The sequence below is a fragment of the Salvelinus fontinalis genome, chromosome 30, assembly GCF_029448725.1.
Source record: "Salvelinus fontinalis isolate EN_2023a chromosome 30, ASM2944872v1, whole genome shotgun sequence".
In the NCBI taxonomy this organism is placed as follows: Eukaryota; Metazoa; Chordata; class Actinopteri; order Salmoniformes; family Salmonidae; genus Salvelinus; species Salvelinus fontinalis.
Window position 1 is genome coordinate 38,644,167 of NC_074694.1, and position 144,179 is coordinate 38,788,345.

A 144,179-nucleotide genomic window follows, 5' to 3' on the forward strand; every position below is an offset into this window, starting at 1 on the left:
GCGCACGCACGCACACACACTGCCTTACAACAGCCCTGCAGTGGCAGATTCATAAAACACCAGGCTATCGCGTACAGGAGAGAAAGAAAAAGACCTGTGGTGCGCAGCCCTTCCCGCCTCTTAATGAGTCCTGCACAAAAGAACATTGCTCAATTTACGCCAAACGGTTAGACAATAGAATAGGATAGAGCCAAGCAAGTTGTGAGCAAACTAACCCCCTCCTGTTTGCATCCACAATAAACACAGTTGGTCTTTTCAATCTAACTTGCTAACTTTCAAATGTATTCTAGTGCTATGACCTGGTCTAAAACCCAACAGATGTACAGTGCCTTGCGAAAGTATTCACCCAGTTGGCATTTTTCCTATGTTGTTGCCTTACAACCTGGAATTAAAATGGATTTTGAGGGGGGTTTGTATCTTTTGATTTACACAACATGCCTACCACTTTGAAGAAGCAAAATATTTTTTATTGTGAAGCAAACAAGAAATAAGACAAACAAACTGAAAACTTGAGCGTGCATAACCATTCACCCCCCTCAAAGTCAATACTTTGTAAAGCCCCTTTTTGCGGCAATTACAGCTGCAAGTCTCTTGGGATATGTCTCTATAAGCTTGGCACATCTAGCCACTGGGACTTTTGCCCATTCTTCAAGGCAAAACTGCTCCAGCTCCTTCAAGTTGGATGGGTTCCTGCTGGTGTCCAGCAATCTTTAAGTCATACTACAGATTTTCAATTGGATTGAGGTCTGGGCTTTGACTAGGCCATTCCAAGACATTTAAATGTTTCCCCTTAAACCACTCGAGTGTTGCTTTAGCAGTATGCTTAGGGTCATTGTCTTGCTGGAAGGTGAACCTCCGTCCCAGTCTCAAATCTCTGGAAGACTGAACAGGTTTCCCTCAAGAATTTCCCTGTATTTAGCACCATTCATCATTCCTTCAATTCTGACCAGTTTCCCAGTCCCTGCTGATGAAAAACATCCCCACAGCATGATGCTGCCACCATCATGCTTCACTGTGGGGATGGTGTTCTCGGGGTGATGAGAGGTGTTGGGTTTGTGCCAGACATAGCGTTTTCCTTGATGGCCAAAAAGTTCAATTTTAGTCTCATCTGACCAGAGTTCCTTCTTCCATATGTTTGGGGAGTCTCCCACATGCCTTTTGTCAAACACCAAACGTGTTTGCTTATTTCTTCCTTTAAGCAATGGCTTTTTTTCTGGTCACTTCCGTAAAGCCCAGCTCTGTGGAGTGTATGGCTTAAAGTGGTCCTATGGACAGATACTCCAATCTCCGCTGTGGAGCTTTCTCTCTGATTAATGCCCTCCTTGCCTGGTCCGAGAGTTTTGGTGGGCAGCCCTCCCTTGGCAGGTTTGTTGTGGTGCCATATACTCTCAATTTTTTAATAATGGATTTAATGGTGCTTCGTGGGATGTTCAAAGTTTCTGATATTTTTTTATAACCCAACCCTGATCTGTACTTCTTCACAGCTTTATCCCTGACCTGTTTGGAGAGCTCCTTGGTCTTCATGGTGCTGCTTGCTTGGTGGTGCCTCTTGCTTAGTGGTGTTGCAGACTCTGGTGTCACGACTTCGACCGAGGCAGGCTCTCCTTCCCGTGCGGGTGGCGTTCGGCGGTCGTCGTCACCGGCCTATTAGCTGCCACTGATCTTTCTCCCTCTCCCTATGTGGTTATTGGGTTCACCTGTGGTGTATTAGGGTTAATTAGTTGGGCTTATTAGTCAGCCGGCCCGCACGTTTCTTTGTGCGGGATTGTTTGCTTGTAAGTAGTGGTGTTGATTGTGTGCTACGTGTTTTCTGGACTGTGTTCCTTTTCCCCGTGTCTGGGGTTGGTTATATAGTACACCCAGTGTGTTAATAGGGTGGACTAGATGGTCCGTGTTCATTAAAGAACATTTTGTATTTGGCACCTGCTGTTTCCTGCGTGTTGACTCCACACTCCGACACTCAGGCCTTACATCTGGGGCCTTTCAGAACAGGTGTATATATACTGAGATCATGTGACAGATCATGTGACATTTAGATTGCACACAGGTGGACTTTATTTTATTAATTGTTTGACTTATGACGGAAATTAGTTGCACCAGATCTTATTTAGGGACTTCATAGCAAAGGGGGTGAATACATATGCACACACCACTTTTCCTTTTTAAATGTATTAAATTTTTTTGATACAAGTACTTTTTTTCATTTCACTTCACCAATTTTGTCACGATCGTCGTATTCTGGAAGAGAGGAGGACCAAGGCGCAGCGTGATGACAATACATCTTCTTTATTTGAAGACGAAGACGAAACTAAACGAACACTATACAAACTAGACAAAACAACAAACCGATGAACATGAAGCTATAGAATAAATAGTGCTGACACTAAACACTACACATAGACAATCACCCACGAACTACCTAATGAATATGGCCGCCTAAATATGGTTCCCAATCAGAGACAACGATAGACAGCTGTCTCTAATTGAGAACCAATCTAGGCAACCATAGACATACATACACCTAGACTAGACACTTAAACCAACTAAACCACAGCACCCATAAACATACAAAACCCCCTAGACAATACAAAACACATACATCCCCCATGTCACACCCTGACATAACTAAAATAATAAAGAAAACAAAGATAACTAAGGCCAGGGCGTGACAAATTTGGACTATTTTGTGTATGTCCATGACATTAAATCCTAATAAAAATCAATTTAAAATACAGGTTGTAATAAAACAAAATAGGAAAAATGGAAGGGGGTGAATACTTTTGCAAGGCACTGTACATCTGTCGGGTTTTAGACCAGGTCATAGCACTATCTCTGCTGCATCCCTAGTAATAAATGGTGGTTAACTGTATGGATAAAAGGCAACATTCTGCTGCCCTCTTCATTGACCTGTCAAAGACATCTGATAATGTTGATCTCTAACTGCTAATTCAGAGGCTTTCCTCAATTGGCCTAGACCAGGCTGCATGTCACTGGTTTAACAATTACATGACAGATAGACCTCAATGTGTTTTTACTGATGGTCTTAAATCCGGTTTCCTGCATATTACAAAAGGTGTCCCGCAGGGGTCGATTCTGGGTCCTGTGCTTTTTACCGTTTACAGTAACAATATCAACTTGTCTGTCCAATTTGTTTTTGCTGCACTTGTTTCCCAATAATACTGTTGCGGATGCTATTGTACCTACGGTTGACCAGGCTCTATCTGAACTACAGTCTGCCTTCATTGTATTACTGAAAAGCTTTATTGACCTGAAATTAATATTGAATGCAGGGAAAACTAAGTCCACTGTATCTTGTTCTCTAGAGAGCATAAGAAAAACTCCAATGATTTAAGCATGTGTACTTTGGATGGTGTCCATATTGATCGTGTTCCTAGTTACAGATATCTGGGAATCTGGATAGATGAATATCTCTCTTTTAAAAAGAGTTAGTTAGTTAAGAAGCTGAGAATAAAAATGGGCTTCTTCTATAAGAAATGGGGTCCTGCCTCTCACTAAATAGTAGAAAGCAGATCCTTCAGTCAACGTTCCTATCGGTCCTACACTATGGCGACATCATCTATATGAACGCAGCTGCCACGTCATTGAAGCCGTTGGATACAGTTTATCATAGCGCACTGCGCTTTATTACGGGCGACAATTTTAGTACTCATCACTGCCTTCTCTACCAAAAAGTTGGTTGGCCCTCATTGATCGCTACGTTTTCATAAAGCCTTTTAACAAAAAGTCCCACTGTACTTATCTTTACTAAATTTTAAATATACGAGTTTCAACACCCGGTCTCAGGGATGGCTAACTCTGGAAATTCCTTTGGTGTCTACTGAGTTAGGTAAATCAACTTTTACTTTTCTTGCAGCTTATTTGTGGAACAACCTTCAAAATGTTCTTAAATGTGATGCTTTGGTGACTCTAGGGCAGGAATGTCAGACTCATTCCATGGAGGGCCTAGAGACTGCAGGTATTTGGTTTTTGGTTTTTCCTTTTCAATGAAGCTACCCTCCCCTCCGGCTAATGAGTTTGACACCTGTGCTCTCGAGCGAATCAGAAAGCTGATTGAGGACCTTATTACTGATGAATGTGTTTGTTTTTCATGACCGTGTTATTCTTTCTGCTTGCGTATTGTATTTATATTTGGATGTGTGCATTTTCTGTAACTCATGTAATTCAGGGCTCATCTGTAAAAGAGACCTCATTTTACTTAACTGCATTGATTGTGGATCAGATTGACTCGCTGATTAAATCAAGTTTACATCAAATAATAAATAAAAACTGTGTCGCGTATACATCTCAGCTGGCACAAATCTCAAATCCCGCCATATTACAGGCAAGGATATGGCGGGCTAGTTTTACAGCGGCTAGTTGGAGTTTACAACACATGGGCAGTACTGCCATCAGAATCCATCCACCAACTCGACTTTGTAGCTGTAACGTTATGGCTCGTACATAAGCTACCAATCACACTCTAAAACATGTTTAGTCTCCTTCACACAGTTCTGGTTCCTGTTTACCCGAGAAACACTACATGAGGCCTGATCACTGCTACCCTGTTATTCTGTGTTCCTCCACCCATGGCTGCAGGGCTGGCAGCGAGGCACAGAGTTTGTATGTATGACTAGAGTCAAGCCAGAGCTGGGTGTATGAGGGTGATGTATAGATATGGTTCGAGGTGTGTTTGTGTGTGTGTGTGTGTATGGCTGTGTGTGTGTGTGTGTGTGTGTGGCTATGTCCGTGTGTGTGTGTGTGTGTGTGTGTGTGTGCGTGTGCGTGCGTGCGTGCGTGCGTGCGTGCGTGTGTGCGTGCGTGTGTGCGTGTGTGTGTGTAATGAAATGTCTGTAAACACCCTTATCATTGCTCTGATGGAGACACTTTGTTCCCAAAGTCAAAAGAACGGTGTTGCTTCATGATTTTTCCATGGCTACCATCACCTATATATGCAACATCGTCATTGCAATCGGGCTATGTCACTTGTGATATGTTCTCACGTCAAGGTTTGGCCCCATATCTCCTTTCAGGTGCCTCTCGGGTTAGCCTATGTCATTCAAGAAGGATGCTATCTGATGCTTCATACAGAGGGCTGCAGTCATTATCCTGTTGGGGATGGGGGCGCTGTTTAGACTATTTATGCTAATTTGGCTAATTTTTTAAACGGCTTCCCACAAAATCCTTGATCGTACAATATGCATATTATTATTATTATTGGATAGAAAACAGTCTATAGTTTCTATAGGAGTTGAAATTTTGTCTCTAAGTGGAACAGAGCCCATTCTACAGCAATTTCCCTGACATGGAGTCAGATTTGAGAAATGTTGGCCACTCTTCTGAAGTCATTTAAAAGGGCACTGTCGTTGCTATGACTATACGGACACTTCTTACGTCTTCCCCTGGATGCCTTTACGTGATGACGATTCCAACGGGGTCGATTGCGCGTTCACAGGCCCTACAAATGAAAAAACCCTGAAGCTAGTCATTCTTTGGGAGCTGCGTCATGAGCCTAGAGGACACCGGCGCGCACCTGTTCCAAGCGTTAGTTTAGCCTGTTATATTTCTCCGGTCATCTTTTCACTCGTTATAGGAGTTAAAAACATCATAAGGTAGTTAATTTAAAGCGTTTTATAGCAATTTATATCCGTTTAGTGCGATTTTGGGACATTTATTTTTGCAACGATGTGAAAAGTTGGGCACGCTTTTCAGTTCATCCCGAACGCAGTTGACATTTCCACATGGCAAGAGGACAGCTTTCCACCAAAAGACGATTTCTCCCAAGAAAGGATCCTTTGCCCAAGATACTGATGGAAGAACAGCTCAAGGTAGGACATTTTTATTATGATAAATCGTGTTTCTGTCGAAACATTTTAGTGGCTTAGGACGCCATGTTTTTTGACGTAGCTTCGCTTGGCGCAAACTGTATTGAAAAGTAAGGATAAATTAAAAAATGTAATAACGCAATTGTATTAAGAATTAAATTGTCTATCAATCCCTGTCCACCCTGTATTTTTTAGTCACGTTTATGAGTATTTATGTATAAGAGTAGATCACTGTCTAAGTGGCGCAGGGACTTTTTCTTTACCAGCTTGTCTACATTTCACATTGTCTAACCATGATTTTGGTGGCTAAATATAAACATTTTCGATCAAACTGTATATGCATGTTGTAATGTGATGTTACAGGAGTGTCATCGGAAGAATTCTGAGAAGGTTAGTGAAAAAATTAATATCTTTTGGCGATGTTGACTTTTATCGCTCACTTTGGCTAGAATCAATGCTGGGCTGCTAATTGCTATGTGCTAAGCTAATATAACGATTTATTGTGTTTTCGCTGTAAGACACTTAGAAAATCTGAAATATTGTCTGTATTCACAGGATCTGTGTCTTTCGATTCGTGTATGCTGTGTATTTTTACGAAATGTTTGATGATTAGTAGTTAGGTAAACACGTTGCTCATTGTAATTATTCTAGTCCATTTGTGATGGTGGGTGCAATTGTAAACTATGCCATCTACCTGAAATATGCACTTTTTTCTAACAAAACCTATCCCATACCATAAATATGTTATCAGACTGTCATCTAATGAGTTTTTTTGTTGGTTAGGGGCTATAAATATCTTAGTTTAGCCGAATTGGTGATGGCTACTGGTGTTGGTGGACAAATAAAAGATGGTGGATTATGCTAATGTGTTTTTAGGTAATAGATGTACATCTTTACATATTGTGTCTTCCCTGTAAAACATTTTAAAAATCGGAAATGTTGACTGGATTCACAAGATCTGTGTCTTTCATTAGCTGTATTGGACTTTAATGTGTGAAAGTTAAATATTTTAAAAAAATATTTTTTTTGAATTTCGCGGCACTGGTTTTTCAGTGGGGGGGGGGGGGGTGTGCCGCTAGCGCCACGCTGATCCTAGACAGGTTATGATGCGATTATTATCTCCGATCTCCGATAGATGTAGAGCTTCTTCAAACATGCCATTATCCTACCCAGAATGCTCTTGGAAAATGTGGCTTCTCTATTCAGAAGACTGTATATACACGGAATCTGAGTGTACTTCAGAATATGCCGAACTACAGTGAGATATCTATTTGAATGATTTGAGGATAGGTGATTTGTAAAACATAAAAGTCATCCCAGATTTGAGCTGTTGTCTACACAAACAGAACATTATGAGTAAGTACCGAAGGGCCTTCATGGATATCATCACCCAACATAAACTATATAGGCCCTACATAAACTGTATATCAATCAAGACCAAATTCATGTGTGAGTTCATACATGAGTTACCATTGTTTATTGCATTTTCATAATCATCTTTCACATTGTAATCCTGGTTGACAGCTCTATGCATTTCCCAACACTGTTTATTCAAGCGGAGCGATTTATCATTCTGCAAAAACCAGTTTGTCCCCTCTGGCCCACTGTAGCTCCTCCTGCTTCTACCAATGATTACCCTTCAGCACATACACTGCTGGGTTAACTGCCCAAGCCAAATTATTATAAAAGGAGTTCTTTGTGGTTGTTGTCCCCCACGATGAAATAGGGGAGAGGACCGTGGATCAGTATCCGCCAGTCCGTTAGTCACACACTATATCTCAGACAGAACTTGCCCGATTTCGACAAGATCTGGCATTTACAAAATGACACTGATTGGCCAAAGGAGGGAGCTATAGTAATTAACAGACGTTTGCGAGAGACACTAGAGAGGAAGAGGCAAAGCAGGAGGGATAACAGGGCCCAAAATCTGTCATCTCCAGCAGGTGATGTTTTTTTGCTTTTCTCTCAATGAGAGAGTGTAGAATTTGGCTAACAACAAATGCAATGGCTTATTTCAAACATGTGGCTTGTTTGATTGAATAGACGTTTCCCTAGTGCTTAGGTTGTTACGAGTGTACTGATAAGTAGGACACGTGACATCCTGGCAACTTTGAGAAACGTGTATCTGCCCTCCCATTGGCTAGAATGGTCCCACCTGATCTTGCCTCCTCCTGACTGCCTTCTACTTTGAGTGCCAGTCTTAACCTGTTGGGGATGGGGGCGCTGTTTAGACTATTTATGCTAATGTGGCTAATTTTTTAAACGGCTTCCCACAAAATCCTTGATCGTACAATATGCATATTATTATTATTATTGGATAGAAAACAGTCTATAGTTTCTATAGGAGTTGAAATTTTGTCTCTAAGTGGAACAGAGCCCATTCTACAGCAATTTCCCTGACATGGAGTCAGATTTGAGAAACGTTGGCCACTTTTCTGAAGTCATTTAAACGGGCACTGTCGTTGCTATGACTATACGGACACTTCTTACGTCTTCCCCTGGATGCCTTTACGTGATGACGATTCCAACGGGCTCGATTGCTCGTTCACAGGCCCTACAAATGAAAAAAACCTTTAGCTAGCAAGTCTTTTCTTGCTGCGTAACGCGCGTGGAAGACACCGACCCTCTCCTGTTCCAAGCGTTAGTTTAGCCTGTTATATTTCTCCGGTCATCTTTTCACTCGTTATAGGAGTTACAAACATCACAAAGTAGTTAATTTAAAGCGTTTTATAGCAATTTATATCCGTTTAGTGCGATTTTGGGACATTTATTTTTGCAACGATGTGAAAAGTTGGTCACGCTTTTCAGTTCATCCCGAACGTAGTTGACATTTCCACATGGCAAGAGGACAGCTTTCCACCAAAAGACGATTTCTCCCAAGAAAGGATCCTTTGCCCAAGATACTGATGGAAGAACAGCTCAAGGTAGGACATTTTTATTATGATAAATCGTGTTTCTGTCGAAACATTTTAGTGGCTTAGGATGCCATGTTTTTTGACGTAGCTTCGCTTGGCGCAAACTGTATTGAAAAGTAAGGATAAATTAAAAAATGTAATAACGCAATTGTATTAAGAATTAAATTGTCTATCAATCCCTGTCCACCCTATATTTTTTAGTCACGTTTATGAGTATTTATGTATAAGAGTAGATCACTGTCTAAGTGGCGCAAGGACGTTTTCTTTACCAGCTTGTCTACATTTCACATTGTCTAACCATGATTTTGGTGGCTAAATATAAACATTTTCGATCAAACTGTATATGCATGTTGTAATGTGATGTTACAGGAGTGTCATCGGAAGAATTCTGAGAAGGTTAGTGAAAAAATTAATATCTTTTGGCGATGTTGACTTTTATCGCTCACTTTGGCTAGAATCAATGCTGGGCTGCTAATTGCTATGTGCTAAGCTAATATAACGATTTATTGTGTTTTCGCTGTAAGACACTTAGAAAATCTGAAATATTGTCTGTATTCACAGGATCTGTGTCTTTCGATTCGTGTATGCTGTGTATTTTTACGAAATGTTTGATGATTAGTAGTTAGGTAAACACGTTGCTCATTGTAATTATTCTAGTCCATTTGTGATGGTGGGTGCAATTGTAAACTATGCCATATACCTGAAATATGCACTTTTTTCTAACAAAACCTATCCCATACCATAAATATGTTATCAGACTGTCATCTAATGAGTTTTTTTGTTGGTTAGGGGCTATAAATATCTTAGTTTAGCCGAATTGGTGATGGCTACTGGTGTTGGTGGACAAATAAAAGATGGTGGAATATGCTAATGTGTTTTTTAGGTAATAGATGTACATCTTTACATATTGTGTCTTCCCTGTAAAACATTTTAAAAATCGGAAATGTTGACTGGATTCATAAGATCTGTGTCTTTCATTAGCTGTATTGGACTTTAATGTGTGAAAGTTAAATATTTTAAAAAAATATTTTTTTTGAATTTCGCGGCACTGGTTTTTCAGTGGGGGGGGGGGGGAGTGCCGCTAGCGCCACGCTGATCCTAGACAGGTTAAGCTAACATTCAAGTCCTTGCCTCTCCTTGTCATTGCCAAAGACTTCGGTACATGACATGGAGTACAGAGAGCGGATTAGCTAACTGCCTTCCATTTTTGAAGACATTTTCTTTCGTTGTTTAGAGTGGCCACTTGAGTCTCCGGTCAATATAATCGATAATCTGTGGTCACCCACCATAACTGACACGTGTTAGTCACAAGCGATATCTCAATTGGCCAAAGGGGGGGGTGTTGCGTCATTCGTGGGGGACGACTTTTTACTGTTGCCTGTTTTCTTTTCCCTCCTCTTTGTTACTGTACCGGTAGCAGCTAATTTCTTTAAATAGTTTTTCATCTGAAGAGCCCACATGCAGCCAAAATGGCTCCTTGTCTGGCCCTTATCGATGACATCATTATTCAAATGTTTATTGGTTGATAAGTGTTGCCGACTGTGTGGGAGAACAAAGGCAAGCAGTGGGAGTCGGGACAAATATAGTGAAACTAGATTTTTGTAGGTGGTGGAGCTAGTCTTAATAATTGGCTATACTTTTCCATGATTATTTTGAATAGAAATCAGTTCAAAGTGATCTGGAAGCCTCCCCGTGGAGAATGTAGGTGAATGAAAGCTGCCGAGAAGTAGCTTTATAGACCACACACAAACACACACGTGCACAAGCACACACAAAAATCTTGGGCCTAACTGGTGCATAGTACACTGTGTATCCACCTTCTAATACATGGGGATTAATCTGGTCAACTTTAAGTGGATTATTCTCCGCCAGAGTTACTTGTTAAAACAGGCCTGGGAGGAACCAGCAGGGGAAATAACATTAAGGCTGGGCATTTGGCAGCACTACCACAGACACTGCACTACACTACACTGCCAATGCTACCACATGTGCCATTGGTCAAGTGTGACGCCACTGAAACATGAAGACAACAATCTTCAAGGATCAGCCAGTGATATAGTCTACCTCTCTGCAGTGCCAGAGGGCATGAGTCAGGGGGGTGAGTGAGACAGTGAGTAAGTCTCTTAGAATGAGCTCAGGTCAAGGTATACAGACATATTAACCTGATGAGAGCAAGAGAGTTACATATATATAAATGAGAGAGAGAGAGAGAGAGAGAGAGAGAGAGAGAGAGAGAGAGAGAGAGAGAGAGAGAGAGAGAGAGAGAGGAGAGAGAGAGAGAGAGAGAGAGAGAGAGAGAGAGAGAGAGAGAGAGAGAGAGAGGAGAGAGAGAGAGAGAGAGAGAGAGAGAGAGAGAGAGAGAGAGAGAGAGAGAGGAGAGAGAGAGAGAGGAGAGAGAGAGAGAGAGAGAGAGAGAGAGAGAGAGAGAGAGAGAGAGAGAGAGAGAGAGATTCCTGTCTGTTACTTAGTTAAAAAGCAGTCTATGACAGGTCAACCTCAACAGGCTACGCGAGTCACCAGACCACTCACAGGGCAGGTACAGCCTGTTCTAGTTTTAGTAGGGATATGGTATGGTTCAAATCTGTTATACAGTAAAGTATACTAACCCTTAATTCAAGGGGAATAAAATTAGCCTTGATATATGGTCCATTAATGGGCACGCATAACATTCACACACTAATACAATAATATTCCCTATGGAATTATGGACCCCAGGTCCAGGTCATGAGCTGGAAGTTGGGGAGGTGTAAGGGGAGGTGAAGGAGGAGGAGGTGGCGGTGGTGGTAGTCTGTGGCAACCGCCCCAACAGGCCCTGGTTGACTACTAGGGGATTTCTCCCCTTACATTATGAGTCAGAGTGGATGAGAAGCCTGCAGTTCACAGACCTCCCTCATAATCTCCTCACTGTACTTGTGCAAGTGACATTACAACTTGAAACTTGATACGGAGCTATAATTTAATACGTATGCTTATTTAACCTTTATTTAACCAGGTTAGCCTCGTTGAGATAAAAAAGAAATCTTATATAGAGCATACTACTTTACACTCAAGAACCAAACTTGCCTGTGTCCTAGAGCTTTGCACATGTTTCTCAGAGAGTCATCCCATCTGGCAGGATGAAAAACAGAGGATGGGAAATAGGTTTCTCAGAGTGCACCCAAGCCCTGAGGACTGTCCCAGCACTCTTCCCCACAGCTGGACGACCCATGAGTCACCCTGGGGTGAAAGATCATCCTCCTGGGGTCACCTGTTACATTAGCGCTCCGCCTGTCCAACACACAGGGGGTCCCAGTGACCCCTGACAGCCAGAATAAACCTCTGACCCCTATCAGTCCCAGTAGCCAGGCACACAGTCATGCTGAATCATTTACCTCACACATCTTTGTTTGAAAAGAGCTACAATAAATAACTCTCTTTCCTGTTCAGGATGCCAAAAATAGACATTTACTGGTTATTTACTTGGAAAAAGCTTTTGTGGTTTGCTCTTTTTTGTCAAATTCCCCCGTGAATAATTGTAAAATACAAACTGAATCTGTCCTTACTGCTTCGTATTTGTGTATGGTCAGATTTTCAACACTATTGACATCACTTGAATGTGTTGACAGAATAAACCCATTGTCAACTTGGACCCAGTCCCACATGACATGCCACCACCTAGTGTCACTGATAGTTTCATATTCCCAAATGAGGTTCCATTTAAACAGGTACTCGGCACAAGGGAGGGCAAAGAATGTCCACACATGGTTTTGGAATTTAAATTCCACGTTAGTTCAGAGGCGTCCTTTCATGCAATGCCATTGGTCGAATGGGTCGAAAAGCCCACATCCTGTTTATTTAAATTAGTCTTCACAGTAGGTCTAAAGAGAGAGAGGGATATAGAAAAAAGAAAGAGACAACTAGCTTTGTACCCCATTCCAGTTCTTCATTGTTGTCTCTAGTACTGGCATATTTGCATAATAACCTGACTGGTTAAGACACACAGCAGGGCTATCCATTTCATCTGCCCATGTAAAAACCTGATTAACAGGAGGGGGTAGGAGTACACAATGGGGAACTGATTCGTCTGCTTGACAAAGATACTCTTCTAAAAATATTATTATGATTCAACTTTTTATCTCCCATTTCTAAAAAGCAGCTCTGAGCTCGAGTTACAGGCCAGAGAGACAAGACAGTCCAGGCAGATTTGGGGCCTGCCGATAACAATCGGGACCGCATCAACTTTCCAGGATGCATTTCAAACTGGTCCTGTTGGCTGGACAAAGCTTCTCTTCTTTGAGCGGAATTAGAGAAAAATCCTTGAGTCTTAATTTGTTCATTATTTCAATCAGGGCCTCTGGACATAAGAGGAGAAAAACAGAAAACACAAGGCCCTTCCCTGCCCGCCTCTGTGACTTCAACTGTCAGAACCCACGATGCGCTTGTCTGTTTTGTTTGTCTGATGTTCTGTGTTCTGTTCTTTTTTTTCTTTCCGGAATGTTGCGCAGCATTCCGCTTCCACAGGATCTTGAGGGGAAAAACACCTCAGAGCAGGCGAGCAGAACGGATGGGCTTATTGGTTTTAACCAGGAGTCACTCCACCGTTCAAGCCGAGTAACACGAGCCTGGCCCAGGCACGGAGATTGCGAGACGTAGACATTAAACGCTGGAAAATTAGGGAGGGGAAACACAATCTCCCTACTTAAAAATGTCAGATAATCCGGCACATGTGCTGCCTACTAAAGGGATACTTTGGTTTTTAAGCTTCTTTGTCATTCCCATCCGAGCTTGCAAAGTTTGGCCAGGAACCTCAAGCCATATTCAATTTAGTCTGCTGATCCTGAACAAGCCAACGAGGGGATGGGAGAACCGCAGTGCTGGGAACCAGTTGTCAGATTAGACGAGAGGAATAAGACGCACACTCAAACTGAATGATGCGGCTAAACCCTGAATTAGCTGATTTAATTCTGGGCTTAAAGATTGGACTCCGTTCTGCATGTGACCAATGTTCTAGAAAGGAAAGCTCACAAAGCAAAGTCATTCCTGTCGTTTTGTCTTGTCATCTTTTCAGACGCAGATGCATCTGAAAGAGCAAATAAGTCATAAACACATGATGAACCTATACATTTATCAAGTGTTACGTTTGACCTTTGATCATTCATTCAATGTTCACACCTTTCTCACTCCAGTAACACATCACGTCACCACGAAAAAAATCCCAACGACGCAAGCAAGTGCAAACAAGTCAAGACCAAGGCCATACACTGTTTAATCGCAGTTGCCCTCTGAAAATCTGTCTTTCTGTTTCCAAAAGGAAGTCACCCTGGATAATGAACCGAGCAAATAGTGATAAGCCTGGTCCAGAGAAGATAACAACACCTAACCAATCACACACAGAGATTACTCCTCGTCTGCAGGAAAATGTGACCTCTGTGACCTCTGCACTGATAAGGTGGGGAAGCTGTGGGATAATAACTACCTCTCTCTCTCTCTCTCTCTCTCTCTCTCTCTCTCTCTCTCTCTCTCTCTCTCTCTCTCTCTCTCTCTCTCTCTCTCTCTCTCTCTCTCTCTCTCCCTCCCTCTCACTCTTTCCCAGTGACAGCAAAGTGGAATGGCGTCAAATGTGTAACTTTGTGGTGTGGACGCCGATACGGACTCATGTTGGAGTTAAATAAATCGGCAAAAATGTCGAACATACAGTTTTTCCTGTGATTAACTAACCAGTCGCTCATTGACTTCTAAACATAACCCGCCGGGCACAGACATTAATTCAAATGTCTATTCCACATTGGTTCAACGTATTTTCATTGAAATGACGTGGAAACAACATTGATTTGACCAGTGTGTGCCCATTGGGAAGAGCAGGCAATAATAGCAATCCCAATGTGGTGACGCCTTTACTTCGACAATACCCACTGTAGCAGTAGCCTAACTCAGCAGGGTTTATCTGAAACTTGATCCTCAGTCCCTCGCCATTGTACGTTGTCAACACATATCACGGGACCAGCTGGCGTAACCAAAGGAGACAGAGCCTAAATCCCTGGAGAGTTCCTTCTGAATCTCCCTCATCTTCAGCCTCCGCCAGCTACGTCAACCCTAAAAGGTCAAGCCACTAAACGCCGTGCGCTGAGTCGTCGTAAAACGGAAAGTTCTGGTTTTCTTTTTCTTCTTCTTCCCTGAATGAAGAACAAACTGAAGAAAGAAAGAAAAAACAGACGCATTAAAGAGGGCATTTATCATCATTTCCCCCTGCCGGTGGCGCTGGACAGAATGAGAAAGTATGGCGGTAGCTCTGGGCGTGCCGGTGCATCTTGAGCAGGGCAGTGGTGTCGCTGTGGCCCACTCGTGTGCACTGGTCTGGGGCTAGGTCTAGTGAGGTGGTCCCCTGATGTGATCCATAACGCGGAGCCGTGGAGGTGATGGATGGGGGTCGGAGGCAGGATATCTGGTCAGTGTACAGTGGGTAGAGAGACCTGTGTGTTGAACTGACTGGATCCTGGGCTCTTCCCTGAGCCATTCGTTACTAAGAGTCAGTTACACACCCTGCTAAATGAGGCCTGACCAACAGTCTGAGGTGAAAGAGAGAGAGTGTGTGTGTGTGTGTGTGTGTGTGTGTGTGTGTGTGTGTGTGTGTGTGTGTGTGTGTGTGTGTGTGTGTGTGTGTGTGTGTGTGTGTGTGTGTGTTTGCGCTCTTATGTGTGCATGCTTTTGTGTGTGTGTGTGTGTGTGTGTGTGTGTGTGTGTGTGTGCGCCTGCGCGGCTCGGTGTTTATGTATGTATGCGTCGTCTCTGTGTATGTTCAATGTGACTACACTATGTCACACTACTCGTAAAAGTCTGGCGTGCACCAACCCCAAACCACTTGACACAAACAGCGATTATTGATGTGAAGAAATGGGAATTGAGCTCGTTACGTTTTCCACAATAACAACGTTGTTTGTGTGACACTGTAATTAGAATACGTGTGCAGGGCTCGTTTTTATTTGGAGATTTCTCTGGGTATTCTCTCATGTCAGGCCCTGGGTACGGTGCTCTGAGTACGATTTTCCAGAAATCACCACCACTTGGTCATAGTTGACAGTGAACGGTGTTGTTGAGGATGCACCAGTTACATTCTTCAATTCAATTTACTGACAAAAGAAACGTGATTTGGAAACAAACAGATTGAAGTCCGCGTCCTGGGGTCAGTGCGCAGTTTTTTCACTCTGTGTGGCTGGTATTAATAAGTCAACTAGTGAACATTCCCAGAGAATGTTTCCCAAAATAATCATTAAAAAGAAGCACATTAGTTCCACGTACTTCCACTTTCAGACCTACCATTACCATACAGCGTTTTGTATGAAATAGCGGATTAGGTTACATTCTCTCTCTGTCCCCTTTGTCTCCTTTACTTTGCTATCCTTCTTGGTAGTTCTACACCTCTATATGTATCTTTACCCCCCCCCCCCCTCTCTATCTCTCTCTGCCTCTGTTTGTCTCCTTTCTCTCTCTACTTCTCTCACACCCCCGTCCCCCTCGGTCACTCTCCATATTGATGCTAATAACGAGTAAGAATGGATCTCCAGATTCCCAGTCTGGCCTCTAGTCTTCCTCCTTCCTTCCTACCTTAATCTCTTATAGTTGTCCTTATGCACACACACACACACACACACACACACACACACACACACACACACACACACACACACACACACACACACACAAATGCATGCACACATAAGTGCGCAAGCACACACACACACACACACACACACACACACACACACACACACACACACACACACACACACACACACTAATGCATGCTCCCACATCATCTTATCTTGTCTTCTCTACGTGTTACTCATTCAACAGCTATCTCAAACCATTTCCGACGGAAGCGACTGTCTTTCTATCATCTCCCAGGAGACACATCTACATTATATCATTGCCAAATGAAGGACCACATATTCAACAACTCAGTGCTGTTTTACTATGTGATGTTCACCTTAACAACAGAGCTCTGCACCGTATATGTACATACTGTGTAGAGGGCTGGAAAAGGTCACTCTACACAGCCACAGTTCAAACCCATACATAACGTAGGGAGATATGACGTAGGAGATACAGATACACGGAGTGAGAGAAAGAGACAGCAGACAGACAGAGCAGGAGACATCTCCGAAATATCCATCTCCATTACAGGCAAGGAGCGGGCGACAGTAGAGGCAGCACAATAATTGCAATAGCAAACGTCTACCGAACCTCGGAATCTAGTATAACTAACGAGCCGAAGCTCTCTATGAGACATTCCCAGACGGTCTATGGAGGACTGACATGCTGCGTATTCCATTAGCATGGCTCTGCCGCAGCACTGAGAGAGTGGGTGAGTGGGATCACGGCATTAATTTGGTCCAGTTGGGACAGGACGCTGCGGCGAGAGGAGGAGAGAGGGGCTCTGGACTACGCCTATGAGCAGGACCTCAACATTTTCTCCCAACATTGCTCCAGGCCCACTCATAGTGGCAAAGGAGGGAGGGAGAGGTGGAGAGGGAGGGAGGGAGACCAAACAGAGGATGAGAAATTCAAAGAAAGAAGAGAGGGAAAAAGGTTGAGCAATTCTGAGAACGGATAATGAAGACACAGCAGGGTCTCTCCACAACAACCAATTAGTTAGTGCCAGAGTATCTACAAGCTAATCAAATCATTAACCCATAAAAATGAATATTGCTGGAAATTGCCTTGGTTTGCGATAAAGACTTTTACAGGTCTACATAGACTGACATAGCGTTGACAGTCTGACATAGACACAAGAGGTTTGTGGTCTGGTTCCTGTGTTTCTGAGAGTTGAGTTTCAGCTGGTAGAGAGTTTGGTTGGAGCTCACTTTCATTACGCCCTGGGAGACCAATCAAAAGTTAGCAGGAGCTCCATGCAGAGGAAAGAGGCCCCTCATCATCATCTTCACATCCCACAACCCAACCCCTATTCCCCTCTCATTCTCTCTCTCTCTCTAATATTATCCCGCTCTCTCCCTCTCTTTCCCTAGCATCCTCTCCCTCTCCCACGCTTTATTATCAACCCCCTCTTCCGTCTCTCCCTCCCTCTCTCTCACTAACATCCTCCTCTCTCTCTCTCTATCAACTCCCATTCCCCCTCTGTTTTCTCTTCATTCCCACATCCTACTTTGAAAATGAGAATCAGCTGAAAGCCACTGGGCTCTGCGCAAACATGATTTGGAGCTGCTAATTCCTGCCATGCGATTGAACACAGTCAGTATAGGAACACGGTACTCAGAAAAATGTAAATCCTCCCCCTTCTCTGTATTTCCCCGTCTCTCTCTCTCTCTCCTCCTGCATTTCTTTCTCTCTCTCGCTCTCTCTCTTGCCCTCTCTCAAGTTTTATTCAGGTGGGGATTATTTCAGCTGTAAAATTCAATATCTCTCTCTCTCTATCCCTCTCTTTCCAGTCTAATTAATTCCGCTGAAGATGAATTACCAAGGGATTTTTTTACCCCAAAACAGAAATGGGGGGGTGGCAGAGGAGAGGAGGGAAGGAGGAAGGTCTTAATCACCCCTCACCCCCCCCCCCCCCCATTCCTCAGTAAAAAAACAAGAGGGAACAGAACAGAAAATAAAAAAAACGATAAACAAAATTGTTTACTTCCCCCTCACCTCTACAGCTGAATCCCCATGGGGATGTGATTATAAAAACAGGCCTCACTCTCTTTTTTCATTTTCTTTTTCTGTTCATTCCTCTTTGATGAAGTTCTGGGAGTTCAGAGGGACGCGCCGCGGCTGGGAAATCGCTGAAACACAAAGCACCATGGGAAGAGCAAACTTTGGCTGATCTGAGGAGACGACCGTGCGTGTGTGTGTGTGCGTGTGCATATGATGTGCACATATGTATGTGTGTATGCATATGTGTAATGTACACCTGCCCATTGCCAAATATTGAATCTTACCTCTGAAATAATCCCCACCTGATTAAAGCTTGAAAGCCTTCATTCTCCCAAGCTGCACTGTGTTGTCATGCCATGCGTTTGGCTAAGATGTCACTCACCCCCAAACTAGTTTTTTTTCTTCTCGCAAACACAGCCACATCAAACTTTACAGGCCATCAAACTATGACTAATTCCAGTGAAGTATTCATTTCCACTGCAACACAGCATCCAGGGGAATGGGTGAGAACGAGAAGGTCATGATGTCATCAAGGAGGCCCCTGATTGGGCAATCAGTTCCTGGGTACAAATGATGTCACCTTTTGATGGGCCTCTCCATTCAGAGCTATTGAGCTGGGGTGATATGAGCGCTATAGAGAGAGGTCATTTTTCTCCCCATGAGTGGTGGGTGAGAAAACCGCTCTGCGGCGAGGGGGGGGGCATGCTAATCAAACTCCACAATATAGATGTCATTAAACTAAGCTTAACCCCCCCCCACCAGAACAGCCCCCAGACCCTACTAAGCCTCCCTTCCCAAGTCTTGATCCCCCCCCCCACACAATTACACTTCCTCAGCAATAAAGCAGGCTTTGACTATAACCCACCCCTCAGAAACACTGCATGGGAAGTGTCACAAAGTTGTCATCAGCAGGCACAAAGGATTTGCTGGCAGTAGGGTTCTGCTTAGGCCTCTTTTATTTAGACAAGACGAGGAATAAACAAAACAAAGGCCATAAGGCTGGGACTGCAAAGACAAATCATGTTCTCCATACAGCATGATATAATGCGTTTATATGTATATATTGTGTATAATGCTTATATTTGTACTGTATATGTCTTCCCTGGTTAAATAAAGGTCAAATAATAATAATAATAATTTAAAAAAACATATAACTCAAAACCTCTACATTTAGACATGGTATTCAGATTTCGAGCGTAAAATAGTTTCCCATCCCAGCTGACATGCTGAGTCTAGCAGTCTGGTACTGATGCTACGCGCCAGTCCTATGAGACGCCAGTCTCAGAAACTGATCTCACAGACGTCTGGCCAGTCTCTCAGTCCTGGCACCGGCCAGCCCACTGCGTGACGTCCTCTCTGACGTCTCTGACTGTCAACTGAGGACGCCGCAATGCGCCCTTCAACACCCACTGGGTTCCCGTCCTCAGCGCAGAGGGGATAAACTGTCAACCAATGCGACGGATGATCGATGGATGTTCGCGTCGTCGCCGGAGTGCGGTCCATCCGAGTCCCATCACCAGCCAAGTCCGCCCTTCCCTTCCCCACCATAGCCCACCATCCATACCCCAGCCAAGAGTCAGGCCCAGGCATTCTCCAACCCAGTGTACCCTCTCCGCGGTGGGCTGGTGCGGCTGGGTCGGCAGCCATCTGGGCCTTGGCGCCGGTTCTACCCAGAGGCTGGAGGTGGAGAAACATCCAAACAAATACAAACCAGATGGAGCGACGGATGGGATGGATGAGCAGGGAGGAGAGCGTGAGTCACTCTCTTTCTCATTTTCGCTCTCTTTCAACCGGTACGTTCAGTCTATATGTTCTATCTGACTCTCCTCAGAACTCGCTGGTTGGAGGGGCGCACGCTCACTATCCCACTCAGCTACCAGCTCAGTCGGAGGGATGGGGTTCATGTCCTCACACCCATTTCTTCATCTCACTTCCCGCATAAACAAGAGAGAGAGAGAGAGGAAGTGGGAAAAGTGAGAAAAGTGACAACAACACATTTCAAGTGATAACCATTCATTTGCCGTTTCAAGTCATTACCATTTTGTGGGTTTGGATGTTCTGCTAACGTATTTAAGCCAATGGACTATGCATGAAATCACACAGTTATTCCAATGTGACCTCATTACAGATAGAAATGGAATAGTCCCCGATCCGCAGTACAGTACTAGATGAACGTATTTTTGTTTGGGAATTGTAAGGTGGTGTCACAGTAGCTCTCTAAATACTCAGTAACTCCTTTGTGAAATATATTCTTCCACCATGAAACACACACACACACACACGCACACGCACACGCACAACGCACAAATGCATGCACACATACAAGCACGCACGCACAAACACACACATTACTCACTGGTGCCAAATGATGAAATCACGGCTGGCCTGCCCTGTTTGCTTGCCATCGCCATGGCAGCTTGTTTGTCACCGAGGAGGTGGCGGTGACCTGGGGGATGAAAGAAGGGATTAGGGAGGCCACAGGAGAGGACATACGTGCCTGGAGACCTGTCAGCACTTCTCTCTTTTATCCCCCTCCCTTTCTCTCAATCTCTCTCTCTCTCTCTTTCCTTCTTTGTCTTTCTTCACTTTGCTTTTCTTTGGCTCTGGTGAAAGGAAGAAGAAAAACAGTGAGCTCCCCTGCGCACTCCTCCGTCAACTGGCTAGGTATCCCCCTTTCCCTTCCCTTTCATAGCCTGTTCATCTGTATTCCCCTGAGCACTCCTCCTCCTACCCATCCCTTGTTTTTCAAATGTCTTGAGGAAGTGTGTCATCTTACACTGGATGTACATCCACCTGTCCACTAACCTGCTCAAGGCCACTAACCATCGGTATCATCATATCTTAATAATGGATATTTTCCGTCATCACTCCCGTCTACTAAATCTCCATCTCCATCCTTCTTGTTTCTCTCTCCATCACCATACACCGTCAAAGGTCAAAAAGTCCACCCTTTTAAATTGAACTCACCCCATACGCACCTCTGGAAGTAAACACATTCCCTTTCAGATGTTGTCACCGTTTGGCACCTGTCTTCACACCCTGAGCGAGAGAAAAACAGAAAGAGTGAGAAAGAAAGAGATTCGGATGAGTGCTGGGTAGATATGCAGGAACACATGGGGCCCACCTGGAGGCCAGATTCCCAGCCCAGTTTTAGAACACAACAGGTCAGTCACAGAGCCAGGACCCTTTCATGAGCAAGGCCTGGTTTGTCAGTGGAGCGAGAGAGAGAGAGAGAGAGAGAGAGAGAGAGACAGAGACAGAGACAGAGACAGAGACAGAGACAGAGACAGAGACAGAGACAGAGAGAGAGAGAGAGAGTGTGAAAGAGAAACACAGAACAAGCAGAGAGAGAGTCAGGCCCAGGCCAGTAAATGTCACAGTGAGGAAGGATAATCAAAGCCTGCGTAGTCTGTAACGTTAAGATCAGAGCACCCAAGACCTGCACCTCGTTTGAAGTGATATCTCTATAACCAATACCATTCCTTCCACTGTGGAAGAACATCAGAGAAACGCGTCACCTTCTAGAGGGTGTAGAATGTCGGATTATGTGGCACTTTAGGTATTCTCGATTGATCGTTTGACTTGTTTTTCGAAATCTGTCAAGTATAATGTCATGTGCCCATGATCAAAGATTATGCGCCATGAACACAATTGGTAAAATACATTGTGAACTCCGCCATCCTGTGAGTTTGATGGTTTCTCGTGTGACGCAAAGGGTGACATCCGTTTGACATTCTACCGGTTCCTTACCGGGATTCCCTGTTGTCTTCGGGCTCGCCAAGGCATTTGTGGCGCGCCTGAGAGAAAAGAGAGAAAAGAGAAAGGAAGCCTGATTAGACTTGTCATTGCAATCTCCAGGCATTGTCACCTTTATTTCACACGCGTGCATTTTCTCAGAGTCAAAAAGGTACGTGGATTTGGTTCTGTATCTGTTATTGTACTATGGCTGTGGCCTATTGTGTGGACGACGACATCATGACTTAGCAATATCCGGAGCGTGAGAACATGGTCATGTACAATTACAAAGTTATTCAATTGGTTTACCGTCAAAAAAGCTGAGTGAAAGTCGAAAGATTCTACCTTTACCCCGTTGCTCCCATTGTGCAATCTCCCCATCCCAAATCAAAACAGAATTGCCCAACTGCTTTTTAGCAGTGCTAACCAGTTGCCCTGACAACAAATACCGCGTTTCCAGAAAGCGAGAGAGCACTTCACTTGAAGAACCCCCAGCAAAGCTATTCAGAGCAGGAGTTACCCTTGCTAAGAGAGACGGTAATGGGAAACATCACAGGAGTAAAACAGGGACAAACAGAGTTATGTATCATGCTGTTAAAATGTTAAAACACAACTCTACATATCATCCAGTAATACTGGTCTGCGGAGTCACAAAATAACAGACTGAATCGAGGCAAACCCTCTGCCTGCCTCTTCCTCAGCGTAATTAGTTGTGTCGCCTTCTGACTCTAACTTGTTTAAGACCCCTCCATCACCTACTTGAGCCAACCCATGGTTCGCTATTCCTTTCTACAGATCAATCTGCCATGCGGACTCATTCCCATCAGGAGGCAAGCGTTCTACAGCAACAGTGAGGCAGTGCCAGTCTGAATCCGACCAGAACCACAGCTCCCCACTCAATGTGTGCAATGAGTGTCCTGTACAGCACTGTGTACACTGGAGATAGTTGCTCCCTCAGAACACGCTGGCTACGTCCCCAATGGCACCATATTATCCCTGGTCAGACATATAGACGGTACGCGATAGGGTGCCATTTGGGGTGCACCCGCTGTCTGCCGTGCTGATCGCTGACCCGGCTCGCAGTAGCCTCGAGGAGAGAGCGTCTCAGACCACACCCCCGCCACCATCCGACCCCCCGATCACAACAAACCAACTAACTAAAAACAACTAAACATGGTGACTAAACATGGTGTAATCAACTAACTAAACATGGTGTAATCAACTATTAGATAACTATCCCTGTGACATCCTACCACCTGAGATGCGAAGCTAGGGTCAGAATGATTTAGCAGAGAGAGTCAAGGAGCCGTAGACCTATCGCCTAATCAATATCCTCAAGGATAGGGAACGTCCGATACTAAAAACACAATCACATCCACATTCATGCAGATCAGGTCTTGGTCACTGAGCCTTCGGGCAGCATTACTCCACAAACCCACTCCACAGGGCCTAACCCACAGGGCCTAACCCACTGGCCCTAACCCCACTGGCCCTAACCCTAACCAAAACCCCTGGCCAAGCCCAGCTCCAACCATGGCATGGTCCGTATTCCACTTCCTGTGTTAAAGCAGTCATGTGAGAAGTATAACCTGGTCCACACAGCTTCCTGGTAAATTAGATTACTGCTCTGCTATTGGCTCTGCTCCTGTGTTCATGTTCACTGGGTTAGACTGGGCAGTTTTGGGCTAGACTGGGCAGTACTACTGAGGAATACTGTAACAAGGCCTAATCATATTTGGCCAGGTCAGCCCTGTCTCGCCACAGACTCGGCTCTACACTACAGCGCAGTCGTCATGGACTCAGATTACTGTAACTATGTCAATGAGCCAAGCACCCGATCCAAACCACACCACTTCCTAGTTTTGCTCACATGAAACGTTGCTCCCCTTTTGTTGTCCACTTCATTCAATGTCAAAACATGGCCGCAGGTTTGATACATTTGCCAATTGATATGTTTGCCCCCCCCCCCCCCCTCTGAAATGAAACTAAGGCCAGGCTGAAACTAAAACAGTGTACAAGTGGATCTGAAAATGGCCCGCTAGTGTGGCACTTCTTCAACCTGAAGATGAGATTGACACGTCTGAGTGAGTGTAGGAAAGTGTTTGCTCGGTGCAGATCAGTCCATTCTCTCGCTCGCTCTATGCTACGGTGTGAACCTACACCGAGAGTACCACACATTAAGAACTCCTGCACTTTCCATGACACAGACTGACCAGGTGAATCCAGGTGAAAGCTACGATCCCTTATCGACGTCACATGTTCAATCCACTTACAACAGCGCAGACGACGGGGAGGAGACAGCTTAAAGAAGGATTATTAAGCCATGAGATAGTTGAGACATAGATTGAGTACGTGTGCCATTCAGATTGGGCTAGGCTCTGAGCAGGGCCTAGTCAGGGCTCTCTCCACTGCTCCCGCTGCCTGATTAGAGGCCGACGTGCTGGCCCGACTGTACGACTCTTAGCCCAGCCCCAGCGCACCACTCTAGCCCACTCCTCTAGTACTCCAGGCCTCCAATACACTGCTCCAACAGCAGCAGTCATGGAGATTTGTTCAGCCCAGCTCTGCTCAGCTCAGTTTGCCAACAGCAGGTTGGCCTGGCCAGCGTAACACGCCTTAGGGAGAAAGGTCCAGGGCGGCACACACTTAACCCGTAGAACGTGACGGTTTCCCAGACCCAGACTAGGCAGACCGCCGCACTAAAAACCATGTTCAATGGATTATTATTCGGATTATTATTCTCTCAACTCGTTCTCCCACCTCTTCTTCATCTTCCTCCTCTTCCCTGTCTCTCTCCAACCCTGTTCTGCTCTGCTTGCGTTCAACAACGTTTCAATTCCTTCACATCAAGACGACGAGTTACGGAGTTCTGTTTAAATGTCACATGAAACCTTACCAACCTCGCCCCAGCTTACTCACACACTTTCTGTATGTGTTTGAACAAGTAGATATCGAGTAAATACCCCAAAAAGGATCTATTTCCCATAGCCAAACATGCAAAACAACAAACACCATTGGGCCCCTCATCTCCCAGTTAAAAGAAACACAAATCTCTAGTCTCTTATGAAATACTGCACGGCATCAGGTTAGGTAGTAATGACAGACCTTAACAACTCTACTACAGCACTCTAACTCCTGCAAACAGTTATTACCCATTTAGCTAATGGGCTCACATAATTACACGATCAGCCTGTGCCAGTGCTTTCACGCCTTTGATTGGCGGTTGGTAAGGACTCTGCTCGTTAGGGATAAGCGCCTTGGTGTTTGTACTAATGCCAACCCAAGGAAGAAAGATCTCGGTGTGCCAATGCACAGGAACACTATTCCAACCGCCCTGTGTTCTTATGAAGAAATATGTAGAATATGGTTTCGGCCTTCAACAATGCTTTTCTATATTATATATTGGCTTTTTGAGGGTTACATTTATGATTTAGTTCAGGGAATCTATGAGGTAATGTAACTTCCCCTGAGTCCATTCAGAAACCCATACATTCATATTACCAGCAGAGATGTCTATTGGGAATCACGTGCTCTATCCTCCCCTCCTTGAGACCCCTTGACTTCTAGCACATTTTGTTAAGTTACAGCCTTATTCTAAAATTGATTAAATCGTTTCCCCCCCTCATCAATCTACACACAATGACAAAGCAAAAACATGTTGTTAGATATTTCTGCAAAAAACTGAAATATACCTCTTACATAAGTATTCAGACCCTTTAATCAGTACTTTGTTGAAGCACCTTTGGCAGCGTTTACAGCCTCGAGTCTTCTTGGGTGTGACGGTAAAATGTATACAATTATTTTTTCCCCTCATCAATCTACACACAATACCCCATAATGATGGAGAGAAAACATGTTTTCAGAATAAAACAAAACAAAAATACCTTATTTACCGAAGTATTCAGACCCTTTGCTATGAGACTCGAAATTGAGCTCAGGTGCATCCTGTTTCCATTGATCGTCCTTCAGAGGTGTCTACAACATGATTGGAGTCCACCTGTGGTAAATTCAATTGATTGGACATGATTTGGAAAGGCAGACACCTGTCTATATAAGGTCCGACAGTTGACAGTGCATGTCAGAGCAAAAAACCAAGCCATGAGGTTGAAGGAATTGTCCGTAAAGCTACGTGACAGGATTGTGTTGAGGCACAGATCTGTGGAAGGGTACCAAAACATTTATGCAGCACTGCAGGTCCCCAAGAACACAGTGGCCTCCATCATTCTTAAATGGAAGAAGTTTGGAACCACAGCCTCTTCCTAGAGCTGGCCGCTCAGCCAAACTGAGCAATCGGCGTAGAAGGGCCTTGTTCAGGTGACCAAGAACCCGATGGTCACTCTGATAGAGCTCTTGAGTTTCTCTGTGGAGATGGGAGAACCTTCCAGAAGGACAACCATCTCTGCAGCACCACCAATCAGGCTTTTATGGTAGAGTGGCCAGACGGAAGCCACTCCTCAGTAAAAGGCACATGACAGCCCGCTTGGAGTTTGTCAAAAGGCACCTAAAGGTCTCTCAGACCATGAGAAACCAGATTCTCTGGTCTGATGAAACCAAGATTAAACTCTTTGGCCTGAATGCCAAGCGTCACACGTGGAGGAAACCTGGCAGCATCCCTACGGGGAAGCATGGTGGTAGCAACATCACAGCCAAGAAATGCAGGAGTGGCTTGGGGACAAGTCTCTGAATGTTCTTGAGTGGCCCAGCGAGAGCCCGGACTTGAACCCAATCGCACATCTCTGGAGAGAACTGAAAATAGCTCTGCAGCGACACTCCCCATTCAACCTGACAGAGCTTGAGAGGATCTGCAGAGAAGAAGGGGAGAAACTCCCCAAATACAGGTGTGCCAAGCTTGTCACGTCACACCCAAGAAGACTCGAGGCTGTAATCGCCGCCAAAGGTGATTCAACAAAGTATTGATTAAAGGGTCTGAAAACGTATATAATTTGATACAATTCCTTTTTTATTTATTTTTTACATGGATTTGCATTGTCATTATAGGGTTTTGTGTGTAGATTGATAGGGGGGAAAAAAACATTTTAATTAATTTTAGATTAAGGCTGCAATGTAACAAAATGTGGAAAAACTCTTCCTTCTTACACCTACACTGTATATCAAAAATAGCCTAAGAAATAGGATAAAATACCAGAGATTCCCCCATGGCCCGTTATATTAGGCTATTGGTATAATTAGGGCATCAGCCAATAGGGTAGACGTAGTTTGAAAGGGAGTACATTTGGGGATGAAATTATAGGAGAGTGGACACTTACTTGAATTGAGCTACTTTTTGCATTACCTTTGGAAGCGGAATGATTTGCAAGCATAAAAAAAATGCGGGATCAATATTTATTCCCAGTCAATGTCGGAGTCTAAATAGCCTATCATATTTAGGAAGTTCAAGACAGCTGTGCCGTGCTTCTCCGCCCCTATAGCCTATTCTCCAGGCTATTTAAACAAGACAACACATACAGTATAGGCACATAGAGGAACACCTCATTTTGCATAACTTTGATAGGAGTGGGAGGCTGACACAAATAAAAAAATGGGGTATCAATATTTATTCCCAGTCAATGTCGGAGCCTATACTATAGCCTATCATATTTAGGAAGTTCGTTTCCATGGAAAGGCATCTGTGCCCATCCGTATAGCAACTGCGCCCATCCATATAATAACTGCGCCCATGCATATAACAACTGCACCCATGCATATAGCAACTGCGCCCATGCATATAGCAACTGTGCCCATGCATATAGCAACTGTGCCCATGTATATAGCAACTGTGCCCATGCATATAACAACTGTGCCCATGCATATAGCAACTGCGCCCATGCATATAGCAACTGCGCCCATGCATATAGCAACTGTGCCATGCATATAACAACTGTGCCCATGCATATAGCAACTGCGCCCATGCATATAGCAACTGCGCCCATGCATATAGCAACTGTGCCATGCATATAACAACTGTGCCCATGCATATAGCAACTGCGCCCATAGCAACTGCGCCCATGTATATAGCAACTGCGCCCATGTATATAGCAACTGCGCCCATAGCAACTGTGCCCATGCATATAGCAACTGTGCCCATGCATATAGCAACTGCGCCCATGCATATAGCAACTGCCCCCATGCATATAGCAACTGCGCCCATGCATATAGCAACTGTGCCATGCATATAACAACTGTGCCCATGCATATAGCAACTGCGCCCATAGCAACTGTGCCCATGCATATAACAACTGTGCCCATGCATATAGCAACTGCGCCCATGTATATAGCAACTGCGCCCATGTATCTAGCAACTGCGCCCATGCATATAGCAACTGCGCCCATGCATATAGCAACTGCGCCCATGCATATAACAACTGTGCCCATGCATATAACAACTGTGCCCATGCATATAGCAACTGTGCCCATGCATATAACAACTGTGCCCATGCATATAGCAACTGTGCCCATGCATATAACAACTGCGCCCATGCATATAGCAACTGCGCCCATGCATATAACAACTGTGCCTATGCATATAACAACTGTGCCCATGCATATAGCAACTGTGCCCACTCATATAACAACTGTGCCCATGCATATAGCAACTGTGCCCATGCATATAGCAACTGTGCCCATGCATATAGCAACTGTGCCCACTCATATAACAACTGTGCCCATGCATATAACAACTGTGCCCATGCATATAGCAACTGTGCCCATGCATATAGCAACTGTGCCATGCATATAGCAACTGTGCCCACTCATATAACAACTGTGCCCATGCATATAGCAACTGTGCCCACTCATATAACAACTGTGCCCATGTATATAACAACTGTGCCCATGCATATAACAACTGTGCCCATGCATATAGCAACTGTGCCCATGCATATAGCAAATGTGCCATGCATATAGCAACTGTGCCCACTCATATAACAACTGCGCCCATGCATATAGCAACTGTGCCCACTCATATAACAACTTTGCCCATGCATATAGCAACTGCGCCCATGCATATAGCAACTGCGCCCATGCATATAGCAACTGTGCCATGCATATAACAACTGTGCCCATGCATATAGCAACTGCGCCCATGCATATAGCAACTGCGCCCATGCATATAGCAACTGTGCCATGCATATAACAACTGTGCCCATGCATATAGCAACTGCGCCCATAGCAACTGCGCCCATGTATATAGCAACTGCGCCCATGTATATAGCAACTGCGCCCATAGCAACTGTGCCCATGCATATAGCAACTGTGCCCATGCATATAGCAACTGCGCCCATGCATATAGCAACTGCCCCCATGCATATAGCAACTGCGCCCATGCATATAGAAACTGTGCCATGCATATAACAACTGTGCCCATGCATATAGCAACTGCGCCCATAGCAACTGTGCCCATGCATATAACAACTGTGCCCATGCATATAGCAACTGCGCCCATGTATATAGCATCTGCGCCCATGTATATAGCAACTGCGCCCATAGCAACTGTGCCCATGCATATAGCAACTGCGCCCATGCATATAGCAACTGCGCCCATGCATATAACAACTGTGCCCATGCATATAACAACTGTGCCCATGCATATAGCAACTGTGCCCATGCATATAGCAACTGTGCCCATGCATATAACAACTGTGCCCATGCATATAGCAACTGTGTCCATGCATATAACAACTGCGCCCATGCATATAGCAACTGCGCCCATGCATATAACAACTGTGCCCATGCATATAACAACTGTGCCCATGCATATAGCAACTGTGCCCACTCATATAACAACTGTGCCCATGCATATAGCAACTGTGCCCATGCATATAGCAACTGTGCCCATGCATATAGCAACTGTGCCCACTCATATAACAACTGTGCCCATGCATATAACAACTGTGCCCATGCATATAGCAACTGTGCCCATGCATATAGCAACTGTGCCATGCATATAGCAACTGTGCCCACTCATATAACAACTGTGCCCATGCATATAGCAACTGTGCCCACTCATATAACAACTGTGCCCATGTATATAACAACTGTGCCCATGCATATAACAACGTTGCCCATGCATATAGCAACTGTGCCCATGCATATAGCAACTGTGCCATGCATATAGCAACTGTGCCCACTCATATAACAACTGCGCCCATGCATATAGCAACTGTGCCCACTCATATAACAACTTTGCCCATGCATATAGCAACTGTGCCCATGCATATAACAACTGCGCCCATGCATATAGCAACTGTGCCCATGCATATAACAACTGTGCCCATGCATATAGCAACTACGCCCATGTATATAACAACTGTGCCCATGTATATAGCAACTGTGCCCATGCATATAACAACTGCGCCCATGCATATAGCAACTGCGCCCATAGCAACTGCGCCCATGTATATAGCAACTGCGCCCATAGCAACTGTGCCCATGCATATAGCAACTGTGCCCATGCATATAGCAACTGTGCCAATGCATATAGCTACTGCGCCCATGCATATAACAACTGTGCCCATGCATATAGCAACTGCGCCCATGCATATAGCAACTGCGCCCACGCATATAGCAACTGCGCCCATGCATATAGCAACTGTGCCATGCATATAACAACTGTGCCCATGCATATAGCTACTGCGCCCATGCATATAGCAACTGCGCCCATGCCTATAGCAACTGTGCCCATGCATATAACAACTGTGCCCACGCATATAGCAACTGCGTCCATGCCTATAGCAACTGTGCCCATGCATATAACAACTGTGCCCATGCATATAACAACTGTGCCCATGCATATAGCAAATGTGCCCATGCATATAACTTACAGGCTATTTAATTGAGACCACGGAAAAGGCGCATTTGCTCTCGCACGCCCAAGAGAGGAGAGGTAGAGTAGTGAACTTGAAGCAGAGTTATCCTATGAGAGTTTGTGAGTAGTGCGACAAAGAGGTGCTTTTGATACAAAAGATAACACAGAAAAAACTGAAAGACAACCGTTTGAAATAATCTGTGGGCAAATGAAATATTTTCATCCCAAAGGTGTCTGTCTGACCGCCCGGTCCCACCCGCAGCAGGAAACATGCTGACCACGCTGCAACGCTCTCTGTCGGGGCTGCAGGTCGCGCTGGATGTCCACGGGAATGCAGCTCTCTACTAGGCGGGACAAGTCTCCCAGAGAGGCTTTCGCAATTAGTCAGTATTCCACATAGGTGGAGATGTCCTTCTCTAGGGAATGATCTTTCTTGGAAGGAGCTTCACAAGCACACCACCACATGTTTTTTCCAAGGGCTGTTCTCCCAACACACACACACACACACACACACACACACACACACACACACACACACACACACACACACACACACACACACACACACACACACACACACACACACACACACACACACACACACACATTTTAGTACATAATGTATACATACACACACACAAATGGGCACACACGCATGGACACACACATATATACAAGTACATATACACACATGCAAAGGCACACACAAACATGCACATAAATACACGTACAAAGGCACACATGGAAGCATACATGTCCACGTGCACACATGCGAATGCAAACACAAGAAGAAGCATACGTGCTGTAAACACAAAAAAGAAACATAGGCCTCTTTAGCAAACAGAAACACATTGTACAGATTGGCAAATGCACAGAATCACAAATTGCACACCCACAAATCCACACTCACACAAGTCTGCTATCAACACTCAGTTCACGTTATTAAAACCAATTCTGCTGTTACTAAGTGTGTAAATAAAACCCAATAAGCCGTGACCACATTTCCTGCCCAGGTCTCTGATTCTCAATTACACAGCTCTGGTACCACCATGTTTAGAGATTAAAACATTTAATTAGAACCAGATAAATTTGATGAAATTGTTTCTTTTTTTTATCAGCTCGGACCCCACATTGAACCGAGAATGACACAAAACAATAAGGGAAATTAAAGTTCTGTGGTGAGGTTATTAAATAGACCACAATGATAAAGATGACGTCAAGGGGACAACAACATCTAGTGATCCTATGAACTTTGAAAGCAAGCTCTCGTTCTCAGACAGTCAATGAAATGCATATTGCCCGACACAGTGTCTGGTTCGGAGATTCCACTCATTTCAGAAATTCTTTTGGGGAAATGCAATGTCCAATTCCACTGACAGGAATTGAAAAAAAAATGGACCTCAACTCTGTACTGTGTCTGTACTGTTGTGGTCTCTTACTAAACGGTCAAGACATTCTGGAATGCATGTTGCCAATGGGGATGTACCGGGTTCAGTGTTCCTTCCCTAACCTCTCAGGTCTTGTAAATACACTGTTCAGCTCAGTTTCATTCAACAACATCTCTAACTTGAACTTTGACCTACAAGAGAGAGAGGATAGATGGAGCCCCACTGATACAGAATCACAGAGATTACACAACACCCACACGTACACATTCACACACTCTCTCCACAGAGACACTCCGAGACATAGGATTTAACCTGTGTGCCTGTCCGTCCAAACCCCAAACCCTCAATTCCTACCTCCAACCCCAATCCAAACCCCCAAACCCTCAATTCCTACCTCCAACCCCAATCCACCCCATGGGCCTGCACAGAGAAAAAAGATGAGTAGAGCGAGAGAGAGAGAGCGAGAGAGAGAGAGAGAGAGAGAGAGAGAGAGAGAGAGAGAGAGAGAGAGAGAGAGAGAGAGAGAGAGAGAGAGAGAGAGAGAGAAGAGAGAGAGAGAGAGAGAAGAGAGAGAGAGAGAGAGGAGAGAGAGAGAGAGAGAGAGAGAGAGAGAAGAGAGAGAGAGAGAGAGAGAGAGAGAAGAGAGAGAGAGAGAGAGGAGAGGAGAGAAGAGAGAGAAGGAGAGAGAGAAGAGAGAGAGAGAGAGTAGGAGAGAGGAGAGACCAGAGAGACGAGAGAGAGAGACGACAGAGACAGACGAGAGAGCAGAGAGAGAGACACAGAGCCAGCGACACAGGAGACACACAGAGACACAGAGACACAGAGACAGAGACAGAGACAGAGACAGAGACAGAGACAGAGACAGAGACAGAGACAGAGACAGAGACAGAGACAGAGACAGAGACAGAGTGCATTGGATGGAACTGGAGCCGGACAAAGCCTACTATTGGTATGGATGTTAAGAACTGCATGGATCAAATTCCAGCCCCCAGATGTCTTGGAGAGACATGAGCAGTGTTTCGCCAGGATTGTGTCAATAATTCAAACCAGCCAACAATCCACCTCCAACCTCCAAAACCACTGCTTGTTTATTACATGAGGCTGTGTTCTGACCACACACACACACACACACACACACACACACACACACACACACACACACACACACACACACACACACACACACACACACACACACACACACACACACACACACACACACACACACCTTCCTAATATTGATTTGCACCTGTATTCGGCTATTTCAGCCATACCCATGGCTGACAGGTGTATACAATCGGGAACACAGCCATGCAATCTCCATAGACAAACATTGGCAGTAGAATGGCCTTACTGAAGAGCTCAGTGACTTTCAACATCATAGGATGCCGCCTTTCCAACAAGTCAGTTCGTCAAATTTCTGCCCTGCTAGAGCTTCCCCGGTCAACCATAAGTGCTGTTAGTGGGAAGTGGAAACATATAGGAAACATCTAGGATCAACAACGGCTCAGCCGCAAAGTGGTAGGCCACACAAGCTTCCAGAACGGGACCGCCGAGTGCTGAAGCGCGCAGCAAACACTCTTGCCAAACACAACCACTCAAATGTCACATGTACTCAGGAACACACACACACACTTCCTTGGAGACACAGGCTACATTCCACCCAGTAACCAAAAAACATGTATAGGCCTACTTCAGTCTAGGCTATTCCTCAAGATTCTGATTTCATGGTATTTTACTACTTTAGTCCACTAACACAGTCTGGAGTCAAGCCCTCAACATGTTGCGAACACATAGTGTTGGGCAATTAGCATGGAAAGAACTGGAAAGCTGACCTGTGCACATCCATAAAATCCCCCCAGGCACCCAGGACCCTCATGTTACCCCAACAGACAGTCACTGCAGGAGGTGTGGCAGAACACAGGAACACAAGGGGGCCCAGTTGCCATAGCTCCCTCTAGTAGACCCTCAGAGCAGAAGTTATGGAGGGCTTCCACCCTGTTTCTCAAATGGTCTCACAGCAAGCTCAGCAGATCAGGGAAGTGCCTCAGCTTCACACCCAACCCTGGCCTGGAGGAGATAGGGCTTTTTCTTCTTTCCTTCTCTCTTTCCTTTCCCTCCATTGTAAATAAACTACAGCAACCCGCGTCAGTGCTGACTCATCATGCATGAAGCATATCAGCTACGGTGGAGCACCGAGGAGCCAGGCTGAGCAGACCTCTCAGGGTCTACTGTCTGCTCCACACATTACTCCCAAGGAGTCATATTAGCTATATTCTAGTGAGGTAACATTTAGCCTGTCACACTTTGATCCCTTTTTTCGATCCCTTTCCGCTACCGGGGCCTCGTTCCCTCTCACTGATTCACTCCCACTGGGTTGTAACGGGCCTGGGCAGCACATCTGGTTCCGTGGGAGAAGAGATATGTCGTGACTGACAAGGTTCTGGTATTAGTTGTCTTAGTTCTGTGGGGGCTGGTGGGATGGAGGCTGAGATTATGGGCCGGGCAAAGCCTGGAAATGCAGATCCCAGATATCTAGGCCCAGGCCCAGCCCCCACAGCTCCAAGCCTCATCCCCAGCCTCAGAGCTCCCTGGTCCAGCCCAGGGTGGGCAAGCTGGCTCTCCCCATCTGCATCCAATCGCAAGTGTTTGTCGTTGGGAATTGAATCAAATTAAAAAGTGTAATATTTAATGCGACACCATATGGAAGCGGAGAGGGGAAAAAGGCCCTGCGGTCGGCCCGATATCCCCCTCTGAAGACAGGGCCTGGAATTCCTGGAGGCAGAGTCTGTGGAAATATGTATACACACATATGGGAGCGGAAGAGAGGCGGGTGGGGAGGCACGAACCCTGTAACAGGATTACAGTCAGAGTCAGGACACAGGAGCAAGGATCTGAAATCTAGCCTGTCAATCAAAGCCAGGCACACAATAGCAGATACACACTGTAGACACACACCCACACACAGTGTGTGGCCTGACTGTGAGGTGTCGTTTAGGGGGAAGCAGCTCTGTCTTTTTAGCCAGTGTATCCACTTTCATAAACAAAGACAACACTAGTGTCACGGGGTGAGGGAGTTCGCCTGGACGATGAAACAACCTAATAATGTAGCGCTGGAGGACGTGTATCCAAGCACTGTGAGTCATGTGAACTGAAGGGAAAACATGGAGGTTCGACCGGTGGGAAGAGCAGGGGCTTCCAACACGGTGATCAGTGAGCGCCGGTACAAATATTTCACTTGGAGATTTGACTTGACGTATGTCAGTGCGGTGGAGCAGCTGGGATGTGGGTTGTGTAGAGGTCTGGTCCTATGGGTCACTGAGGAATGATGTACCGTATGCTCTATGGGCGGACTACTTGTTTCCATAGGAGTGCAAGGTACACTCCATTTCAGAGAATACATACATTACATAACAGGGTCGGGGTCAATTCCATTTATATTCCAATCGATTCATGAGGTTTTCCTCGGTGAAAAGCACTGAAGAGAGTTGGATTTGGAATGTCAGTGTACTTCCTGAATAGACTGGAATTGAAATGGAACTGACCCCAACCCTGGTGCGTAACGCATGTCAGGACGTGTGTGGGTCTTAGAGACGTTATAGGTACCTATGAAGCAGGATATGCTGTACTGCACTGCGCTGGATGTATCGGACGCTCTACGTGTTTCAGCCAGGGCCCGTGTGAACCAATTAGTTCAAGGTGAGAGGAGCGCAAGGTCAACTGGATTTGCGATATACCGTACGCACAACGGATGCCAGGACTTGAGCCAAAACTATGTGGGTACTCAGAGATGTTACGTGTATCTGTGCACAACGTGAGGGTCTACACATGATACTGAGGTGTCAGCGGGACATTGCAGGTGTTTGGTGAGGGAGTGTGGATGTGGATGTGGGCGTTAGCAGTTTGTACAGTACAGCGTGTGGATTTACAACATGCCGTACGCCTCCTCATGTGGCACGTGCGGTTGCCTGATTAACGTGACCGTGGATTACACTAAGCTCTGAGGACCGCCATGGGAGAGACACGGGACTGGGCACCAGCTGGGTCTCACACAAATGCGTGAACACATGACTGGGAACAGAATCACCTGGGTCACACACACACACGCGCGTAAAGGTGCACACACTTCACACAGTCCCATCCGACGTTGCATAATGTCATTGGGGGGGGGGGGGGGGGGGGGGTGCAAGGCACAATTCATTTCAGCCATCACTCACTGTACTGGGCCCGACCACAGAGTGAAATGAACACACACTTACAGACAAATGAACATGATCGCGCACGCACACACACGAACACACACACAAACAATTTACCACAGCCACCTACCCACCCTCAATGGGAAAGAGGAATGGAAGGATCCCACCACGGCAAAATAGGTCTCATCCAAGTCACACACTTTCAGAAAGCTCTGTCACTTTCCTACACCACACACAGACACACACAGGCACACACAGACACACACAGGCACACACAGACAGACAGACAGGCACACACAGACAGACAGACAGGCACACACAGACAGGCACACACAGACAGACAGACAGACAGACAGACAGACCACAGACAGACAGACAGACAGACAGACAGACAGACAGACAGACAGACAGACAGACAGACAGACAGACAGGCAGACAGGCACACACAGACAGACAGGCAGACAGGCACACAGACAGACAGAGAGACAGACAGACAGACAGACAGACAGACAGACAGACAGACAGACAGGCACCCACATACAGACACAGACAGACAGGCACACACAGACAGACAGACAGACAGACAGACAGACAGAGACAGGCACACACAGACAGACACAGACAGACAGACAGACAGACAGACAGACACAGACACACAGACACACACACAGGCCAATGCATATAAACACAGAAAGAACATGAACAATAAGACAGATACACACTTTTACTTTCCTTCACTGATCAACATCACTACCGAGTTCCAAACTGCCTCTGGAAGCAACGTCAGCACAATAACTGTTCGTCGGGAGCTTCATGAAATGGGTTTCCATGGCCGAGCAGCGTCACACAAGCCTAAGATCACCATGCACAATGCCGGCCAAATCTGGGTTTGGCGGATGCCAGGAGAACGCTACCTGCCCCAATGCATAGTGCCAACTGTAAAGTTTGGTGGATGAGGAATAATGGTCTGGGGCTGTTTTTCATGGTTCAGGCTAGGCCCCTTAGTTCCAGTGGAGGGAAATCTTAACACTACAGCATACAATGACATTCTAGATGAGTCTGTGATTCTTTGTGGCAACAATTTGGGGAAGGCTCTTTCCTGTTTCAGCATGACATTGCCCCCATGCACAAAGCGAGGTCCATACAGAAATGGTTTGTCGAGATCGGGTGTGGAAGAACTTGACAGGCCTGCACAGAGCCTTGACCTCAACCCCATCGATCACCATTAGGAAGGATTGGAACGCCGACTGCGAGCCACGCCTAATTGCCCAAAATCAGTGCCCAACCTCACTAATGCTCTTGTGGCTGAATGGAAGCAAGTCCGTGCAGCAATGTTACAACATCTAGTGGAAAGCCTTCCCAGAAGAGCGGAGGCTGTTATAGCAGCAAAGGGGGGGACCAACTCCATATTAATGCCCATGATTTTGGAATGAGATGTTCGACGAGCAGGTGTCCACATATTTTTGGTAATGTAGTGTATATCCACATGGGCATAAACCTGCATGCATGTATCCTTTTCTCAGAAACATGTATGTAGCAACTACACACTTTCACACAGTGGTTGTGCAGATGACTAGTGTTGATTAGTGCTGAGCGATTAGTGCTTTTTGAGGTGTGTTCGGTTTCCTTAAAAAAAAAGTTAAAAAAAACACAATTTTGGTTTCGATCATTTTTTAAACAAATGCACTCTGCATTATGTGGGTTGAATGCTGTAAAAACACAGAATTAAACAATTAATAAAAGTCCCATGATGGTAGTGACTGCACATTACTTCTTATCACTTATTGAACATCCTCTATTGACATGAATTTACTTAAATAAAATATTTGAGTTGTTGTATATATACAATTGCTTCATTTGATAACTTTATTTTCATTCCGAGTCATCATGTCATCTCTGTAGAGCTGCTGCCTATGCTGTCTGACAAAATCACTAAAAGAAACACCGACCGGGCCAGTTTAGCCGCGCAATGAATTATGGTCATTGTAGGTAATTGTCACATTTTCTACGGTAAACTATGCAGAACATTGGCCTGTTGGAAACTACAACTCCCGAAAACGTCGCACTGTTCGGGCATATGACCCGATTTATCTCTAGTGCGATGTGCGCATTGAGCTCACAGACAAAAACCGACCAAAACGGAATTAAAATAATTGAACTGACGGTCAATTCGTTGTTTAAAAAAAAAGAAACTGACATTTTGGTTAATCGCTCACTCAGCACTAGCGTTGATGATGTACAGTGAGAGGAATGTAATATATCTGGGACCTGTCAGGAGAACCCAGGGTTGCCAGGAAGAGCACAGAAACAAAGGAGGAAAGAGTGACGAAAAGAGAAAGAAACACAGACTGTATTTACTCTCTAAGAACCAAGTCAATAAAGAGTGACAGCAAGGCAAACACTCACCTGTACAGAGGTAATAACTGGACTTTGTGTGTTTGTGTGTGTGTGTGTGTGCGTGCGTGTGTGTATTCGTGGAGAAAGGCTAAAAGCATGCTGACTCATGCATTCAAAAAGAACTAAGTGAATAAAAGTAACAGACAAGTATAAGCTACAGTAGTATGTATCTTTTTCAGTCCTTCCATTGCTCAAACTGTATCATAACTTCACTCACATAGGTTTGCACAGTAGCACGTGTCACTAAACATATCCTTTCAAGCCAACACTAACCATACAAACGTTAGGCTCCAGCCCTGTAGCCGGGCTTCTACACCTGCATTGCTTGCTGTTTGGGGGTTTTAAGCTGGGTTTCTGTACAACACTTTGTGACATCAGCTGATGTAAGAAGGGCTCTATAAATACATTTGATTTGAGTTGAACAGGTGAAATCATGGAGTTCAACCCCACAGTATCCAGGGGTCGGAAAACAGTGTCAACGCTACTGTGGAGATCAAAGGTCATACCCCCTAGACTTGACCCTGCTTGTTGCTAGGCAACATCATTTTTCTTTATGAGAAACGGGGGCTCCCAGGTTTGGAACATTGGAAGTCAGGTTGTATACATGGCTTAGATTTACAAGAGAACAGGGAGAGAAGTCTCACACCCTAGCAGCCTGCGTGCTGCCAAGGCAGAAAAATGAAAAAAGGATTTCAGCAAACAGCTAAACCTCTCCCTCACCACAAGAGGCAAGTCAGGCAACAGTTCCCGGAATCTGAGGGGAGAGAAAGGGGGTGGGGGGACTATTCTCAATAATACCATTGGGAATGTGTCTATACAGACTTAAACCTAAACTTAGACCTAGTCTAGACCTAGTTAACGGCTAGGATTACAAACCAAACCACACAACTATAACCAAATGCACTAATAAGTCATCCAAGAAAAAATCTGAGCAAACCATAGTTAAAAAATACTTATAAAGTGGGTGGTTCGAGCCCTGAATGCTGATTGGATGACAGCCGTGGTATATCAGACCGTATACCATGGGTATGCCCCCATTTTTTTTTTTACTGTTTTAATTACGTTGATAACCAGTTTATACTCTGTTGCGTCGTGCATAGGAACAGCCCTTAGCCGTGGTATATTGGCCATATACCACACCACCTCGTGCCTTATTGATTCATTATATTTTGGACTAAAAACTGCATTGAGGCATGGATTTTCCTTTTCATGATCATGGTAGGTCCTTAATGCTTGTCCACCCACTCACCATAGCCAGCCAAACTCCCTATGTGTCTTAAGGGGAGACCCATTGCATGGCCTCAACACTCAACTCTCACACGCACGCACGCGCACGCACGCACGCACGCACGAACGCACGCACGCACGCACGCACGCACGCACGCACGCACACACACACACACACACACACACACACACACACACACACACACACACACACACACACACACACACACACACACACACACACACACACACACACACACACGCACGCACGCACGCACGCTACCAGCGCTACAACTTCAACTTGACTCAACAACTACAGTAAATGTCTCTGACTCACTCTAACGCGAGTCCTGCTACGCGGTGTTACTTCTGAGCCTGTTTTTGTTGGAAATGCAAGGTCCTTTCTTTGGGTCCTCCTAGATCCATCGCTAATTTTAGAAAAGTTCCAGAAATAATAAAAGTGTGTGTGAGTAGGCGGGCATGCCTGCCCTGGCAGAGTGGGTGCTCCTGAGCAAGTGGGCGTCTAGGGGCTAGCGTCACCGGTGACGACGTGCAAGGGTGGAGAGGACAGGGTTTTCCTCACACTCTCGCCAAAGGCAGAGACGAAAACACACGGGATTTTTTTTCCCGCTGGAGCGTAGCTCAACACAGATGGAGGAGACACAGGGTTGACAGCTGACTCAATGTCACTGCACTGTAACTCAAAATCAACACAAACACAATGAATAGTACAAGTACACAATGTCCCACATTTTATTCATGCAGATTCCCAGCCCTACACACAGGAGACTAAAGTTTCTGTGTGTAGAAGCATGCGCAATGTATTTTCTACAAACGAACACACTCCTTAAGTCCAGAACTAGTGTTAATCTATGCCCAGGAAACTGTCCCAAAAATACTAATGTTCCCTAAGACTAAGTGCACTCCAGTGTGTTGTAATGGTGTCTTGGCCAAGTGGTGACTATGGCTTAGTCACACAAACAGCAGCTCCATAGGAAGCCTTGGCATTGTGTCTATACCGTCATACTGTACCATGGGAAGGAGCAGGCATACAGGCCGCACCATCAATCCAGGCCCCATAAACCAATCAGCACTAGGAATAAAAGACTGGAGATAGTCACACAGGAGACGTGATTCAACGTTCCCACAACGTTCCCAGCCCAGCAACTTCATATGCATCCTACTACTGCGTCTGACAATGAGGCCAGTAGAAGAAGGATATAATGTGAAACAGCTCTTGGTTTCCCATCAAATGGCCTCTGTCAATTTCCATACGTCAGAAGAACAAAACGAGAGAGGAGCATGAAATGAGAAATGAAGAAAAAAATGTTGTGTGTGCCAACCTGTCTGCCTGGCACTGGCTCTAATGGCGCTATTAGATGACAGCATGGGGACATTAAGATGAACGGGAGGAGAGTGGGAGGGAGAGAGGGCAAGGGAGGGCGGGAGTGTGAGAGAGAGAGCGAGAGAGAGAGAGAGGGAGAGAGAAAGAGAAAGACGGAGAGAAGAGAAAGCGAGGGTGAGAGCGAGGGAGACAGAGAAGAGGGGTTAGGGGGAGAGAGAGAGAGAGAGAGGGAGACTTCGGGAGAGAACGACAGAGAGACAGAGTGCTGTGGGAGCTAGCGTGCCACAAAGTAGAGTGGGTCCTAGCCAGCCAGGCTGAGTGAGGGAGTTCCCAGCAGGTTAATGTTTGCACTGGGACCGAGCCGGGGGCAAGTGGGGTGAGGCGGGGGAGGGGGGGGCACTGTGAGTCATGGGGTTACCGACTGTCATTAACATGTCACCGAAACCCACCCTGACAACCGTGCATGACCATGACACACTCCACACAAACACTCACTTACCCGACCCGGCAAGTTAACCCTGAACCACACATGTATACAGACAGGTCTACCAGTGGAGGCTGCTGAGGGGAGGACGACTCATAATAATGGCTGGAATGGAGTCAATGGAGTGGTATCCAATGCATCAAACCCCTGGTTTCGATGTGGTTGATGACGTTCCATTATATTCCATTCCAGCCATTATTATGAGCAGTCCTCCCCTCGGCAGCCTCCACTTAGGCCTACTATGCCTTAGGCTAAACAGACACACACTGATAATCATTTTGTAATAGCTAAACGTTCGACATAGAAGTCAGGCTACTGTACAACAAGGGCCATCTATGAAATTATCAGCAGATGTAATGGAAAATTATTCACAGACTCTACACAGTCCCAAACTCAACGGCAAAATCTATATGCCGCAATGATGGTGGTCAAGTACATACGTCTGTTATACCTGCAATATGGAAATATGGGCTCATATTATTCTTGCCTTATGAAGCAGATGGCAGAATCATTCAACACAATGCATACAGACATAAAAAATTGACATTCAGCACGTGGAATCTCAGGAATTAATTATTTCTTGCACTTGCACACTTGGCAGGAAATATTAAACCTCTAAGGTGGAGAAAAGTAGAGTTTCTGGGTTTGCCCTCTGGCATCGCATGCTAGTCAAATAGCTCGTCAGTCCGAATGGAAGTCCTGCCGGACCGCAGAGCTGCTAAAATACATTTTGATTTAGTCTGCTCCCCACGCTTTTCTCTCCACATTAAGTAGAATCACTTAGCGAGTCTTCGGGTACATCCGATATTGTACTAAATGTCACTATATAGTGCACTACTTTTGACCAGAAACCTACGGTGCCCTGGTCAAAAGAAGTGCACTATATAGGGGACATAGGGTGGCAATTGGGACGTAGCCTTGGAGAAGAAAAAAAAGCCGAACATGTAAAGTACGACGGGAGCAGAGACGGAGTCAGAGACGGAGTCAGTGAGGGAGTTTGGCATCTTGATTGAAGGACTACTTGTCTTGGAGGGCCTTCAGAACTGCCTCGCTTTTCCTTTGAGGGTTTCAAGTCCCAGCTGTTTTCTTTTTGAGAGCATTTATTCATACTGAATCATAATAATAACAGTATTAATCGTTGACGTCAACAGGAATTACATTTAAACCTAATTGGGGCAAATTATTCAGGGTGTCGAAAGTGGAGACTCACTGAATACACAGTTTTGACTGACTTGAGAAAACAACATAAAAACACTGGAAAGCTACTTTTTCCAGAAATCTATTTGCCTGCTCAATCGCAGAACTTGTATTTTCCTTCCATACAGTATGCAGGTATGCTCTAATAATTGATCATACAATGACTGAGTACATTGATAATCACTGAACGATTACCTTCATGAAATCATTTGCAGTGTTTAGTGGAATAATTGACACCGATGACGGTGGGGTCAGAAGGGAAAAGCCCCACGGGACCAGGAAGTGTCAGCAACGTTCCACCATGTCACAATGATACATGGAAACATACAGTACTTACACAAACCTGCTAGCACACACATACTGTTACACAGACACAACACACATTACACACAAGGCACACTTGCATATCCACACAGTACGACGAAGCCAAAGTCAAATCTTTCCAATCAACAACATGCACCACCAAATCTGTTAAGAAACTGATGTTGTGCACCAAGGCGATGAATAGTCTGGACACCATTGGATACAATGTGTTCCTATTTGCATCTACCAGCTTTCGCAGTCTCGACTCAGACATTTTTCTCAAACCTCAAATTCAAGTGTTTAAGGTTAGGTTTAGGCATTAACTCCAGATGGTTAAGGTTAGGCATTAACTCCAAATGGTTAAGGCTTTTAGATAGGCTTAAAACAACAATATAAAAATGAACTTTCTTGGAATCAAACGCCCATTCGCCATCCCCATCGACAACGCCCTAGCAAAACCCGAAACCCACTTGAAGGTGACGGCACTCACTGTTGCCCCTAGTGGGCGGTTTCCACATCATCTCCCGACGTCCTCAGACATGGATGGATGTCGAATACTGACTTGTATTATGGGTGACCTGTCTGATTTCCATACTGATTCCTGTATTGTGTAACACAGAAGCTCCTGAGGATGTGAATTGAAATGCAACCCAATCTGGCTGGTGTCCCCACTTCCTGTTTGGACACTGATCTTCGTTTATCGGCTCTTCCTCTGATGCCCAGATGAGTCCCGGTTACATAACTACACAGAGGCAGTCTGGATGTCTGTGGCGACCATTTGTCGAGAGAAGAGAGAAAATGAACAGATTTGATCAAAAGGGAGAGGCAGAAAGAAAGTGGCGGCATTGTGTTGTCTTCAGTCAATAGCGCCTCCTAGAGTAAAATCAATCCCCCCACACACACACACACATGCACACTTCCCCACAGCATGGCAGGTTGCCATCCACCTGCACCACTCCCCATTGGTGTGTTCCCTCCCTCTCTCCTGGATCATGTTCCTCTCACCCTCCCTCACGCTCACTTTCTCTTCATCCACTCTACATCGACTCAAACATGCCCTTGTTCTCTATCAACCAGCGTAATCCCCCCCCCCCCCCCCCCCACAACATTCAATTCCTCACCACCACCCCCACTGCAACAAGAGCTCACAAAGCGCCTCAGAGTACGAGCGCTGATCTAGGATCAGTTCTGCCTTTTGAAGTCATGATGAACAAGAGGTCTTCTTCCCACATGTAGAAGGTGGTCGTAGAGGTTAACCCGCTTCACACTGGCCGTTGGAAATGTTCCCTGTGTAGGGCTATGCTACTATGTGGCCTGTGCGTTACGCCATGCCAATGGAATGCCCTCATATCAGAGCGAGATAAAACACACAAGTCACAAAAGGAGCAGGCCAGCACTGGGAAACAAACAAAAAAAATCTTTCAGAGCGTCAGTTGGTGTACAAAGGAGGTCAGTCACCACACACCATCTCGCCCTGGAACGGGACATTTGTTTGTTTTGTGTGTGTTTTTTAATTTTTTTGAAATTAGGATGACGTGCTCACCTTAAAAGCTCTCTACTGATCAGTGCCTCAAATCACTAGGGGAACAATAAAAATGCACTCCCCCCATTTAGAGTGATCAAGCACAAAATAGAGGGACTGAGGGAAAGAGTAAAAAGAAAGAGAGAGAGAGGAAGAGAGAGAGGGAGAGAGATCCAAACAAGAGAATGAGAGAAAGAGAGGGAGAAAAAGAGAAAGTAAATGAACACGACAGAGTGATAGAGAATGGGTTTAATGGAACATTATGGAATCCATTCAGGGCTAATGGCTGGCAGTGATGCCAGACGAGGCATGTTCTGACTGAAGTGGCTGTTCCTTTCAATGGTTAGGCCCCAATTAGGACTAGCAGTCTAGTGTTAGCACATCCGTCACATCCCACTGGTAATTACCATTGAATTACCAGAGAGGCTAACGTCTGAAAATCTCGTCTTTACGAGCTGTGACTCTCCATCCGTCCCTCTTCCAACGTCGTGATCAATGAGCAGTGGAGTGATGCGTGGAGTGATGGTACAACATAGACTAAACAAACTTTCATGTTCTCCAACAGTGGAAGGAAAAAATAGGTCTGTTTCATTTTACTATGTTGGTAAGAGTCTATTAGAAGGATGCAAGCCTGTTAAATCCAATTATATGGACTTTGATGTGATTTGATGAGTGGGGAAGAACGGGAGTGTACAGATGTAGGATCTTAATTTGAGCCAGTTTGCAGCAACAGGAAATCTGAATTAATATGTAGATTATAATTAATGGACATTTTTGTAGGGGTTGATACATTTTTCATTAGGGCCTATCAAGTCTGAAATTTGAAAGTGGAAATTACAAACTGTAGAAGCCACTATAAATACACTACAAGTTTGCATTTCCTGCTTAAAATTCTCAGCAACAAAAGAGTGATCAAATTAAGATCCAACATCTGTATGCTGATGTCTTAAAACACAAAAATATAGAATTATTAGGCTTTCTGCATGGTAATAATGTCAAATAAAGTCAATAAAGTGATTAGAAAGGTTTTTTTAAAAATCTACAGATTAATCACCTCTATAAAATCAGATGATAGGTCCGTTGGACACGTGTAAGCTAGATGCTATACTGCCATGTGGGCCTAGATATTGAATACCTCCAAGAGAGAAACAACTCATGGTCAAACATATCATCAAGGTATGAACAATGAGTGAACAATGGTATCAGGTTGAGACATTTGAACTGTACTTACAGCTGGCAAAACCCCCAAATAAAAACAGAAAGGAGTATGTAAAGACAGGACCACAGCAGGACAGCGCGACATAAAAAAGGTTACAGCAAAGAAAAGGCATTACACCCTGAAGGCGTTGCAGAGAACAAAAAAATCAAACAGAAGAAGAAGAGGATGAGAGGATGTGGAGGACTAAGGGGAAGGGAAGTGCCTCTGTGAAATTTTGCCTGTCATTTTACTCCAGGGTTGGAAAACCTCCTGCCGAAGATAACCTATCAGTTGTCCTTGCTATCTCTCATTTGGCAATGATGGATGGTGCCCTTCCCTTCAAGGTGTTAACAACCAACCCAGAGTTCAAACTGGGGTAAAGTAGGACAACCTAGTCTCAGGACTATTCATATTATTCTATACATAAAACACTCAATTTAGTTTAATATGCAACATCGTGTTACATTGTAAATGCAATAGCGGTCGTACAATATCATATGAATTACAGAACCTATACTATCCTATGTCTTACCCGGTTGTACAATAGCATACAAATTAGATGACGTAACTTAGCATTATCTCTTGGAGGACGTATATTAGTCCTATATATCGCAATCTTTCTATTCAGATATCTAGTTTCCATACCCCAAAGCATCTATTTTGTAGGCTTGATTGTGCACTAGGAAGTAACTAATAACCAAAATGTCTGAAAATGTAACAACCAGGGTCATGTTCGTAACAACCAGTGTCGTGTTTGAGACCACCTAAAGCGAGACCGATTCAAGATAGGAGCAAATCGAGTCCAAGATCAAGACCGGGAGGGGGGTGTGGGGTCCGAGACCAAGTAAAGACAGAGGCCAGAAAAATGTGAGTGCAATTCAAGACCATGATTGTAATTGTGTCAAATTGCCACCATAATAAGAGTTCAAAATGTCCAGTATCTCTGTGTTCATACTTCAGAAGAACGTGGATTCTTCAGACATACAGAATGGTGAATATATGCACTGAGAGGGCAAATAGAGAGGGCCAGTCTACAAATGATCACTAACCCAAACAGGTCTATAATAGATAAAAAGACAAAAATATGTTGCCCCGGTCTCCCCTTACTAATAGTGAGTACGCAACTTTCAAACCATTTCCCCCACTCTTCCCTTCCAGCGAATCAGGGAAATTCTGATGAGCACGAAAAATGTTGAGGATTTTTGTTCAACAAAAGTAAAGGACAGTAATATTACAAGTAAAGTAGGAAGCCCCGGGTTCAATATGCGATAAGATTTTGTTGTGTCATGAAAGGAGTCTGAATATTTGACCCGACGAAGCAGTTTTATGCACTGACTGAAGGGGAGCTGATAATTATGATTTTTTTTACTCTGCTGGTCTCAGGCTATTTTTTTAAATTGAACCTTTATTTAACGAGGCAAGTCAGGCAAGTCAAAATGACGAGTGTTCATTGTCTGAGACGGAGTCAAGACCGAGTAAAAATGTATCTGACAGCGAGACAAGACCGAGACACTCAATTTGTGGTCTCAAGAACAGACTTGAGTATTACAACACGTAACAACAAAGGAGAATTACGGGGTGGAATTTACGTTGGTGGTTAGGGAAACCAACAACAAAGGTTAGGAGAACTAAAACAACAAAGGTTAGGTGAATTTACATAATAGGTTGGGGTAATTCGGTTAAGTTTAGAATAAGGGGAAGGGTTAGGTAAGATGCTACAGTTGTTCCTGATGCGACTCGAACATGCAATTTCTGGATTGCTAGTCTGTCACTGACTACGCCAACCCAACCTCCCTACTTTAATTTCTGTCTCAGGTAAATAGACCATTAGTAGGTATCATACATCTTGGAGGTGCTCAGAAATACATAAAGTATATTTCGTATTGCTCTGGGGCCAGGTTGAGTAGGAGGACTAGAGCCACGACGTTGGCGAAGACGCATCCATTTCCTCAGTCAACAACACCAAGGCTGTGTTCAGTTGTGAAAAAAAACGTTTGGAAAAAAATGTGAAACGTGGGACGTTCTTGCTGAATTTGTCCAATGAGAACACATGATTTAGTTTTCCATTGCGAAACATTTGGCAACGTGTGCACAACTGAACACAACCCAGGACTAAGCTATTTCTGAGCACAGGAACTGCAGCATAGGAATCTAAATGTCCAAACCAGGACAGTAACCTAGGAAGTGTGACCGTAACCCCAGATGCTCTTGGAGCCAACTTTGAAACCCTGCCCATAGTCCTGGGATTTCTTTACCGGATAGTAGAGCTGCATTTCAGTGAGCCACACTCTCATCCAACCATCAGGGGATTTGTTCAGTAAATGATTCTACCATAACGTATGATGAAACACACAAATGCAGCATATTAGATGTCATATGGAAAGATTAAAACCATACTCTTTGAAGAAATCCGTTTCATGTGTTTTTTTTACGGGATTACCTCTTCGTCCATATTGAAGCCATCACTCCGAGTCTATTGTATACCACAGAGAGAACTCAGGGCTGCTCAGAGCTACACGGCTGTCCTTCTTCCTCTTCGTTTTCTTCCTTTTCACTTCCAGAGCTCCTGAAACATGACAACCAAATGTCCTCAGTAACAGTCCATAACTCCCTTGCTCTCTCTCTCTCGATCTGAAGCAGGCAGCAGGCCAAACGCAGCACGAGTGGGTGGACGCACCACACCGACTAGGGGAGTGCTCTGTCTCTCGCTCTCACACACCTCACCGAGTCGCACACATATCACCAAGTTCCACACAAGCTATCTAATGAGAACACTTTGAGAAACGCTCCCCAACACTTTTGGAAAACTTTTCTTGTGCCTTTTTTGACCCCAAAGAAATCACAGTCTTATTTCCCCGCACACCTTTTCCCACCTTCTACTTATTTCTCCTGTCGCTCTCTCGATTTCATTCCTCCATGTGGTAAAGTGGAGATTGTGATGGACAAGCAAGCATGCAACAAAGAAAACCGAAATGGATAAAATGACTCCTGAAAAAGCAATATCATCTATATAATAGCCATAGGCTGCTTGATGTAAACTGGCTTAAATTAAAGTCCGATGGACTGACGCCGACGGTGTGTTGATGGAGTGAGTATAAATCTGAAATCATTGATAGACACAGTATTATTGCATCATATGTAGATCGGATGCAGTCCTGTTGCATATGTAGCACCAGCTGCAGCTGAAAGAACAGGAAAGACTGTTAATTGGAGTCTCACTCCCGAGGCACAGGGGTTAAATGGTGCAGCGCTCGGTGTAAAGGGTTAAACTGAACCACATGCACACACACTCTCACACACACACATGTATGCATGTACACGCGCATGTTCACACACACACACACACACACACACACACACACACACACACACACACACACACACACACACACACACACACACACACACACACACACACACACACACACACACACACACACACACACACACACACACACACACACACACACGCACACACACGCACACACACGTACACACAATCCCTCAGCACATGGAGTCCATTCATATAGGCACTAAAGCGATCCTAAGACCAGGAGGGGTGACATTCACAACACTGGCAACCCACCACAAACATATTGAGCTACTTAGGGAGAGCTTTATAAGAACAGAAACTCCTGCAGCGAGGGAAGGAGGGAAAAGACCTGTCATTCTGTTTCATCTCGCCATCATTCTGTCCTCCTCTCTCTCATCCTTCTCTCACCCCTCTCATACGTTTCTATCTCCACTTTCAACCCCCTCTTGCTCCGATGTCACCCCTCTATAGCCCTTCTCTAACTTCTCTATACAACTCTCTCATCCCTCGCTCACCAGTCTCTCACTCCTCTCTCACCCCCCACCCCCCCTTCCTGTTCTCTGTTCTCTCAGACCAAGTAAAATGTCAGGTGTCCTTGTGTTAAGTCATTTCATAGTTTGTGTCTGAGTCTTTGTCGAACAAGGACTGTTTATAGGTGAGTTCCAGGCCAGTGGTTTAGTGAATGTATTTTTGTGGCTTTCTGGTTCTGTGTTTTAACCCCCTGTTACTATGGTTTCTGGCCCTCCTAGGCAGATATGGGCCACTTTGTGAACATTGGGCCTGTTTGTGGTGGCACGGGCTGGAGTGAAGGAGAGAACTGTGGGTTTTCCCTCGCTCCTGCTTTCTTTTTCGACCTGGTGCACATACAGTCAGCCCTTACCAACTATTTCTGCCAACCCCTTTGGCAGTGAGAAATACACACGTACACACACACGCGCAACACGCATGGACGCGCACACACACACACACACACACACACACACACAGGTATGCAAGTGGCAGGCCTACCTACAACTGGACAACTGTCCATCTGTCATCGTCACAGTCGATAGAGCAATGAGGAAATGCCTGTCCGTGGTTTGAACTTGGCTCTATTTTTAGTGGGCCACACGTCCAGAGAGACCTCTCCAGCACGTCCCCGTTCTCTTATTGTCGTTTGTCTTTCCGCGCCTCGCTTTAGAGGCCCCGGGCCACATGCATGCTAAGCTCACCCCTCAGATTCCTCTCGGCACTGTCCGCTGCCAACAAGCTGTCAATCACTCACTAGCCACGCCCCCTTACTCACGGCACATCAACGTTTGACAGGAAGGGATTGTTGAAGGGTTTGTGGAACGGGGTGTATGTGCGTGTGTGGTGCATGCGTGTTTGTGTACGCGTGAGTGTGTGCTTGTTGCCCAGCCGTGCCAAGGGGTGTACGTGTGAGTGTTTAAGTGGGCTCCTAGCGGAGTTGTGGGTGTATCCATCTGCATGTAGCGACTCTGTAGTGTGATAACTAGTGTTTACTTGGAACAAGAGCTTTTAACAGGCATTCAGGGCATCCAGCAAGATTCCATCTATTTCCTAACTTCCATGTGCCCAATGGTATATGTGTGTGATGGGTACGAAACAACATACAGTATATGAATCCATAGAGTACTTGCGAAAGGGAATGCCAGGGAATGTATCTGGTCTTTTCACAGGTGTGTGTAGTTTCTGGTTACCATGGCATCGTCAGAATAAATGGGATTCCGGAGATGTTTGGAGATGTGGGAATGTGGGAACGTCTCTGACGTTATCGAACGCGAGTGTCCGGAGGTAGAGGAGCACCAAGGGTTATGTACAGCCACCCCTACACACAAACACACACACACACACACACACACACACACACACACACACACACACACACACACACACACACACACACACACACCGTGGGATCTACTCCACTCATATCTACAAAACTGACCACACTGTTTACACACGCCGCTCGGTTTACCCGTTACCACGGCAACCCGAATAGTTTGCAATTTTTTTATCTGACATAAATCATTTTGGGGCTTGCGCTCACTGGGACAGTAATTATGCGTTAGTCTTCCAGTATCCCCTCGCAGCCTCAGGTCAACGAACTATCAGTCATAAAATGGCCGAAGCTTCTCATGCTCAGAATTATGACGAGTCAAGTGCCAAGCGTTTCATTCCGAGCTAGTATTCTTCTCAGCTCAAATAAACAGGCTTATAGCATTTCAAACATACCGGAACACATTCTAACCCAGAGTACAGACACATGTTTGTTTTGCTAGCGTTACGAGGCTCATGGTGGATAAATACACCATAGTGAAAATGCTCCGTCAGATGGGAGATGAATGTGGCATAAATATGACAGATAAATATGTCATGCTATAGTTTTTTTGTTGTTGCCATAAGCACATTTTGAGAGACCACAGTGGCTTGGGGGCTGAGCCGGCGCAGATGCCAGAGAGAGAAACAACCCTGCAGCTGATTTATTATTAAACACAGGGGAAGAAAAGGAGAGAGATTTCAACATGCTGATTTGAGAGATGAGAAATAGGCTACAGAGAAAATAGTCCCGTAGGAGAGGTAAAGAGAAAGACAAGACTAACGGTGACATGGGTTTCAAAGGAGTAAGATGGAGAGGCAGAAATATGTTTAGTGAGGCATGAGACAATCGTAACATAGAAGTAGACAAGACTCAAAGTAACATACAGTACTAGTCAGAGGTTCGGACACACCTATTCATTCAATACTTTTTCTTTATTTAAAAAAAATAAAAATCTGTTTACATTTTTTTTTAAATGGCGCCGGAAGAAATGGCAGCAACCAATTGTGCTATTATGTGTTTTTTTTTCGCGTTATTTGTAACTTATTTTGTACATAATGTTTCTGCAACTGTATCTTACGGCAAAAAAAGAGCTTCTGGATATCAGGACAGTGATCACTCAACTCAGATTAGACAAAGATTTTTTCTTCAAAAAGCAGGAGGTACAGGACATTCTCCAAACACCCGACAGGGCCAACATCCCGTTATTTGCAAGAGGAAGAAACGCAGGTACAGGGGACATAGAGCGGGATGCCTCGTGAGGACCCGCAGAAGGCGAGTGGGAAAGCTGCCGTTACCGTCAATATTACTCGCCAATGTGCGATCATTGGACCATAAATTAGACGAGGTACGATAACGAATATCCTACCAAAGGCACATCAAAAACTGTAATATCTTATGTTTCACGGAATTGTGGCTGAATGACGAAATGGATATTCAGCTAGCGGGATATACGCTGCACCTGCAAAATAGAACAGCACACTCTGGTAAGACGGGGGGAGGGGGAGCGGTCTGTGCATATTTGTAAACAACAGCTGGTGCACGAAATCTAAGGAAGTCTCTAGATTTTGCTCGCCTGAAGTAGAGTATGTGATAAATTGCAGGCCACACTACTTGTCTAGAGAGTTTTCAGCTATACTTTCGTGGCTGTTTATTTACCACCACAGACAGATGCTGGCACTAAGACTGCACTCAGTCAGCTGTATAAGGAAATAAGCAAACAGGAAACCACTCACCCAGAGAAACCACTCATCCTAGTGGCCGGAGACTTTAATGCAGGGAAACTTAAATCAGTTCTACCAAATTTCTATCAACATGTTAAATGTGCAACCAGAGGGAAAAAAATTCTAGATCACCTGTACTCCACACACAGAGACGTGTACAAAGCTCTCCCTCGCCCTCCATTTGGTAAATCCGACCACAATTCTATCCTTCTGATTCCTGCTTACAAGCAAAAATTAAAGCAGGAAGCACCAGTGACTCGGTAAAAATAGTAATAGTAATAGTAATAATCGATAAAATAGTGGTCAGATGAATCAGATGCTAAACTACAGGACTGTTTTGCTATCACAGACTGGAACATGTTCCGGGATTCTTCCGATAGCATTGAGGAGTACACCACATGAGTCACTGGCTTTATCAATAAGTGCATCGAGGACATCGTCCCCACAGTGACTGTACGTACATACTCCAACCAGAAGCCATGGATTACAGGCAACATTCGCACTGAGCTAAAGGGTAGAGTTGCCGCTTTCAAGGAGCGGGACTCTAACCTGGAAGCTTATAATAAATCCTATTCTGCCCTCCGACGAACCATCAAACAGGCAAAGCGTCAATACAGGGCTAAGATTGAATCGTACTACACCGGCTCCGACGCTCGTCTTATGTGACAGGGCATGCAAACTATTACAGACTGCAAAGGGAAGCAGAGCCGTGAGCTGCTTAGTGACACGAGCCTACCAGACGAGCTAAATCACTTCTATGCTCGCTTCGAGGCAAGCAACACTGAGGCATGCAGGAGAGCATCAGCTGTTCCGGACAACTGTGTGATCACGCTCTCCGTAACCGACGTGAGTAAGGGCTATAAAACAGGTCAACATTCACAAGGCTGCAGGGCCAGACGGATTACCAGGATGTGTGCTCTGGGCATGTGCTGACCAACTGGCAGGTGTCTTCACTGACATTTTCAACATTGATTGAGTCTGTAATACCAACATGTTTCAAGCAGACCACCATAGTCCCTGTGCCCAAGAACATGAAGGCAACCTGCCTAAATGACTACAGACCCATAGCACTCACGTCCGTAGCCATGAAGTGCTTTGAAAGGCTGGTAATGGCTCACATCAACACCATTATCCCAGAAACACTAGACCCACTCCAATTTGCATACTGCCCAAACAGATCCACAGATGATGCGATCTCTATTGCACTCAACACTGCCCTTTCCCACCTGGACAAAAGGAACACTTATAAGAGAATGCTATTCATTGACTACAGCTCAGCGTTCAACACCATAGTACCCTTAAAGCTCATCACTAAGCTAAGAATCCTGGGACTAAACACCTTCCTCTGCAATTGGATCCTGGACATCCTGACGGGCCGCCCCCAGGTGGTGAGGGTAGGTAGCAACACATCCGCAACGCTGATCCTCAACACTGGAGCCCCCCAGGGTGCATGCTCAGTCCCCTCCTGTACTCCCTGTTCACCATTGACTGCATGGCCAGGCACGACTCCAACACCATCATTAAGTTGGCAGATGACACAACAGTGGTAGGCCTGATCACCGACAACGACGAGACAGCCTATAGGGAGGAGGTCAGAGACCTGACCAGGTGGTGCCAGAATAACAACCTATCCCTCAACGTAACCAAGACTAAGGAGATGATTGTGGACTACAGGAAAAGGAGGCCCGAGCATGCCCCCATTCTCATCGACGGGGCTGTAGTGGAGCAGGTTGAGAGCTTCAAGTTCCTTGGTGTCCACATCACCAACAAACTAGAATGGTCCAAACACATCAAGACAGTGTCGTGAAGAGGGCACGACAAAGCCTATTCCCCCTCAGGAAAGTAAAAAGATTTGGCATGGGTCCTCAGATCCTCAAAAGGTTCTACAGCTGCAACATCGAGAGCATCCTGACTGGTTGCATCACTGCCTGGTACGGCAATTGTTCAGCCTCCGACCGCAAGGCACTACAGAGGGTAGTGCGTACGGCCCAGTACATCACTGGGACTAAGCTACACCAGGCGGTATCAGAGGAAGGCCCTAAAAATGTTCAAAGACCCCAGCCAACCCAGTCATAGACTGTTCTCTCTACTACCGCATGGCAAGTGGTACCGGAGTGCCAAGTCTAGGACAAAAAGGATTCTCAACAGTTTTTAACCCCAAGCCATAAGACTCCTGAACAGGTAATCAAATGGCTACCCGGACTATTTGCACTGTGTGACCCCCCCCCCCAACCCCTTCTTTAAGCTGCTGCTACTCTCTGTTTATCATATTTGCATAGTCACTTTAACTATACATTCATGTACATGCTACCTCAATTGGCCCGACCAACCAGTGCCCCCGCACATTGGCTAACTGGGCTATCTGCATTGTGTCCTGCAACCCACCACCCGCCAACCCCTCTTTTACTTACCTATTGTTCACCTAATACCTTTTTTGCACTGTTGGTTAGAGTCTGTAAGTAAGCATTTCACTCTAAGGTCGACACCTGCTGTATTCGGCAAACGTGACAAATAAACTTTGATTTGATTTTCTATGTTGTAGAATAATAGTGAAGACATCAAAACTATGAAATAACACATATGGAATCATGTAGTAACCAAAAAAAAGTGTTAAACAAATCAAAATATATTTGAGATTTGAGATTCTTAAAAGTAGCCACCCTTTGCCTTGATGACAGCTGTGCACACTCTTGGGATTCTCTCAACCAGCTTCACGAGGTAGTCACCTGGAATGCATCAATTAACAGGTGTGCCTTGTTTAAAGTTAAAAGTTAATTTGTGGAATTTCTTTCCTTCTTGTGCATTTGAGCAAATCAGTTGTGTTGTGACAAGGTAGGGGTGGTATACAGAAGATAGCCCTATTTGGTAAAAGACCAAGTCCATATTATGACAAGAACAGTTCAAATAAGCAAAGAGAAACAACAGTCCATCATTTCTTAAAGACATGAAGGTCAGTCAATCCGGAAAATTTCAAGAACTTTGAACCTTTCTTCAAGTGCAGTCGCAAAAACCATCAGGCACTATGATGAAACTGGCTCTCATGAGGACCGCCACGGGAAAGGAAGACGCAGAGTTACCTCTGCTGCAGAGTATGAGCTTATTAGAGTTACCAGCCTCAGAAATTGCAGCCCAAATAAATGCTTCACAGAGTTCAAGTAACAATCTCAACATCAACTGTTCAGAGGAGACACCAATAAGAAGAAGAGACTTGCTTGGGCCAAGAAACATGAGCAATGGACATTAGACTGGAGGAAATCTGTCCTTTGGCCTGATGAGTCCAAATTTGAGATTTTTTGGTTCTAACTGTTGTGTCTTTGTGAGACGCAGAGTAGGTGAATGGATGATCTCCGCATGAATGGTTCCCACCGTGAAGCATAGAGGAGGTGTTATGGTGTGGGGGTGCTTTGCTGGTGACACTGTCTGTGATTTATTTAGAATTCAAGGCACACTTAACCAGCATGGCTAACACAACATTCGGCAGCAATATGCCATCCCATCTGGTTTGGGCTTAGTGGGACTATCATTTGATTTTCAACAGGACAATGACCCAACACAACTCCAGGCTGTGTAAGAGCTGTTTGACCAAGAAGGAGAGGAGAGCAGCCAACAAGTGCTCAGCATATGTAATAGCCACATGAATATGTAATAGCCACATGAATATGTAATAGCCACATGAAAGAATTAATAGAACATCTAACCCTATCAAATGGAATGGTAAACTCGAAATGGCTGCCTGGTATTGTGATACAAAAATGTCCACGGTAATTTCGAATGTTCTAATATCTGATGCTGGATTGCCATGGTAATGTAGAATGTTTATTCAAATGATGCTAACTGAAGTGACTCATGCAAATGAAATGTATTTTTTGTTATGTAAGTTGAGTTGAGAAAAAAAAAATCACAGCACAGTTTGAAGGGTACACTTCTTGCTTTTACTTCCTGGCATGGGTATACTCAAAATGGCTGCCAGTCCACCCATTATGCCATAATTGACTTGAATGTGAACACCCGTTCTATTCATTCTATGTCACGTTGTGTTATCACAGCCAGGGAGTGCACCCTAAACAACTGCAAGGAACCGGGCATTCCTAAGAGTATGATGATGTCATCAGTAGTGGCCCATGCGTTCCTATGGATGTTATCAATGCCCACACCCACCCTAGGGGATGGTGTTGATAAAGACTTACAGCAGCCTCTTTGACAGCTAGGCATCTTCCTCACAATGTCCCTTTATCCCTTGCTATCCCAACATCTCACCCACGTCTACCCAACAGCCTGTGTGTGGGACAGACGACTACAGGGAAGGGCCGGGAGGGGAAAAGGGGACATGGTCTTATCATCCTCTAAGGCCCTCTTTTAACCTTCTACCTTCCCCTACTTTTTACTTTGGTATCATTGTTTCCCTCTGTCCCTCTCTCTCTCTCTCTCTCTCTCTCTCCCTCTCTCTCTCTTTCCCTCTTTATCTTTAGAGTGTCAGTCCATTTTAGGATCTACAGTTGAAGTCGGAAGTTTACAAACACCTTAGCCAAATACATTAAACTCAGTTTTTCACAATTCCTGACATTTAATCAGAGTAAAAATCCCCTCTCTTAGGTCAGTTAGGATCACCACTTTATTTTAAGAATGTGAAATGTCAGAATAAAAGGAGAGATAATTATTTATTTAAGCTTTTATTTCTTTCATCACATTCCCAGTGGGTCAGAAGTTGACATACACTCAATTAAAATTTGGTAGCATTGCCTTTAAATTGTTTCACTTGGGTCAAACGTTTCGGGTAGCCTTCCACAAGCTTCCCACAATAAGTTGGGTGAATTTTGGCCCATTCTTCCTGACAGAGCTGATGTAACTGAGTCAGGTTTGTAGGCCTCCTTGCTCGCACATGCTTTTTTAGTTCTGCCCACACATTTTCAATAGGATTGAGGTCAGGGCTTTATGATGGCCACTCCAATACCTTGCCACAACTTTGTAAGTATGCTTGGGGACATTGTCCATTTGGAAGACCCATTTGCGACCAAGCTCTAACTTCCTGACTCATGTCTTGAGATGTTCCTTCAATATATCCACATAATTTTCCTACCTCATGATGCCATCTATTTTGTGAAGTGCACCAGTCCCTCCTGCAGCAAAGAACCCCCACAACATGATGCTGCCACCCCCGTGCTTCACGGTTGGGATGGTGTTCTTCGGCTTGCAAGGAGACAGAATGCATCTCCTTCCTGAGCGGTGTGACGGCTGCGTGGTCCCATGGAGTTTATACTTGCGTACTATTGTTTGTACATTTTCCCATGATGTCAAGCAAAGAGGCACTCAGTTTGAAGGTAGGACCTGTAAATAGATCCACAGGTACACCTCCAATTGACTCAAATCATGTCAATTAGCCAAACAGAAGCTTCTAAAGCCATGACATCATTTTCTGGAATTTCCAAGCTGTTTAAAGGCACAGTCAACTTCGTGTATGTAAACTTCTGACCCCCTGGAATTGTGATACAGTGAATTATAAGTGAAATAATCTGTCTGTAAACAATTGTTGGAAAAATTACTTGTGTCATGCACAAAGTAGATGTTCTAACCGACTTGCCAAAACTATAGTTTGTTAACAAGAAATGTGTGGAGTGGTTGAAAAACGAATTTGAATGACTCCAACCTAAGTGTATGTAACCTTCCGACATCAACTGTATTTCCATCACGTTTAATTATTATGATGCAGTAGAGCCTAGGCAGAATCACACAACAGCCAAACATGTTAAGAACACAATTACCACGTAATGGAAACAAATAGCCTCTATCCGCTAATTGAGCCATGCTATCTATCTGCTAGCCAGACAGTTATAAAGGCGAGACCATTAGTAAAAACGGTGAAATGGCCCAGAATGATAAGCTAAGGCAAGGACTGTTAAACAGTGTCTGCTGGAGCGCCACACAACTGTGAAATCTACCAGGGCGGCGAGATTTCTCACGTTGTACTGGGGTTCCCCGTCAACTTTCCCTCCTTTTCGTCGCACCCATTATCACCCACGAGAAACAGTGCTGTACAGTACGTGGCGTACAGGGGTTGTAATCTTAAGAAGATGACTTCATAGCTTTGGTACTGGTACCATGGCCTGAAGCCATCAGATCTCTCCCAGAGTTGTGCTTGTGCAAACACAACAGAGAGCAAAGATCACAGGAATGGGTTATTGTGTGTCCGTGTGTGCGCATGTGTGTGTGTGTATGCGTGCGTGCCTGCCTGTCCTTTCTAGTCTTTTCAATTTGAACTTATAGCTGCGCTACCACTGGTCCTGCTGGGTGGAAGGCTCCACTGAACCGCCCGCGCCTCATAGCTTCAATGGATGGACCTTTGTCATGACAACATTCCCGTAATGCTCATGGGGTTAAAGCAGATGGGAAAATGTCATGATTCTATCGAGGAAGAAATGTGTCGACATCACTCAAGAATGCAACCACTCACCGAGCCCCCATTTCACACAAGTCGTTTCTCATCCAACAAGATCAGAAACATCTCTGAGCTTACAGAACAAGACCTGGGGGCATCGTACTCTAACACTCTCTCACAGAGATTAAACACAACATGGTAGCGCCGGCCAGCGTCGGGATAAAGGATGAAACACGGCAGTCTCCAGACTTAGCTGCCATTGGTCGGAGTGGAACATTGCCGAGACGTTGTGGGTAAGGTATTATTGGGCGTCTGTCTGAGAGGGGGTCAGGATGGACGCTTCACCCTGAGGGGGTGTCCAAACCCCCCCCCCCGCAGTTCAACCCGTCACCCCGTCCTCTACCCTCCTGTGCTTTGAGACATGCCGCTCAGCATGCAGCCAGTGCCAACGCGTTAGTTTGAAGTCTGCTCTAACAATAGTGTCTACTGTAACTGTAGAGGGCATTGAAAGAGCAGCCTGGGAGATGCATAGTAGACTAGTGGTGGGTATTGTCCTGACAACTACCTGTGGGGAGGCTCTTTAATACCCTCAGGTTAGCAGGTCAGTTTGGTTTAGAGGAACATGTACAGACCTATTGGCAGAGGGGAAGGCCGCGATTCAAGCAGTTGCAGAAAGCAGCTTTCCGGATTTTGCTTTCAGAAGTGTGTTTGATTTTGACCAGTATGGGAAGGCAGATGCTTCTACTGTATCTAGTGAAGTCTCCATAACTTAGGCCCCCAGCTAGGTGGTCAGGTTCTGGGGTAGACGTCGACCGACTCCCCTCTCCTGACCCAGACCCATGGTCTGTTGCATGCAGACAAATGTCGTATGAGAGAGACACTGAATGAATGCTACTTTTATGTGTGGCTAAGATCTTATTTGATGAATGCATGGAAGTTATTGTGTGTATGTGTGTATGTACTGTATATGTGTTGTGGGTGGCTGACTAGCGCATGTCTTCAGGCACACACACTCACACACACTGGCATGCACTCACCTGCACTAGCCAATCAGCGCGTTCGTCACGTAGGCACCTCTGTGCTGAGCCCACAAGCCCAGACCAGCCACATGCAGACAGTGGAGCCGAGCAGAACCATGCCAAGCCCGCTACTCATCTGTTCCCACACACACAGGGCATGGGTGTTTACGCCGCTGTTCATTACATTAAGCTCTGTCTATGCAATCTATAGTCGCACACCTGAATGTATATTATGGTGATCTGAGCCTCCGCTATAGGTAAAATAATGAACTAGCACATGCAGGCGGTCGGGTGTATTGAGATAAAACATGTCACACCAGATGGGTTGATTTACCCTTATAGTCCTCTATATCAGACCTCATCTTGCAACGAGGCACAACGGAACAAAGGACATGTGAGACCGAACTGGTTAGGTGGAAAACTTCAGCAGGAGGCATCCAAACAAAGGGGTCGTTGTCTTTCACTTCACCTCCAATCAGGCCGCGGCAAACAGCAAAACTTCCTGTGTGGTTTGTAATCTCGGACCAATCGGCTCCTCTGTCTGGCCTGTCGCCATGGCTGCTGCTGCTGTCTCTGGCCTGTCATAGAACAAGCGCACACGTTCCAGGAGAAGAAAGAGAAGAAAGAGAAAGAGAGAGGAGAGGAACGACATGTCGAGTCTTTTATCCTGGGAAAGGGAAGTCTAGTGATACCTTCCACTAGGTATCAAAGAGGGTGGTGATGAAGAGGGGGAATGTAACCTGATGGTATATCTTTGCCTCTATGAAAGAGCCCTGTGTGTGTGTGTGTGTGTGTGTGTGTGTGTGTGTGTGTGTGTGTGTGTGTGTGTGTGTGTGTGTGTGTGTGTGTGTGTGTGTGTGTGTGTGTGTGTGTGTGGGTGTGTGTGTGTGAGTGTGTGTGTGAGTGTGTGTGTGAGTGTGTGTGTGAGTGTGTGTGTGAGTGGGTGTGTGAGTGGGTGTGTGAGTGTGAGTGTGTGTGTGTGTGTGTGTGTGTGTGTGTGTGTGTGTGTGTGTGTGTGTGTGTGTGTGTGGGGCAAGGTCATCAGTCGCAGCACCTCTACCCCTATGCATATATACACTACACTCTCACTCCTACCCCCATCTCATTCTTTGGTTTTGGTAATCATACACACGTACAAAGAAAAGAGTAAGGGCTGTTTTGCACATGAAGACTTTACTGAACTGCAAGTAGGTCAAATGTCACTGGCAGATGATTCAACACGTCAGCTCTAACAGGTATTCCTTATGCCGAAGTATCCAGAAAGTGTAAACCAGGGTTCCCCAAATGGCGGCCCATGGGTGGCTATATTTGGCCTCCCAAGTTTTCTGAGCAATATATTTTTTTTTTTCTTCATTGTTGGACATAAAAGACTGTAGAAAAAAATCTGGAAATCAGCTCCAAATGAGTTTAATTTAAGAAATATGTTCCCAATTATCCCCATGCATAATAAAGAGAAGTGATCATACACAAATGTAAGCAAGGTTTGAAATGATTACGTTTTAGTCAAACATTATATCTGTTTGGGATTCTTGCGGTCAATTAGGAGTCTACCATTTATTTGTAATTGTGTTCCGGCCCCCCCGATCATCCGCTCAAGAAAACAACTGTCCCGTGGCTGAATCTAGATGATGATCCCTGGTGTAGGCCCTATAGTTCCCATTGGGCAAAAAGTGTTTGAATTAATTTGAATGAAATTGTGTTTTTTTACATTGGATAAAAGTAGAGACTCAGAGCTAGAATATGGTAAATCTTACAATACAGTTGAGGAACAATGGGGGAAAAATTCTGCTTTGAAAGTTGATAAACTTGTAACCTCACTTTTGAGAAAATGGCCCTTGGATTTTTTGGTACACCTACTGGAGAGCTCTTCGTTGTCTACACCCATTCAGCATCGTTGACACCCTCTAAAGCCTTAGCCCCACCCATCTCTTTAAGGATTCACATGTGAGGCCATGTACTTAAACAACAATTTCAAGACTAAAGGCTGGTTTATACTACGGGTGTGTTCATACATGTAATCTGGAGTGCCAGAGTGTGCTCAGAGTGCGCTCCGGGCGTTCTTACTGTAAACTCAGAGCGTTGTCAGATTGTCACACTGGACGTTCTGGCCGAGAAGTAGAGTTGATCCGAGCGTTCTGACCTAACAACAGCAGTCAAGCACCCAAGCTAACTGGCTAACGTTGGCTAGCTTGCTAGCTACTTCCAGACACAAATGAGAGAACAGCTCACTCTGACTATTTTACTCGCCCTAAAAGAGCTGGCTAGGCTGTTTTTATGTTATCCAGAGCGTTGGTGACTATAACTGTGCTTCTGGCAACAATTTAACTATGTTTATTGCTAAATCAAAAGTTTGGAGACACCTACTCATTCATTTATTAATTTTTTTTTACTGTTTTCTACATTGTAGAATAATAGTGAAGACATCAAAACTATGAAATAACACATATGGAATCATGTAGTAACCAAAACATTTTTCATCAAATCAAAATATATTTTATGTTCGAGATTCTACAAAGTAGCCACCCTTTGCCTTGATGACAGCTTTGCACACTCTGGCTCTCATGAGGACCACCACAGGAGAGGAAGACCCCAGAGTTACCTCTGCTGCAGAGGATAAGTTCATTAGAGTTGACTGCACCTCAGATTGCAGCCCAAATAAATGTTCAAGTAACAGAACATCTCAACAGAAACTGTTCAGAGGAGACTGCGTGAATCAGGCCTTCATGGTCGAATTGCTGCAAAGAAACCACTACTAAAGGACACCAATGAGAAGAATAGACTTTCTTGGGCCAAGAAACATGAGCAATGGACATTAGACCGGTGGAAATCTGTCCTTTGGTCTGACGAGTTAAAATTTGAGATTTTCAACCACCGTGTCTTTTTGAGATACAGAGCAGGGGAATGGATGATCTCCGCATGTATGGTTCCCACCGTGAAGCATGGAGGAGGAGGTGTGATGGTGAGGGGTGCTGGTGACACTATAGGTGATTTATTTAGAATTCAAGGCACACTTACCAGCATGGCTACCACAGCATTCTGTAGCAATACGCCATACCATCTGGTTTTCGCTTCTTGGGACTACAATTTGTTTTTCAACAGGACAATGACCCTAAACACACCTCTAGGCTGTGTAAGGGGTATTTGACCAAGAAGGAGAGTGATGGAGTGCTGCATCAAAATTTGACCTGGCCTCCACAATCACCCAATCTCAACCCAATTGAGATGGTTTGGGATGAGTTGGACTGCAGAGTGAACACCTTCAAGACTGTTGGAAAAGCATTCCCCATGAAGCTGGTTGAGAGAATGCCAAGAGTGTGCAAAGCTGTCATCAAGGCAATATGTGGCTACTTAAAATATATTTTGATTTGTTTAACACTTTTTTGGTTACTACATGATTCCATATGTGTTATTTCATAGTTTTGATGTCTTCACTATTATTCTACATTCTTCTAATGTAGAAAATAGTAAAAATAAAGAAAAACCCTTGAATGAGTAGGTGTGTCCAAACTTTTGACTGGTACTGTACGACTAGTTTCCTGAAAGTCACATTTCATTCGAGTCACATTTCATTTTTTTGTTGATTTCACATTAGTTGACAACCAAATCTAAATCAACAGAAGACGTTGAACTGACATCTGTGCCCAGTGGGTTGTTTCAGGGTGTCATTGTAGTTTTGACTCATGGGATATCCTGTGCTGTGTTTGGCTACAGTTAGAAGAAGAATGCTTTATATGAAGGCGTCTGTCCTAAGGCTTTAAATAGGTCATGTCCACAGTTACGTTATTCCACTGTTACCCGTGTGTTTGTTTAAAACGATACCGTAATAACTTTGCCACGCTATGGGGCAAATACAGGTTGATATCGTGGTTTAGTGCCAGCTTCTTCAGTTTCAGCTGACAAAGACAGAGCATAAATCTACTCATATCTGTAGTTTAGCCCTTACCTCATTCCAGGCAATATAGAATTACGGATGCTTACCCCTCACTCTCACTGTGTGCTTAATTTACTTTAGCGAGCATTTTTGTTGCTTTGATGTCGTACAGGGAAAACATATGGGCTAGTCCGAGCCAGGAACACACACACAAACGCAATGAAAAATGCACACGCGTACATACACACGCAAGCAAGCGAAAATGCATGCACATGCAAACATGCACCCACACACAGCACATTTTATACCTTAGCCTGATCACACAGGTCCAGAAACTAAGTGGTACACATTCACTTCGCCAGGTAGAAATTCCCTCCTCAAACACCACTTTCTGATCCAATCTCGGTAATAAATCTGAGCCTACACTCCTCCTCGAGGCCTTTGTTCTCTGCATACCAGGATGCAAGGCCAGGCCAAACCCTGCCATGCTTGCCCTACCAGAAAAACTGTACCTCCACGGGACTAGTGATGCCTTGTCTCCTTTCCTTCATGACCACTGATTTGAATGGATCCACTCATAAATAATAAAACACTGATTCTGCAGGCCAACATAAGATTCCTCTTTCAGTCATAAGAGACAAGACTTCACACGTACACTCCCCCATCTTGAGATCAAGTTTTGAATTCCATCTGTTCAATGGGCCAAGTAGGTATAAGTCCTTTGTGTGTTTGTACAAGGATGGGATAGGAGATTTCAGCGAGACACGTGTGCCTGTCTGTGTGTGTGTGAAAGAAAGAGTTCCAAATCAAATAAAATGTTATTTGTCACATGCGCCGAATACAACAGGTATTCAACCTTACAGTGAAATGCTTACTTACGAGCTCTTAACCAACAATTTTTGAAGAAGTTTTAAGAAAAATAAGTGTTAAGTAAAAAATTGAAAATGAAAGTAGCAAATAATTAAACAGTAGCAGTAAAATAACAATAGCAAGGGAGTACCGGTGCAGGGTCAATGTGCGGGGGCACCGGTCAGTCAAGGTGATTGAGGTAATATTAAAGTGAGAGTTAGTGACTGTACATAGATAATTAACAGAGAATAGCAGCAGCGTAAAAGAGGGGTCTGGGAAGCTCCTTTATTAGCTGTTCAGGAGTCTCATGGCTTGGATGTAGAAGCTGTATAGAAGTCTTTTGGACCTAGGCGTGGCGCTCCGGTACCGCTTGCCGTGCGGTAGCAGAGAGTACAGTCTGTGACTAGGGTGGCTGGAGTCTTTAACAATTTTTGGGGGCTTCCTCTGACACTACTTGGTATAGAGGTCCTGGGTGGCAGGAAGCTTTCCCGCAGTGATGTACTGGGCCGTACGCACTACCCTCTGTAGTGCATTGCGGTTGGAGTTCGAGCTGTTGCCATACCAGGCAGTGATGCAACCAGTCAGGATGCTCTCAATGATGCACCTGTAGAATCTTTTCAGTCTCCTGAGGGGGAATAGGTTTTGTTGTGCCCTCTTCACGACTGTCTTAGTGTGTTTGGACCAGGATAGTTTGTTGGTGATGTGGACAACAAGGAACTTGAAGCTCTCAACTTGCTCCACTACAGCCCCGTTGATGAGAATGGGGGTGTGCTCGGTCCTCCTTTTCCTGTAGTCCACAATCATCTCTTTAGTCTTGGTTACGTTGAGGGATAGGTTGTTATTCTGGCACCACCTGGTCAGGTCTCTGACCTCCTCCCTATAGGCTGTCTCGTCGTTGTCGGTGATCAGGCCTACCACTGTTGTGTCATCTGCAAACTTAATGATGGTGTTGGAGTCGTGCCTGGCCATGCAGTCATGGGTGAAAAGGGAGTACAGGAGGGGACTGAGCATGCACCCCTGGGGGGCTCCAGTGTTGTGGATCAGCGAGGCAGATGTGTTGCTACCTACCATCAACACCTGGAGGCGGCCCGTCAGGAAGTCCAGGATCCAGTTACAGAGGGAGGTGTTTAGTCCCAGGATCCTTAGTTAGTGATGAGCTTTGAGGGTAATATGGTGTTGAACGCTGAGCTGAAGTCAATGAATAGCCTTCTCACATAGGTGGGAAAGGGCAGTGTGGAGTGCAATAGAGATTGTTTAATCTGTGGATCTGTTTGGGCGGTATGCAAATTGGAGTGGTTCTAGGGTTTCTGGAATAATGGTGTTGATATGAGCCATTACCAGCCTTTCAAAGCACTTCATGGCTACGGACGTGAGTGCTACGGGTCTGTAGTCATTTAGGCAGTCATTTAGGCAGGTTGCCTTCGTGTTCTTGGGCACAGGGACTATGGTGGTCTGCTTGAAACATGTTGGTATTACAGACTCAGCCAGGGACAGGTTGAAAATGTCAGTGAAGGCACTTGCCAGTTTGTTAGCACATGCTCGGAGTACACATCCTGGTAATCCGTCTAGCCCTGCGGCCTTGTGAATGTTTACCTGTTTAAAGGTCGTACTCAGATCAGCTACAGAGAGCGTGATCGCACAGTCGTCCGGAACAGCTGATGCTCTCATGCATGTTTCAGTGTTACTTGCCTTGAAGACATTTAGATCGTCTGGTAGGCTCGTGTCACTGGGCAGCTCGCGGCTGTGCTTCCCTTTGTGGTCTGTAATAGTTTGCAAGCGCTGCCACATCCGACGAGCGTCAGAGCCGTTGTAGTACAATTCCAACTTAGTCCTGTATTGACACTTTGCCTGTTTGATGGTTCGCCGGAGGGCATAGCAGGATTTCCTATAAGTGTCCGGGTTAGAGTCCCGCGCCTTGAAAGCGGCAGCTTTACCCTTTAGCTCAGTGCGGATGTTGCCTCTAATCCATGGCGTCTGGTTGGGGTATGTACGTACAGTCACTGTGGGGACAACGTCATTGATGCACTTATTGATGAAGCCAGTGACTGATGTGATGTACTCCTCAATGCCATCGGAAAAATCCCTGGAACATATTCCAGTCTGTGCTAGCAAAACAGTCCTGCTTAGCATCTGCTTCACCTGACCACTTTCTTATTGACAGAGTCACTGGTGCTCCCTGCTTTAATTTTTGCTTGTACGCAGAAATCAGGAGGATAGAGTTACGGTCAGAATCGCCAAATGGAGGGTGAGGGAGAGCTTTGTACGCGTCTCTGTGTGTGGAGTAAAGGTGGCCTCGATTTTTTTCCCCTCCTGTTCCACATTTTACATGTTGGTAGAATTTAGGTAAAACGGATTTAAGTTTCCCTGCATTAAAGTCCCCAGCCACTAGGAGCGCCGCCTCTGGATGAGCGTTTTCCTGTTTGCTTATGGCCCCGTATACAGCTCACTGAGTGCGGTCTAAGTGCCAGCATCGGATTGTGGTGGTAAATAGACAGCTACGAAGAATTTAGATGAAAACTCTCTTGGTAAATAGTGTGGTCTACTGAGTTATGGATCTCTTTACACCCTCTGCTCACTCCATAGCAAAGGTGCGTCACAGACTCCCAGGCCTCTTGTACCTTCTCTTTTCCGTTCCCCCTTCTCTCTTTGCCCCTCTCCTGACATCAAACACTGAAGCTGATTCTAAACTCCCTACCGACTATTTAACAACTGAGTCATGGGTCAAAGTGTCACACACACACACACACACACACACACACACACACACACACACACACACACACACACACACACACACATACACACACACACACACACACACACACACACTCAGTAATGATGCCAAAGTCCCCCATCTTAACCAGTTGTATAAGACCATTGATTCTATTTTAGCTCTGTTTGGCAGCAACGGCACAAAATGAAAACACCCTGATCTAACTAATGATTTCACACTAAAAACCAACATGGACATGGACAATATTTCCTCAACCAAGTTAATGATTGTCTTATGACATGACGTGCATCACTTTCATTCAAAACCTCAAAACATTAAATGGCTGTGTCTCAATGAAAGCATTTAAGGCAGGAAGTTAATATCGACGTGTCCCATTCCCAAGGTACCTTAAAATGCTGCCTTCTTTATTTTGTAGTCAGCCAAATGTCAAACCTCATCTGCATGACAACCTAGTTTATCCCATTGTGTGGAAACCCAGAAGAGGAAGTCACACAAGATTAAAGGCAACTTCTGAGAAGACATGCATTTCTGATGACATTCTAGGATGGTAACAGTATAAAGGGTTGCTTTCTTCAACATCTGCCGAGTCACAGAAATAGACGGGGTAGATAGTGATATGTGAGAGAAAGCCTTTAGAGTGTGTCCAAGGAAAACAGGGCTGTGATCAGAGAAAGAAGCTTCTCTGGCTGGAGAGAGGACCACATGGTGTGGCAGAGATGGCAGTCTCCACATGTCTTCTTCCCTCTGTTTACCCTGTCTTCTGTTACCTCTCTGATGGTCTGATCACTAGGTAGGTGTACTGATCACAGTGTAGGTCTACGAATACCCTTTGCCGACAGACTTTACGGTAAGTTGCCTGTAAAACAAATCAGGCAGTGTTTTTACGAGCCCATTTCATACAGTCCCATTTCACCACATTCTTGCCGGGATAAGCCTTTCATACTGTCTCTACCAGTGCACATGCCGGCAAGGAGCAAGCGTGGGCTGATGTAGGGGGACGTTGATATTTCACAACTTCCGTGGCCCTTTGAAGTTACCTAATACACGACCGAGCAAAAATAATAGGCCTACACTTGATTTAGGCGACATTATCGCACGTTAAATGTTCCTGATCAGCGATAGAGGAGCAAATGAATAGATTACCTACACCAACCTCCACTTATTTGCCCAGCCTGAAACCGATTAGCCAAATATACAGAGGGGGATTCAGCGAAACAAAATCACATCGATTGATTAAGACAAGTCACAGGCTTTCGGTAGGGAGTAGGCCTAGGGTACTAAATGACTGCGAGTGAAGAGCAAAATAATCCACTTGATAAACTACATGACATGCTGATAATGTTCTGATCGGCGCTGACTGGACAAGATGATCATGAGCAGCACTCACCTCAACTTAGCTAACATTTCCACAACCTAATTGTAGCCTGACCAATATCCAAACGGAGATTCAGTGAAAATAACAATTTGACATTGATTGATTTATGAAAATCCAATGAAAATCCAATTAATCCAATGTTTTCGTAATTCAGCGATATTTATTTCCACTGTCACTCTTTACGGATCCATCCATTTGTGGTTAAGGAAACAGTGGATGTGGTGGGCTATGCGATGACATGGGTGAAGTGACATGCCTTGCAAAGTTTAGAACTGCCAGGAGGAGAGTAGTAACAGGCGCAGCCTAGCAACCATCAAGAGTTTAAGAGCCTAGTGCGGGACAATGCCGCGTCAGCATTGCGGCTACATATCATACTAAGCCATAGGCAGAACTTTAACGCAATCATGACTAGGTCGGTTCATGGAAATAAAAGTTTAGGCTTTGATTCCAGCAAAACATTTCAGATATAAAGAAAAGACAGAAAACAAGTTGGTGGAATGCTAAAGTTGTGATGGGGTGGGGGATCGATACAGTTACATATTAGGATATTATTTTTGAAGATATATTATTTCGTATCGTTTTGACAAAATTTCAATATTATTTTTGTGCTCATTGGATGTACCTGCACAAAAACTCTTCTTCTCCAGCTTCTTTTTAAATACGGAGCCAATTCATCCTCAGCACTTCTATTTTTCTGACTGATCAAACTTGTTTCCTCAGGGCTCTCTCTTGTCCCTCTACAGCAGAGCAATATGTTTGGGACAACGAAACGCAAATAATGTATTGTGAATGTATTATAGGTCATATAAATACTATGCATTTGTATAGGTTGCGTGAGATTTTAATTGGCTGTGGGCGTGATAGAATGCACTATAATTACATTATAAAACTCATGTGGTTTATGTTCAGCTTTCTGAATTCCTCAGCTTTTTGATTATTTTTACCAATGATTTCAAATTGCCAATGTGGTTTGAAAGTGGAAGGAGTTGATTAACATCAAAGGAATACCATGCTGCCTATAATCCACGATAACCCTAGTAAGACCATGTTATCCACCACAATAAAGCTGGGAGGGTCATACAGACCACAGTAAGCTTATAAATGGGTAAAGTTGTAAATAACAAACAACCATGAAGACAAACTTGGAGCTAAAAGTTGTTTTGCCAGGTTACTTCCTGTGGTCTTGGTTGAGATGTCAAAAGTGCCTAAACCAAGACATCTGAGAAGTTCTGAGATGCACCGGTTTTGATTTCCCTCTTTGGTGTGTGTGTGTGTGTGCGTGCGTGCGTTAGAGGCCTTCACAGGTCCAAAAAGTTGGACCCTTTTACAAAATGGTCCTGGAGCTTTTCCATCTAGACTCAGGTCCATAGATATACATTAATACGTTTTTTAAATATAGAGACCCGTTCCAAACGGACCCGAGTACAACTAGACCCGTTCCATATAGACCTGGTTGGATCCAGACCCGATGCAGCCAGCAATACTGTCCTACTGTGGTCCATTTCCTCTCCATCTAATGGAAGCTCGGCTCTCTTTAACTTAACCTTGTCCTGAGTACCAGCAGTAAATGACTGGCAGCATGCTATATTTCACAATATAGAATAATATTCCTTTTATATCTATGACATAAACAGTCAACTCCTGTTCTATTAAATGGCTAGGGCCTGTCACGAATACATGCACAAACTAAAGCATGTGTATATCAAATACCGCAGAGATTGGTGAACTGCAATGCACATAAACAGAGTTTGCACTTATCCCATTTGCACTTTAATCTAGAGTCGACTGTATTACTGTATATAGCACCACCACCACCTTGGCTATGTTTTGCTCTTAGGTTGGCCTTAATAAACCTTGTTGAGGAGATGGGAGCAGCATAACTCCTCAGCTCTAACATGTACACTGCGCAGGGGAGCCTCTGGCCCAAAACGTAAACACAGGAACATTATTTCTGTCAGACAACGCAGAAACATAAACAGCAATTTATCTCCACTTACGGGAGTGGGAACATTCCATTTTAGCACTCTCCATCATCCAACACACAGACCCAATCCCTGCTCATAAACACATACATGAAATCACATAATCACACACACACACAAACATACGTGAGAGCACACACACAGAAACACACGTTATATAAGCATCGTTAGAATCAACTACTACACACAGTAAGAACTTCATTGATTGATTATCCCACTCTTCGTTTTGATATTGAGGTTAGAATTTCCATAAAAAGTTACACCCCAGGTTTTATTAGAAATTGCAACAATAAATCACACACACACACACACACACCCTAAACCAAGGTCCCATCCATTTGTTTTGTTTTTACCACAGTTGCCCTTTAATGCCATTAGGTTGTGTTAAATCAGTGTCCTCGAGTTCCAGGGGAATTCCGACTGAGGTTGGAGAGATAAGGCTGGGATCCGAACCCTCTCTGACAGACAGAGAGAGACAGATGTGTACAGGCAGGTAACTACACTGTGTTTATCTAAGCGTGCCTTTGGCCTACCCGCAGACTACATGGAAACTGCACACCGACGGATCAGGCGAGAGAGGCTCTTCCTCTTCCTCAACAATGTCAGAATTGTTCACGGTTGTCATGTGGCACAGGGATTGAACTGTGCTAGTTGACACTGACAACAGAAGTCTTGCCAGAGTCAACCTACTGTACTCAGACACTTGCCGTCTAGTAAGCCATGTCACGCTAGTTCTGCAGACAGGGTAGAATGCAGTGGGTACAACCATCTATCCTACCAACATGCTAATGTCGATCTGCAGACCTCTCTCTGTCTTTCTTCCTCCCCTCTCTGTCTTTCTATATTCCTCTCATCTCTTTCTTATTGGCCTGCAGCAGCCATTCCACAGGCGTCATTAGTGCCGAGGGGTAATACGCATCGTAACCGAGCAGAAGAGAACAGAAGAGCCAGAGCAGAGCTGAACAATCAGCATGTCTCTCATTCAGACCGACCCACATCCTGTGCCAACACACTACAATAGTAGCCCAAGTCTCCGTGACTGGGCATATTAACGAGGCCGGGTTTGATAGCAGCAATATGCAGGCCTGTGGGTTTGTGTAGAATTTCGAAGCGATAGGGTTGATGTACTGAACTGAGGCATGTGGCAGGGATATATATACTATAGCATTAGAGTAGCTACACTGTGGCTGGACGTTTGAGTCATGTGAATGAATGAACACTGCTCTGATATTATAAGAGGGGAAAGAATAAAAGTGATGAGGTGAAGTTGTCGGTTCTACTTCACAGGGGTCCCTGCAACTGGCTCTAGGTCATGTTCAATAAAACGTCACAGTAAGGTGCAGAGTGTTCGATTTTCCTGCTGGGGGGACAAGGAGACCCCCCAGCTCCGCTAGAACCATTGACAACTGCGTGACGTTTTCAAAGGATTGTTAAATAAATGTTAACTATTTGGTTGTAATATCATCATCTCCTGAAGACTATAGAAAGAACTACATATTTCTGATTATTACAGTGCTGTGAAAAAGTATTTTCCCCCTTTCTAATGTTCTCTACTTTTGATAGTGAATGTTATCAGATCTTCAATCAAAATGTAATATTAGATAAAGGGAACCTGAGCGAACAAATAACACAACAATGACATACTTATTTCATGAACAAAGTTATGCAACACCCAATGCTCCTGTGTGAAAAAGTAATTGCCCCCTTACACGCAATAACTGGCCACCTTTAACAGCAATGACTCCTACCCAACGCTCCTTGTAGTTGTTGATTGGTCTCTCACATTGCTGTGGAGGAATTTTGGCCCACTCTTCCATGCAGAACTGCACAGCAACACTTGTGGGTTTTCAAGCATGATCTGCTCGTTTCAAGTGCTGCCACAACATCTTAATTGGGAATAGGTCTGGACTTTGACTAGGCCATTGCAAAACTTCAAATTTGTAGCTTTTTAGCCATTTTCATGTAGACTTGATTGTGTGTTTTGGATCTTGCTGCATGACCCAGCTGCGCTTCAGCTTCAGCTCACAGATGGATGGCCTGACATTCTCCTGTAGACTTGATTGTGTGTTTTGGATCATTGTCTTGCTGCATGACCCAGCTATGCTTCTCTGATACAGAGCAGAATTCATGGTTCCTTCTATTAAGGAAAGTCATCCAGGTACTGAGGCAGCAAAGCATCTCCAAATCATCACACTACCACCACCATGCTTAACCGTTGGTTTAAGGTTCTTACTGTGGAATGCTGTGTTTGGTTTTCGCCAGGCATAATGGGAACCATGTCGTCAGGACCTGGATGACTTGCCTTAATTGAAGGAACCATGAATTCTTGCTCTGTATCAGAGAAGCATAGCTGGGTCATGCAGCAAGACAATGATCCAAAACACACAATCAAGTCTACACAAACATTTAAAAAAAAAACCGTTTTCAATAGGGGTGCGCCATTTCACTTTGTAAAAAATCGTTCCCAAATTAAACTGCATTGTACTCAATTATTGCTTGTACAATATGCATATTATTATTACTATTGGATAGAAAACACTCTCTAGTTTCTAAAACCGTTTGAATTATATCTGTGAGTAAAACAGAACTCATTTTGCAGCAAACTTCCTGTCAGGAACTGAAAAATCTGAAATCGAGGGCTCTGTTCCAGGGTCAGTTTATTAATTTGCATGGAATCTATGGGTCTACATGCACAGCATACGCCTTCCACTAGATGTCAGTAGGCAGTGAGAGTTGGAATGGGGTGTCTAGCTAGATCTGAGGACGAACAAGATCGCTTGGAACGGAAGGCCTGACGCAAGAGGGACGTCTGCATTGCGCTCTGAAAAGCTTTCGTTTTATAAGTTAGATATCTCCGGCTCTGATTTAATTTGATATATGTGTTAAAAACATCATAATGTAGTTATTTTAAACCGAGTTATATCAGTTTATATCAGTTTATTGCGATTTTCGGTATATTATTTGTTTTGCGTTATGGTGAGTTGGCCACTTCTGTGCCGCATGGCTAGCGTTTGCTAGCGTTCTACAGATGAAGACGACATTCTACAACCGAACAACGATTATTCTGGACAAAGGACAACTTGTAAAAGATTCTGATGGAAGCTCATCAAATAGTAGGAACAATTTATGATGTTAATTCGTATTTCTGTCGAAAATGTTTAGACTAATATTCCGCCATGAATTTCGGCGCTGTCTCGCTATAACGTAAGCTGTATGTCATAGTAACGTTATTTAAAAAAATCTAACACAGCGGTTGCATTAAGAACTAGTGTATCTTTAATTTGCTGTCCAACCTGTATTTTTTAGTCAAGTTTATGATTAGTTATTGATTAGATTAGGTGCCTCAAAATGCAAATTGTTTGAATTTTGGCTACTTATTCACATTGTTCAACCACGAATTGTACCGCTAAATATGCACATTTTCGAACAAACCATATATGTATTGTGTAATATGATGTTATAGGACTGTCATATGGTGAAGTTTGAGAAGGTTAGTGAAAAAATTAATATCTTTTGCTGGTTTATTCGCTGTCGCTAACGTGTTGAATCAATGCGGTTGAGTGGTAGGCTATTGTAGTAAGCTAATATAATGCTATATTGTGTTTTCGCTGTAAAACACTTAAAAAATCTGAAATATTGGCTGGATTCACAAGATGTTTGTCTTCCATTTGCTGTACACCGTGTATTTTTCATAAATGTTTTATGATGAGTATTTAGGTATTTCACGTTGGTTTCTGTAGTTATTCTAGCTGCTTTGGTGAGAGTTGTGATGGTGGCTGCAATGTAAAACTATGATTTATACCTGAAATATGCAAATGTTTCTAACAAAACATATGCTGTACAATAAATCTGTTATAAGACTGTCATCTGATGAAGTTGTTTCTTGGTTAGTGACTATTTATATCTTTATTTGGTCGAATTTGTGATAGCTACCTATGCAGTAAAAAAATGGTGGAAAAAAAAGTTGGGTCTTTTGCTATCGTGGTTAGCTAATAGAAATACATATTGTGTTTTCCCTGTGAAACATTTAAAAAATCGGAAATGATGGCTGGATTCACAAGATGTGTATCTTTCATCTGGTGTCTTGGACTTGTGATTTCATGATATTTAGATGCTAGTATTTACTTGTGGCGCTATGCTAGGCTATGCTAGTCAGCTTTTTTACTGATGAGGGTGCTCCCGGATCCGGGATGAGTACCAAGTAGAAGTTTTAAATGCAACAAATTTAGTTTTTCAATGGCCTAGTCAAAGTCCAGACCTAATCCCAATTGAAATGTTGTGGTAAGACTAGAAACGAATAGTTCATGCTTGAAAACTTACAAGTGTCGTTGAGTTAAAGCAGTTCTGCATGGACGAGTGGGTCAAAATTCCTCCACAGCAATGTGAGAGACTGATCAATAACTACAGGAAGTGTTTGGTTGGAGTCGTTGCAGCTAAAGGAGGCACAACCAGTTATTGAGTGTAAGGGGGCAATTACTTTTTTACACGGGAATTGGGTGTCACTTACTTAGCTAGTGAATACAGCTAGCTAGTTAAGCCTACTCAAAGACCTGGCTCAAACAAAGAGGGATGCTATGTTAGCTAGTTGGCTATGGCTATCCAATAGTAGAGCTCTTCTAAGTCAAGGTAAGCTTTCGTTGTATTAATTCATTACCACCGGGTCCCGTCAGTGTAACTGCTAAACTATACACTTTACTGCATGATTGTAGCGGGTTAACTAATGCGTTAGTTCTAGTAGCTATGTTGATTATGTCGTTAGATAAAACGGTGCCAATGATGGAGGCTGTGTGTAGCGGTTAGCGGGTTTGGCTTGGAATTTTTCCCCGCCTTGTCACAGACAGCTGTTGTGTTGTGCACTGATGTCCACATGCGAAGGGAAAAGGTGAAAGAGAGAGAGCGCCTAGATGTGAGAAGAAATTATAGAACGACCAAAGTGATCATGCTGTTTGTATGTGGCTGCTATGAATGTGAACTGTGTTTGCAGGTGATCAGGGGTGTATTCATTCCGCGATTCTGTTGAAAAAAAACATTTCTTAAATGGAAGCAAACGGAACAGAAATAAACATAACTACATTTTTCCAATAGAACGTGTCATTTGGGGTGGTAGAGTTAGGGGAAATAATAAAGAAGGAAAATATAATAATACATATATATTTAAAAATAAAAACTATATTGGGGATTGGAAATTATGCAAACAATTACATTGATAGAAGCCAAAATCTATCTGCAATATGAAAGCTGATCTACCCTCCCAAAATAAATACAACTTAGTCATAGAATTTATTTAACAATACCTTGAAAACAGTATGTAATTGTCAATGGTTTTAGCTGCTGGTTTCCTTGTCCCCCAGCAGCCAAATCGAGCACTCTGCACCGCATTGTGACGTTTTAACTTGAGGGGGCAAGCAAAACTGAGACTCTTTCAAAAGTATGCTGTCTATTTCTCATAGTCTAACCAGATGCTGGGCTTTCTAGGTGGACATGAAAGAGTTAATCAGAACCTCTGTGAGCATAAGAGTGAGGAGGGCAATCTCACTTAGAGCACTTAAAGCTGTGACTTATCGCGCTCCAACTCCAACAATGCCGGAAACAAGCCCAAGCTGGATCAGGAACGCAGTGACACATTAGCTACTTATGCCACAGGCTTACACTCTCTGGTCTAAATCTAAATCTGTGTATTACTAAAGCAAGGTGCACGTGTGTGTGTTAAGAGACCCAAATCCTGCTCTCATGACCAAGTAATCAAGCTGAGATGCTGTGTCACCACTAGGGCTGTTGCGGTGACCGTATTACCGACACACCGGCTGTCACGAGTCATGACGGCAGTCAAATTCCACGTGACCGTTTAGTCACGGTAATTAGGCTTCTGCAAGCTCTGATGCTGCTGATGGTCATTAGTAGCTTACCAAACTTGCTAACTTCCTGGTATTCAGCAATCTATCGTCCCTCTAATCACTCTGACATCAAGGCAAATGTCATCAAAAATCTTGCGCAACATTTCTATAGGCTATGCAATTGTGTGAGAAAACAGAGTGACGGCCTCTATTAAAAAGAAGAGGATCCCATCAGCTTTCTATAGGCTAGGCCTACTATATTTATTTCTCACCTTTCCTAACATTAACTTCTTATGGCTGTTGAAAAACTGGAAAATATGTGCCCATTTTCAAACGGCCTCTTAATCAATTTTTGCTCTTACAATATGCATAGTATTACTACTATTGGATAGAAAACAGTCTCTAGTTTCTAAAAACGTTTGAATTATTTCTCTAAGTGGAACAGAACTATTTTTACAGCCCATTTCCTATCCGGAAGTGAGTTTTCCAAAATCGATGTCTCTCTTCAAGACCTTGTCTATAAAAGGGCATGTCACTTAGGACTGTAGAAACACGTCATACGCCTTCCACTGGGTGTCATGCGGAAGTGAGAGCAGAAAGGACTTGAATATCTCGTCCTGGGTTTGAACACAACCTCTTGGAGTGAGACTTGCGCACTTTATTTTTTTTTCTGGGCGCGAAGTAGAACCTGGACTCGGCTCCTGGAAAACGCTCGTTAAAGGTGAATATGATCTCCGGCTTCGATTTTATTTGATACATGTCACAATATCATCCTAAAGTATGTTTTTTCAATATAGTTTAATTATATTATTGAAATTTATTCTGGACTTTAGACGTGATGCGACGCAAGAATTTTGTCAAGATGGAGAGGTTAGCGTCGCACTGCCAGTGTGCTTGCTAATTCAAGAGGGAAATCGTTCGTTCTGGATCGAAATAAAGACGTTTCTGAACAAAGGACCCCTTGGAGAACATTCTGATGGAAGATCAACAAAGATAAGGACCCAATTTGGGATGCTTTTTCATAGCAGCATACCACCCTGCATACCACTACTGGCTTGCTTCTGAAGCTAAGCAGGGTTGGTCCTGGTCAGTCCCTGGATGGGTGACCAGATGCTGCTGGAAGTGGTGTTGGAGGGCCAGTAGGAGGCACTCTTTCCTCTGGTCTAAACAATATCCCAATGTCCCCAGGGCAGTGTTTGGGGACACTGCCCTGTGTAGGGTGCCGTCTTTCGGATGGGATGTTAAACGGGTGTCCTGACTCTCTGAGGTCATTAAAGATCCCATGGCACTTATCGTAAGAGTAGGGGTGTTAACCCCGGTGTCCTGGCTAAATTTCCAATCTGGCCATCAAACCATCATGGTCACCTAATAATCCCCAGTTTACAATTGGCTCATTCATCCCCCTCCTCTCCCCTGTAACTATTCCCCAGGTCGTTGCTGGAAATGAGAACGTGTTCTCAGTCAACTTACCTGGTAAAGTAACGGTAAAATAAAATAAAATAAATAAATAAAATAAAATATCTGTCGAACTGTGCTATGCTACCGTTTGACTAGAATCAATGCTGCTGTGTGCTAGCTAATGTAGTAAGCTAATATAACGATATATTGTGTTTTAGCTGTAAAACACTTCAAAAATCGGAAATATTGGCTCTATTCACAAGATCTTTGTCTTTCATTAGCTATCCACCATATATTTTTCTGAAATGTTTTATGACGTGTAATTAGTAGTTGACGTTGGTGTCTGTATTTTCTCTGGCTACTCCCGTGCGATTTCTTACTGTAGCTATGATGGTAGCAGTAATGTAAAACTGATTTATAGCTAAAATATGCAAATTTCATCAATAGTTTGTAGGCTATGAGTGGAAGCCAGGAAATGCTAAATGTGTTTATGTTAATTAACGGTCAATTACCATGAGACTGGCAGTTATTTAAGTGATAATGCCCGAGAAGCCGGTGTTTGGAGGATATATTGGCACGGGTGTTGTTGGGCCCGAGATGAAGTGTAGGTCCGGCAAACCGTGCCAATATATCCTCCAAACACTGGCTTCGAGGGCATTATCACTTTTACATAATGCGTTACCAACATATTCAAATAACGATTGACATATTTTCATTATAAACATTATTTTGCTGAATTTATTCATACTATTTCATCATTCCACAAGATATAGTCCCGACACAAATCTAGGGTTGCTACCCAAGCTGGTCGTTCATTCTATTGGTTCGGCTGCCAGAGACGCGACTCGGTCGTTCAGTCTTTTTGTTCTGTATCTATGGATGCGACCCAGTCGTTTGTTTTAAATGTTCCATTGCCATACTGGCTGGCAACGTTCTTATCCCTTGCTTGCTAAACAGCCAACTACGGCTAACTTAGTCATGTCAAACAGTACAGACAGAATAACAACAATAGCTGCATTTGCATTTGGTGAAGCTGTTTTCTAGTGACATTTATTTGGATACATTGCCATGAGGCGCAATATACGCCTGGCATAGAAAATGTGCTCACTCGTCAGGACACTGTTGTTCAGAGGAGCTAGCCAACAACACAGCTACAGTAACACAATCACTTCAAACTGAAGCTAGAAAGACTGCAAACTAGCTGCATTTTGTTTTGTTTGACCTTTTTTCAATCAACATTTCTTTGTATATATCCATAAAAATGATGCCAGCTGATTCATGATTTCGACTGGCTGAGAATCGCTGCCTGCCTGCCTGTCTGTATCCTCCCGACTCCCAACAGACACGTTCATTGCTATGGGACAGCTGGAGATTGAATTTGAATATTGTTGCAAATGTCGGAGAGACAGACAGCAAGGTTTATACAATTCTCCAACCTGTGGAAAACTAAATGCTAGTCTAAAGGAAATGTGAGATAATGTCTAGATCCTTTTTATAGTGGAGATCAAGTTCATAAATTGCCTGGCTGGGCTGATGAGACAGTGGAATGCGCAGTCAGATGGAACAGAGTAAATATGCATTTTAACGCCATAGATTTAGCTGGTGGTAACTTGTGGAATAGACACCGGCTGGAATGCAGTTTTAACCAATCAGCGTTCAGGATTAGAACCACCCATTGTATAATTGCTTGACAATCACCGGCTGACAAAATTTCATGACCGCCACACACACACACACACACGGATCTGCTGGCATTTCACTGGTATAAAACACAGGCCTACACTTAGCGCCACAACAGTGCTAAGAAGCAATGTGCAAAGTGCTGATTATTTTAATCTGCAGGAGAGTGTAAAGGAATGTTGGACTTTGCTACACAAACTGGTGTGCGTCTATCACACACTTGAACTGGTCCAAAGAAACCTATCACAGCGGCCAGCTCAATGAAAAAGGCAACACTGTACACACACACACACACACACGCAGATAAACACATCCAGATAAACACGTGTGCACGCACGCACAGGCGCACACACACACAAATACACACACAAACAAGGTTAATGTTGTACAGCCTAACAGATCCATCTAAACGATGCCTTTGTGTGTAGGACTTTGCAAAGTTTGGCTTCCGTATAAAAGAGTGAGCTCAGGCAGAGGATTGTACAGAGCATGAGTAAGTAAACCACCTAAATTCCTCTCACACGCTTCGACAGGAATCCAGCGAACAGGCAAAGGAGGCGGAGAGGTGGTGGTGGGGCAGAGGAGAGGAGGAGAGAAGGGTGCACTCTTTTCAAAGGCAGGGCATAATTTGTCCTGTTCTCAGTGTGGTACAAAAACAGAACTTAACATGTAGCAAACAAGAGCGAGGTCGCCAATCGTCAGCGATGTTAACCCTTTGTATGGACCCACCGACAACGAGGGCCCAGGGGAGCCCAGCAAACCACAGATACTCTCAGTACAAAGCGGAAGGAAAAAACAAGAGTATTGTAAAAACTTAGGTGAAGAAATGAAAGGATCAAGAAAAGATTTGTCAATGACTGGGCAGCACATGAAAGAAGATGCTGTTTTCTTATTCTATATAGCCCGCGTTGAGGTCTGACGAAAGCACTTGATCAATAACATGCATTATCGTCCTTATTAATAACGTTGGCACGCAGACGCACAAAGACGACATCAATAGGCGGGCGCACATGCAAAGAGAGATGATTAGTGAGGTGCTATAGGAGGGGCCAGCTAGGAAAATATTCATAAGGGCCACAAGTCTATCCCAAGGGCCGCTCTCTCTTTAAACACATTGAAGAGAAGGGGGAAAGTGTTCTGTTCATCCTCAGAACCACCCGAACATTTGAGAGCGAGAGAGAGAAAGGCAGAGGCCACTCTGCAGCCAAACTACACACTAGTCTCCCACTTACAGCCGGGTCGGCATTGGGTGTCTCAGAAGTGGAAAGAAAACGGAGCGTGTTCCTTTTATTGTTTGTTTTTCTAGCACTTTGTGTTATTCTGGTTCCCTCTCTCTGTTCTCTCTGTCTTTACGTTACATAATGAGGTCCATCCATCCCAATTAGGAGGTGTTGCTTCCTGACGAGGGGTGTGTGTAGTGGGTAAGGGGACGGGAGGGCGGAGGAGGGTACTGGGTTTTGTGTTCTTCTTCTGAGAGCTTTTTTAATTGTGTATAAAATAAACTGGGGTGCTGAGCATCAATCGTTAGCTTATACAAATATCAAGAGGGGTAAAGCTAACCCGACTATCCCTTAGGATTACTCTTGCACACTATGGATTCGGTATGCAGAACAATTTGAGAGGCGTTCAATCTGGATGAACCGCAGGCAAATGCAATCACACCTACTCCTCAAGAAATACAACAATAAACCCTAAATCCAATACTTTCAGCCTCCATTGCCAGTCTCCATGGAGAAACATGGAGACACTCCACACACACAATCACACACATACTTCTCTCCCTCCGTGACACACGCAAAGCTGAAGTGTGTTTTTGTTTTGGGAAGAAGAGAGGGTTAATTACTTACACTTCTCGATCAGAAACATATTTACTGACTTCTCCCCTCTCCTTTCTCTTTCATTCTGGGGGATGGGGGGGAAGCAGGAGGGATAAGAGGGAGTAGGAGGTTAACTTCTTGTGTGTCTGAATGGAGAACAGCTGCAGGGTGCTGGCCAGGGACAGTTCCACTTGGCTAGAGAGAAGACCAGAGACCCCCTGGGGAGAACAAGAGAGAGATGAGAGGAGAGAGAGTGGAGAGGTGGGGAGAGAAAAATATATAGTAGGAGTGGGGAGAAGATGGCAGGGGTAGAGAGAGATAGGGCAGTCAACAACAAAAAACGTACAGAAGAGGAGAAGAGTGTTAATGGAAGTGCTGAGTGTTTCCCATAAACAGATCATAGTAGCCTGAGGGTATATCACAGCCCAGTTGACTTTACAGAGCAGCGGAGGGATTCAAAAACGCAACACTTCATCTGCTAGTAGAGGACTCACAAACAGTTATTGATTGAGACTGACACTTATAGCAAAATAACTGCAAAAAAACCCTGACCAAACTCAAACGACGCATCATCGGTGTAAAAAAAAAAGTAGAAAGAAGCTTTGCTTCGTACGAATCAACAAACCGCCGATACCCCCCAGAGAAAGAGGCACTGTGGGAACACGTTTGGTAGCAAAGCATTCTGGGAAAGGACACAAACGTGTAAGAGGCTCATCTGGGTGATTTCCTACACTGGCTGTTTTTCTCCAGTCGATCAGGCATCGGTAATGCTTTAATGAGCTGGCTGTCAGTACATGATGAGTTGTGTGTGACACCACAGAAAAAACACGTTATATAAACAGCACCCTCTCGGATATAGACTATAATCAGATAGGGGAGGGGCAGGGAGTCGTTGAGTCATTCTGTTGTCAGGAGGTGTTGCCAACGATGCAGACAACTCCATATTTAATGGAGAGTTTCACTTGCTGTTTTTAAGAGTTAGTATCTGAATAGGACTATATCTGTGTCTGTATCTGGCAGTGCTGGAATCTGTGAGTTGGGTAATAAGGCCAGAAGACCGTTCTAGCTGGGACTGTTGGCCGATTCTTGAATCACTGGGCACTTCATGCATGGAGCGTTTCTGCCACCCAGTGGTTAAAGGGAACATAAAAGCTTCCCTGCGGTGCTCTATGCCCAATTCTAAATAGGCCTCTAGCTGCTTCTGTCCCATCTTCAGCCTATCTGGGAACAAGGAGAAGCTTTAACCATACTGCTTATACCTGTGAAGTAATTCCAGAACTATTTCAAGTGCCTCTAGGGGTAAGAGGTGGAATTAGGCCGAAGCCATCTAAACTCAAGTTTGTGTGTGTGTGTGTGTTTTACTATCCTTGTGGGGACCAGGATAGGAAAACAAGAAAATTCAGACAAGTGGGGACATTTCGCCGGTCCCCACAAGGAAAAAAGCTATTTTAGGCTTAGGGGTTAGGTTCAGGGTTGCAAGTAGGGTTTGAATTAGGGTTAGGAGTTAAGGTTAGCAAAGAAATGTTGGTCCCAATAAGGAGAGGGAGAGAGAGAGAGAGAGAGAGAGAGAGAGAGAGAGAGAGAGAGAGAGAGAGAGAGAGAGAGAGAGAGAGAGGCCCCACCCACCACCAGAGCATCACCACCTCCATTGGCCCAGCCAGTCTGGACTAGAGGTTGACCGATTAATGAGCATGGCCGATTAATTAGGGCCGGATTCAAGTTTTCATAACAATCGGTAATCGATTATGGCCGATTACATTGCACTCAACGAGGAGACTGCGTGGCAGGCTGACCACCTCTTACGCGAGTGCAGGAAGGAGCCATGGTAAGTTGCTAGCTAGCATTAAACGTATCTTATAAAAGACAATCAATCTTAACATAATCATAATAACTACACATGGTTGATGATGTTACTAGTTTAACTAGCTTGTCCTGCGTTGCAAATAATCAACGCGGTGCCTGTTAATTTATCATCGAATCACAGCCTACTTCACCAAACGGGGGATGAGCGCATTCGCGAAAAAAGCACTGTCATTGCACTGTCATTGCACCAATGTACCTAACCATGAACATCAATGCCTTTCTTAAAATCAATACACAAGTATATATTTTTTAATCTGCATAAATCTGCATAAAATAAATTCATGTTAGCAGGTAATATTAACTAGGGAAATTGTGTCATTTCTCTTGCATTCTGTGCAAGCAGAGTCAGGGTATATGCAGCAGTTTGAGGCGCCTGGCTCGTTTCTTCCTAACAAAGACCGTAATTAATTTGCCAAGATTTTACATAATTATGACATAACCTGTCTAGGATCAGCGTGCCGCTAGCGGCACACCCCCCCCCCACACTGAAAAACCAGTGCCGCGAAATTCAAAAAAAATATTTTTTTAAAACATTTAACTTTCACACATTAAAGTCCAATACAGCTAATGAAAGACACAGATCTTGTGAATCCAGTCAACATGTCCGATTTTTAAAATGTTTTACAGGGAAGACACAATATGTAAAGATGTACATCTATTACCTAAAAACACATTAGCATAATCCACCATCTTTTATTTGTCCACCAACACCAGTAGCCATCACCAATTCGGCTAAACTAAGATATTTATAGCCCCTAACTAACAAAAAAACTCATCAGATGACAGTCTGATAACATATTTATGGTATGGGATAGGTTTTGTTAGAAAAAAGTGCATATTTCAGGTAGATGGCATAGGTTACAATTGCACCCACCGTCACAGAAGGAATAGAAAAACTACTTAGAGCAACGTGTTTACCTACTTACTAATCATCAAACATTTCGTAAAAATACACAGCATACACGAATCGAAAGACACAGATCCTGTGAATACAGACAATATTTCAGATTTTCTAAGTGTCTTACAGCGAAAACACAATAAATCATTATATTAGCATAGCACATAGCACATAGCAGCCCAGCATTGATTCTAGCCAAAGTGAGCGATAACGTCAACATCGCCAAAAATATATTAATTTTTTCACTAACCTTCTCAGAATTCTTCAGATGACACTCCTGTAACATCATATTACACAATCCATATAGAGTTTGATCGAAAACGTTTATATTTAGCCACCAAAATCATGGTTAGACAATGTGAAATGTAGCTCAGCTGGTCAGAAAATGTCCTTGCGCCACTTAGACAGTGATCTACTCTTATACATAAATACTCATAAACGTGACTAAAAAATATAGGGTGGACAGGGATTGATAGACAATTTAATTCTTAATACAATTGCGGAATTACATTTTTTAATTTATCCTTACTTTTCAATACAGTTTGCGCCAAGCGAAGCTACGTCAAAAAACATGGCGTCCTAAGCCACTAAAATGTTTCGACAGAAACACGATTTATCATAATACAAATGTCCTACTTTGAGCTGTTCTTCCATCAGTATCTTGGGCAAAGGATCCTTTCTTGGGAGTAATCGTCTTTTGGTGGAAAGCTGTCCTCTTGCCATGTGGAAATGCCAACTGCGTTCGGGATGAACTGAAAAGCGTGCCCAGCTATTCACATCGTTTCAAAAATAAATGTCCCAAAATCGCACTAAACGGATATAAATTGCTATAAAACGCTTTAAATTAACTACCTTATGATGTTTTTAACTCCTATAACGAGTGAAAAGATGACCGGAGAAATATAACAGGCTAAACTAACGCTTGGAACAGGGGCGGCTCGGTGTCCTCCACGCGCGTTACGCACCAAGAAAAGACTTGCTAGCTACAGGGTTTTTTAATTTATAGGGCCTGTGAACGCGCAATCGACCCCATTGGAATCGTCATCACGTAAAGGCATCCAGGGGAAGACGTAAGAAGTGTCCGTATAGTCATAGCAATAACAGTGCCCTTTTAACTGACTTCAGAACAGTGGCCAACATTTCTGAAATCTGACTCCATGTCAGGGAAATTGCTGTAGAATGGGCTCTGTTCCACTTAGAGACAAAATGTCAACTCCTATAGAAACTATAGACTGTTTTCTATCCAATAATAATAATAATATGCATATTGTACGATCAAGGATTTTGTGGGAAGCCGTTTCAAAAATTACCCAATTAGCATAAATAGTCTCAACAGCGCCCCCATCCTCAACAGGATAACATTAAAGGTTGTGCAATGTAACAGCAATATTTAGACTTATGGATGCCCCTCGTTCGATAAAATATGGAACGGTTCCATATTTCACTGAAAGAATAAACGTTTTGTTTTCTAAATGATCGTTTCCGGATTTGACCATATTAATGACCTAAGGCTCGTATTTCTGTGTGTTAATTATATTATAATTAAGTCTATGATTTGATATTTGATAGAGCAGTCTGACTGAGCGGTGGTACGCAGCAGCAGACTCGTAAGCATTCATTCAAACAGCACTTTCCTGCATTTGCCAGCAGCACTTCGCAATGCTTGAAGCACAGCGCTGTTTATGACTTCAAGCCTATCAACTCCCGAGATTAGACTGGCAATACTATAGTGCCTATAAGAACATCCAATAGTCAAAGGTATATGAAATACAAATGGTATTGAGAGAAATAGTCCTATAATTCCTATAATAACTACAACCTAAAACTTCTTAACTGGGAATATTGAGGACTCATGTTAAAAGGAACCACCAACTTTCAACAGCAGGACCAGTGCAGCTACACAGAGGCCCTCAGAAGACAGGAGAACTCTGCAGGTAGGAATGAGTCTGATTAAACAGCTCCTCCATGACGTTTGCACTACAAGCGTGCACACACAAACACACACACACACACACACACACACACACACACACACACACACACACACACACACACACACACACACACACACACACACACACACACACACACACACACACACACACACACACACACACACACACACACACACACTATTGTACTAAAAGTTTGCTTGTTCAATGAATATGAAGAAGGAAAAAAGAAAAAGAGAACAAATGTTTGCTGTTATCCATTGTTTATCGTACTCTTAACAACTTAGTAGTCAGTTGTTACTGTATTTTCGGCTGTGTTGTTCTTTCTTTTTGCTACATGAAATCGCTATCATTTAGCATGTGGAACAATCAGGGCTTATTAAACTCATCAACCTTTGGACTGAAGAGTTTAGCACTGGAGTTTTTTGTTGTTGTTGATGTCATCATTCTGCAGGACACATGGTGTAAAGCAGACATTGTCACTCACCGGCCCACAGTCTACAGAGAGGTAATTGTGCCGTCACAGAAACACAGCTCTGTCAATAGAAGCAGAAACTCTGAAGGATAGGTCATTTGGTACAAATCCGAACCGCAAAATCGAATTGATCCCCTCAAAATTGGTAAATATCACATTTGGTTAAAGCTGAAAAAATGACTTGTACTGACAGAAAAGATGTGTTCCTTTGCGCAATATATATCCCCCCTCAGAATCCCTATATTACTCAGAGGAGATCTTCCCCACCCTTGAGGAGGAGACGTGCTATTTCCAGGCCCAGGGAAATGTGTTGATCTGTGGGGACACAAATGCGAGCACAGGAACACTACCTGATCTAACGAGCACACGAGGAGACAGCTTTATTACAGGCCATGCTGTTTCTAACTGTCTTAATCTCCCCCATAGAAACAGTGCCAGCACCATCATCAAAAACGGAAGGGATCTGTTGTAGCTCTGTAGAAGCATGGGTCTGTACTTTGTCAATGGTAGGTTACGGGGGGACTCTTTGGGGAAATTCACCTATTGCTCACCTCTTGGCCACAGTAGACTATATGATTACAGACACTGACCCTTTCTCTCTCAGCTCATTCACCGTCAAGCCACTAACAGCTCTGTCTAATCACAGCCAAATTGCCTTGTTCCTCAAAAGAACAGACCTGGAAACAACCACATATTCACAGCCCAGTAAGCTGTACAACATCAGAAATTCATACAGATGAGCCCAAAACAGCACAGAAGAATACCAGAAAATAACCAGTAACCAAAAAATACAAAATGGTGACATATGGACAACCCATTTTAAAACAGTCTACAACACCGTTCAAATTCATGGGAACGCAGAACAATGCCAAATTCATGAGAAGTTGAATGGAGTAGAAAAAGCTATAAAGGACAATTAAAATCCATTGGACTCCCCAATTACTGACCAGTAGCTCTATTAGAAACTTCAGCCCCTCAAATTTAAAAAAGCATACAGACCTGATGGCATCCTAAATGAGATGCTCAAATTCACTAGTGCAAAATGGGATACCTAGTCAGTTGTCCAACTGAATGCATTCAACTGAAATGTGCCTTCCACATTTAACCCAACCCCATCAGAGAGGTGCGGGGGGGCTGCCTTAATCGACATCCACGTCTTTGGCGACCGGGAAACAGTTGATTAACTGCCTTGCTCAGGGTCAGAACAACAGATTTGTACCTTGTCAGCTAGGGGATTCAATCCAGCAACCTTCCGGATACTGACCCAACGCTCTAACCACTAGGCTACCTGCCGTTTAATTAGATTCTAAGTATAGGTTATTTTCTTGACATCTGGAATCTTTGACTCATAATCCCAATCTTTAACAACGGAGAATTTGACCCTAACAATTACAGAGGCATTTGTGTGAACAGTAACCTGGGGAAGGTTTAATGTCGTATTATAAATGTAAGAGTTCTAAAATGTCTTGAGTAAAAAGGCAAATTGGATTTATACCAAAACATTGCACAACCGATCATATTTACACCCTACACACCCGGATAGATAAACATGTCCACCAAAATAATACCAACATGTATGCCTGCTTTATCGACTTCCAAAACGCATTTGATTCTATTTGGCATACGGGACTGTTCTACAAAGTGGTGTCGGGGGGTAAACATGTGACATAATTAAATCAATAAATGAAGCATCAAAACTAGCAAGAAAATAATGGAATTCTTTAACCAGGTTGCGGGGCCTTCGCCAGGGTTGCAATCTGAGCCCTGCGCTCTTCAATATTCACATCAACGAATTGGCCACTATTCTAGAAAAATCTTCAGCCCCTCGTGTTAGTCTCCACAATCCAAAGGTTAAATGCCTGCTCTTCCCAGATGATCTGTGCCTGCTGTCACCCACAGCACATGGCCTACAGCAGAGTCTGGAACCTGCTGGAGCAGTACTGCCAGACCTGGGCCCTGGCAGGAAACCCCAACAATACCAAAATAATTAGATCCAGATCTCAGGGAATTAGACCAAAGTTCTGAATTGGTACAAAATATATAGAGTACTACACACACTACAATTACTTTAGTTTAAAAATAAGCTCAACTGGACAACTAAATGAGGCAGCGAATGAACTAAGAGAGAAAGCACGCAGGGCATTCTACGCCATTAGACATCTAATTTAAATGTGTCATTGAACCAATTGCACTTTAAGGCAGCGAGGTGTGGAGTCCACTTGCAAAACAAGATTTCACCCAATGGGACAAACACCCCAATGAAACCCTGCATGCAGATTTCTGTAAGATTCTCCTACATGTCCAGAGGAAAACTACAAACAATGCATGCAGGGCAGAATTAGGTCAATATTCACTAATAATAAAACTAAAAAAAGAGCAATTCAGTTTTAGAAACATCTAAAATACAGTGATTCCCACTCATATCATTACCAAGCCCTGCAATGCCAAGAGCAAAGAAAAGAGTCCCCTCATCCAGCTGGTCCTGGGGCTGAGTACACAAACCTATTCTACTAACACACTTAAGCCTCAGGACCAGAACATCCAATCAATCAGAATAAACCAAATTACAACACAGTCAAAACAAAACTACATTACCTATTGGGAAACACAAGCACAAACACAAAGAAAAATGTAGTGCTATCTGGCCCTAAATCGATAGTACACCATGGCTAAATATTTGACCATGGTTACTGATCAAAACCTTAGAAAGACCTTGACAAAGTACAGGCTCAGTGAGCACAGCCTTACCATTGAGAAGGGTAGACACAGGAAAACCTGGCTCCCTGTAGAGGAAAGGCTGTGTAACCACGGCACCACAGCAGAACCTGAGACAGAGCTGCATTTCCGGACAAAATGTCAAAAATATTAAACAATTAGAGAGTGTCGTTTCCCCAAATGTTAAACCCATATTCAAGGTTTCAAAGACTGCTCTGATGAGAATAGTCTACAAGTCCTGTTGGGGGAAGAAGCAGAGAGCTATGAGTTGGCGGTGCACAACATTGCTGCCTGCCATAAGATGAGGGACAGTGTTTGACAGGCTAACCTCCTACACATGTCCTCTATGCCATTGTTATTGTCCATTGCATGGTCATTTTTACCCTTAATTATTGTTGTTATTGATTGTTCCGTTGACAATTATTACAATTATGTTAATTTTGTAAATGAATCTGTAAGGGCCGACGCCGGACACCAGAAGCAGGTACGGGGAGTCAGACATTTATAGAGGAGGTAATAAACAGGTGATTAAGTGAGTCCAGGTGAGTTCAATATCGCTGAAGCGCATGACGAGGGAAGGCAGGTGTGCGTAAACGATGATGGCACGAGTGCGTAATGCAGGGCAGCCTGGCGCCCACGAGCGCCAGGGGGGAAGAGCGGGAGCAGGCGTGACAGAATCACACACTTTCCAAAGCACTCTTTGGCAATATGTACATTGCTACATCTTGCCAATACAGCACATTGAATTGAATTGAGAGAGAGAGAGAGAGAGCAAGCATGCAACCGAGCAAGCGTAAAATCTTCAAAGTTGGACACTTCAAACTTACGATCATGCATTTCTTCACTACACAGTATCCACAATCCAAATGATCTCACCAGAGGTATAGGGACATTAGTACACCCTAGTGGTGGTGGCAAGGATAGTTATTTTCCTGCTAATAAAAAGGCCCTTGTCTGCAATACTATCTCATCACCAGGTGGTGGGGGTATTTGACTGTGTTGGGCATTTTGTGGTACATTGAGCGGGCTCTAGGAGACTCCAAGAGATTGTTAACCCGTTCAAACCACAAGGTGGAGGCAGAACTACTACTACAGACACACGATAGGTGCACCTGTACTTCAACAGGTGATACACACACGTGTCCTGTTCTGTTCCACTGCTTAGTCCCACTGTTTAGTTCTAAGGGTCCATGTAAATGTCTGATTTGCGGCCATGTAAACGCTGACCTGTTCACCGGACCCCCCCTCCTCCCCCACACATGTCTTAACTGCTAAATGCTTGGCTATGAAAAGCCAACTGACATTTACTGGACCTGTTGAACCCTCTACAACCACTGTTATTGTCATTTGAACCTTCTGGTCTTCTATGAACGTTTGAACATCTTGAAGAACAATCTGGCCTTAATTGGCCATGTACTCTTATAATACCCCCCCCCCCCCCCCCCCCCCCCCCAGCACAGCCAGAAGAGGACTGGCCACCCCTCAGAGCCTGATTGCTCTCTAGGTTTCTTCGTAGGTTCCTGCCTTTCGAGGGAGTTTTTCCTGGCCACCGTGCCTCTACATCGGCATTGCTTGCTCTCTGGGGTTTTAGGCTCAGTTATATAAGCAGTTTGTAATAACTGCTGCTGTAAAAAGGGCTCTACAAATACATGTGATGAATAAAGCATTACTTCATCACATACTGAAAAGATCACAGTTGACAAATATTATAAGGATACCATTCTATAAACTACCCAGTGGAGAGAGAAGACATGAAGTGATTACATCACCCACATTGAACAACTGCTCCCCACCCGACACACAGGGACAGGCTGAGTCCGGATCCCATTACCAGGTCTGAAGGAAGGACAGGAATCAATTTCCCATCATTACAATTGTGTTCATTTCAATGTTGTTGCGTTTGATTGGGGCTAGCCGGAGTGCCAGTCTGTTTGTGCTATCATGTCAACTCCTTGTCACACATTCTTATGTTTGGCTTGACAATGCGCAATGGAGTTGGCAAGACCACAAACAGATCTGGGACCAGGCTATGAGGGGGCCAATTGTGACTTGAAGCAGCAACCCTGCCATTACATAACAGTGCACTATCACATGTGCCGCTAAAGGCTAAAGGTCCAGCTAACATTGCAGAAATAATTCAACGTTTCCGTACAGGGAGGCCAAACTGATATTGAACGGTACGACAAGTCTGTACACGGTCACCGCCGCTTGAGAGCAGCAGACTATAAGAATTCTAGTTCTCTAAACGTCACCATAGAAACGACCCGCACAAAGTTGCTTGACGTGACATGAGAAGTTTTGGAGAAAATGCATAGGCTAACTTTACGTTTATGATAGGGTAATAAACTCTTTGGACCACTTTGATCCAACAACAAACAGTATATTTACATGTCATCCAAGTTGCTTACATACACGCATTGCGGACTAAACTCCACTCTATGACAGAGTCCGCTGAAACGCACATATACAGAGAATAAGCCTATTTAGAGAAACATGTGAAAGTGGTTTACCTGTCAGGCCAATGCAAAACTATGTTCTTGCTACATTTGATCCAGAGGTGACATTTTACAATCCAAAAATCCAGAATCTTCTTACATCACGCACAGGGCCGTTATGTGACATCCACCTGTGTATCGGATGGTGATGAGTTCTGAAAGCCCAACTCCTGGGCAACTGTAGCCTATGGATATGACACGGGATAATAATATTCATAAGCATGATGCGTAAAAAATATATGGATGTCAAAATGTAAATGAAGAACCCCCACGCACAGGTAAAATAATCCTCAGCTGAACACAACTCCATACAAAGCTCTCCACAACGCACGCACATCTGACCGTGGGACAAGCGATAGGCTATCCCATGAGATCCAATAGTCAATGAACTAAAGAGCACACAACTGCGAAAACGGCTTCATTTATAAAATCCACTTAAACAGAATAAATCCAGATGTGGATGAAATGTCCTCGCGTAGTCCAGTATGTTCTTTGCGTTGCCTTGTTCGACTGTAGCGCGATTCAGCGGTTTGCAATGCAGCCGCGCACTAGTTTCTCACGCTTCTTTGCATTTCCAAATAGTCGCTTATCACGCGGTAAAAGCCAGCACATAACTAAGCCATGCTGAGAGCTGCTAACCCAAAGAATTTGGGCAGCGGCCGATGGGATATGTAGTCCCCACCCACAAATAAATGTGTGACTCCAGCTGTTCCCAACCTGCATAAAACACATACTCTTTTAATGTAAGTCGGTTACATGGACTTGTTCCCCTATTTCTCTGTATTCTCATGGTCTCTCTTTAATTAAATTAACAGAACTTGACAGCAAGACTACAGGCTACATCCAAGAACAGGCCCTTCTCTGACTGAACGCTCTGCTGGCTGTCTTACATCACGTTAAAGTCTCCCTGCCAGCAGGCATGCTGTTATTTTTGAGCATTTAAAATTACTAGCACGCAAAAACTCGGCTTGGCTAAGAAGAGTAGTGGAGCTTTACACAGAATGGACTGGGTGAGTGTGGGAAGCGTGCGTAAAAGAGGCAATCAACGAGAAGCCAACCCACAAAAACGTGGTGTTCAAACAGCGTTATATACTTATCATTACCATTGTTCCGATGTTCCGGTTGGTTCCCTGAGTTGATGCACTTCCAAGACGCAGCAAACAAGCTTGGGAGTCAAACTTGCCAGATGTTTCGGATGCAGTCAATGGAAATCCCGCGCCGGGTTTTCCCTCCCACACTCACACCTGAATTCCCAAACACCTGAACTGCACGCGATCCCGTAAAGATGAAGGTGCTTGATAGCGCTCTTGTGTGAACAGGGCTGAGCGGTTACGGAAAGTGTGTGCTCACACGGCGTTGCGTGACTAGAGGGGTTGGGCCGCGGAACACAAAGGCATTGTTCAGTGTGTGATCAGTCAGTCAGTCTGCCTCTCCGGTAACACAGCAACATTCCTCCGGCGTTCCTCAGCCTCTCCCTCAGCACAGGCTGCTCTGAGTTAACCAGGGGAAAGCGAAAGTGATGTCTTTATAATTGTGTTTTATAGTGGTTCCTGCCCTTTGTGTGGTTTTCTATATTTAGCAACATGTGAGAGAGGAATGAGAAATGAAACCTTTTAAACAATCACGAAAAGAGTAACTTCTAATGATTCCTATTCACAAAAATTGTAACAATGGTAACATGACATACATTTGTCAACAAATGTGTGTCAGAATAACCCACTGCTAAAGGAATTTCTGAGATATCTTAAGTCTTCATCTGCTTTAGGGTTTTGGGACACTACTTTCTATCTCTGGTCTCTTTAGTCTCTCACTGGTCTTTTTGGGACTCACTATCTCTGTCCTGTCTGTGTGTTTTCTCTGCCTCCACAAGGGCTCATTCAGAGGCTGACGAACAGCTCTATACGGAGACTTGAGGGACACATTGAACTCAACCTGATTGGGAGCTGTAGCTATTCTCTCTTTCTGTCTTCCATTCTCACTCGGAAAGCCTCTTTCTGTGTCTTGTCTGTCTGTCTGTCTGTCTGTCTGTCTGTCTGTCTGTCTGTCTGTCTGTCTGTCTGTCTGTCTGTCTGTCTGTCTGTCTGTCTGTCTGTCACTTATAAACAGTAAAACACACACACAGTCTGGTGAATGACTAGTGTTTGTGGAAATGAGTGATTACAGATCCCCAGGGGTGCAGAAGCCACTTAGGGAGAGGAAACCAGCCAATCAATTAGCCCTGCTAGAGGACACAACCATGCTATTCTCCACATCCTCCCGTCCCCACTGTTAGGGCTGTGTTTAGTTTCAATCAATTTCCCTCGTCCCCAACACACACACACGCACACACTCACGCGCCTACAGTCACACGCACACAATTCAGTGTAAGTTACACTGACGCCACTAAGTGCGTATGTGACCATCAGCCGTGGTGTTCCCTTTGAGGAAAGGGAAAGGGGGATACCTAGTCAGTTGTACAACTGAATGCATTCAACTGAAATGTGTCTTCCGCCTTTAAATCAATCTTCCGCCTGAATCAGAGAGGTGTGGGGGGCTGCCTTAATCGACATCCATGTCTTCGGCGCCCCGGGGAAATCCGTGGGTTAACTGCCTTGCTCAGGGGCAGAATGACATATTTTAACCTTGTCAGCTCAGGGATTCGATCCAGCAACCTTTCGGTTATTGGCCCAACGCTCCTACGCGCCAGTCTACCTTTGTATGGCCGTTTTTTTCCCCCAGGGTAAGAGATCGCTGGTGACAATGAAGGCATCTGCCTAATTATTGACACCTCAACCACGCTGGCCCTGAGTAGGTTATTCCTCAGACCTGTGTGTGTGTATTGGCTTCGCGTGTCTGTGTGAGTGAGTGGATTTGCGTGACACGGAGAAATCCACCTGTCCCAGTGTTGTGGTTGAGAGGGCTCTCGCATGCAGAGGCTTGTCTCTTCAACAACGTGGCATATTGCACCTCTACCATGCTCTCCCACTGCCAACACAGCAAGAGAGGGAGCCCTGAGAAACACACATGACAAAAACTATAGAGGATTAATGATAGATTGTATGTGATCACTAACCATTAATACATATACAGCCATATCACACAGCCATATCGCTGCCACATTCCCTCTCATATGATGATACGGCTATTATTACATTTACATTTAAGTCATGTAGGGACATTCAATCTGTTGAACCTTGTTGAACTATGCTGCCGGGTCCAATTACTTAATGGGTCTGGGGTCTATGATTCAGCAGGCTGATACTGGAAGGTTTTGTATTGTACTCTATAAGCCAAGGAGCAGGAGTGGTTTTGACTTTGTCATGTTAGCTATGCCAATGACTCAGGTATCAAGATTTATCACTGAAATCTCCTTTTTGTCTGAGCATGAGAGAAAGAGCGAGAGAGAGAGAGAGAGAGAGCACAAGAGAGTCAGCCGTTGCGATGCAGTCCTCATAAAGGTAGTATTGTTAAGTTGCGTGCGAAGCTCCTGCTTTGAGCTTTTGGGTCTCTGCCCACTCTTGTTAACCACAGGCCTCCCCCTTTCTTTCAGCTAGAAGTAAACATTTGATGTCTGCACGCAATTCCTGGAGTGTCTCCTCCCCCCGTTTCGCTTTTTTATTCCTTCTCACTCATTCACACACACACACACACACACACACACATTCTCCCAGGGCATGAGTAAGCACCTGTCAGCGAGGTGTGCTGCCATTGGTTGACGCCGTAGCCTTTCAAAGCCTCACAACGAGACCCTCTTTAGAGTTAAACTACCATTCCTTTCTCGACCTCCCCGCTCTCTTTATGACTGAGATAATACCTTATACCTGTACTCGTACTATCCACTCACGGGTTAAGCTATATCTCACATACTCAATCCCTTACCCCACCGCATCCCTACCCTACATCCTCATATCCTGTGCTTGAGCATCAGACTCTCCTCAGCACTCCCCTTGTGTAACAGTGCTCTGACAGTGCTGTACTGTTCTTTGCCGTTGGATTGGCTACTTCTGACATTCTTTGACCGCCTCTCCGGACCAGATTACTAGCAGACGGCCTGTGGTCAATGCTCTCCACTGTTCTCCTCATACAGGACTGTGGCCACCAGACAAAGGAGCCATTTGATCCCAGGCACAAAGTAAAGAAAGGGTCCCTTCTCTCGGATCCTGTGTGCTCGAGAGACTATGTGTGTGTATGTGAGTGTGTGTATATATATATATAGTGTGTGCGCTCCATGCTTGTGGCTTCCCAGTCTCTCTGGTGCCCAATAAAGTCAGGGAAGATCCGTAACAATAGCCATTGTCCTGCCTATACCAATCCCTGCCCTCGGTGAGGTGGGCATCGTCGCTCCGGGAGACGCTGGCACAGGGTGGCTATGAAAGGGGCTCTTTGTCCTTCACCTTCACCGTGGCAACAAGGTGTTTCCTGCACTGGCATTCCGACTCAGTGAGAAGCAAAACCGCGTCTCGCCTCTCCCTATCGTACTTATCACAGCTCCAAAGAAAAACAAATAGGAAAAAGAGGGAGGAAACCCACACACGCATACACCTCGATGTGTGCGCCAGTTGACTAGCTGCCAGGGCCTAGGCTTACACAGAGCGTACAAAGGTATAGAAGTGCAGTGGAGTTAAGCATTGTTACATAAGGATGGGTCAGGGTTCCGGTATCATTGTCTAGCGCTGTGAACCTGAGTGAACAAGGGATACATTGCACACGACAAGGCCTCAGTCAAAGTGAAATGTTCTATTCAACACGCTCAGATTTTCTCGAAAGCTATACCTTGAAGGGCCGAGGACTGAAATGGCAAGAAAACACAGAGAGAAAGAGAACGGACGCTAAAGAGTGAGCAAGTAATCGAGAAGCGTGTATGAAAGGATAGTGGCGTCATGTTAGGTGTCCAGAGGGCTGCCAAAGTCCCCCCCCCCCACCCCCCCCCCCCCCATCTCTGTCCAGGAACGTAACATTTCATTGCAGAAAATGTCCGCTCTACTGTACTCTGCGTTTTCCCCAGGCCTAGTGCATAGACTAGTAGAGTTCGCCCAGTACTTTATCGTCTCTCCACTGTCTCGTGTCCGCTGTTCATAGCAGTGGCCACACACACATCATTCCTGTTGACAGGGAGGTGCAGTGTGCCAGAAGCACAACACCGTCCATTGTCACTCGCATGAAGCCTGCACATTGGTTAGTGCATGAGGAAGTCTGAATAGGACTACTTCTGAGTATAACTCATGTTTGTATGCATATGTGTTGATGTTTTTTCTTTTTTATGCCCAAAAAATGTACGATTTACACCACACGTTCAAGTTATGACATGTATTTCCAGTTCGGCTTGGGCCGTGTACAGTAAGAGCACAGCTGCATGACAGTAAAGGTCTACAGTACAGTATGTGATTTATTCCAGTGACTCACGAGTCAGTGGGGCAGTGGCTGAAACAGGGTTGACCCCACTGACTCACAACGTAGAGAAAAAAAACACGCACAGCGGAGGCAGTATTGGTTTATTACATCGTCGTCGCCATCAATAACACATCTCTCTCACTTTTCCCTTGGGGATGGTTCTATCTAAACCCCCTCTGCTAGGACAGAGTGAGGCAGGGAGACAAGGGGCAGTTTGTATCAAGCGTGTCTGGGTAGGAGTGCTGATTTAGGACCAGTTTAGCCTTTTAGATCACAATGAATGAGATTACATGGACAGGGAAGTCCTTATCCTAATTGGTCCCAAGGGTTTAAAAGCCCCCCTGCTTCACGCAGTACAGTACAGTTCACGAATGGGGGGGAAAAAATGGAAAGGCCAAAACTTTGAGTTAGGTAGCTAGCATTCCATTTTGGCTAGCTGTCCCAGATGATTTCTCACACAAACTTCACATGAGTCATTACATTTCATCTGTAGGAATAGCGGAGTGTTACGATATTATAATAACAATGCAATAAGGATGGAAAGGTGTGCTAAAATTGAGAAAAGAAAGAAGTTAGCTGTAAAATGTTGCTATTCCCATTCCCTTCATCCGAAGGCAGTATCACACAGTGGATCTCTCTCTCTCTCTCTCTCTCTCTCTCTCTCTCTCTCTCTCTCTCTCTCTCTCTCTCTCTCTCTCTCTCTCTCTCTCTCTCTCTCTCTCTCTCTCTCTCTCTCTCTCTCTCTCTCTCTCTCTCTCTCTCTCTCTCTCTCTCTCTCTCTCTCTCTCTCTCTCTCTCTCTCTCTCTCTCTCTCTCTCTCTAAAGGTAAAGATAAAAGGAAAAACAGACACAGAATCACTGTCATTTAAATGTTTGCTTCATGGAGATGAAAGCATCATGCCATCCTGAATGAATCAGGGTGTGCGCCATTTCTGAATATATTACAGTACATCCTCATCTGAGCAAAGATCCGGCAAACCAACACATTCAGCTGGTTATTCGTGACATGTCTGTACCTCACACAGTGTTGAGGTACAACTGTGCAGTGGTCGACACAGCTGGAGCCAAAATGGCATAAGCCCTTAGAGGCGTAACCCCATGACACACTCCATGAAGATCCATTCAATACAACAGATCAACTTTTCATACACGGCTGTCTCAGTTCCAATGTAAACTAGTCATACAAACATCAATCTTCAAATATTGTCACATTTTTTAATTAGGATCCAGTATAAAACATATTTATTTTGCATTTTCAGAAGAAAAACAAAAGATTTGGTTGAGCTTCCTAAAGGGGCAATCTGCAGTTGAAACAATAACAAAACCCTAACCCCACCACTGCTTTGGTAAAACACTGAGGGTTAAGGCTGGAGAAAAGTAACCACTCTCAAATTCATAAACATAGCTATGGATGCAAAGACTGACCATCCATGATATCCAAATGATAGTTTTAACCATGTGTTGAGGCTATGCAGTGCTTGTTTACATTGAAATTGTTTACAAACATTGGAGTAAAACAAGATTCTATTTTGGGTTCTGATAGGGTATGACGGTTGCACTAAGCTCATGAGGCATTTATAAGGTATGTCCTTCGAGAATCAGGGCGGCTAGCAGCTGTGACGATGTGTGCTGAGAGTCAGTAAGCAAGTTCAGGGAGTGAGTGATTTAATCAATAAACGAAACATAAAACAAAACAAGGAACACGACCAACGCACAGACATGAAACTGAAACAGAAACAATGGCGCCTGCGGAAGGAACCAAAGGGAGTGACATATATATAGGGAATGTAATCAGGGAAGTGACGGAGTCCAGGTGAGTCTGACGACGGGTAGGTGCGCTTACCGATAGTGACAGGTGTATCGCCATAACAAGCAGCCTGGTGACCTAGAGGCCGGAGAGGGAGCACACGTGACAGCAGCCTAGCAGTTAAAAACGTTGGGCCAGTAACTGAAAGGTCGCTGGTTTGAATCCCTGAGCCGACTAGGTGTAAAATGAGAATCAATGAATATGCATTGTCATATTCTGTGACATCAGCGGTGATCCATGCGAAGCCTCAGCCCAGCCCAACGTTATCACGTTCTGACCTTAGTTCCTTTGTTATGTGTCTTTATTTTTGCTTGGTCAGGGCGTGAGTTGGGGTGGGCATTCTATGTTGTTTTTCTATGTTTTGTTCTGTTGGTAGATTTCTATGTGTTGGGCCTAGTATGGTTCTCAATCAGAAGCAGGTGTCAGTCGTTGTCTCTGATTGGGAGCCATATTTAGGTAGCCTGTTTTTCATTGTGTGTTGTGGGTGATTATTTTCTGTTCTGTGTTTTGTTTCACCGGACAGCACTGTTCGTTTGTCGTTTTATTGTTTTTGTTCAGTGTTCATTATTCGTATTAAAACAATATGGACACTTACCACGCTGCGCATTGGTCCTCCTCTTCTTCCAACCACGACAAGCGTTACAAACGTCCAGTGACGTCATCACTACAAAGCCCAGGATGGAGGTCCAGGAAGCCAACTTACCGTTCCCACTTCAAGACAATATACATGGACAGGGTTAATCAATGTTGGTGTATTTATACAGTACTTCAATCATATATTGTACACTGAGACATGAAGTCTGGAAAGATAAGATTGATAGACAGGCAAAAATAGAAGTAGACAGACAGAAATAGAGACGGACAGACAGAGACAAAGACAGAATGATAGACACACACACACACACACACACACACGCACGCACGCACGCACGCACGCACACACATACATATACATACACACAAACACACACACAATAAACTGGCCAGCAGGCACACACTTCACAGTGACAGTCTACCCACACAAAATGTTGGATGTTGAAGAGAGGACAAGCTAAAAGTCAGCTCGCTTCCCGTCTTGAATTTTAAAGCAAACAATACGCCCAGGGTTGTGAAAACCAGAACATTCCAGGGGGACCGTGTCTTTGCTCTTCTCCCACTCTCCCTCCCTGCGGCTCACAATTACACAAAGACAGCGATTGATCAAGTCTGGCTCAGTCACAGAGATGGGAGCGCTATGAACAACCAAGCAAAGAGTTGGAACCGGTGTGGGAAAAATTTGAAAAATAAGAGACAGAAAAATGTCTTTCGATCTCAGCCATATTCTATGCTTTCTGTCTCTTTCCTTTCTATCACCCTCTCGTTGTATGTTTATGTATTACTAGGACACTTTGTTCAAGTGTTTTCTAAAGGTTTAGTTAGACATGGGCTAAGCCTTGACATAGACATGGGCTAAGCCTTGACTTAGACATGGGTTTAGCGATGGGAGGGCACTGTTAGTAGAACATCTATCCCTCCTCTCGCTCGATGTTCTCCATCAGTCTGCATGGCCACCCACCTGAGTTGAGCCTCTGGGATGATGTCATCAACCACCACATACACCATGGCCCCGGGAGCAAAGGTCAGGGCATATGGCAACAGTGGTTCCGCCAGCACCACGGCAACGGCGCCTAGCAACCCACCGATTGGTTCTACCATACCACTGAGCTGTCCATACCTGAGGAAATAGACAATGAGGAGTTAGTTAGAATCCTAGTTAATACCCTATGGGGTATGGATGTGACAAAAAAAAAAAAGATCTTAACTTTTAAACTGCCATTTTTTAAATTGGTTTTCCATTAAAACAAAAAGAAAAATTCATACAATTCCACACAAATTCACAATGCGGCTGCTGTCAGCAACGGTTTGGGTCTCAAGGTGCGTCGGTTAAGCATTGCACTTGTACTACTGATACCATAACTCAATTAAACATTGCAAAGTTTGTATTTGACCAAGATTCCGTATTTTTGGAACGGAGGAGACTGATTAGTTGCCGCACTTCTGAGAACACAAACACATATTTCCTAGCGAGCTAGCGAGGGATGGAGAGAGAGAGGGCAGAGTATAGGCAGGTCGGCCACCAGGCAGAGGCGTCAGAACCGTGCACTAGGCTCATCTATCGGTAATCAAAAGCTGTATCTCGAAATGGAACGCTGTATCTCGCAATTCCTTGTCTTGCTATGTCTCGCGACTTCAATAAAGCAGAGCCTATCATCAATGAATATTCTAGGATATTCTACACACAACAGACCGAAGACCGAACACACACACTCATCATTAGCGAAGAGAAAGAGCAGGCGAGCCAGTGCGAGGGAAGGAGAGAAAGGAGGGGCAGGCAGAAAGAACGGTGCGCATATGTCTTGGTAATCTGTATCACACAACGTCTTGTCTCGCATGCCTAAAGTTTGCGTCTTCCTCTCTGGTTCTATTTAAATTACACAACTTTCCCCAGGCCTTTTTAGCCTATCATCTAGTTAGTCTATAACACGGCAAATCAATTTTTTCATTTTTTCCCCCTTAATGTTAACAATCCCAATTTCGTTTCAACGTTCACACCCCTACTAGGGGCCCCTTTGGCTCCTTCAGTCATCGGCTGTCAAACCAAGATAAAACAATTCCCTTAGTATGAGTTGCGATGCAGATGAACAGAGTAGGCCATATAAAGGCACTACATGGATCAACAGAGAAGTGTTACTCACCAAGAAGGCTGATGATAACACTTTAGAAGATACCACTTCTTAAGATCTTTGTCTGACGGCCTTACAGATGACATTTCTTATTACCATTGCCCTAATCAATGGTCTTTCATTGACATTGGTTAAGAAGCCTAAGTGGAAGAGATTTCAGAGCTTTGAGTTTGCATTTGAAGCATTTCGTTCACTTGAACCTCATCGCTTCAATGGAATTTGAGCTTTATCATAACTAAGTGAGGTAGAGAGTGTGGTTGGTGAAGTGGGGTTGGTGGGTGGGTGAAGTGGGGTTGGTGGGTGGGTGAAGTGTGGTTGATGGGTGGGTGAAGTGTGGTTGGTGTGTGGGTGGGTGAAGTGTGGTTGGTGGGTGGGTGGGTGAAGTGTGGTTGGGGGTGGGTGAAGTGTGGTTGGTGGGTGGGTGGGTGAAGTGTGGTTGGGGGGTGGGTGAAGTGTGGTTGGTGGGTGGGCGGGTGGGTCGGGTGGGTGGGTGAAGTGTGGTTGGTGGGTGAGTGAAGTATGGTTGGTGGGTGAGTGTATGGGTTGGTTTGTTGGTTAGCTAGGAGGTAACTGTATCTGAACGATATATAGTACATAGCATGGAAAAAAACTCAGCTATTTTTCTGCTTGCAGTTTCTGTGTGAAACCTGTTCTGGGGTCAGTTATAAGGCAGTTGTGCTCAGTCACTTTCCACAGAGAAGGAGTCCCCACCGGAGGAAATCATCACAGCAAAACCCACCGAGACCACAGATAGGGAATCATTCTCAGGAGAGGAAAGGAGATGGAAACAAGTGCTAAGGACACAGCATGTCAAGACACACGAGGAGAGCGTCGGATGTGAAGAGTTGGGTGTTAAGCAGAAAATGGATGTTAAACAATAAGTTGAGCTAAGAAGTGTCCATCCAAGGCTCTCCAAAGCATCAATAAACTAAGCAGAACAGCACACTCCCAGTCCACACTATTAGCAGCCAGGGTGGCAATTCAACGACATGCTCATAAGTGGTGTTAACCAGTGTGTTTGTTTGTCTGCTCACACTCCACTGCATCCGAAATTGGACTGCTTCAGTTCCCAGGGGGCAAGGAACACTGGCGTGTTTGGGGGATGGGACGACTTTGTTTGTGTGTTTTAGGGGAAAGCTCTCTCTTGGGTTTCCTCCTTCCCTCTGTCCCTCCCTCGATCCCTGTGAACCACTCTCTGGCACAGAGTCAAGAGCCTGCCCCCGGAGAGGGAAGATTAATGACAGCTAGTCACGGTAAGGTTTACAGCTGCCACAGACTGGGAGAGAGAGTGAAAGGGAGTGCATGAGAGAGAGAGAGAAAAAAGTGAGAGAGAGAGATGGAAGGAAGGAAGCAGTTGTGATGTGTGTGTGGCATGAATGTATATGCATATGTGTGTGTATGTCTGTGAGGGTGTGTGTTTATGTATGCTAAGATGTTTAGAATCAGATCAGTTGTCAGTCCAGTGGAAGTGTTCAACAGTCTAATGGCTCGTAGATAGAAACTGTATCTGAGCCTGTTGGTATCAGAACTCATGCTCAACAGTAAGGGAGTGAACACCTCGTGGCTGGGGTGTGTGGTGTCCTTGATGATGCTACAGGACTTCCTCAGGCACCATTTCGAGTAAATGTCCAAGATGGGTGGGAGCACGATCCCAGTGATGTACTGGGCTGTCTTCACCACCCGCTGGAGGGCCTTGCGATCGTGGACGGAGCACTTCCCGTACCAGGCCGTGATGCAACTGGTCAGGACGCTATCGATGGTGCATGGGTAGTATTTGGAGAGGACCCGGGGCGGGTAAGTCAAATTTCTGAAAACTTGTGACTCTCTCTACTGCAGTCCCGTTGATGTGGATTGGGTCATGTTCCCTCCTCTGCTTACTGAAGTCAACAATCAACTCCTTTGTGGATGGAGTTGGTGTCATACAAAGCCACGCATTCGTGGGTGAACTGGGAGTAGAGCAGAGGACTGAGGACGCACCCCTGGGGGGCCCCTGTGTTAAGAGTCAGTGTGGAGGAGCTGTTCTTGCCATTCCTCACAGCCTGTGGTCTGCCAGTCAGGAAGTCCAGGATCCAGTTGCAGAGGGTGGTGTCCAGACTCAGGGCTCTGAGCTTGGTGTCGAGCTTGGAGGGAACAATAACGTTGAACGCTGAACTGTAGTCAATGAACAGCGTTCTCAAATAGGTGTTCCGGCCGTGTGAATAGCGATGGAAATGGCATGTTCCGTGGATCTGTTTGAGCGGTAGGCACATTGGAGTGGGTCCAGTGTGCCTGGCATGTTGACTTGATGTGGGCCATCACATGCACTTCATGATGACCGAGGTGAGCGCGACGGGGCGAAGACATTTGGGCTCTGGGATGCCTGTCAGCGGAGAAGACGTCCACCAGCTGGTCAGCACACACTCTGAGGACGCGGCCAGGGATGCCATCTGGGCCGGCAAAGAGAGAGAGAGAAGAAAAGGAGAATCCGGAGAAAACAAAGAGAAGGCTGGAGTGTTGGAACGAAGGAAGGATGTCAGAGAGAAACATCTGGGCAGCGTGAGAGAGCAGACAAAGAGAGAGACAGATAAGAATGAAAAAAAAGGGAGAAGGGATAGAATAGAAGGAGGAGAAGTCCAGAGTGAGGAGAACCCGTGCCTCTGGTGTGGTTGAGGTGAACCCAGTCACCCAGTTCTAGGTTCACTGGTAATCACATGGGAGATGTATTGGCAGGAAACACCACCTCATACAGTACTATTTCATAAATGTGAGCCACATTTCCCCATTACAGCAGCATTTCATGGCAGCTCTGTTTGTTTAGCTGCAGTATCAGGACAGGACCAGACCGGATGGAACCACGCCTGTCCAGTCCTCAGTAATGACGCAGAAAAATGGCCTACGATCAGGACAGTGCTTATGTACAGTACCATCTCTCCCGTCTCTCCCTTCTCCTTCGGGGAGAGAGCACTGTCCTGATCCTAGGTCATCTCTTCATGTCATGTTTGTCAATAAACACTGCATGTACAGTGTGTGTGCGTGCATGCGTCTGTCTGTCTTGATATCAGACAAAACCCTGTAGACCATTTCCCCCTGCCTTTCTGGTACTGACGAGGAGGGTTCACTCTCTCCCTTTGCTATTCATTGTAAATGTTAGTAGGCCTGTGTAGCCAAATTGTATCTGTGATCGTATGTTATCCATTGATGCTTTTTATTGATATCTGTAAATCAACCAATGACATCAGGCCACACCCGGCCATGATTACAGACACCTGTGTGTCCTTCCAAACTATATAAACTAGTGACCCGCAGTGTTTGTCATTAAACCCTGATGAAGACAGCTTGTCTGTCGAGACGCTGTTTATTCAATTATTGCATCAGACCTCCTAGAGTGTGAGGCTCTCCTTTCGTCTTTCGAGGGTTCTCTCTCTCACACACATCATTATGATTGCCACCACATGTCATGAAAGGCACATTGTTCTCAGCAGAGGGATTTCGTCGCAGGCTCCCACGTTAGCAGCCCATCAAAAGGATGCTAGCAGGGCGTTAGCTAGCTCAACAAGTGATTGACTGCTGAGACACTGCCGACCTGTATTGAGCTGTACTGAAATAAACAGGAGCTGGTTAGCATGCTAATCGCTAGTCTATCTCTGTGTCGTAACGTTTAGCAATCATTAGACTCGGCGACTATTTCAAATAACTTACTAACAACACTAGATTAGTTAAGAACAAGTCATATCCTATTGATTCTCTTCATCCCTACCAGATACCCAACAGTCTTGAGCTCCTACCATTTACATGTTTCAATTTTTGTCATTTAGCAGACGCTCTTATCCGGAGCAATTAGGGTTAAGTGCCTTGCTCAAGGGCACATCGGCAGATTTGTCACCTAATCGGCACAGGTATTCAAACCTTTCAGTTACTGGCCCAACGCTTTTAACCTACCTACCTTCCCTCACTCCCTGCCTGCCTCCCTCTGCTAGGTGTGTGGTTGTAACACCTGATCTCCTCTCCTGCCCTCCGAGGCACCTTTGACCCTCTTTTAGACTCCATCCCTCATTCCTCTTTTGTCTCTGAGGGCCCAGGGAGCTCAAGGCTCTCTTTCTGCTCCACTTTCCCCCACTAAGCCAACCCCTAAACACACACACACACACACACACACACACACACACACACACACACACACACACACACACACACACACACACACACACACACACACACACACACACACACACTAGACTGCAAACTCTCCTTCCAGACTCATATCAAACATCTCCAATCCAAAATCAAATCTAGAGTCGGCTTTCTATTCCGGAACAAAGCCTCCTTCACTCACGCCGCCAAACTTACCCTAGTAAAACTGACTATCCTACCGATCCTCGACTTCGGCGATGTCATCTACAAAATAGCTTCCAATACTCTACTCAGCAAACTGGATGCAGTTTATCACAGTGCCATCCGTTTTGTTACTAAAGCACCTTATACGACCCACCACTGTGACCTGTATGCCCTAGTCGGCTGGCCCTCGCTACATGTTCGTCGTCAGACCCACTGGCTCCAGGTCATCTACAAGGCTATGCTAGGTAAAGTGCCGCCTTATCTCAGTTCACTGGTCACGATGGCTACACCCACCCGTAGCACGCGCTCCAGCAGGTGTATCTCACTGATCATCCCTAAAGCCAAAACCTAATTTGGACGCCTTTCCTTCCAGTTCTCTGCTGCCTGCGACTGGAACGAATTGCAAAAATCTCTGAAGCTGGAGACTTTTATCTCCCTCAACAACTTTAAAAATCTGCTATCCGAGCAGCTAACCGATCGCTGCAGCTGTACATAGTCCATCTGTAAACTACCCACCCAATTTACCAACCTCACCACCATACTGCTTTTATTTATTTACTTTTCTGCTCTTTTGCACACCAGTATCTCTTCTTGCACATGATCATCTGATGATTTATCACTCCAGTGTTTATCTGCTAAATTGTAATTATTCGATTTATTGCCTACCTCATGCCTTTTGCACACATTGTATAAAGATTCTCTTTTTTCTACCATGTTATTGACTTGTTTATTGTTTACTCCATGTGTAACTCTGTGTTGTTGTCTGTTCACACTGCTATGCTTTATCTTGGCCAGGTCGCAGTTGCAAATGAGAACTTGTTCTCAACTAGCCTACCTGGTTAAATAAAGGTGAAATAAAAAAAAAAAAAAAAAACACACACACACACACACACACACACACACACACACACACACACACACACACACACACACACACACACACACACACACACACACACACACACACACACACACACACACACACACACACACACACTAACCATTGAAGTGTCTGTCAAACTAAACACAAATATGTTTCATACTGACTGGCCACTTTACAGGATGGTGGGGAATGGGGATTGTATTGGGTTCTACTGCTGTGCATTTTAGTGGTTAAGAGTGATGGGTAGTTGTGGATGCTACAGACTACACATACGTTTTCCTAATCCCATGGCTATAGGCTGAACATGCAATAATAATAATCTCTGGGGGGCAGGGCACGCAAATGGTTCTGTAGGCACTACTTCCATCTCTCCATCTGTTTCTCCTTCTCTTTTCATCTTCCTCTCTCGCTTCCCCCTCTCCCTCTTTCTTCTTTCACCCTCTTTTCCTCGACGTCTCTCTCTCTCCCTGGATGGAGGGATGCAGTGAAAGGCTCTATTGAGAGCAGGTCTGCACGTGTGGAGGAACCCGTACCATTTAGGCGAGTTTGTGTTATGTCAGGAATGCGCTGAATGTCAGTAGCAATCAGTGAAACACGACTCCAACTACCAGACTACCGAAAAAGGAGAAAATATACTTTTTTGAAGCTAAGAAAATATGTCTGATGGCCTCTGGCCCCCTTTTCCACATAAAAGTGTAAGAGAAGTTGAAAAGAAAGAGCCTCGTGATATTCTCCTCTCCGTCTCCCACCCTCCTTTCCCCCCCTGTGTCTCTTTCTACCTGTTCAACTCTCTCTCTCGTATCTCTGCTTCATCATCAGAAGAGATACTGTAAGCGCCAACACACCGGAATGAACAAGAAAACAAACACACCTTAACCCTGCTGCTACACTCATCCATATTCAATGACTGAGTGATAATGTATGTATGCCCACATCCTGCCTGGGATTCTGTCTCTTGTGTTACACCCCTGAAGGAGGCCTGCCCTTCCTTGCCATGAAGAATCCTTGCCATGAAGACTGTAATTAATTCAATATTGCATGGCCATATCTACGACTGCCGTGACTAACCGATGACATCACTAATGGAAAGCAGACAAAGGCCTGACAGGATGAAGGCCATGTCTAAAGAGAGAAATGGTGTACAGTAATGTATGGTTTCCATACAGACTCCCCCGTGTTTGAGACCGAATAAAGACCTAGGAAAAACACGCAATTAAAGTTTTAGCTGTGCAGGTGGGACGCAGTGATGGCTGTTTTTCCTGTTAGAGTCAATAAGAATACAACAACAAAACAGATTAGAAGCATAAAACCAAATATGGACCATATTGTTAACAGCTGTGATAGTTCTACCACAAAAAAAAAAAAAATACATTTACAAACTGTCCCGAGACACTAGGAGATGATTTACTGAACAGCAGCTGCAGACATCTCACCGTCTTAGACAACATCGGTTGAAATCACTTGCTACGTGGTAAAAACATCTCTGGGCAAATGTTCTCTCGAAACTTTTGTTTGAGTCCATCGTGGACACGTATGACATGTCTCATGTAGCGCTTCCTGTGATGTGTGCATACACTGAGTGTACAAAATATGTGTGTGCCCATACATGCACTGTATGTGTGTGTGCGCTTTCATACAGTACACACACATATACACTGAGTATACATCACATTAAGGACACCTGCTCTTTCCATGACATAGACTGACCAGGTGAATCCAGGTGAAAGCTATGATGACTTATTGACGTCACTTGTTAAATCCACTTCAATCAGTGTAGATGAAGGGGGAGGAGACAGGTTAAAGATTCATTTTGAAGCCTTGAGACAATTGAGACATGGATTGTGTATGCGTGCCATTCAGAGAGTGAATGGGCAAGATAACAGATTTAAGTGCCTTTGAACGGGACATAGTAGTAGGTGCCAGGCGCGCCAGTTTGAGTGTGTCAAGAACTGCAATGCTGCTGGGTTTTTCACACTCAACAGTTTCCTGTGTCTATCAAGAATGGTCCACCACCCAGCGGACATCCAGCCGACTTGACACAACTGTGGGAAGCATTGGAGTCAACACGGGCCAGCATCCCTGTGGAATGCTTTACACCTTGTACAGTTCATGCCCCGACAAATTGAGGCTGTTCGGAGGGCAAAAGAGGGTGCAACTCAACATTAGGAAGGTGTTCCTAATGTTTTGTACACTCAGTGTTATAAGAAGGAGAACTGAGCCTCATAAAGCGCATCGTATCTGAGCAAAAGGGTGCTGTTGCTCGGCTAGTGTTGCTGTTCTGTCTGTCTGGGGCATGGGCTCAGGGAGAGAAGGTTGAGAGAGAAAACAGAGGAACCAAAGCTACTGGCACGACCAACAAACTCACACTCACGGAACATGACGGATTAACGGAGGTGCAGAAGCTGGAAGAATTTGCGTTGGAGCTGAGAGATGTCGTGGTGGTTCTGAGAGACATTGTTTCAGAGTAGAGAAAGAAGCTGTGGAACACGGAGACAGGAGTGGCAGCCAGCGAGGGCCAGGTGGAGGAACTGAAGAAAGAGAATGCAGGTAATTCATTTATCCTTACTGGGTGTATGAATTCGTACATGAATAATATAATATATGCCATTTAGCAGACTATTTTATCCAATTCAACTTACAGTCATAGATGCATACATATCTATGGATATGTGGATGGATGCTCCCCAGAATCAAACCCACAATCTTGGCCATGCTCCACCAACTGAGTAATACAGGACAATTACTATGAACAAGATTTTGTGTTCTCATCTCAAATCAAATCAAATTGTATTGGTTACGTACACGGGTTAAGCAGATGCTATTGCGGGTGTGGCGAAATGCTTGTGTTTCTGGCTACGACAGTGCAGTAATATCTAACAAGTAATATCTAACAATTTCACAACACATACCCAATACAAACAAATCTAAGAAAAATAATGCAATTAAGAATATATAAATATATGGACGAGCAATGTCAGAGCGGCATAGTCTAAGATACAGTAAAATAGAATAGAATACATTATATACATATGAGATGAGTAGCGTAAAATATGTAATCATTATAAAAGCGACTGGTGTTCCATTTATTAAAGTGGCCAGTGATTTCAAGTCTATGTATATAGGCACTGTGCTAGTGATGGCTATTTAACAGTCTGACGATCTTGAGATAGAAGCTGTTTTTCAGTCTCTCAGTACCAGCTTTGATGCACGTGTACTGACCTTGCCATCTGGATGATAGCAGGGTGAACAGGCAGTTGCTCAGGTGGTTGTTGTCCTTGATGATCTATATGGCCTTCATGTGACATCGGCTGCTGTAGGTGTCCTGGAGGGCAGGTAGTTTGCCCCTGGTGATGCGTTGGGCAGACCGCATCACCCTCTGGGGAGCCCTGCGGTTGCGGGCGGCGCAGTTGCCGTACCAGGCGGTGATACAGCCCGACAGGATGCTCTTAATTGTGCATCTGTAAAAAATAGTGAGGGTTTTAGGTGCCAAGCCAAATTAAATTTCTGCAGTCTCCTGAGGTTGATTTTTTTCAGTTTTTCAGTGACGTGTACGCAGAGGATCTTGAGGCTTTCCACCTTCACTGCAGTCCCGTCGATAGGGGGGTGCTCCCTCTGCTGTTTCTTTAAGTTCACGATCATCTCCTTTGTTTTGTTGACGATAAGTGAGAGGTTATTTCCCTGGCACCACACTCCCAGAGCCCTCACCTCCGCCCTGTAGGCTGTCTCGTCATTGTTGGTAATCAAGCCAACTGCTGTTGTGTCGTCTGCAAACTTGACGATTGAGTTGGAGCTGTGCAGTCATGTGTGAACAGGGAGTACAGGAGGGGCTGAGTACGCACCCTTGTGGGGCCCCAGTGTTGAGGATCAGCGAAGTAGAGGTGTTGTTTCCTACCTTCACCACCCGGGGGTTGCCCCTCAGGATGTCCGGGACCCAGTTGCACGTCCTCAAACTTAATGATGAGCTTGGAGGGTAGTATTGGTGTTGAATGTTGAGCTATAGTCAATGCATTCTTACATAGGTATTCCTCTTGTCCAGATGGGATTGGGCAGTGTGCAGTGTGAATGCGATTGCATAGTCTGTGGATCTATTGGGGCGGTAAGCTAATTTAAGTGGGTCTAGGTTGACAGGTAAGGTAGAGGTGATATGATCCTTGACTAGTCTCTCAAAGCACTTCATGATGACAGAAGTGAGTGCTACGGGGCGATAGTCATTTAGTTCAGTTACCTTTGCTTTCTTGGGTACAGGAACAATGGTGACCATCTTGAAGCATGTGAGGACAGCAGACTGGGAGAGGGAGAGATTGAATGTGTCCGTAAACACACCAGCCAACTGGTCTGCGCATGCTCTGAGAACGCGGCTAGGGATATCGTTTTTTGACTGCCAAGGGGCACAGCTGTCTAAGGCACAGCGTCTCAGTGCTAGAGGTGTCACTAGACACGCTGGTTCAAATCCAGGCTGTGTTTCTATCAAAGTAAGTGCCTTATTAAATTATAATAGTTTCTGTATGCAGTTTCACCTGCAGCACACTGTATGTATGGGGCATAATATATTTGTGTATATTCCTTATAACCGAGGACACGCAAGGTAACGTTACTCATTTCATAACCTTTATGGTGTTATACTCAATCGTGCTTATGTAGCTAGCTACATTCTTCTATTAGCTCTGGAAAACATTGCTAATTGCGTCAGAGAAGTATTGGCTTATTGTATTTTGAAGCTACCCTGGAAAAATATCTTCTTATAGCACTTGGTCGTTTTCTGAGTGCATTCCACAAAGCTGTTTATCATGTCAGCCTTATCCACTGCTCCCATTTTGAGGTTATAGTCAAGCACGCAGTCTGGTTTGATGTTTCTCTGTCTGGTTTGTTTCTCTCTCCCGTCAGGTGGTCCACCTTCCCTGTGGCTGACATGGTTGCTGTATGGACAGTGGAGAGGACATGGATGTCTCGTTTGTCATGCCACTTTCCTGCCAGCTGTTGACATTTCTTATTTTGTATAACGGGTCATTTAGGTTGGCAGTAGCATTGTTGATGAAATGCAGTCATAGCAGCAGAACTAGGAAGCGGTCTTGGGAAAAGAGGGTGGCAAAGAAGGGAGTTGGAAACATAGGATTTGTGCTCCAGTATTCTCTTAGGGAGTTCTTCTTTACTATCCCCATGAGAAGGACTGTCACCAGGAAGGTATACATTTCACTAATTGTGGTTGTCCCCCCCACTCCTGGCTCTCTATTCTCCTGTAGCTCCAAGGCATAGCGATTGGTCTCTGCTATGTCTCCCACCAGCTCCTCTGTCAGAAACAACTTGAAGCACTCTGCCTCAGATGGAAATGGTAAGGGGCGTTGCACTCCAGACTGGGACTCATCAAAGCAAACAGCAGGGCCAGGAGGGGTGAAATGGCTGGCAGTCTTCCAGCTACCACAGAACTCCTGTACTTCATCCACTGTCGGTCTGCCTCCATCACCACCAGCATCTTAAAAGGGAGCTGCGACTTTGTCAGTGGATTGTCAGATTCAGGGTTCTCAATGGCTGGGGGGCAGCTCCTCACTGTCACTGTCAGATCTGATTCCTGACTTTCACACTCATTGTCAGAATTTTTTTACATCTCCAGAATTTCCGCATTTGTGAGTTGTCTCATTTTGAAAGACATTGCTAATGCTACAGCTTAGCTCACTAGCTACTTGAATAAACAACAACACTGAATGGCTCAGAGTGGGAGTGAGAGGTTACGTGATTGACTGCCTGCATGTGCCATTTGTATCAATAAATCACTATCAGAAAATGTTTTGTGTGGTATTAGTGATATATACGTGTTTTATTCATGTTTTTCAATTACCGGTGATAAATCATGCATTCCAATTCTTGCATAGATTGTAATGGGCACATATTTTGTGCCCATTAGGTTGTACTAATTGGTTGTACTGATTATGATGAGCTAAGCTAATTCCAGCTATGTGTGGAGCCATGTTTGTTGGCATACAATGCATTCTGGGTGTCACGTAATCGTCTGTCGGACCTAAGATGTCATAACAAATTGAGGTGAGTAAGGGTTCACAATTTTTTTGAGAACTTCCGGAAGTGAATGGTGGGATGTGAACGATGGTAGACGACACACCCCCTTCAACATGCATACTATAAACAGACCAAACTCATCTTGTCTTCTCTTATTATCTTTGGTTTCTGTGAGAAGAAAAGCATGGCAGCTTGCAGAAACTATGTTCGGATTACTTTCGATTTCTCGAAAGTGTTTTACTCAATTATTTCGATCAATGGTGAGCTCACCGTGATGTGATTATTTATAATAGTAATTGCTATTAGCTAATTCATAATGTAGTTTATGTCAGTCGAGAGTTGTAAAAATACGACCGCTTGTGAGTTAGCGCTAGGACAAATGTAGCCTACATTGTTTTGTGGTTTGGATGATTGTGTTATGCTGTAGCTACTTCTGTGAATGTCTGAACATTGCATCCCAAAATAAACTGCTCACATTCTGGACAACTTTGTAAGGACTGTGTTTGTGCAACGTGTGTCTGAAAAAACAGCGGCCAGCTCAAATGCTGATTGTTGCGTCATTCGAAACTGGTCGTTCTAAATAAGCGTTCTAATCACACCGGTTTGATCGTACGCTACAGGGACCACTGTAGAATGATCACACCCGTGTGTTGGTACATGTGAAAAGGTTAATAGTCAAAGTGGGTACACTTCCTGATAAACTCAGTTACCGTATCAGTATATTCGTCAATGTTATTATCGGAGGCTACACGGAACATATCCCACTGCACGTGATCAAAATAATCTTGAAGCGTGGATTGCGATTGGTCAGACCAGCTCTGAATAGTCCTTAACACGAGTACTTCCTGTTTGAGTTTCTGCCTATAGGAAGTGAGGAACAAAATGGAGTCGTTGTCAGATTTGCCCGAAAGGAGGGCGAGGGAGGGCCTTGTAGGCATCCTGGAAGTTGAAGTAGCATCTGGTTTATATGCATTGTCAACATTAACAGCTTTTGTTTCCATAAAATACTTTTGTTTCAGGCCAAGCAGCTGAACTGTCAGCCATGGGAGACAGATTGAGAGCCAGTGAGAGAGAGGCGGAGGATCTGACATGAGAGAGCGCAGACAGAACAAAGGTGGCCTTCTCAGCTGGTTTGACCGATGATGGAGTTGAAGGACCCTTCGATACTGAACACACACTGGTCTACACCAAAGTCTTCACCAACATTGGCCAAGCCCACAACCCAACTACAGGAATCTTCACAGCACCAGTGAGAGGGTTCTATAACTTCAGATGATTCAGAGCCTGTAACAACCAGAGCGATAAGAGCGTAGTTGTTATCATGTTTGTGAATGGCAAGTTTATTCTGCACAATTATGAGCATGAACCTGATTCCCAACTTAGGTGTATGTCTAATGCAGTCAGTCAGCAGCTGGAGAAGGGAGATGTGGTGTACATGAGGCTGTCTTCAGGGAACCAGCTCTTTGATAGCAATATGAATCACATCATATTCAATGGCTCTCTGCGCTTCCCTATGTGAGAACACCATAACTGCTCTAACGGTCTCAGGTGAGGAGTCTGTATTGTAAGGCCCTCTTGGAGCCCCAAATGCTCCCTCGTACAACAATTAATAAAACATTAAAAATACTGAGTGTCTGTCTTATTTGTTAACAAACTGTTTACAAACATTGAAATAAAACAACATATATTTTGGGGTTAGGATTGGGTAAGTCAATTGTAGGGCTTGAGGTATTTCTAAATTATATTCTTCAAGAATGAATGGGTCTATAATATCATAAATTGACATGATCACTGAGCAGTTGTAGATATTTCAGATTGTACCTTAAATGTTTTATTTGTTAACTGTGTTCCTGTGGTAAAGGGGATTCTGTTTACGGAACTTTTGGAATTCTGTGTAGCCTTTCAGAGGGCATTTTAAGACAAGCATAGGCACAATGCGTCATGAGTCTTTTCCAAAAACCTTGTGTTAAGTTTCAAGAGTCAATCATATACAATACCAGTCCAAATTTTAGACAAACCTACTCATTCAAGGATTTTTATTATCATTTTCTACAATGTAGAATAATAGTGAAGACAACAAAACTACAAAATAACACATATGGAATCATGTAGTAACCAAAAAAAGTGTTGAACAAATCAAAATATATTTTAAATGTGATATTCTTCAAAGTAGCCACCCTTTGCCTTGATGCCAGCTTTGCACACTCTTGGTATTCTCTGAACCAGCTTCACCTGGAATGCTTTTCCAACAGTCTTGAAGGAGTTCCCACATACTGCTTTTCCTTCACTCTGCGGTCCGACTCATCCCAATTGGGTTGTGGTCGGGTGATTGTGGAGGCCAGGTCATCTGATGCAGCACTCCATCACTCTCCTTCTTGGTCAAATAGCCCTTACACAGTCTGGAGGTGTGTTGGGTCATTGTCCTGTTGAAAAACAAATTATATTCCCACTAAGCGCAAACCAGATGGGATGGTGTATTGCTGCAGAATGCTGTGTTAGCCATGCTGATTAAGTGTGCATTGAATTCTAAATAAATCACCAACAGTGTCACCAGCAAAGCACCCCCATACCATCATACCCTCCTCCTCCATGCTTCACATAGGGAACCACAAATGCGGAGATCATCCATTCACATACTCTGCGTCTCACAAAGACGCGGCGGTTGGAACCAAAACACTCAAATTTGGACTCATCAGACCAAAGGACAGATTTCCACCGGTCTAATGTCTATTGCTTGTGTTTCTTGGCCCAAGCAAGTCTCTTCTTATTGGTGTCCTTTAGTAGTGGTTTCTTTGCAGCAATTCAACCATGAAGACCTGATTCATGCAGTTTATGTTGAGATGTGTCTGTTACTTGAACTCTGTGAAGCATATATTTGGGCTGCAACTTCTGAGGCTGGTAACTCTAATGAACTTATCTTCTGCAGCAGAGGTAACTCCGGGTCTTCCTTTTCTGTGGCGGTCCTCATGAGAGCCAGTTTCATCACAGCTATCCCAGTCTTCTGTGACCACATTCTTCAAGTTGGCCACTACTGTTCCTGTTCCCAAGAAAGCTAAAGTAACTGAACTAAATGACTATGGGCCTGTAGCACTCACTTCTGTCATCATGGAGTGCTTTGAGAGACTAGTCAAGGATCATATCACCTCCACCCTACCTGATACCCTAGACCCACTCCAACTTGCTTACTGCCCCAATACGTCCACAGACCATGCGATCGCCATTACACTACACACTGTACACTGCCCTATCCCACCTGGACAAGAGGAATACCTATGTAAGAATGCTGTTCATTGACTACATCTCAGCATTTAACGCCATAGTACCCTCCAAGCTCATCATTAAGTTTGAGGACCTGAGTCTGAACCCCGCCCTGTGCAACTGGGTCCTGGACTTTCTGACGGGCCGCCCCCAGGTGGTGAGGGTAGGAAACAACATCTCCACCCCGCTGATACTCAACACTGGGGCCCCACAAAGATGTGTTCTCAAGCCCTCTCCTGTACTCCCTGTTCACCCATGACTGCGTGGCCATGCTTGACTCTAACTCAATCATCAAGTTTCCAGACGACACAACAGTAGTAGGCTTGATTACCAACAACGATGAGACGGCATACAGGGAGGAGGTGAGGGACCTCGGAGTTTGTTGTCAGGAAAATAACCTCTCACTCAACGTCAACAAAACAAAGGAGATGATCGTGGACTTCAGGAAACAGCAGAGGGAGCATCCCCCCATCCACATTGACGGGACAGTAGTGGAGAAGGTGGAAAGTTTTAAGTTCCTCGGCGTACACATCACAGACAAACTGAAATGGTCCACCCACAAAGACAGCGTGGTGAAGAAGGTGCAACAGCGTCTCTTCAACCTCAGAAGGCTGAAGAAATTTGGCTTGTCACCTAAAACCCTCACAAACTTTTACAGATGCACAATCGAGAGCATTCTATTGGGCTGTAACACCGCCTGGTATGGCAACTGCTCCGCCCCCAACTGCAAGGCTCTCCGGAGGATAGTGCGGTCTGCACAACGCATCACAGGGGGCAAACTACCTGCCCTCCAGGACCCCTATTGCACCCAATGTCACAGGAAGGCCAAAAAGATCATCAAGCACAACAACCACCCGAGCCACTGCCTGTTCACTCCGCTATTATCCAGAAGGCGAGGTCAGTACAGGTGCATCAAAGCTGGGACCGAGAGACTGAAACAGCTTCTATCTCAAACCATCAGACTGTTAAACAGCCATCACTAATGTAGAGTGGCTGCTGCTAACATACAGACTCAAATCTCTTGCCACTTTAATACATTGAACAAATTGATCTAATAAAGTTATCACTAGTCACTTAAATAACGCCACTTTAATCATGTTTACATATCCTACATTACTCATCTCATATGTATAAACTGTATTCTTAACCATCTACTGCATCTTGCCTATGCCGCACGGCCATCGCTCATTCAGATATTTATATTTACATATTATTTTTCATCCCTTTACATTTGTGTGTATAAGGTAGTCGTTTGGAATTTGTTAGATTACTTGTTAGATATTACTGCACTGTCGGAACTAGAAGCACAAGCATTTTGCTACACTCGCGTTAACATCTGCTAATCATGTGTATGTGACCAATAAAATTTGATTTGATTTGATTCAATGTTATGTGACTGCACTTGAAGAAACTTTCAAAGTTCTTGGCATTTTCCAGATTGACTGACCTTCATGTCTTAAAGTAATGATGGACTGTCATTTCTCTTTGCTTAATTGTGCTGTTCTTGCCATAATATGGACTTGGTCTTTTACCAAATAGGGCTGTCTTCTGTATATCACCTCTACACAACTGATTGGCTCAAACGCATTAAGAAGGAAAGAAATTCCACAAATTAACTTTTAACAAGGCACACCTGTTCATTGAAATGCATTCCAAGTGACTACCTCATGAAGCTGGTTGAGATAATGTCAAGAGTGTGCAAAGCTGTCATCAAGGCAAAGGGTGGCTACTTTGAAGAATCTAAAATCTAAAATATATTTTCATTAGTTTAACAATTTTTTTGGTTACTACATGATTCCCATATGTGTTATTTCATAGTGTTGATGTCTTCACTACTAATCTACAATGTAGAAAATAGTAAAAATAAAGAAAAACCCTTAAATGAGTAGGTGTGCCCAAACTTTGACTGGTACTGTATATTATTGCCATACTAAACAAAGTTGTTAGTACTTTGAGAATTTAGTGAATCTCATTAAAAAAGGGAACTATAATCACAATAACAAAATGTACATGGATGATGGTTACAATATGTATTACTTGTAAGTTATATACAATGTAAATTCTTCAGGGAATTAATGTTCATGGGATGTTCCTCCAGGCTATGGCAATCATATAAATATCTGGCAGTAATATTCGCGGTTTCTACCTCACACAGAATAATTCACAGTTTTATGTCAATAGCAAATTCATTTTCTTGAAAAAAGATTAGTGCATCTATTTCTCTACCTCTCCTGTCGTGTAGTTACCACATACACACTCCTCTTTGGGTATGTCTTTTTGTGTCTTTTTGGTGGTCGCTGAGTCTGTATTTGGTCAGGATCTGTTTTGTATCTCTGATAGAGTACAGATATTCTGCCAATTTGTGTTCTCTTTTGAGGGCCAAATAGCAATTTATTTGATTCTGTTTTTTTTTTCAATTTGTCAAATGGGAGGTTTTAATTTCTGTAATAATCTGATTTGATTTCCCTCTCTCTCTCATGCTTTTCATATTTCTTCTCTATGAAATATGTCAATTTAGCCCTATCCATATAGGCAGATTCTCCCATGTGTAAAGGGTTAAAACTGTGAACTAATAGCTTTGGCTGAGGACCCTGTCAGGGAGAGACCGTACAGTACACTGAAAAGGTCACGCCGAGAGGTCAGGCCGCCCACGAGGACTGTGTGCTCCCGATCTTCGTGACCGATGTATGACGTTTAAGTGCATTAACACTCGCAAGGCTGCCAGCCCAGACAGCATCCCAAGCCACGTTCTCAGAGCATGTGCAGACCAGCTGGCTGGAGTGTCACATTCAATCTCTCAATATCCCAGCCTGTTTTCACCACTTGCTTCAAGATGTCCACCATTGTTCCTGTACCCAAGAAAGTGAAGGTAGCTGAACTAAATGACTATCAACCCGTAGCACTCAATTCTGCAATCACGAAGTGCTTTGACAGGCTAGTTAAGGACCATATCATCGCCATACTACCTGACACCCTAGACCCACTACAATTTACGTACCGCCCCAACAGATCCATGGACGATGCAATCGCCATTGCATTGCACACTGCCTTATCCCACCTGGACAAGAGGAAAACCTATGTAAGAAGGCTGTTCATCGGCTACAGCTCAGTGTTCAACACCATAGTTCCCTCCAAGCTCGACACCAAGCACAGGGCCCTGGGTCTAAACCCCTCTCGGTGCAACTGGATCCTAGACTTCATGACGGGACGTCTTCCTGGACTTCCTGACGTGCCCCCTCCTGTACTCCCTGTTCACCCATTACTGCCTGGCAACGCACGTCTCCAACTCAATCATCAGGTTTGCTGGCGACACAACAGTGGTAGGCCTGATTACCAACAATGACGAGACAGCCTACAGGTAGGAGGTGTGCCTTGGAGGAGTGGTGTCAGCACGCTCCCCATTTTATGGCTCCACTGCATCGCAGTGCTAGAGGCGTCACTACAGACCCTGGTTCGATCCCGGGCTGTATCACAAACGGCAGTGATCGGAAGTCCCATAGGGCGGCGCACAATTGGCCCAGCATCGTCCGGGATAGGGGAGGGTTTGGCCCGGGTAAGCTGTCATTGTAAATAACATTTTTTTCTTAACTGTAAAAAATAAAAAAATAAAAAAATTCCTTGGCGTGCATATCACTCAGGACCTGAAATAGTCCCTTCACACCGACAGTGTGGTGAAGAAGGTGCAACACCGCCTCTTCATCCTCATGAGGCTAAAGACATTTGGCTTGGCCCCTAAGACACTCACAAACTTCTACAGATGCACCATTGAGAGCATCCTATCACCGCCTGGCAATTGCACCATCCGCAACCGACGCATCGGGGGCACACTGCCTGTCCTCCAGGACATCTACAGCACCCAGTGTCACAGGAAGGCCAAGAAGACCATCAAGGACCTCACCTCAGCCACCCAAGCCACGGCCTGTTCACCTCACTGACATCTAGAAGGCAGAGACAGCACAGGTGCATCAACGCTGGGACAGAGAGACTGAGAAACAGCTCCTATCCCCAGGCCATCAGACCGTTAAACAGCCGGCCTCCTAAACTAGACAGCCTCTGCACACTACTCTGCCCTCTGCCCAGTACTCTACTCTGTCCCTTAGTCACGGTCACTAGCCGGATACCACCGGGTACTCCACCCCGCACCTTAGGAACTGCTGCCCTATGTACATAGTCATTGAACACTGGCCACTTTTATAATGTTTATATACTAGTTATATATCTACTGCTGTACTAAATTGTTTTACTATTTCTTAAAGTTTTATTACTGTGTGTTTGTTTGACATTTACTGCACTGACTGATAGGAACAAGAGCATAAGCCTTTTGCGACACCCACCATAACACCTGCTAACTGTGTAGGCGACTGTAACAGTATAACTTTAGTCCGTCCCCTCGCCCCGGGCGCGAACCAGGGACCCTCTGCACATATCAACAACAGTCACCCACGAAGCATCGTTACCCATCGCTCCACAAAGGCCGCGGCCCTTGCAGAGCAAGGGGAACCAATACTTCAAGGTCTCAAAGCGAGTGACGTCACCAATTGAAACGCTATTAGCGCGCACCACCGCTAACTAGCTAGCCATTTCACATCGGTTACACGACCAATGCATTTAGACTAGATTTGATTTGATTTAATGACTATGCTAAAAAGGACACAAGTAATAATAGGATCAACTGAGTAGCCTACGATCCCCAATCTACTGGTAGACACACAAGTCCTGTTGAATTCATGTGCAAATGTGTCAGGAAATGTGTTAATTACAGCGTATAAAACATCTGTGAGCTGCTTTCAGAGAGCCCAAGTGCCATAGTGGAAGCTGACTTCATGACAATACTATTCTTGTGTTGTGTGAGAAAGAGAGCCCAGGGCTTAGTGAGTGAGTGAAACACCACGAGTTAGGCTAGCAAGCCCCCTTTTACCGCCCTCCCTCCTTCCTATACACATCTGTAATAACAGCAGGACTTGGCTGCACTCCGGTCCTCATCGCCACCTGTGTGTGTGCGTGTGTGTGTACGTGCGTAAGTGTAAAGGCATAGGGGCCCATTCAGTCCAATCAGCTGAGACAAAACTGCGAACTCCGCCCACCACTGCCACCTCCAAACGAACCAGTCACCATGGTTTGTATCTCTGCGCCAGCAAAACGTTCAGACGAACAATCCGAGAAGGAGAGGAAGAGCAAGAGTTGAACGTTATAAAGTTACAGTAATGTCAACGTTTTTACAGTAAGGCATGATTTCCGTATTGATTCCGTAGCTGATGCTAAATAGTTTAAATAGATCCAGATGATATGAAGCAGACAATGTGGGGGGAAAAAAATACTTTTTCACATTGGGTTCATTAACACATTATGACAGCAACAATGTCACTCAACTCTAGTCTGAAAACAGCCCATTAAATCACATACCACATTCTAGCCTGCCCTGGCCAATCCAAAACTAAAGAGCAAAACACCAAAGAAAATGATACTGTCTTCACTGAGTGGCTCCCCGAGTTAAATACAGAGAGCTGAGGGGTCCTGGTACATTTCTCTGGGATACTCCAGGTGCCGTAGGTGTGTTGGGACAGTGCCAGGTAGCTATGGCTACGTGACTGGAGTCACACCTGAGACCCAAAGGAATGAATGAATATTGACTTGAACGGAGGGCGACAATCACACTGGAGGAAAAGGAGAGAAGAGGGAGGGAAGGAAGGAGCGATGTAGAAAGAGAGAATACATAGGGCGAGAAAGATAGGAGAGATACGGCGGGAGAGAAAGGAAGGAAATGTAGACATTAAACAGCAATAGCTAGTGATTGATTGGTGTGTCGAGGGAGAGAGAGAGGGAGAGAGGGCAGAGAGAGTGAGAGAGAAACTGTGTGAGAGAGAGTGAGAGAGACTGAGAGCGAGAATGTCAGAGACAGAGAGAGAGGGAGAGAAAGAGAGAGAGAGAGCAGAGAGAGAGAGAGAGAGAAAGAGAGAGAGAGAGAAAAAAAATGGAAAAAATGGAAAAAAAAATAAAAATCTGAACAAGAGGAATTAGCGATACAAAATGGTGACATATGGACAACCCATTTTAAAACACTCTACAACATCGTTCAAATTGACACAAATGCAGAGCAACGCAAAATTCATGAGAAGCTGAATGGATTAGAAAAAATATAAAGGACAATCTATAAAAGACAATCAAAATCCGCTGGACTCCCAAATTACTGACCAGGAGCTCTATAAGAAACTTCAGGCTCTCAAATTTAAAAAGGCATGCGGACCTGATGGCATCCTAAATGAGATGCTCAAACTCACTAGTGCAAAATTTCAATTGGCTATATTAAAACTGTTTAATTTGATCCTGAGTGTAGGTCATTTCCCTGACATCTGGAATCAAGGACTCATAACCCCAATCGTTAAGAACGGAGACAAATTTGACCCTAACAATTACAGAGGCATTTGTGTGAACAGTAACCTGGGGAAGGTTTTCTGTAGAATTATCAATGTAAGAGTTCTAAACTTCCTTAATAAGCACAATGTCTTGAGTAAAAGCCAAATTGGATTTATACCAAAACATCGCACAACTGATCATATTTACACCCTACACACCCTGATAGATAAACATGTCAACCAAAATAATACCAAAATATACGCTTGCTTTATCGAATTCCAAAAAGCATTTTGATTCTATTTGGCATACAGAACTGTTCTACAAAGTTATTGAAAGTGGTGTAGGGGGTAAAACATATGACATAATTAAATCAATGTATACTGGCAATACGTGCAGCATTAAAATTGGTAAGAAAAGAACAGATTTCTTTAACCAGGGGCTTCGCCAATGTTGCAATCTGAGCCCTGCACTCTTCAATATTTACATTAACGAATTGGCCACTATTCTAGAAAAATCCTCAGCCCCTGGTGTTAATCTCCACAATTCAGAAGTTAAATGTCTATTCTTCGCAGATGACCTACAGTGGGGAGAACAAGTATTTGATAACCTGCAAAATCGGCAGTGTTTCCTACTTACAAAGCATGTAGAGGTCTGTAATTTTTATCATAGGTACACTTCAACTGTGAGAGACAGAATCTAAAACAAATATTCAGAAAATCACATTGTATGATTTTTAAGTAATTAATTTGCATTTTATTGCATGACATAAGTATTTGATCACCTACCAACCAGTAAGAATTCCGTCTCTCACAGACCTGTTCGTTTTTCTTTAAGAAACCCTCCTGTTCTCCACTCATTACCTGTATTAACTGCACCTGTTTGAACTCGTTACCTGTATAAAAGACACCTGTCCACACAATCAAACAGACTCTAACCTCTCCACAATGGCCAAGACCAGAGAGCTGTGTAAGGACATTAGGGATAAAATTGAAGACCTGCACAAGGCTAGGATGGACTACAGGACAATAGGCAAGCAGCTTGGTGAGAAGGCAACAACTGTTGGCGCAATTATTAGAAAATGGAAGAAGTTCAAGATGACGGTCAATCGGTTTCAAAGACCTCTCTGATGATTGCTGCCTGCCATAAGTTGAGGGACAGTGTCTGACAGACCAATCAACCTGCACATGTACTCTACTGTATGCTTATTGTCATTGTTGAATGTATGGTTATTTTGACCCTTGGTTATTGTTGTTACTGTTGTCCCGTTGACAATTTTGATTCTCATTTTATTTATTTTTATATTGTAAATATGCAAAATAAGCTTTGGCAATATGTACATTGTTACGGCATGCCAATAAAGCGAATTGAATTGAATTGAAATTGAGAGAGATAGAGAGAGCGAGAGCGTGAGAGACAAAGAGAGAGAGCAAAAGTGTGAGAGACAGAGAGAGAGGGAGGGGAAGAGAGAGAGAGCGACAGTGTGAGAGACAGAGAGAGAGAGAGAGAGAGTGTGAGAGACAGAGGGAGAGGGAGAGGAAGAGAGAGAGAGCGAGAGTGTGAGAGACAAATAGAGAGAGAGAGCGAAAGTGTGAGAGACAGAGGGAGAGGGAGAGAAAGAGAGAGCAGAGAGAGAGAGAGAAAGAGAGAGAGAGCAGAGAGAGAGATAGAGAGAGACAGAGAGAGTGAGAGAGTGTGCGAGACAGAGAGAGATAGAGGTCTAGCAGTGGGGCCAAACCCACCCAGCTCAGAGGGGTTCTCTGCTGAGGAGGGCCAGAGCTCAGCAGATCCCAGAGGACTGAGCCAACAGTACAGGAATGCTGTGGTCCCAACCACTCTCTGTGTGTGTGTGTGTGTGTGACTGACTGGGTCTGCCGCTGTGACAAAGGCTCTCTTCTTATTCACACTAATGACCACAATGCACTCAGAGAGGCTGCACACTTTAGACTCAATTTGCACGCAATCACACAAACATGTGCTCCTACAGTTTGACTTTCATTACAGTCCACCAAAACGTTCCACGTGTTAATGCAGATAACAAAACATTGCAATACCACAGTAAGTGAAGAGGGGAGGGGGTGGGGGGGATTCTCAGCTTGGTTGAGGGGGCCTCCTTGTTCACTCACTCTACCTGACTACCACCTGCTTCCTCATACACACACATGCACCCACAAACACACACACACATACAGACCAACACAATCGACACACGCACCTACTGCGGTAATACAGCAGCAGGAAAAGGCAAAGCCACTGGCATGGAGAGGACCTGCTCACGGCAGCCACTCTGCCTGCTGTGAACAGGCCTGCTAGACCACATCAAAGAGAGAGAGAGAGAGAGGCCTGGGCAGAGCCAAGAATAGCCAGAAGAGAGTGCACCTGTAGCACAGCTAACACAGCTACCAGAGGAAAAGAGGACAAGAGAGGCTTTCACTGGGAGCTGGAGGAGGGAGAGAAGGAGTGAGAGAGAGGGAGAGAGAGATGGAGAGAGACAAAGTGGTAGAAAGAGAACATAAAGTCGGTGAGAAAGAGAGGAAAGGGGAGAAAAAGTGATGGAGCGAGAGAGAGAGAGAGAGAGAGGTAGAGATGGAGAGAGAGAGAGCTAGTATATGTGCCCTCCACCTCAACTTCCTCCCTGGTTTGCTGCCAGCGGCTGGTCCACATCTGGAGGGCGGTCTCCACACATTCCTCAGGATTCCTGCTCGCCTCCCTCCACTCGCCTTCCCTCCCGCCTCTCAATCGGAACATTCACACACACACGCATACACACACACACACGCATACACACGCACACTACCCACACACAGATAGATACAACCATGCATAGACACAAGGACAGACGTATGCATGCACACACACAAATACATGTGTTCACTCACATTTCCTGCTTATTCCTTCCTCATTCCGGGAATCTTCCAACCGGGATTTCTGTAAAACCTGGGATATTTGGGAAAGTTACCGGAATTTTGCAAGCCTAGGTCTGAGCATCCTCTTCGGCCCATGCATTATTTATGAGTTAGGCATGCAGTACCAGGGTGGCCACTGGGTGGTAGCAGCACACAGCAGAGTGCACAACCCAGACACTAGAGCAGCCAGGCACAAAGGAGTGCTGTTCTGTCCTCTTCATCCCCACAGAGTAAACAGTTCTTTCCCACGGGAAGGAACAAGTGATGCTCCTGTCTACTAGCCACATGGTATGTGGAGGAGGATTATGACACACACACACACACACACACACACACACACACACACACAGAGAGAGAGATGAACATCTACTCATGCACACACTCCCCAAATCCCAGGCTGTTATGACCGAGATCTAATGCAGGGGCATCTGACCGTGGTTGAACCAGCGACCAGATGTGTCTAAATCCTATAGGGGCCATATCTGTGGTCATAGTCATCAATGTAATAGCCGGATCAGCGTAGGATTGGGCCTGGGTAATATGGTCACCTGTATAAGTGGTACATGTTGTCTTACCTGGCACTCTCGAACGTGGCCGATGAGGTCTTTCCTATGGCTCCGAACCCTACACCAACAGCAAGGCCCTCTACAAGAGAACGAAAACACATAGCCATGGAGGTTAAAGTTGAACGTGTGTGTGTGTGTGTTGTTGGGTGTTTGTAAGTGAGAAAGAGAAAGGGAGAGCGAGAGAGAGAAAGAGAGAGAGGGAGATTGAAAGCGAATGGACAAATGAGAACATAATTAGGGTTAGGGGTTAAGGTTAGGTTTAAGGAAAATAGGATATTGAATAGGAATCAATTGTTTGGTCCCCGCAAGGATAGTAAAATAAATGTGTGTGTGTGTGTGTGTGTGTGTGTGTGTGTGTGTGTGTGTGTGTGTGTGTGTGTGTGTGTGTGTGTGTGTGTGTGTGTGTGTGTAAGTGAGAGAAAGAAAGAAAGACAGACAGAAAGAGACCAATGTTTATTTATTATTTATTGCGAGGCACCAGTCAAGTTCAAATAGGCCAAACCATGGTCTGTCACGTCCCCATTTATGTGTGGAGGGTCAAAACGCTACATGTTCTTTTCTGCCATCTAGTGTTAGTGAGAGGAACTTCATCCTTATCTCCGACTTCTCATTACTGCCTTCGAGGTGTGGATCGATGGACGAGTGGGTTATCTCTATTTAATCCTCCCTCACAGTCTGCACCCTTATCTCCTGTTCTCTTTCCATCTTCTCTCTTTTCATTTCGCTCCCCATCTCTCTGGTCACCTCCTCTGTTACTCATCCCTCTCACTCTCTCTCAATATGAGTGAACGTGCAACGGACGAACGCTGACACACACAGCTCCCCGGTGTAGATTTACGGGTGGGTAAAACAGCCGAGACAGAACCAAGCCATATCTTTCTCTCCCTCCCTCCCCCTTCCCACGGGCTTAGAGAAATAACTCTTACAAGTCACACAAGTGAATTAGAAAAAGAGAGAGAAGGAGAACCATTCGGTCCTGTCTCCCCCGGGCTCTGAGAGGAGAGGGGGAGGAGGAGGAGGTCGTTGATATATTTACACAGCTTGAAATACACGGGGTTATTCAGATGAGCAGGCCTGTCGAAGCCATTACGGATCCATAGCAGCTCCATTTCAGCTCCCGCTCTCCATCTGTCTCAATCGGCCGCTGAGGTCTCGGCGGTGCTGGAGGAGCCCATTACAAACTCAGGCAGAGGGAGTAAGACCTTCATTTGTTCCTGTATGGGACATTAGGAGGGGTGCTGTTTAGGGGAAGGAGGGTGGTGGTGATGTGGGGGGGGGTCAGTCTCTAGCTTCACAATGATGTGGAGACAAGGAGGTGAGTTTGAGGGGGCGAAGGAGGTGGTCTATCCCATGTGGGAGCCAGGTTTAAGTAATCTGCTAACTTCTACAGCAGAGTAACGTACAGTGACTTCAGAAAGTATTCACACCCCTTGACTTATTCCACGTTTTGTTGTGTTACAGCATGAATTCAAAATGGATTACATAGATGTTTTGGTCAGACATCAACCCACAATAACCCACAATAACAAAGTGAAAACATGTTTTTTGACATTTTTGCACATTTATTGAAATTGAAATACCTAATTTACATACAGTTGAAGTCGGAAGTTTACATACAATTAGGTTGGAGTCATTAAAACTCGTTTTTAAACCACTCAACAAAATATAGTTTTGGCAAGTCGGTTAGGACATCTACTTTGTGCATAACACAAGTAATTTTTCAAACAATTGTTTACAGACAGATTATTTCACCTATAATTCACTGTATCACAATTCCAGTGGGTAAGAAGTTACACACACTAAGTTGACTGTGCCTTTATACAGCTTGAAAATTCCAGAAAATGATGTCATGCCTATAGAAGCTTCTGATAGGCTAATTGACGTCAATTGGAGGTGTACCTGTGGATGTATTTCAAGGCCTATCTTCAAATGCAGTGCGTCTTTGCTTGACATTATGGGAAAATCAAAAGAAATCAGCCAAGACCTCAGAAAAAAATGTAGACCTCCAAAAGTCTGGTTCATCCTTGGGAGCAATTTCCAAACGCCTGAAGGTACTGCGTTCATCTGTACAAACAATAGTACGCAAGTATAAACACCATGGGACCACGCAGCCGTCATACCGCTCAGGAAGGAGACACATTATGTCTCCTAGAGATAAACGTACTTTGGTGCAAAAAGTGCAAATCAATCCCAGAACAACAGAAAAGGTCCTTGTGAAGATGCTGGAGGAAACAGGTACAAAAGTATCTACATCCACAGAAAAACGAGTCCTATATCGACATAACCTGAAAGGGCGCTCAGCAAGGAAGAAGCCACTGCTCCAAAACCGCCATAAAAAAGACAGACTACGGTTTGCAACTGCACATGGGGACAAAGATTGTACTTTTTGGAGAAATGTCCTCTGGTCTGATGAAACAAAAATAGAACTGTTTGGCCATAATGACCATCGTTATGTTTGGAGGAAAAAGGGGGAGGATTGCAAGCCAAAGAACACCATCCCAACCGTGAAACACGGGGGTGGCAGCATCATGTTGTGGGGGTGCTTTGCTGCAGGAGGGACTGGTGCACTTCACAAAATAGATGGCATCATGAAGTAAGAAAATTATGTGGATATATTGAAGCAACATCTCAAGACATGAGTCAGGAAGTTAAAGCTTGGTCGCAAACGGGTCTTCCAAATGGACAATGACCCCAAGCATACTTCCAAAGTTGTGGCAAAATGGCTAAGGACAACAAAGTCAAGGTATTGGAGTGGTCATTACAAAGCCCTGACCTCAATCCTATAGAAAATGTGTGGGCAGAACTGAAAAGGTGTGTGCGAGCAAGGAGGCCTACAAACCTGACTGAGTTACACCAGCTCTGTCAGGAGGAATGGGCCAAAATTCACCCAACTTATTGTGGGAAGCTTGTGGAAGACTACCCGAAATGTTTGACCCAAGTTAAGCTATTTGAAGGCAATAGTACCAAATACTAATTGAGTGTATGTAAACTTCTGACCAACTGTGAATGTGGTGAAAGAAATACAAGCTGAAATATATATTTTCTCTACTATTATTCTGACATTTCACATTCTTAAAATAAATTGGTGATCCTAACTGACCTAAGACAGGGAATTTTTACTAGGATTAAATGTAAGGAATTGTGAAAAATTGAGTTTAAATGTATTTGGCTAAGGTGCATGTAAACTTCCGACTTCAACTGTAAGTGTTCACACCCCTGAGACAATAGTTTGTAGAAGCACCTTTGGCCGTAATTACAGCTGTCTTTCTGGCTAAATTTCTGGCTAAGATTACAGAGTATTTCTGACTAAGTCTCTAAAAGCTTTCCACACCTGGATTGTGCAACATTTCCCATGACTATTTTCAACATTCTTCAAGCTCGGTCAAATTGGTTGTTAATCATTGCTTGACAACTATTTTCAGGTCAGCCACACCTCTGAGAAACATAGACAATTAGTCTTTTAGGTCCCGTTGATAGGGTAATCTCGAACGGAGCTCATCCAGTTTGTTCACCAGTGACTGCACGCTCGCCAATAGAACAGAGGGCAATGGTGGCCTATTTGCTCGCCAATGTCGTCTTTTCAGGATGCCGCCTCACCTGCCTCTTTTTCGCAGACGCTTCCTCTTTCAAGTCCCGAGGATTAGGGCCTGGTCCAGAGTGAGCAGAACTTCCAGAGCTGCCGACTTGTTGAAGTAGACATTTTCCTCCAAATCGAGGTTCGTGATCAGTGTTCTGATGACCAAAAGGCTGTTCTTGGTCATAGGAAATAATGGCGGAGAAATGTTAAGATCAGTGTAAATAACAAACAAAATATCAGAATTGGTTAGGATCCCGCAAGACAGCTACTATACACAGCAGCGCCATCTTTTTGGCTGGCCAGTAGTCAAACCATAGTAGTCAAACCAGTATTCAAACCATGATACAGTAGTCAATGACCATCACACCATAACAATTCTGATTTGCAGGTTTCTGATTTGAGTGTGTTACTACATATATAAAGCAATGAGTGTCAGAATCTGTGTCGGAAGCTCCAGGGCCTTCTCTGTGTCTGGGAGATAGTTAACCTTCTATGAATTAGTGCTGAGAAGCCGAGAATTGATCCCTGGTGGTGTCTTTGGGAAGTTGTGTCGGGATGTCTGTTCTCCTCTGCCTGTCTTTTTCCTCTTCTCATGTGGGGCTAGACACACAGCAGAGCAGGCCAGGAGAGACCTACGGCCCGGGTTTGGAGTGTGTGTGGAAGGTTGTGTGTGTGTGTCTCTGTCTGCTGGTGGCAATGTCGTGACATCTCCGCTTGTTGTTTTATGCTGTTTTACTCAAGGCCGTCGGCCCTGACATCATCCATTGTTAACAGACACTCCCCCCTCACCTCTTCCCCTCGCTTCTCTCCTCCACTCCCTCTTCCAACTCTTCTCCCCTCTCTCCAAATATATGAATTCATCAAGACCTTCAAGGTCTAGGGTGCATCGCTCCTTGGTAACAGCAACGCCAGACGCTCACCTACACACACCTTGCTGTGTGGGTGTTGTCGTTAAATGTTGCTAGTGAGTCATTCAACAAACGTACATCGTATCAAATGAGCTCAGCCGAGGTCCTGGAGGAATGGAAGGAAGGGAGGAGGAGGACCAGGAGGAGGAGGAGGAAGAAGAGAAAGATGAGGAGGAAGATGTGTACTATTCCTCCTCGTCTCTTTCCATCTCTCCAGGACCTAGGCCGAGCTCATTTGCTTCACCCGCGATAACATCTGCAAAATATGTGTACACGACCAATATAATTGGATTGATGGTGTTTGATGTGTCATACATGTCTACTCCTGGGAAAGGTACAAAGTTCAACTTTACTTAATAAAAGAAAGATTCAGCCATTATGAATGTTATATTGTTTTTTGTGCATCTCAGCAATCTTTACAACATATCGACATGCTCTGAGCTCAGGCACAACGAATAAAACTAAATAAAAGTAACTTTGCGAATACAGCTACAGTGGGTACAGAAAGTCACCACCCCCTTTCAGGCAACAAAAGGTGAACATTGTGAAAGGGGGTGATGGCTTAGTTAATTAGTTCGCACTATTATAAGATTACAGTGGGTATAATCTTATAATACTGCAAACTAATTAACTAATCAGAGATAAGTGTGTGTGAGTCACTGTGGAAGCTACGTTTGCATTACTGACATTGAAAAGCATCCAGTCAATTATTTTATTGTTATTTGTCTTCCATTCTCTTTGAAAATAGCACTTATCACTAGGCTATCAGAAAAATGTCACGCTGTCACAATGAAGTGTCAGAAAATGCCATCGAGCTGTCCTACTGCTGTCATTATTCTATTATAGCGCTGCCTCCTGTCTCTACATAATCATTGCTGACAAGGTCAGAATGATGACAGAAATATCAATAGATCATTTAATTGCCAGGTAAGAGTTTTGTCCCTGTGGTACAAAAGTCTGGAGTTGGCAAAGAAGTGTGAAGTGAAGAAAACTCTTGACTCGCTGGTTTGCATACAACATCTCTAATGAGATAGACAGTTGGAGAGAAGCCGGCAAACAGACAAGTGCATTTTCAAAGCGGTAGAGAAACATTTCCCTTAATGGGCAATAGGCCATTCTAGGCATGTTCAAAGGGCTGATGTAGCCGAGGAAAGATGCATATGGACTAAGTGCCCTAATGCATCAGCTATGAGGGATACACAGGTAACTAATTCTGACAAATAATGGCATATGGTTTCCTACCAGCTCTCATCACTCTGAGCTCTAGAGATAATGAGCACTACTTTTCCAGGGAGGAGAAGTTTAATTACCATTCCTGCTCCTAGTATTGGGAGGGAAGCACATGTGGGGGGAGAGAGAGAGAGAGAGAGAGAGGGAAAGAGAGAGAGATGTACAAAAACGCACTCAGCCATGTATAGTAACTAACTCTGTTCTTGTCTTAGTGCGTCTTCTCTGTAGGGAAATAATAAACATGTTTCCATGTTCGTCTTGATGTGTGCCAGCGAGGGGCCTGGCCCGGATCCTTCGTCCAGAGTAGAGTATCAAATCAAATCTTATTGGTCACATACACATATTTAGCAGATTCCAGATGTAACAGCATGGCAGGTGTAACAGCATTGCATGTATAGCAAAATGCTTGTGTTCCTAGCTCCAACAGTGCAGTAGTGTCTAACAGTTCACAACAATACAGACAAATCTAAAAGTAAAAGAATGAATTAAGAAGCAATGTAGGAGCGGCATTGACAAAAATACAGTAGAAAAGAATACAGTATATAGAAATGAAATGAGTAAAGCAGTATGTAAACATTATTAAAGTGACTTGTGTTCCATTATTAAAGTGACCAGTGATTCCATGTCTATGTATATGGGGCAGCAGCCTCTAAGATGCAGGGTTGAGTAACCGGGCGGTAGCCGGCTAGTGATGATTATTGAACAGAGTTCTGGCTTTGAGATAGAAGCTGACTCTCTGTCCCAGCTTTGATATACCTGTACTGACCTCGCCTTCTGGATGGTAGTGGGGTAAACAGGCCATGGCTTGATGATCTTCATGATCGTTTAACTTCTTATGGCTGCAGGGGCAGTATTGAGCAGCTTGGATGAAAGGTGCACAGAGGTGCCCATAGTAAACTGCCTGCTCCTCAGTCCCAGTTGCTAATATATGCATATTATTATTCGTATTGGATAGAAAACACTCTGAAGTTTCTAAAACTGTTTGAATTATGTCTGTGAGTATAACAGAACTCAGAACAGAACAGAATATGGCAGGCAAAAACCTGACAAGTTCCACTTCCTGTTTGAATTTTTTCTGAGGTGGCAGATTTTCAACCAAGCTCTCATTGAAATTACAGTGAGATATTGATGAGTTTTCACTTCCTACGGCTTCCACTAGATGTCAACAGTCAATATAACTTTGTCTGATGACTCTAATGTGAAGGGGGGCCGAAGGAGACAGGAATTAGTCAGGTCTGCCACGAGCTGACCATGCTTTCACATGCGCATTCCCATGAGGAGGACCTCCGTTCCACCACTCTTCTGAAGTCAATCTAATTCTCCGGTTGGAACGTTATTCAAGATGTATGTTAACAACATTCTAAAGATTGATTCAGTACATCGTTTGACATGTTTCTACTGACTGTTACGGAACTTTTGGACATTTCGTCACGTTATAGTGGACGCGCTTTGTGACTTTGGAATTGTTTACCAAAAGCGCTAACCAAAGTAGCTAATTGGACATAAATAACGGACATTGTCGAACAAATCAAGCATTTATTGTGGACCTGGGATTCCTAGGACTGCATTCTGATGAAGTTCATCAAAGGTAAGAAAACATTTATCATGTATTTTCTGGTTTCTGTTGACCCCAACATGGCGGCTAATTTGGCTACTGTTCTGAGCTCCGTCTCAGATTATTGCATGATTTGCTTTTTCCGTAAAGTTTTTTGAAATCTGACACAGCGGTTGCATTAAGGAGAGGTATATCTATAATTCCATGTGTATAACTTGTATTATCATCTACATTTATGATGAGTATTTCTGTTGAAACGATGTGGCTAGGCAAAATCACTTGATGTTTTTGTAACTAGTGAATGTAACGCGCCAATGTAGACTCAGATTTGAAGTCCTATGAGTGTCACCTGATACTGAGATTTTTTTTATATAAATATGAACTTTACTGAACAAAACATACATGTATTGTGTAACATGAAGTTCTATGGGTGTCATCTGATGAAGATCATCAAAGGTTAGTGATTCATTTTATCTCTATTTCTGCTTTTTGTGACTCCTGACTTTGGCTGGAAAAATGGCTGTGTTGTTCTGTGACTTGGAGGTGACCTAACATAATCGTTTGTGGTGCTTTCGCTGTAAAGCCTTTTTGAAATCGGACACTGTGGTGGGATTAGATTACCTTTAAAATGGTATAAGATACGTGTATGTTTGAGGAATTTTAATTATGAGATTTCTGTTGTTTGAATTTGGCGCCCTGCAATTTCACAGGCTGTTGTCATATCGATCCCATAAGAAGTCATTAAAATCCCCAGCTACAATAAATGGGGCCTCAGGATATGTGGTTTCCAGTTTGCACAAAGTCCAGTGTAGTTCCTTGAGGACCGTCGTGCTATCGGCTTGAGGGTGAATATACACAGCTGTGACTAACCGAAGATAATTGTCTTGGGAGGTAATATGGTCAGCATTTGACTGTGAGGTATTGCTTATTGTTTTATTTCACTGTAGAGCACTTAGTACAGATCAACATGCCTTAGATAGCTCTTTTGTCCCACCCCCACACATGCAGAGACCTCACCTGGCTTAACTGGTGCCCCCAGAGACGAAACCTATCGCATCATCACTCAATGCCAAGGTTTACCTCCACTGTATTCACATCCTACCATACCATTGTCTGTACATTATGCCCTGGATCTATTCTACCACTCCCAGAAATCTGCTCCTTTTATTCTCTGTTCCCAACGCACTAGACGACCAGTTCTTATAGCCTTTAGCCGTACCCTTAACCTACTTCTCCTCTGTTCCTCTGGTGATGTAGAGGTTAACCCAGGCCCTGTAGCCCACAGTTCTGCTCCTATTCCTCAGGCGCTATCATTTGTTGACTTCTGTAACCGTAAAAGCCTTGGTTTCTTGCATGTTAACATCAGAAGCCTCCTTCCTAAGTTTGTTTTATTCACTGCTTTAGCACACTCCACCAACCCTGATGTCCTAGGAGTCTGAATCCTGACTTAGGAAGGCCAATAAAAACTCTGACATTTCCATCCCCAACTACAACATTTTCCGCCAAGATAGAACTGCCAAAGAGGGTGGAGTTGCAATCTACTGCAGAGATAGCCTGCAGAGTTCTGTCATGCTATCCAGTTCTGTGCCCAAACAGTTCAAGCTTCTACTTTTAAAAATTCACCTTTCCAGAAATAAGTCTCTCACTGTTGCCGCTTGTTATAGACCCCCCTCAGCCACCAGCTGTACCCTGGACACCATATGTGAATTAATTGCCTCCCATTTATCTACAGAGTTCGTACTGTTAGGTGACCTAAACTGGGATATGCTTAACACCCCGGCAGTCCTACAATCTAAGCTAGATGCCCTCAATGTCACACAAATCATCAAGGAACTTCACAGGTACAACCCTAAATCCGTAAACACGGGCACCCTCATAGAATTCATCCTGACCAACCTGCCCTCTTTAAATACACCTCAGCTGTCTTCAATCAGGATCTCAGCGATCACTGTCTCATTGCCTGCGTCTGTAATGGGTCCGCGGTCAAACAACCACCCCTCATCACTGTCAAACACTCCCTAAAACACTTCAGCGAGCAGGCTTTTCTAATCGACCTGGGCCGGGTATCCTAGAAGGATATTGACCTCATTCCGTCAGTAGAGGATGCCTGGTTATTCTTTAAAAGTGTCTTCCTCACCATCTTAAATAAGCATGCCCCATTCAAAATATGTAGAACTAAGAAACGATATATCCCTTGGTTCACTCCAGACTTGACTGCCCTTGACCAGCACAAAAACATCCTGTTGCGTAGTCCATTAGCATCGAAAAGCCCCCGCGATATGCAACTTTTCAGGTAAGTTAGGAACCAATATGCACAGGCAGATAGGGAAGCAAAGGCTAGCTTTTTCAAACAGAAATTTGCATCCTGTAGCACAAACTCCAAAAAGTTCTGGGACACTGTAAAGACCATATAGAATAAGAGCACCTCCTCCCAGCTGCCCACTGCACTGAGGCTAGGAAACACTGTAAGCAATAAGCTTTTTTCTTCGGCTGGCCATGAATTTATACATGGCTACCCCGACACCGGTCAACAGCTCTGCACCCCCCACAGCAACTTGCGCAAGCCTCCCCCATCTGGACCACCACAAATCAGCTGGGCTAGACAATCTGGACCCTCTCTTTCTAAAATTATCCACCACAATTGTTACAAACCCTATTACTAACCTGTTCAACCTCCCTTTTGTATTGTCTGAGATCCCTAAATATTGGAAAGCTGCCGCGGTCATCCCCCTCTTCAAAGGGGAGACACTCTAGACCCAAACTGTAACAGACCTATTTCTATCCTACCCTGCTTTTTTAAAGTCTTTGAAAGCCAAGTTAACAAACAGATCACCGACCATTTCGAATCCTACCGTACCTTCTCCGCTATGCAATCTGATTTCTGAGCTGGTCATGGGTGCACCTCAGCCACGCTCAAGGTCCTAAACGATATCATAACCGCCATCGATAAAAGACAATACTGTGCAGCCGTCTTCATCGATTTGGCCAAGGCTTTCGACTTGGCATACTCAATAGCCTTGATTTCTCAAATGACTGCCTCGCCTGGTTCAACAACTACTTCTCACATAGAGTTCCGTGTGTCATATCGGAGGGCCTGTTGTTCGGACGTCTGGCAGTCTCTATGGGGGTGCCACAGGGTTCAATCTCAGGCCGATTCTTTTCTCTGTATATATCAATGACGTCGCTCTTGCTGCGAATTATTCTCTGATCCACCTCTCACTAAGCAGACGACACCATTCTGTATACATCTGGCCCTTCTTTAGACACTGTGCTTCAATGCCATACAACACTCCTTCTGTGGCCTCCAACTGCTCTTAAATGCAGGTAAAACTAAAAGCATGCTCTTCAACCGATCGCTGACCGCACCCTTCCGCACGACTAGCATCTCTACTCTGGACGGTTCTGACTTAGAAAATGTGGACAACTACAAATACCTAGGTGTCTGGTTAGACTGTAAACATTCCTTCCAGACTCACATAAAACATCTCCAATCCAAAATGAAATCTAGAATCGTCTTCCTATTTCGCAACAAAGCCTCCTTCACTCATGCTGTCAAACATACCCTCATAAAACTGACTATGCTACCGATTCTTGACTTTGGCGATGTCATTTACAAAATAGCCCCCAACACTCTACTCAGCAAACTGGATGTAGTCTATCACAGTGCCATCCAATTTATCACTAAAGCCCCATATACTACCCACCACTGCGACCTGTATGCTCTCGTTGGCTGGCCCTCGCTACATATCCGTCGCCAAACCCACTGGGTCCAGGTCATCTATAAGTCTTTGCTAGGTAAAGCCCCACCTTATCTCAGCTCACTGGTCACCATAGCAACACCCATCCGTAGCACGCGCCCCAGCAGGTATATTTCACTGGTCATCCCCAAAGCCAAAACCTCCTTTGGCCGCCTTTGCTTCCAGTTCTCTGCTGCCAATGACTGGAACGAATTGCAAAAGTCACTGAAGCTGGAAACTTATATCTCCCTCACTAACTATAAGCATCAGCTGTCAGAGCAGCTTTCCGATCCCTGCATCTGTACACAGCCCATCTGTAAATAGCCCACCCAACTACCTCATCCCCATATTGTTATTTTTTTGCTCTTTAGCACCTCAGTATTTTTACTTGCACATCATCATCTGCACATCTATCACTCCAGTGTTAATGCTAAATTGTAATTACTTCGCCACTATGGCCTATTATTACTATATATTGCCTTACCTCCCTAATCTTACTACATTTACACACACGGTATATAGATTTTTCTATTGTGTTATTGACTGTACGTTTGTTTATCCCATGTGTAACTCTGTGTTGTTTGTGTCGCACTGCTTTTACAACGGCCAGGTCGCAGTTGTAAATGAGAACTCGTTCTCAACTGGCCTACCTGGTTAAATAAAGGTTAAGTAAATGTTTTATAGTAATAATAATCTAGGTCAGGTGAACAAAAGGACTTGAGTTTCTGTACGTTACCACAATCACACTATCATGAAACATACACCACCTCCTTTCTTCTTCCTGTAGAGATCTTTTTTCCTGTCAGTGCGATGTACTGAGAACCCAGCTGGCTGAATGGACGGGGACATTATATCTGGAGAGAGCCATGATTCTGTGAAACAGAGTATGTTACAGTCCCTGATGTCTCTCTGAAGGGACATCCTTGCCCTGAGCTTGTCTACTTTATTTTCAACAGAGACTGAACATTAGCGAGGAATATACTGGGAAGCTGCTTATACACACACGTGTACAGTCGTGGCCAAAAGTTTTGAGAATGACACAAATATTAATTTTCACAAAGTTTGCTGCTTCAGTGTCTTTGGATATTTTTGTCAGATGTTACTTTGGAAAACTGAAGTATAATTACAAGCATTTCATAAGTGTAAAAGGCTTTTATTGACAAGTACATGAAGTGTATGCAGAGTCAATATTTGCAGTGTTGACCCTTCTTTTTCAAGACCTCTGCAATCCGCCCTGCATGCTGTCAATTAACTTTTAGGCCACATCCTGACTGATGGCAGCCCATTCCTGCATAATCAATGCTTTGAAGTTTGTCAGAATTTGTGGGGTTTTGTTTGTCCACCCGCCTCTTGAGGATTGACCAAAAGTTCTCAATGGGATTAAGGTCTGGGGAGTTTCCTGGCCATGGACCCAAAATATAGATGTTTTGTTCCCCGGGCCACTTAGTTATCACTTTTGCCTTATGACAAGGTGCTCCATCATGCTGGAAAAGGCATTGTTCGTCACCAAACTGTTCCTGGATGGTTGGGAGAAGTTGCTCTCGGAGGATGTGTTGGTACCAGTCTTTATTCATGGCTGTGTTCTTATGCAAAATTGTGAGTGAGCCCACTCCCTTGGCTGAGAAGCAACCCCACACATGAATGGTCTCAGGATGCTTTACTGTTGGCATGATACAGGACTGATGGTAGCGCTCACCTTGTCTTTTCCGGACAAGCTTTTTTCCGGATGCCCCAAACAATCGGAAAGGGGATTCATCAAAGAAAATTACTTTACCCCAGTCCTCAGCAGTCCAAACCCTGTACCTTTTGCATAATATCAGTCTGTCCCTGATGTTTTTCCTGGAGAGAAGTGGCTTCTTTGCTGCCCTTCTTGACACCAGGCCATTCTCCAAAAGTCTTTGCCTCACTCTGCGTGCAGATGCACTCACACCTGCCTGCTGCCTTTCCTGAGCAAGCTGGTGGTGCCCCGATCCCGCAGCTGAATCAACTTTAGGAGACGGTCCTGGCACTTGCTGGACTTTCTTGGGTGCCTTGATGCCTTCTTCACAACAATTGAACCGCTCTCCTTGAATTCTTGATGATCCGATAAATGGTTGATTTAGGTGCAATCTTATTGGCAGCAATATCCTTGCCTGTGAAGCCCTTTTTGTGCAAAGCAATGATGATGGCATGTGTTTCCTTGCAGGTAACCATGGATGACAGAGGAAGAACAATGATTCCAAGCACCACCCTCATTTTGAAGCTTCCAGTCTGTTATTCGAACTCAATCAGCAAGACAGAGTGATCTCCAGCCTTGTCCTTGTCAACACTCACACCTGTGTTAACGAGAGAATCACTGACATGATGTCAGCTGGTCCTTTTGTGGCAGGGCTGAAATGCAGTGGAAATGTTTTGGGGGGATTCAGTTCATTTGCATGGCAAAGAGGGACTTTGAAATTAATTGCAATTCATCTGATCACTCTTCATAACATTCTGGAGTATATGCAAATTGCCAATCATATAAACTGAGGCAGCAGACTTTGTGAAAACTTTATATTTGTGTCATTCTCAAAACTTTTGGCCACGACTGTTCAGTTGAAGTCGGAAGTTTACATACAGCTTAGCCAAATACATTTAAACTCAGTTTTTCACAATTCCTGACATTTAATCCTTGTAAAAATTCCGTCTTAGGTCAGTTAGGATCACCACTTCCACACTCCGACAAAATTGAAACTAAATTGACGCCTTGTAGCATGCATGGCCTTGTCATGATAACATTGAGATATACCAGGCTAATGGTGTGTAATGATGTGTCTGTATGTGTATAGACTATAGTTTGTTAACAAGAAATTTGTGGAGTGGTTGAAAAACAAGTTTTAATGACTCCAACCTATGTGTATGTAAACTTCTGACTTCAACTGTATGTGCATGGTCAGGCACAGATGCACTCTTACACATACACACATGTACATCTATGCTCAAGCACACACACACACACACACACACACACACACACACACACACACACACACACACACACACACACACACACACACACACACACACACACACACACACACACACACACACACACACACACACACACACACACACACAGCATGGAAAACAAAGATGTAGGGGAACATGAGAGAGAATACTCAGGGAAACAACTGAGTGAAGAAAAATTATTTAGATCAAATACAAATTACCTTCCAAACAATCTGTATCTAAGCATGTCTCTTTCAGTGTCAAGCACAGAGTAAACATGAAAACATTGCTTGGCGATAAAAAGAAGAAGAGACTATACACCTCAGAGGGCTAAATCCCAAAAGCTCTTATAAACATGAGTGCAGATTAAGCTGAGCAATGAGGCTTTAAAGAAAAGGCCAGAGTACAAGCCTACAGCCAACCACGGTTGAGCATCGCCAGAAGGGGGGGGCTTTGTTTGGTCTACTGAGCCTGGGGCAGAGCCTGGAGCTGGGCCACTGGACCAGAACAAGCTCATATGTTCTCATCCTCTCACTATCTCTGTGTGTATGCGTGTGTGCCTGCGTCTGTGCGTGTGTGTGTGTGTGGGATCCGTATCCCCAACCGCTAGTGACCTCTCAGGGGGACTGTAATTCAGCTGTCAATCGCACAGTCAAATTTGTTGCACGCCTTGTTGGTTAAGCCAGAGAGAAGGCTTGGTGGTGCTCTGTGGCTTGCCAAGCTTCTATCATGTAAATGTGGCACACACACAGCCAATTCTCAGGGGAGGACAGGGACAGTCAGAGACAGCAGCATGGCTTGATGGGCTCAATGTGGGGAAGCTTAATTAACAGTGGACTGGTGAATGGCTCAGTGGGCTGACTACTGTTAACTGATAAGCCTAGGGAGGTTTCTGTGTTGCGGTTCAGATCAGTCCAGTCCACACCAGCCGAGATCAGGAAACATTATACGATGAACAGTCGTGTGTGTGTGTGTGTGTGTGTGTGTGTGTGTGTGTGTGTGTGTGTGTGTGTGTGTGTGTGTGTGTGTGTGTGTGTGTGTGTGTGTGTGTGTGTGTGTGTGTGTGTGTGTGTGTGTGTGTGTGTCCATCTATCTCCACAATTATGTCTATTTGGGAAATGTAAATATTGATGATCTATATCAGAGAAAGTTATGTCATCTAGGTCTAATTGCTATATATGTTGATTTTTGTTGTTGTTGAAGCGACTGGTAGCAGATATACATAAATACTTATGGTAATATACAAATAGTAATATATACATGTAAACACAAGTAATAGTGACCAGTAGCAGGATAAATAGATACTGTACACACTAATGCTCATGGAAATGAATAATCAATGAACAGCGGCGTAATGGTAGTAATACATCTAGTCAATAATCATTGATGACCAGAGAAGCATGACGATGGCTCTGGGAGAGAACTGGGGTCCGGTAGTATATTTGTACGCGTTCCAATGCTATCACGCTAATCCTCAGTAAGTTAAATTATGCTTTTGAGTGCTCCCATACCTGTCAGCTTTGAGCTGTTGATTGATTACATTTCCCCTGTCCCTGATCCAACACGATTACCAGACACACACACACACACAAACACACACACACAGTCTTGTATAACTGACCTTGTGGGGACACTCAATTCAGTCCCATTCAAAATCCTATTTTCCCGATACCCAACCTTAACCCTAAACCTAACCTTATCTCCTAACCCTAACACAAATTCTAACCTTAACCCTAAACCCCCTAGAAATTGCATTTGTCCTTGTGTGGAAGAACAAAATATCGCCAGTGGGTCAAATATTTTGTTTGTTTACTATTCTTGTGGGGACTTCAGTTGAAGTCGGAAGTTTACATACACCTTAGCCAAATACATTTAAACTCTGTTTTTTACAATTCCTGACACTTTAATCCTAGTAAAAATTCCCTGTCTTAGGTCAGTTAGGATCACCACTTCCACACTCCGACAAAATTGAAACTAAATTGACGCCTTGTAGCATGCATGGCCTTGTCATGATAACGTTGAGATATACCAGGCTAATGGGGTGTAATGATGTGTCTGTATGTGTATTGTAATTGTCACTACGTTCTGTTTCAAATGACTACATTTCACCAGCTCTGATATCCCGCCCCCCCAATAAAAACTGCACTGAATTGACACCTTGTAACATGGCCTTGTCATGCTACCATTAAGACATACCAGGTAAACGATGTGTCTGTATAGTCCATAACTCATTGTTGCTATGCGTGCTGATTCAGATTACTGTATTTCACCAGCCATGATATCACAGACGGTACGTGACACCAATTTCATATGGATGAGCGTTCATCCGCACTTCCTGGAAAACACCGGCATTAAAACTCTGAGGTGTAATTCCCCCTAGGTACAGATCTAGGATCAGCTTCCCCTCCCCCCGACTCTAACCTTAACCATTAGCATTGAGAATGTCAAACTGACCCAAGATCAGCGTGTAGGGGCAACTTCACCCGACACTGTCATTAAACTATGTACATCTGTTCACGTGGAGTTAAGCCAGACTGCCCGTGAACACAGGAATCAATTAAACTTCTCACGCTGACTTTTTCCTCCAATTAAAAGGACCACACTTTGGGGCGAGGCCATCGATTAGGTAACTATGTTTGTACATTGAACTAATGGGCAGTTTTTGTTGTTCTCATCCATTTTTCACTAACACATGTGGAGTGACGCAGGGATGCTCCTGCATCCTAAGCCGGTCACACTCTTATGACCACGGATCACACTCTCCCCCCTGAAACCTCTGAAAACACTGCTATTGATTCTCCCAGTTGGCGCAGGTCTAATTACGGTGAAAACACAGATAGGAGCAGACTTGCCTCAACAAGCAGGGGACGCCTAGCGGTAAGTGCATAGCCCCTTCAGGAAAGCACAACTCATCCTCATCAATACTCCATCATCAGTCAGACTAGTAGGGTTGGGCGGTATCCAGATGTTCGTATCGTCATACCGTCCTTCTCTCATCCCGGGATTTCAGTTTTATTACCATTTTAGTACACAAGGCGGTGTTATAAACACAAAAAGCCCATTGGCCTCCTTATTAATTCAGCCACTTACTTTCCGAACTAGCAAGTTAAACCACATACACAGCTGGACTCCCGCTTTCTCCCGTGCTTTTTACAAACAAACACGTGAGTGGGTCAACAGTTCTGCGGAATTACTGTAAGCTTCATAATGTAAGATGACGTATTGCAAAGGTTGACTGCAGGTATTAACCTAAAAAGTAGCTACAAATATTCAAATTGATTGAAAAACCTCAAAGACATTGTTTTGATTATATTGAAAAACCATCCCCTGGCTTATTCCAAATACCCCGGTATACGGTATATAGAGTATACCGCCCAAGCCTACCAACTAGAGGAGAAAGCTATAGCAAATGGTGTGTTAGCTCTTCAAAATCACTGCTACAGATATATCTTTAGCTATACTAAAATGACCCCTACCCACTACTCCCTCTGAGAGGATTGCTGAGGTGTGGCTTCAGTAATATGGGGGAAATTCCACAAAGGGAATCAGCCTGTTACTGATCCTTAAGAACCTAACCTATCCAATTCAGATGTTGATGAAAATACTAGGGAAATATGATAGGAGCTAGTATCTAGAAGTTAGGGTGTGGGGGTTGGTTTGGGAC

The 144,179-nt window shown here is 44.4% G+C and overlaps 1 long non-coding RNA gene across 4 annotated transcripts; it reads right to left on the reverse strand.

The window, feature by feature from the left end:
- Window positions 1–19,308: 19,308 nt before the first annotated feature.
- LOC129829190 (uncharacterized) lies at window positions 19,309–93,836 on the reverse strand. 4 transcript variants are annotated; one of them, XR_008755351.1, is made up of 6 exons: window positions 92,370–93,435; window positions 81,987–82,174; window positions 22,121–22,167; window positions 21,338–21,409; window positions 20,727–20,816; window positions 19,309–20,300 (listed from the first exon to the last, which is right to left on the reverse strand). It is a non-coding gene; the product is annotated as an uncharacterized LOC129829190 (long non-coding RNA). The 4 variants fall into 4 exon arrangements; XR_008755352.1 differs by lacking the exon at window positions 81,987–82,174 and having other exon boundaries at window positions 92,370–92,539; window positions 92,631–93,434; XR_008755350.1 differs by lacking the exons at window positions 81,987–82,174; window positions 92,370–93,435 and adding an exon at window positions 93,458–93,836.
- Between the last annotated feature and the right edge of the window lie 50,343 nt (window positions 93,837–144,179).